The sequence below is a fragment of the Lepidochelys kempii genome, chromosome 1 (assembly GCF_965140285.1).
Source record: "Lepidochelys kempii isolate rLepKem1 chromosome 1, rLepKem1.hap1, whole genome shotgun sequence".
Classification (NCBI taxonomy): domain Eukaryota; kingdom Metazoa; phylum Chordata; order Testudines; family Cheloniidae; genus Lepidochelys; species Lepidochelys kempii.
The window spans coordinates 347,053,406-347,197,584 of record NC_136380.1 but is presented as its reverse complement, the minus strand read 5'-3'; the positions used below and the strand labels follow the sequence as shown (position 1 = coordinate 347,197,584).

The 144,179-nt window shown below is 46.3% G+C and overlaps 4 protein-coding genes across 5 annotated transcripts; 1 reads left to right on the top strand and 3 right to left on the bottom strand.

Moving 5' to 3' along the window:
• Window positions 1-14,815: 14,815 nt before the first annotated feature.
• LOC140907015 (neo-calmodulin-like) lies at window positions 14,816-15,265 on the bottom strand. Its single transcript, XM_078851747.1, has one exon. It carries the CDS (start codon window positions 15,263-15,265, stop codon window positions 14,816-14,818), a length of 450 nt encoding a protein of 149 aa, XP_078707873.1.
• A 4,998-nt stretch (window positions 15,266-20,263) lies between these two features.
• Window positions 20,264-22,921, bottom strand: LOC140907006 (calmodulin, striated muscle). Its single transcript, XM_078851745.1, has one exon. The coding sequence runs from the start codon at window positions 22,772-22,774 to the stop codon at window positions 22,325-22,327; it is 450 nt and encodes a 149-aa protein (XP_078707871.1). The 5' UTR covers window positions 22,775-22,921; the 3' UTR covers window positions 20,264-22,324.
• A 15,034-nt stretch (window positions 22,922-37,955) lies between these two features.
• Window positions 37,956-110,397, bottom strand: NET1 (neuroepithelial cell transforming 1). Of its 2 annotated transcripts, XM_073328877.2 has the most exons (12): window positions 110,152-110,397; window positions 67,750-67,816; window positions 63,730-63,789; window positions 44,020-44,127; window positions 42,992-43,159; window positions 42,077-42,139; window positions 41,464-41,560; window positions 41,255-41,331; window positions 40,392-40,649; window positions 39,929-40,099; window positions 38,943-39,129; window positions 37,956-38,585 (listed from the first exon to the last, which is right to left on the bottom strand). In XM_073328877.2, exons 1-12 carry the CDS (start codon window positions 110,313-110,315, stop codon window positions 38,185-38,187), a joined length of 1,821 nt encoding a protein of 606 aa, XP_073184978.1. In that variant the 5' UTR covers window positions 110,316-110,397; the 3' UTR covers window positions 37,956-38,184. The 2 variants fall into 2 exon arrangements, with proteins under 2 accessions (XP_073184978.1, XP_073184979.1); XM_073328878.1 differs by lacking the exons at window positions 63,730-63,789; window positions 67,750-67,816; window positions 110,152-110,397 and adding an exon at window positions 50,074-50,344.
• A 23,116-nt stretch (window positions 110,398-133,513) lies between these two features.
• Window positions 133,514-141,774, top strand: LOC140905465 (tubulin alpha-1C chain). The gene is made up of 4 exons (XM_073328875.2): window positions 133,514-133,585; window positions 136,910-137,153; window positions 138,926-139,074; window positions 140,383-141,774. The coding sequence occupies exons 1-4, from the start codon at window positions 133,583-133,585 to the stop codon at window positions 141,358-141,360; spliced, it is 1,374 nt and encodes a 457-aa protein (XP_073184976.1). The 5' UTR covers window positions 133,514-133,582; the 3' UTR covers window positions 141,361-141,774.
• The last annotated feature ends 2,405 nt before the right edge of the window (window positions 141,775-144,179 follow it).

Here is a 144,179-nt window from a genome sequence, read left to right as displayed (position 1 = left end):
GCGTAGCTGTTGACCACGGTCTTTGCACTGGAGCTTTAGATGATCTTTTGGAGCTCCTGGGCCCAGGCCATGAAGTGCTTTGATGATAGTAATGGAGTAATGGTCTCAAGTTGCAGTGGGGGAGGTTTAGGTTGGATATTAGGAAAAACGTTTTCACTAGGAGGGTGGTGAAACACTGGAATGCGTTACCTGGGGAGGTGGTGGAATCTCCAGTTTTAAGGTCAGGCTTGACAAAGCCCTGGCTGGGATGCTTTAGTTGGGAATTGGTCCTGCTTTGAGCAGGGGGTTGGACTAGGTGACCTCCTGAGGTCCCTTCCATCCCTGATATTCTATGATTCTATTATTCTATGATAAGGACGGAAGATAAGCCACACACCAGGGGTTTCAGAGTAACAGCCGTGTTAGTCTGTCTTCGCAAAAAGAAAAGGAGGACTTGTGGCACCTTAGAGACTAACCAATTTATTTGAGCATGAGCTTTCGTGAGCTACAGCTCACTTCATCGGATGCATAATGTGGAAACTGCAGAAGACATTATATACACACAGAGACCATGAAACAATACCTCCTCCCACCCCACTGTCCTGCTGGTAATAGCTTATCTAAAGTGATCATCAAGTTGGGCCATTTCCAGCACAAATCCAGGTTTTCTCACCCTCCGCCCCCCACCCCCCCACACAAACTCACTCTCCTGCTGGTAATAGCCCATCCAAAGTGACCACTCTCTTCACAATGTGCATGATAATCAAGGTGCGCCATTTCCAGCACAAATCCAGGTTCTCTCACTCCCTCACCCCCCTCCAAAAACCACACACACAAACTCACTCTCCTGCTGGTAATAGCTCATCCAAAGTGACCACTCTCCCTACAATGTGCATGGTAATCAAGGTGGACCATTTCCAGCACAAATCCAGGTTTTCTCACCCCCCCACCCCCATACACACACAAACTCACTCTCCTGCTGGTAATAGCTTATCTAAAGTGATCATCACCAGGGGTTTATTGATCAGGTCTTTCACACCCATTGCCTCTGCTGTGTGCGTAGTCCCCATGCTGTGTGCATGGCCGGATGTTACGGGGCTGGTGGAGGTAAGCCAATGGGGTTACTGGCATGACCTGCTTTGCTGGGCTGAAGCCGTTCAGCGCCTTGCAGGATCACCTCAGGGTTGCTGTCATGGACTGGGATGTGGGCAGTAAGACCTATTGGTCAGTGTGGGAGTCAGGAGCCAGGGACCTGAGCCTGGTGACAGAGCCAGAGTCAGGAGCCAAGTCAAGGGTTGGAGCCCAAGTCAGGAGCCAGGGGTGGGGTATAGAAACAGGGATCTGGAACAATGCTGCACTCAAGCATCACGCAAGAAGGCAGAGTCCAACGTAGCAGCCAGCCAGAGATCTACCTAGTTGCTTAGACAACATCCTGGGCCTCCTTCCGGCTTAAATAGTACATCTGAGCCAATCAGGAGCTTCATGGGTGGTGTCTGTGGTGAGGTAGGGTCCACCGGCCCATGCTTCCTGCTGGCTCCAGCAAGCTGCCGTGTTGCAGCTGCAGACTGCCTGGGGACCCTCACGGCTGTGGTACTGTTAACTGATTGAAATGCTAATAGGCCTGGTGAGAACGGAGAGTGTGGAATCTCACTCTGAATATTCTTCTTCATTCTGTCGTGGCCCAGGGCCCAGCAGTGCTAGGCGCTGCTCAAACACAGAACGAAAGGACGGTCCCTGCCCCGCAGAGCTTACAGTCTAAATATAAGATAAAAGACAGAGACAGGCAGACTGGGAAATCTAAGGAAATCTGGGGCTAGGTTGTGGATTCTGAAGGCAGGGATGTAGCATGGGGAGTGGCGACACTGAGGAGCACAACTTGGGGAACTGAATATCCAGGGCAGATAGAATCAGGGAGTGAGTCCCCTGGCAGGGCTGATCGCTCTAATACTGCTCTTTGAAAACACAAAGCGCTCCCCAGATCAAGCAAACAATCTGTTTCCCTTTTCAGCTCCTTACTAGATTAGTGTCTCCAGCGCCGAAAGCACAAGTAAACCTCCACGCCTGGGCTGGTGCCACCAAAAACAACCCTGAGAGCTCCTTGGACTTGCTCTGCCATTTCTCGACTTGGACCACTTTTGCTCGCAGTCAGCACGAGTTGCTGGGAACCATTAAAGGTTACCGAGAAGAAAAACAATTCGAAATAAGCCATGTCAGAAAGCTCTGGTAATTAAACATCCCAGGAATAGAAAGGGATAAAAGGTCAGGCCTAAAAAAAAGGGTGCAGTTTTGGAGCAAAAATGTCCCATTACATTTTTACATTTTACGTAATTACATTTATGGAAGGTCTAAATTTAGAGGCTTTTATGGCTCCTAAAGACAATAGTCATGCATGACCCTCTGGCTTAGTTCACACAGGCAAATCCTGTCTTTATTTTCTAGATGTAGGTGCATACAAATTCAGCCTTCTGCAGAGGGGCAGCACAAGTCCTCTACACCACTAAGTCCCCCTCAAACCCTACTCAGGGCTCAGTGGTGCTGGCTCTTTGCACAGGGGTGAATTTCAGCTCAAGAGCACAGCTAGGACAAGAGATACTGATGTGGCAACAGTATCTCGCCAGTTAGAAAATAACTTACATGCAATCAGAAATGAAAGGTGGAAAAGACCCATTAGATCACCTACTCTGTTCTCTCCTCCCCTGCTTTAAGCCGTCAGTAGATTGTTCCCTTAGTATATTCCCCAGCTCTCTGTACAATCTGGTTTTAAACGACTTAAGAGATGGGGCGTCTACCATTTTCCCTGGTCTAGTACTGCAGATCTCCCAGTCTAGTATGGTAGATCTTCCAGTCTAGTACGGTAGATCTCACTGTCATAAAATATTCCCTGATATTTTGCCTACAATTTCCCATGTTCAGTTTTGTCCCATTTACCTTGAGTTGCCCCGTCCTTGGGCCACACTAAATAATTCCTCTCCTGAAATACCTATGGATTGTTATCCTAGCTCTCCCTGATGATCAACATCCCCAAGTGATGTACATCAGCATCGCTCCACTGACTTCCAAGTCGCGGGCCCCGATGGGATCTTGCCAGAGCGGATGGAATGGTCCTTCAGTGGGTTCATTCCTAGCTCTCTGTCTAGGTTTGGGCAGCTGCTTTTCCTCCCTGGGGAATCCTGGGCATCTCGGGCTCCCATGAGCCACCCTCCTGCTCCAGGAGGATGTAAAGCCATGAGGGGAGACTATGAGCTGTTTGGGGCAGCAGTCTCACCCGCGTGCTGATGATACCTGTCTCTCTTTAAGAGGGCTTTTTCGCCTTCCTCCACAGTGTGCAGCCTGGGCCAGTTGCTGGTTTGAATGGGAGTAAATGGTGGATTCTCTCTAACTTGAAGCCTTTAACTCAAGATTTGAGGAGTTCGGGAACTCAGCTGGAGGTTAGGGATCTGTTACAGGAGTGGGTGGGCGAGGTTCTGTGGCCTGCAATGTGCAGGAGATCAGACTCGGTGATCGTGATGGTCCCTTCTGGCCTTCAGCTCTATGAGCCTTATCTGTCCCCCGAGCGAGCACCTCACAATCTTTCAGGTATTTAACTTACCCCTCCCCTTCCTCCTGAGAGGCAGGGCTGGGCTGTTATCCCCATGGCATGGATGGGGAACAGTGGCACAGAGAGCCTAGACCTGGATCCTCAAAGGTATTCAGGCTTCTAATGTCTATTGAAATCAACCTGGAAGAGAGGGGAGGGGATGCATTTTGGCAGAGGGGGAAGCACTGGTGAAATGGGCAGAGGTGCCCCGACCATGGCGAAAGGGGACCTTTCTCTCCCGGCCCCGTTGGATCCGTTGAGGTTCCTGGACTCTACGGAAGTACCTTAGTGCCACTCAGCATGTCTCCTTGCTAATCTATACCTGGCCATGGCCATCCACGCCTGCAGGCCGGAGAGCTGCTGGCACCCTGGCCGAGATAGCAGTCAGTGGGCGATAGATCAAGGGATCCTTGGGGGCTATCCAGGAAGCTGTGGCCAGTGCAGAATTCAGCTGGCCTTTAGCCGAAGGAAGCCGGAGATAAAAGGAAAAGCAGCGAGGTCTCTGCCTGCCCTGGGCGACTTCCCAGACTCCCACTGACATGCCGCTTGTTTTGCTTTCTTGCCCCAGCACGAAACGCTGGCGTGAGGAGACGCATGGGGCTGGCGCCCAGACAGAGATCAGGACGCCCCCGCCCTGCTGAACACCTTCAGGGCCTCGGCGCCGCACCCACCTGGTGCCAGCAGCCACAGCTGGTCCTGCAGCAGGCAGGAGAGGGGACGCCGGAGCCAGATGGGCCACAGTCATCCCTGGAGTAACTCCCTCCCCCCTAGGCTTTGTCACAGACCATAAATCAGAGGGGGTTTCGTCGGTGGGAGCCAGCAGTTTAAAACAAGGGGGCTCCTGCCGCGGCTTTCCCCGCGCCCCATTTCCTGCTGTCTCCCTGCCCCCCCCCCACAACTTGCCCACAGGCTCAGATTTCGAAGGATTTGCACGGCCGAGCACAGCCCTAATTCATGCCGCACACAGTAACATGAGCCGGCAACAGCCGCTCGCGTCGTTAATTCAAACCAGGGCTGGCTCCGAGCTGCGCAGCCAGCAGAGCCACCAGGTCCCGGGACGTCAGACGTGGAACGAGGAGACGAAGGCAGCCTGGCTGTCACCCTCAGGCCAGCGGGCCGGGGGGGGCGGGGGCAGGGTCCTGGGAACACTGTGGTGGTGGCATGCCTTGCTCCGGATCATGGGCAATTGCCACCCGCTGACCTGGGAGGGGCACTGACAGGCATAGGGAGGAGATGGGCCCGCCCAGTGATTTCCTGCTCAGCGGGCTTGCTACGGAAATGGCCTCCTTGTAGAGTTCGCATACACGCTGGGTCTGAGTCTCAGTTATGCTAAGCACAAAGGGGCCTTAAAATGAGCCGCCCTGGCTGGTAGAGCCAGCATAGGAGCTCTGCACTGACCCATCTCTCCAGCCCCTCGTGTAGGGGGCAGATCGGGGGTGCTTCAGGGAGGTGGCTGGAGTGCTCTGCACTGTGGCTACCCGCTGCTTCCCAGGGCCCATAGGGGGCCATATCGAGCACAACTCAGGGCAGCTCCAAGGCTGCTTTAACATAGGCCAAAGGCTGTACAGCCCCAGAATACGAGGAACACAGAGGTTTCTTCAATCCCCCCCGGGCCACAGTGTCCCTGTCCAGTAAACAATTTGTACAGGGGGGGTGCTGAGCGCTATTGAGCAAAACCCAAACCCTGCATCCGATGGAAATCACTTCAAGCCCCCCCAGCACCCCTAGCTGCAGCACCCCTGTTCCTGTCCCAGGCTAAGGGGCAGAGTGATGGAGGGTATGGCTACATCTGAGCTGGAAGGTGTGAGTCCCAGGTAGGTGCTAGGTCCACTTGAGCTGGCGGGCTAAAAAGAGCAGTGTAGCTGGGGTAGCATGGGCAGTAGATCGGGTTAGCCACCCGAGTGGACGGTTACCCTATTTCAGGTGCCAAGAAGTGGACACTGGGGGGTGGGGGAACAGCTGGAGGGGGTACAGTTGGGGGTGCTGGAATGGTTATTTGGGGGGTGCAGGAAGGGTGTGTGTGTACTGGGAGGTGTACCTGGGGTGTGTGGGAGGGGTGTGTGTACTGGGGGGGGTGCTGGAGCGGGTACATGGGGCTGCTGGAGGGGGTTGTGTGTGTACCGGGGGGGGTACCTGGGGGGACGCGGGAGGGGGGGTGCGCGTGAACCGGGAGGGGTGCCTGGGGGACGCGGGGGGGGTGCGCGTGTGTGTACCGGGAGGGGTACCTGGGGGACGCGGGAGGGGGGGTGCGTGTGTGTACCGGGGGGGGTATCTGGGGGGACGCGGGGGGGGTGCGCGTGTGTGTACCGGGGGGGGTACCTGGGGGACGCGGGAGGGGGGGTGCGTGTGTGTACCGGGGGGGGTATCTGGGGGGACGCGGGGGGGGGTGCGCGTGTGTGTACCGGGGGGGGTACCTGAGGGAGGCGGGAGGGGGTGCGCGTGTGTGTACCGGGGGGGGTACCTGAGGGACGCGGGAGGGGGTGCGCGTGTGTGTACTGGGGGTGGGTATCTGGGGGGACGCGGGAGGGGGGGCGCGTGTGTGTACCGGGGGTGGGTACCTGGGGGACGCGGGGGGGGCGCGTGTGTGTATCGGGGGGGGTACCTGGGGGACGCGGGAGGGGGGGCGCGTGTGTGTACCGGGGGGGGTACCTGGGGGACGCGGGAGGGGGGGCACGCGTGTGTGTACCGAGTGGGGGGTACCTGGGGGACGCGAGGGGGGGGGGTGCGTGTGTGTACCGGGAGGGGTACCTGGGGGACGCGGGAGGGGGGGTGCGTGTGTGTGTACCGAGGGGGGTGCCTGGGGGATGCGGGGGGGGGCGTGTGTGTACCGGGGGGGGGTGCCTGGGGGACGCGGGAGGGGGGCGCGCGTGTGTACCGGGGGGGGGTACCTGGGGGACGCGGGAGGGGGGGCGTGTGTGTACCAGGAGGGGTGCCTGGGGGACACGGGAGGGGGGGCGCGTGTGTGTACCGGGGGGGTACCTGGGGGACGCGGGGGGGGGTGCGTGTGTGTACCGGGGGGGTATTTGGGAGGTGCAGTAGGGGGCACTCACTGGAGGTGGGGGGGGGCAGTGTCACTCCCTGGCACAGTGGCAGGGCGGCTGACACAAGCCCAGGACCATGGGCGGTGGGTATCATAGGCAGGGGGAGGCTGTGCCTCCCCAAACAGCCGGGCATGGCCCCGCCCATGCTCCGCCTCCAGGCCCCCCCCCGCTTCCCGCTCTGGGGCTCCCCCTGTGCAGTAGCCATGCCACCTGCCCTCCCGGTGCTCCGGGGCTGTGGGGGCCGGGGACACTCTGCCCACCCTCCCAGCGCGCCGGGCCTGGGCACGCTAGCCTGGGGCAGGGGCCAGCGGCCGCAGTGGGGGGGCTCTGGGCTGTGTGGGGTGGAAGGGGCAGGGCCTCAGGTGGAAGGGGCGGGGCTGGGGGCTAGCCCGTGCCGCCCATGCCTAGGACCCAGCGCCAGCCATCATCAGCACCTCCCTGCGGGGCCCTCCCCTCCGGTGTGGGAGCTGGGGCTGCAGAGAAATGGACCAATCAGCTGCAGATGCAGGGCAGGGACCAGTCGGGGCTCTTTCTGAACTGCAACGTCTGCTCTGCAAAACCCCCCCAGACTTTGACTCATTTCAAAAATCCACCCGGACGGAGAGCAGACAGAATCATAGAAGATCAGGGTTGGACGGGACCAGAGGAGGTCATCTAGTCCAACCCCCTGCTCAAAGCAGGACCAATTCCCAACTAAATCATCCCAGCCAGGGCTTTGTCAAGCCTGACCTTAAAAATATCTAAGGCAGGAGATTCCATCACCTCCCTAGGTAACGCATTCCAGTGTTTCACCACCCTCTTAGTGAAAAAGTTTTTCCTAATATCCAACCTAAACCTCCCCCACTGCAACTTGAGACCATTACTCCTCGTTCTGTCATCTGCTACCACTGAGACCAGCCGAGCTCCATCCTGTTTGGAACCCCCTTTCAGGTAGTTGAAAGCAGCTATCAAATCCCCCCTCATTCTTCTCTTCCGCAGACTAAACAATCCCAGTTCCCTCAGCCTCTCCTCGTAAGGCATGTGTTCCAGTCCCCTAATCATTTTTGTTACCCTCCGCTGGACGTTTTCCAATTTTTCCACATCCTTCTTGTAGTGTGGGGCCCAAAACTGGACACAGTACTCCAGATGACAAAGCGGTCGCGTCTGGGAACCCCCGGCCATCTGGTAACCCTACCCGAGCACAAACCCGCCCCGATCCCCTGGGCACCTCGTCAAGCAGCCTGCCTGAGCTACCGCCCCTGCTACCCGGGCTGCGCGGCTATCTTGAGTCTGCTGGCTTGAGCAGAGCTAATGGCGATATGTCTGTGCGTGCTGGGAATCGCACCTTTCAATGCAAACATACCCTGAGACTCCAGCCTTCTGTTTCCTGGCCCGAACCTCCCAGCCCAGCTAGTGCATTCTGCCCTTCTCCAGCCAGAGACTTGTCTGCATGCTGCTTTAGCCAGGGGCCAAATTCACCCTTGGTGCAACTCCCCTGACGGCAGCAGTCACAGCTGGGCTGAGTTTGCCCCCTTGTCTATAGAGCTACATTAAGAGCTTTGCATGGCTTCCCCTTCCTCTGGGAAGTTCACCCCAGTCCCAGCACTGCTTGGGTAGGACTGGCTTGCTGACACAGGGCTTCCAATGGGGAAAATGGGGATCTCTCCCCCTTTAAAAATGGAACCTGCCACTTCCAACTCTCACTCCCGTCCCTTAGACACCAGGGTAAAACCAAGGAATGCAGCGGAGTTACTACTGATTTACACCGATGCTGCCAGCGAAATCAGAACCAGCCTGGTGTCTGTGAGTAGGCCATGGTTTCTCTTAGCCTCCACATTCCTTTCCAGTTTTGCTCAGGCCCGTTGTTTACCGGGTATAACATCACATGCCTCGCGGAGAAGAGACGGGGCTGGCAGCCTTGATGTATGGGCTTGACTCAGCCCCTGGGATCTGCTGCATGTCACAGGCCCTGGAGGTGCAAAGCACACCTGGAAGAAGATCACAGCTCTCCCCCCACCCCGGGAGGTATCCACTGCTGCCCCTACAACATAGAGCAGTGGTTCTCAAACTTTTGTACTGGTGACCCCTTTCAAATAGCAAGCCTCTGAGTGTGACCCCCCCTTTATAAATTAAAAACACTTTTTTATATATTTCACACCATTATAAATGCTGGATGTAAAGCGGGGTTTTGGGTGGAGGTTGATAGCTCGTGACCCGCCCATGTAATAACCTCATGAGCCCCTAAGGGGTCCCGACCCCTAGTTTGAGAACCCCTGGCATAGAGCATGCAGTGCCTGCATCAGGCCCAACGTTTGCAAAATGTTCAGCCATGCCAAGATGAAAGGAGCTGAATCAATGTAACTCCGAACTATTCTCTGTGCAGCAGGGCTGGACGCTCAGATATTTCAAGGGCTGTTTGGTTCACCTTAGGAGCTCTTCCAGATTTTCCTAGCGCTTCACTCACTCCCTGATGGTGTTTCCTTCCAGTCTGGGAGCCACAGGGCAGTTCCTAACTAGATGTTTTGGAGGCTCGTGCTCGGGCAGTGGACTGCTGGTGGGAAAACAGGCGCTGGCTGTGTGTGTTTTATGCTGAAAATAGATACTCAGGAGCCAGAAAATGCGAACTTCCTCCGTATAATCCTAGCAGATCCCAGAGGGGCTTGAAATCGGGGGGGGGGGGGGGGGGGGGAGTGTTTGTGAATGCGTGTGGGGGTGGGGGGAGATTTCATAACTCTCATCCCAATGAAGTTTATGGCTGAGGTTTTTTTCAGGGGGGGTGGGCGGGGATGGCCGATGAGTTTATTTGCGGAATAGCGACTCTTAAAGAAGAGAGACAAACCTGGGAGTGCTGGCAAATCCCGGAGCGCACACAGGCTATTGGGATTAAACCAACAACAGCCTCCCTGCATTTCCGCAATCCTCCCAAATTCCAGGAGAAGTCACTCCAGAGTGCCTAGGTGTGTCACCTACTTTCAGTGACAATCAATCAATTAACTCAGGTTGGTTTGAAAATGGGGCCAGGGTTATTGCAAAAGTGAACCTGGCTTGAGTTTCCAGTTTGTAACCAAAGCCCATACCAGGTGATTTGCATTGTTTTGGGTCTTGAAACAAAAATTGTACTATCTATCTATCTATCTGTAAGCGGGGGAATAGTCCCACTCTTGTGGGGAACTTTCCTGGCTTCTGCACTACCCCGGTGAAGTGGGCTAGCGAAAGGATCTGAGTCCTCGCTCCCACTTCCTTTACCCAGTGGTCTCCTTGCCCTTGAGGACTCCCCTTCCACTCTCCTGTCTGGCAGAGTCCTCGTAACCCCAACAAGCTGGGCCCAGGATTCCTGGGGGGCTCGACCCCCAACCCTGCTGTGGTCACCTAGGACAGGGGCTAGGGTGTCCCCACTCCGGGGTACTCTCTCTGCACTGGGCACTTCTCTGACCCACTGACCATTACATACAAGTTAAAGCAAATGCAAGTTATTTAATCAACAATTAATTTTAAAAAGAATAAGGAAAAATGGGAAAGGTTAAAGGAAACACATCACCACGCTCTGTGGCAGGGAACCTCACAAACAGGGTCTCTGGAACATCAGGGCAATTCACAGTCTGTTCCTTGTAAGTCCCAGGCCTCCTTCTCCGGCCCTGGCTGTGCTGCAGGGATGCTGTGGGTTGGACACTCGCTGTGGTGGTGGCCACACGCTCTCAGGCTCTAAGTGGTAGGACCCTTCTTCCCAGTGTCACCCCCGCCCCGTCGGGGTTACGATCCAAGCCTGGCCTGCAGAGCCCCTTGGCTGAGACGTCTCCCTGTGCTGGACCCGCTGCCCAGGGTCCCCCTTGCTCTCCCCAGCTGCTCACCGCGCCCAGCTCCAGACTGCTCCAGCCCCAGCCCCACCACTCGGTCTCTGCCGGGCTGCTGCTGCTGCTCTGCCTCCAGCTCCCTGGGCTGCTTCTCTGGCCCCTCTGGCTCTGGTTGCTGCAGCTCTGCTCCCAGGACAGGTCTGCTCTGCAGGCTGCTTCTGTGACTCTGCTCCCAGCACTGACCTGCTTCCTGGGCTGCTTTCTGGCCCCTCTGGCTCTGGTTGCTGCAGCTCTGCTCCCAGGGCCAGTCTGCTCTCTCTGGGCTGTGCCTCTGGCTTTGGGGGCTGCAGCTCTGCTCCCAGGACAGGGTCTGCTCTCTCTGGCCTGCTTTTCTGGTCCCTCTGGATCTGGCCCAGCTCTGCTCCCCAGCTTAGCTTGGGCCCCTGCTTTCTCCTTAGCTCGGCCCCGCTGTGTCTGACCCAGACAAATCCAGCTCACGCTGAAGACGGGACCTCCCTGGCCTCCTGACTCTAATTAGCCTGCCCACCCTGTCATTCGGGCTGACCTGGAGCATTGGCCTCTCCCCATTGTTCCTGGGGGCTGTCAGTCTCAGGGTCCTGATTCCCCATCGTCACTTCCCCTTTTAGTACTGGGAGCTAGCAACTAAAACACTCTCACTGAATGTTAGTAAGGGGGCAACAGTCCCCTTACATATCTATCTGTCTAAAGTGTTCAAAAATCATGAGTCATGCCCCCAAACTCAAGCAATTGGCTTAAAAATCAAGAGATTTGACAACAAATGTGGCATTCTTGTTATTTGCCTTCTGTTTCTGGAACCTTTGCGGGTCACTTGGGTCACATTTTCAAGATTTTCTCTGCAACCAAAAGGGCTAGAATATATATATATATATATATATATATATATACGGAATGCAGGGATTGTCATGTAGTCACATGACTCCAGGAGCTGGGGCTTTAAGAAACCCACCAAACAGGGTGAGACTTGTGATAACATTGTGAGAGTTGGCAATGTATCCATTTAAACATTTTTAGGCCTAAAATCAGCTCCTTCCCATTCCTCTGACAAACACTGGTGAAAGGCTGCTGCGTGATTCTCCCCAGGCCTGAGGACAACCCTTTGCTTCTTTTGTAGCTCCTGGCCCCCACACTTATTTCCTCTTGCTCAGACCATACTCTGCTTAGGCCGGTTTTGTTCAATATCTTCATAAATGATCTGGAGGATGGTGTGGATTGCACTCTCAGCAAATTTGCGGATGATACTAAACTGGGAGGAGTGGTAGATACGCTGGAGGGGAGGGATAGGATACAGAAGGACCTAGACAAATTGGAGGATTGGGCCAAAAGAAATCTGATGAGGTTCAATAAGGATAAGTGCAGAGTCCTGCACTTAGGATGGAAGAATCCCATGCACCGCTACAGACTAGGGACCGAATGGCTAGGCAGCAGTTCTGCGGAAAAGGACCTAGGGGTGACAGTGGACGAGAAGCTGGATATGAGTCAGCAGTGTGCCCTTGTTGCCAAGAAGGCCAATGGCATTTTGGGATGTATAAGTAGGGGCATAGCGAGCAGATCGAGGGACGTGATCGTTCCCCTCTATTCGACATTGGTGAGGCCTCATCTGGAGTGCTGTGTCCAGTTTTGGGCCCCACACTACAAGAAGGATGTGGATAAATTGGAGAGAGTCCAGCGAAGGGCAACAAAAATGATTAGGGGTCTAGAACACATGACTTATGAGGAGAGGCTGAGGGAGCTGGGATTGTTTAGCCTGCAGAAGAGAAGAATGAGGGGGGATTTGATAGCTGCTTTCAACTACCTGAAAGGGGGTTCCAAAGAGGATGGCTCTAGACTGTTCTCAATGGTAGCAGATGACAGAATGAGGAGTAATGGTCTCAAGTTGCAGTGGGGGCGGTTTAGATTGGATATTAGGAAAAACTTTTTCACTAGGAGGGTGGTGAAACACTGGAATGTGTTACCTAGGGAGGTGGTAGAATCTCCTTCCTTAGAGGTTTTTAAGGTCAGGCTTGACAAAGCCCTGGCTGGGATGATTTTTCTGGGAATTGGTCCTGCTTCGAGCAGGGGGTTGGACTAGATGACCTTCTGGGGTCCCTTCCAACCCTGATATTCTATGATTCTATGAGGTAAATTCTCCTATGCTGTCAAACCCCCATCTATTGTAATGGAACCAGCATGCAGGCCTGTGGCCAAGATGTTCCAAAATGGCTGCCTAAAGTTAGGCTCCAAGACCCGGATCCTCAAAGATATTTAGGCACCTAACTCCCATTTACTTTCACATCTAGGCGACTAAATAAGTGGCCTGGTTTTCAAAAATGCTGAGCATCCAGCACCTTCTACTGACTTCAATGTCCAAACCACAGAAAACCAGGCTACTTATTTAGACACCTAAATGAGAATTTAAGCAGTTAACTTTACCCGGTTTTGGACATCTTCACCCGTATCTTTGCTCTCAAACCCTAGTTTCCAGCTAGACCTAGCTTTCAGCCTTTCCCTTTATGTCATTGTCTGATTGCAAGCAGGTGGGGAATAAAACAGAAGATGAAAAGAGGGCTGCAGGAGAGAAGGGAAAAGAATTATTGATTGAAATGAGGCTATAATTTGGAATGGATTTGAGGCCAACTGTGCCCTAAGCAGATTCCTTTGAAGCTAAACATCTCAGCTGATTTGTCAGCGGCTCAGGAACAACAGAAGGAAACGTTTTCTGGTAGGAGATTTAAAAATTGTACCGAGGTCTGGGGGGATTACACCTGTTTGGCAAATGTCTGACTTTAACGTTTGTATTGTTATACAATATTTATGGGAACACGGCCCGCCGAGTCAACAGCATGGAGCCAGTTGCAAAGGGCCTAAAGTAAAGGACTATCTTGTACCCATATGTACCAGGCATTGATTTATCTGCATGTTTTGCCCATGCTGTGTTTAAAAAACTTTCCATGCCCCATAAAAGGCCCAGTTCCGCTCTCAGCTACACCAGTGTAAATCTATTTCCGTCAGTGGAATTTGTCTCGTTTTTTATTGGTGTAACTAAGAGCAGAATTTGGCCCAAAGTAATCAAACAAAACAAGAGGGAAAAAAGGGGGTGGAGGAGTTGTTCTGTGAGCTTTCTTCTACTGGCATCCGGAGTGAGTTTAGGGGAGCAACTCTGGATTTAAAGTAGTGTACATGAGAACAGAAGCCTGAACCTTTGCATATTTCTCCTCCATTCCCACTCCCTAGAGATCCACGCACAATCAGGAATCAGAGGAAGGGCTCGCAGTCACTTCATAGATTTCTTTAGGGGATGTATCTGACCCCAGAAAGAGTTCCCATGAAAGCTCAAACCCTCGTTGAGCCTTTCGGTCAGGAAATATTCTCAGGAGGGATCTCTAGCTATTACAAAAGCCAACATTTGAACTCTATCTGCCTTCCAAGTTACAAGCAATAGCTTTGCTCCAGCCAGCCAGAATGCAGAGACAGGACACGCACCACCCGGCATTCATGCACCTGCTAATCTGACTCCTATTCTAAGCGATGCCGTTCGGATTACTCTGCTGCACTCGTCGCCATGGTATCTGGGTGCCTGTTGAGTCCCCTCAGACAACTGCCTTTGATGGAGTAGAAATCCACCGTTGAGTTAGTTATACGTATGGCTGGGCCTGAACCAGACCCCAGCTATTGCCCTGGGTGACCCCCCAAGTGAACTTTAGAGACAGTAGCCCATGTAAAACACAAGCAATGTTTGCAAACAAGGGCAGGGATAGTGAAACAAAGGGAGAATCATAGACTATCAGGGTTGGAAGGAACCTCAGGAGGTCGAGTCCAACCCCCTGCTCAAAGCAGGACCAATCCCCAACTAAATCATCCCAGCAAGGGCTTTGTCAAGCCTGACCTTAAAAACCTCTAAGGAAGGAGATTCCACCACCTCCCTAGGGAACCCATTCCAGTGCTTCACCACCCTCCTAGTGAAAAAGATTTTCCTAATATCTAGCCTAGATCTCCTCCACTGCAACTTGAGACCACTGCTCCTTGGCCTATAAAGCCTGTAATAATGGCTCCTATAGGGCTTCTTCCGTTTCAGGTTCTCACAGCCACCTCACAGAGGTAGGTACATGGTATTCTCCTCTTCGTACAAGCGGTGAAAACAAAACCCCATGGAGAGGTTAAGAAACTCCAAGGCTGCACAGTAAACTAATGGCAGAGCTAGGACTAGAATCCAGGGCTCCTGATGCCAGCCCCCACCTTGAACTTCCATGTGACCATGCCTCCCTCAGTGTTAGACTGCCTCCCACACACAGAGGAAATATATATGCTGGAGTTCAAATGTCTGGGTATCCATGGTCCTTTGGCAGTGGGACAGACGCTTCTGCGGATGAGCTAGAAGCCAAGCTATGTTTCCTGCACCAGAAATTGAACAAGTTCAATAGGAGACATCTTCACTTTGAGACCATCATCCTCACAAACTCCTCGTAGTTGACTTGCCCGTTGCCATCTGCATCGGCCTCCTTGATCATCTCGTCCACCTCCTCATCCGTCAGCTTCTCACCAAGGTTGGTCATGACGTGCCGGAGCTCCGCCGCGCTGATGTATCCAATCCCATCCTCGTCAAAGACCCAGAAGGCTTCCCGGATCTCCTCCTCGCTGTCCATGTCCCTCATCTTCCTCGCCATCAAGGACAGGAATTCGGGGAAGTCCACCGTGCCGCTGCCGTCGGTGTCCAACTCGCCGACCATGTCTTGCAGCTCGGCCTCGGTGGGGTTCTGCCCCAGCGACCACATGACGGTCCCCAGTTCACCGGTGGTGATGGACCCATCCCCATCTTTGTCAAAGAGCGAGAAGGCTTCTTTGAACTCTGCGATCTGCTCCTCCGCCAGCTGGCCGGCCATGCCGGTGCCTTTTCAGCGTCCGTGCCTCCCTGCTTGCTGAAACAGCTTGCACTCGGTTCTCCTTGTGCTTTGCAGATAGCCGAGCCCTGGGAAAGTCTCCTGTGACTCCTTGCCCAGGGATGAAACAATGGCTTGGAGACAGACAGCAATACACGGTTCACACTTTTCATTGGTGCAAATTGAGTCATGGAGAGAAATGAGACCATCCACACCCTCTTCATTATCTAAGTGCCAGTTCCTGTCCAGGCAGGAGCTGAGAAAGCTGGAACAGGATGTGTGCGCGCAGGAGAGAAAGGCAAACACGAGTGCCCACAACGCCGACGGTCGAAAATGGCACCGGCCTTTGTCCTTAGCTATCGCTTCTGTTGCAAACAGTAAAGCTCTGACTCCTGCATGCCTCGAGCACTCTGTGGCTGTTGGAAGGCAGGACGGGGCCTGAACGGGCTCCAGACCACGTCTGCGGAAAATTGTTGTTGGCTGCAGAAAAGGAAAAGCCACCGGCCTTGTTTAAACGCTCCAGCTGAACTCCAGCCCTTTGCCACGGGCCAGCCCAAGGGCTGCGTGCCACTGGAGTGTGCCTTTAGCCCCCGTAAGTGATGCACGGGCCCTGCATGCATCCCCAGCACAGGGGTGAATTTCCCCCCGTCTGTATTCTAGCCTGGTCAGCTCAGCTTTCATTGACACGGCACCCCCCCTTGCAAGTGTAACCCCGACAGACCCCGGTTGTCGGCGGGCAGGATTGAACCTGGGACCTCTGAAGCTAAATGCATGAGCCTTTACTGCATGAGTCAAAAGCCACCTGGCCGCTAGCTAAGGCTGTAGCAGACTCATTAATCTTGAAGTGGTCTCGGTACCACTAGAGGGGACAGAGCACCACATCCAGGAGGTGTGTGGGTTACACAAGCTCTTTGCTTTGAGAGGGAGTGGAAGGTTATTCCCACTGGGGCTGGAGCACTCAGAGCACCGTGGGACATGTCACTGCAAGGCCGATTGCCTTGTGCAGGCAGTCAGGCACCACTGTCTGCTCCACCAAGCAGCTGGTGGGCGAGGGGGCAGTCAGGCCAGGGAGCGGGCAGATGTGCCATGAAGGCAGTTCCCTGTGAGGGAACAGAGCTGTGCTAAGAGAGGCCTGTGTGTTATTATTGGCCAAGCTTGTGAGGCCTAGGAGCTTGTCTATAGGAGTTATTCCAGAATAAGGCAAGGTGTGAATGTAACTCGACAGAGCTATTTCCAGATAGCTCCCAGGGTGGACGCTCTTGTTCTGGAATAGTTTGGCTACTCAGATCAGTTCCCCTGACTCTCAACCCCATGGCATTTCGCTCTCTGTCGGGACCGTGGAACACGATACTGCTTGAACACCACCTCCAATCAATTGCAAAATTTCAGGGAGTGTCCTAGCCATCGGTGGGAGGAACCTTTTGGATTTGGGTGAACGTCGGGGGGGAAAAAGGAAGGGAGAAATGGAGGACATACAGAGCCCTCGGTATCTGGTTAGCAGAGCCAGCAGCTTCAGTCACCTCTAGATCAAAGAACTAGTTAATGGCCTCCATTAACACCTTCCAACACAGCAACACCCCATCTCAGCTCTGCCCGTATGCCCCCCAGAGATTAAAATGTCGGCATCCTGAAAGAAAAGCCAGGAGAAAGAAAGAAAATAAAAGCGGTGAACACAGAACCCCTGGCATGGGAAAAGGGCAGAGTAAGGGACCCTGGCATGAAGAGTCGAAATATCCGGGGCATGTCTGCTATAATTAGCCTTCTCTTTCTGAAGGGGAAACCGAGGCACAGAGCGAGTGAGGGCCAGGTTTTCAAAAGTGTTCAGCCAGCATGCTGGGAGCTGAGTTCTTTGGAAAAAAGGGAGGCAAGCGGAATCGTGAGAATTTGAGAAGCTGCCCCTCAATAGCCGGTGCAAGGTCTCCCAGGAAGTGTGTTGGATGTGGAGCACTGGAACGAGGGGTACTCTGGGTGCAGCAGGACCCCTCCAGCTTGTACAGCGAGAAAGTAGCTTGTTTGGTCTAGGGCCATGATTCTCACTTGGGTGGTGAGAGATCCCGGACAAGCCCTGGAAAGGCTGTGTTTGGTGCGGTGCCCCCTGGCTTGATGTACTAATGAACATACATTTATGTTCAATGACTTTCAGTCCCTGCACTATAAAAATTGCTCCAGAGCCCCTATGTACAGCAGCCAGCACTTGAATTTGCATCTTCCCCCAGTGTCCTAATCACAAAACAAGATTAGCTGCAATCTGCCCTCTTCCTCCTAACCAGTGCTCATGGTATCCATCAGTGAAATGACACGAATGGGTCTTCACCAGAATGGCATCTCCATCAGGCTGTTCCCTCACCTCTGCCTGCTCCCTCCATGGGATTGTTTCAGCTTTCAGGCCTCGTGGATGGGGGGAAGCAGTAGACAGGATGTCTGCTCTGTCAACCTGTGGAACTCCTTGCCAGAGGATGTTGCGAAGGCCAAGACTTGAACAGGCTATTCAAAAAAGAGCTAGATAAATTCATGGAGGATAGGTCCATCAATGGCTATTAGCTAGGATGGATGGGGATGGTGTCCCTAGCCTCTGTTTGCCAGGAGCTGGGAATGGGCGACAGGGGATGGATCACTTGATGATTACCAGTTCTGTTCATTCTCTCTGGGGCACCTGGCATTGGCCACTGATACTGGGCTAACTGGACCTTTGGTCTGACCCAGTATGGCTGTTCTTATGTTCTTATCTTGATTTTAGTCAGGCTTTTGACCCAGTCCCACATGAATTCGCATAAGCAAACAAGGGAAATGTGGTCTAGATGAAATCTCTATAAGGTGGGTGCATAACCAGTTGAAAGACCATACGCAATGAATAATTATAAATGGTTCGCTGTCACACTGGGAGGACATACCTGCAAGGATCTCTCTTGGGTCTGATGATTTTCATTGATGACTTGGTTAATAGAGAGGAGAGGATGCTTCTAAAGTTTGTGGCTAACACCGAGCTGGGAGGGGTTGCAAGCCCTTTGGAGGACAGGATTAGAATTCAAAACGACTGTGACAAATTGCAGAACTGGTCCGACAAGTGCAAAGTACCACAATTAGGAAGGAAAACATATGCACGAACATAACACGGCGAATCACTGACAAGACAGTATTACTGCTGAAAAGGATCTGGAGGTTATAGTGGCTCGCTAACTGAATATGAGTCAACGGTGTGACACAGTTTGGATAAAGGCTCATATCATTCTGGGGTGTATAAACAGGAGTATCGTGTGTAAGACACAGAAGGTAATTGTCACACTTTACTCAGCAGTAGTGAGGCCTTAGCTGCAATGACGCCCGAACAGAGTGGCCAGGGAGCCACGGCTCTCCCATTTTTTGAAAGTGGACGGGCCTGGCCCATCCACTTTTCACCACGGACCCTGGCTTCTGCCCCTCCTCTTCCCCCTGAGGCCCTGCCCCCCAGCCAGGTCAGCAGCTGGAGCCCATAGCCCGGCTGCGGTTCCAAGGCCCTGTGCCCCGGCTGGAGCCGGGTCAGGGTAAGAGCTGCATGAGCAGCTGTGCGAAGTCCGCAGACCCTCCACCTGTCCTGGGCCGGGGGCCTGGAGGGGGGGGGGGATACGGGCCAGGGGCTGCTCTTGGGCCCCCCACCTCGGGCAGGTGGAAGGGTCCAGGCTCCCCAGCCCCGCTCTGGCTTCTGGCTTGGCCGGGGGGCTGGGGCCTTGGGGGAAAGGATGGTCAGGGGTGGAGCCATGGAGGGGGCAGGGCCTCTGGCCCGCCCACTTTCGGGAAGGCTCTGTTGCCCCTGGTTCTGGGTGTGACACTTTAGGAAAGATGTGGACAAACTGGAGAGAGTCCAGAGGACAGTGACAAAAATGATAAACAGTTTAGCAAACCTGACCTATGAGGAAAGGCTAAAAAACGGAGCATGTTTAGTCCTGAGAAAAGAAGACCGAGGTGAGGACTTGATAACAAATATGTGAAGGGCTATTGTAATGAGGACTGTGATCAACTGTTCTCCGTGTCCACTCAAGGTAGGCCAAGATGAGATGGACTTAATCTGCAGCAAGGAAGAATTAGGTTAGATAGTAGGAAAAACATTCTAACTACAGGGTAGTTAAGTTCTGGAACAGGTGTCCAAAGGAGGTTGTGGAATCCCCATCACTGGAGGTGTTGAAGGACAGCCTGGTTGGGCAAACACCTGTCAGGGTTAGTCTAGGTTTACTTGGTCCTGCCTCAGCGCAGGGGTCTGGACTAGATGACCTCTCAAGATCCCTCCCAACCTCACATTTCTATGATTCTGCACCCTGAACTCCACCCTGGTCATTGGAACTGTGCAGCAGCCTATTTGGAAGAACTCATCAAGCCTTCCATCCCTACCCTTCAGTGTTATATCGGGCTGCCCCCAACCCAAACCCCTGGTTCTAAGGTGGGGATGGAACCTGGATGCCAACTCCAGAGCTGCATCTGCATTTCAAACGCCCTGAAGTTAGCGGACCTTTGGCTTTTGGGCGTTTGGTTTGGATCATTATGAAGAGCGGAGCCATTTCCCAAACACAGATACGGGTTTTGAACACCCTCAGTGTTTAGGGTGGGGGGAAATCAGACCATGGGGTATTGTTCAGTAGATGCATTGCTGTCTAGCTAGAAAGTGTGGAGAAGGTGAGCGCAAGAACGCCTGGGATCTGAATCACTGCTGCCTTGCCCCATGTGTACTCATTTGCATCAGCAAATCCTGCTTTGGTAGCATTTTACACCCACACTGAACTGGTAGAAATAAACAAGGCTCAGGCAAATCTGGGCTCCTGGCTTCCAGCCCTATGCACATTCCCTCAGGCCAAAGGGCCTACCCCAAGCAGCCTGGAACCTTGGGCTGTTGGTAACCAAGCTCGAGCCTTGACGTTTGCAGCTTGAGCCCATCCTTAGTGCCACGCGATCGACGCTTTTTCTGGGTTCTAGCTGGGCGTGGAGAAAAGGAAGCACTGAAAGTTCTCTGGAAGCAAATAATCATTCCTTTATTTGAAAACAAAGCTACCACTTGGACTAGCGGAGGGGGAGCTTGCATGAGAAGCTGATCCTTTTGAAAACGATTGGCTACAGAAAATGGACGCAGAGGCACAACAGAAGGAAACATTTTTCTGGGGCAAGCCCGGCGGTATACAGAAAAAAGGTGAACACAGTGGATTCTAACAGCACGTCTATGATGCTTGGCAGGTAATTAGGATTCCAGCAGCATTCCTGGTGTTCCCAGGGGGTGAAATTCCTGCACGGAGACCAATGTGCCACTTAAATCCCATTTTGCCTTATAGACCCCGCTCTGCAAACATTTACACCCTGGCTTAACTTTAACCACACGACTAGTCCCATTGACTTGCAAAGTCCTATTGTGAGTAAAGCCCATGCATAATTGTTTGCAGGATCAGGGCCTGTGAGTTTAAGTGGGACCTGATTTATAAGCCTTGTTTTGGTGTCCTGCACATGGAATGTCACCCTATATCATGAGATCCAAAGCCCAGGGAGTCCCACTGTGACTTTCTCTCCTTGGAAAAGCAAAGGGGCCCCAGTTTGAATGGCCAGCCTTGCACCTGAATAAGACACCTGCTTTGCAGTATTACAGCTTTACGCTTCCCAGTGTTCTGATAACCATTTGAATGGACAACGTCTGAAGGGAACCCCAATGTCGCCCAAATGGTAGTCACAGTGCAGATGTAGCTATCTACTGTGTGCATCCTTAACAGCCAGATTTCCTGTTTCTTAAAAGGCAAATAACCCCGGAGAGAAAATGAGCATCTAACTTATTCGCCTATCCTCTCCCCTTCCCTTAAGGTTTGTACCATCAGGAATAAGACAGAGGCAGTGCAAGCAGCACAAAGATTTCTTTAGGATGTGTTCCCAGGCTGGCCACAAATTCCTTGGAGAAAATTTCTACAGAAGCTCATGCAGTCAGTCCTCATTTTGCAAGTCAGGCCGCTGGCAAATCTTAGGGGAGGCCAAACGCTCGTCTTTGTTCATGTTCGCTGGTGTCTAGCGTTCAAATTCGAATGGAATCTGGCCTCTGCATTGTGACTCTTCTACCCAGCCCAGCAGAATCCACTTCTGTGCTGCACAAAGACAAACTCAGACAGACAGACACCAGCTAAGATCACAGTGAAACTCCCCTTAGGCAAGTGCCTGTGGGTGTGAACCCAACCCTCCCAACAGGTGTCCCAGAATTCCGGGGAGGTTGGGGGGTGGGAGGGCAGTGGGAAGAATTTCCAGATCAAGAACAAGATTTATAGAATCATAGAATATCAGGGTTGGAAGGGACCTCAGGAGGTCATCTAGTCCAACCTCCTGCTCAAAGCAGGACCAATCCCCAATTTTTGCCCCCGATCCCTAAATGGCCCCCTCAAGGATTGAACTCACAACCCTGGGTTTAGCAGACCAATGCTCAAACCACTGAGCTATCCCTCCCCCCATTTGTGGCTTGGTCCTTTTTTTTTTTTTTAAACTAATAATGAGCATACAGCCCCAGTCTCGCATCCATATCCATGCAAGTGAACCCTTGTGCCCTTATGGAACCCCAGTGACTTCAGCAGGGCCCTGCTTCAGAGTGAGGGTCTGCTTGCATGGACCCAATGGCAGAGGCAGGGTCTGGATCTGGCTTGAAAGTCTGTGCAAATTGCCAAGGACGTGATCTTGCAAAACCCCAGCCCTGTTGAGGAATCCCTACTCTTAGGGATAGTCACTGATGTCAACAGGAGTAAGGGCTGGAAGGATCAGGCCCCATTTGTTGACTGTCCTTGGGACACGTTGGCTCCAACGCCACATGCTGCCTAGTCTAAAGGAAACCTAATTATTGCAAGAGGCATAAACCAGGTGTGTAATCAGAGACACTAAATTTCAGATGAGCCACAGGGCTTAGCTAACAAACAGGGTAAGTCACAGCCAGAATAAAATAATAGAATACAGGGGAAGAAACCAACAGAACAGCAGAGACACGCACAGGCCTTGGGCAAGAGGGGACGGACCATTGACCGGTAGGTTACAGTGAAAGGAAGCAAATGAATGAGTGAATGCGGTACCAGGAAAGTCAGTTCTTCACTTCTCCGTCATCATCCGTACAAACTCCTCGTAGTTGACTTGCCCATCGCTGTTGCTGTCGGCCTCCTTGATCATCTCGTCCACCTCCTCGTCCGTCAGCTTCTCGCCCAGGTTGGTCATGACATGCCGGAGCTCCGCCGCACTGATGTAGCCGTTCTTGTCCCTGTCGAACACCCGGAAGGCTTCCCGGATCTCCTCCTCGCTGTCCGTGTCCCTTATCTTCCTCGCCATCATGGACAGGAATTCGGGGAAGTCCACCGTGCCGCTGCCGTCGGCATCCAACTCACCAATCATGTCTTGCAGCTCGGCTTCGGTGGGGTTCTGCCCCAGCGACCGCATGACGGTCCCCAGCTCGCTGGTGGTGATGGACCCATCCCCGTCCTTGTCAAAGAGGGAGAAGGCTTCTTTGAACTCTGCGATCTGCCCCTCCGTCAGCTGGTCGGCCATGCCGGTGCCTTCAAAGCGTCCGTGTCACACAGCCTTCCTGCTCACTGGAGCAATGCACACTCAGTTCGCCTTGCCTCAGCATGTACAGCCAGTGCGTGGGCACAGGCAGGGAATGGCCTCCTGACATGCGTTGTTCACGGTAAATCAGAACATCCACACCCTCTGCATCACCGGAGAGCCTGGAGCAGGCTTCCACGCCTGGGTGAAGTCAGGGGGAGGATCAAGCCCCGTATCCTCTTCGCAAACAATGCTGTAAGCAGGAGCCATGGCAGCCAGGTCAGCAGGGGACAAGGGGTTAATAGGAGGGGCGGAGGTATCTGCAGAAGGGGCGTATTGATATTAGCATGGAGACTATCAGAGAGGGACTAAATATCTTCAGTGATCTGTCTCTCTGTCTGGCCATCTGTCTCTCTAGCTGCAGAGTGCCCGAGGACTCTGCCTCATCGCAGGAAAAGAGAATTTAGAGATGTTTGGCCAGGTGCCATCGGAAGATTCATAGCCGAGATACCATGATCTAGACAGAAGAGCCACAACTGCTGAAGTCAAGGAGGGTACAGTAGCTCCCTCCCCCCTCCCCTGTTGATTTTCCTCCTCTTCCTTCAGGCTTAGGGCTCAGATTTCTGTTGGTCCGCACTAGCCTCTGGCTTGCTCTGTAATGTGACGCCAGCCAGTAATTCATGCTGTTAATTAAAACCGGGGATACACGCAAGTTGTCTACCCAGAGCACAGTTGTGGTCTCAGAGCCTGATTGCTCCCAGCTGCAGCTGCTGTGGTAGGACTGGGAGTTAAGAGACCAGGGTTATTTTCCCAGCTCTGCTGTGGACTGACTCAGAGAGCTGGGGCAAGTCACGTTGCTGCTCTGTGACTCAGTTTCCCTGCCTCTAAAAGGGGATAATGATGCTCTATGGAGGTGAAGTGTTATCCACGTAATATTATTAGTATGCTACATAGCTCTTGCAGCTCTCCATGCCAACCTGTGCGTCCCTCAAGGTGCAGACCCTCAAAGGTATTTAGACACTTCAGTCCCATTGAAATCAGTGGTGCCTAAATCCCTTTGAAGATCTAAGCACAGAGGGGCCATAGCTGAACCAACGGAAGGATCAATTTCTCTCCTCCTCTGCCACAGACACTGGGCACTGCAGGTTGGGAGAGGGCAAGCGGAGGGAATCATGGGACATCAGCTGGTGGAGGGGACTGTCTTCCATGGGTGGCAAATGCAAGGAGGAAAGTTCACGTGACTTGAGCCCTGGAGCAGGCCAGGCTTTACAGTGTCTCTTTCCCGCCTCAGCCCCGTGATCACGGCTCTTGCTCTTTGGACTGTAGGCAGCCAGATTCTGATCACGTGCCATCTGCCAATGGCGTGGTGCCAATCTAAGAGCTCCAAGCACGAGGGGGCCCTGGTCAGCGCCTGTGGCTCCAAGGTGCTACCACAATGCAAATCAATAATAATAATAAGGGAAAGTCCTGGATGCTAGAGCTGGTAGATTTCAGAGCTCCCAGGCAATAACCCCACAGTAATTTCCCCATGCCAGCATGTAGCTGATGAATAGGAGCTGGCTGGAAGGGATATCTTCTTGGGGCCTTTATGACATAAGTTTTAAAATGTTTAAAAAGGATCCCGGCCCTTCACTGGCGTGACGGAGCTTGTTTCACTGAAATCCAGTTTGCAGGAGAGAAGCTGTTAGCCCTTTAGAGCTCAGGTGCAAACCCTGGACTGCTGCCAAGAGGGATTCACACATGGGGCTGGCATTTGACAATCCTGGCTCCCCGGGCTTGGTTTCAAACATTCACACAGTGTGATGATGGCCAGCTGTGAAATCTCTGCCCTGGTTTCTCTTCTGCCAAAGGATCAGCTTTTTGTTTGGCCGAGGGCCCCCTTCCCCTGCCAGAGCTGCAAAGGGGTGTGAAGGTGAATGAGAATTAGGCCCTCTGATTTCAGACAAATACAACCGAACCGAGTGGAGACTTGTTGGAAGGGAAATAAACTCCAGGGGTGTAATACTAATGATCTCACAACCATTCAGTTACAGTTCCTGCTAATAAATAATAATCATTATAATAATAATAATGGACAGCCTAATCTAAAGTCCAATAGAGGAAGGGAAACTGAGGCACAGAGCGGCGACTTGAGTTGAGTTGAGTTGAGTCTGGTCTAAAGGCCCCGTACGAGTCTTTTCACTGCTTCTCTAGTCCTCACTGCATCCTTGCAGGGATCGCCTAATGGCGATTCATGGCTCAGCAAATCCAGGCCACAGGCATGCACCTGGAATTGTCTTGCCTTGGCCAAGTTTGACTTCAACGGGGCTCTGGGCCAGCACAGAACTCCTTGCAGCACTGAGCCCACCGGGCTCAGATTCTGTGGTAATCGGTGTGGTTAAAAATACCTGAACAGCTACATCGTTGTACCCTGCTCCAAGGAGCTTACACATGCCAGTCCCCAGTGCGAGCTGTCTGGCATTGTTCAGCGGTAATACATTTACAGAAAAGTGCCCAGGACTGCAAGCCATTTTCCAAATCATGGGCCTGCTGTGGCTCTTGGCTCTTACTGGTTCCAAACCCAGTGTAATGCCATCGAGTTCAGCGGTGTCACGCCAGATTCACTCCAGGGCAAATGAGATCAGAGTCTCATGCCAAGCCTCTGTGCCACAAGGGAACTGCTGAATCCAGCATGAAATGAAACAAAAAGTTGGTCTTGTGCGCTGAAAGAGACAGATGAGAGGAGCTGATTCCAGTGATATTCTGTTTGTAACTGACTCACCATTTCAAAAAACAGGGGGACGCCAAGAAATGAAACCACTGCATTTGGGAGCTGCCTGGAAGAGATCTTTCCCAACGGGGTTCAGTGTTAATAACAATTTTGAATCTTTGTTTCTTCTTACTGATACATTTTTGTGGACGGTGGTGTTATGTAAGAGAAATGGGAGCTGCCCCTTTAAGAATAAGGTGGATGATCTGCTGCCAGAGGTGACTCTGACAGTGAGTGATCTGCTGCCAGAGGTGACTGGCCTACACCTGGGCACCTAGACAGTCTCTGGCTGCAAAAGCCGCCTAATGAAAGTGTTAGGGTTAGGGATGCTGGAGACGGAGGTTCAATTTCCTGCTCTGTCGCAGCTCTTCTATATGCCCTTGGTCAAGTCACTTAGCCTCTCCGTGCCTCAGTTTCCAATCTGTAAAATGGGGGTAATAGGACCTCCCTGCCTCACAGGAGGGTTGTGAGGTTAAATGCATTCCAGAATATGCAGTGTTCAGATACTGCAGTAATGGGGGACAGGTATGTACCTGCTCTAGGCTTTGGTTATGTGCTTCAATCCCTTTTTGTTCCGGCGGCACCAGGGTAGCAGAGAAGCTTGCTTAGCTCAATCTTTTCCCCCTGGAACAAGCCCAGCCCCATCATTTCCAGCTATCGCAAATGGCTGCTGAGCTTGAAAACAACCCCACGATCCAGTCAAAGGAGCTGCAACCCCCAAGGCTTTTACGGGTGCTCACAGCATCTTACTATTTTCAGTGCTTGCACCCTGGGTTCCCTTCAGCAGCTAGCTTGCTGCTGTGCAGGGCCCCGAACAGAGATCATTGTTCCACCCATTGTGGTGCGCAAGGCTATAGCTGCTAAATGCGGGCTCTGGCGTCCCAGCCTTGTTTCCGAGATCACGCTTTATTTGACAGCTGTAGGTGGAGGCTGCAAGGATAGAGCAGACTCATAAAAAAAAATCCCCAAACAAAACGCCCTGTGATTTTCCAGGCAGATTGAAAGGATTTCCTGAGCTGGGCTAGACAGTTTCCCTTGCTTTGTGTAGGGAAACAGATAGTTTGTTTCCCCCTGGATTTTCCTAGATCTCTTTTAAAGCACAACTCTTTTGATCTTTGAAAACAGCTCCGTGTTTATGCCACAAAGGCCAGCACACAAGCAATTCGGGTGCCCGAGTTGCGTGTGGAATTGCACATGCAGTCAGAGCAACTGCACGTGCAAATCAGGCAGGCAAACCTGGGGGAAATTCACCCTTTTTGCAGAAGGCTTGCAGAAGACAAGGACCCAGGAAGACTGAGTCTCTTCAGGTCCCCTACGGGCCACAGGCCAGTTGAGAATTGCAGAGCTCAAGCACACTCTGCCCAGATCCTGACACGCCCTTTCTGCTGTGGGGAGCAGTTGGTGTAGGAACCGGTGACACCAGCTTTACACCCTTGCCTAGACAATCCTCTTTGTGCACCTTGAGCCAGAAGGAACAGGGAGGAATGACTCTGACTTGTGACGTCTAAGCCAATGTCGCATAGACATTCCAGCACATCTGTGCTCTTTTCTACAGTTGTTTTCGTTTGTTAAATGCAAGCCTGAATAATGCATCTTCCCTGCCCTTTTCTGCCTTCTGGGTGCTTGATTTCCCAGCTGTCACGCTGCACGTACTATACTGTATAACAGTTTGCAGCGTGCTGCATGCTATTCAACTTCACAGCGGGACAGCGAGAGAGAGAGCTCACTTTCATAATTCAGTCTGACCTTGTCTACCCCAGGCTATGATAAATCAGCTCATGACAACCCGCTGGGCCTGGCCAATTCAACAACACCAAAGCCCGGCACAGAGCCGATGTTCTGAAGGCAAGTTCTCTTCATTTTACACTTCTCCAGCAGGCAGGACCACCCACCGAAGCACAGCAACGTTTACCTTACTCCTGGAAGGCCGCCAAGGTATACAATTTCAAACAAAGCTGCAGAGAACTGGGACTAGGAACAGCTCCGGGCCCTATCAGAACCCGGTGTTCTTTCCACGCTCTCAGCCAGCGCTGGATGCCGCTCTCTTTATATGGGTGCAGCTCCCACGGACTTGCTCCGATGTAACTGAGAACTGAATCTGGATTCGCAAAAAGAAAAGGAGGACTTGTGGCACCTTAGAGACTAACCAATTTATTAGAGCATAAGCTTTCGTGAGCTACAGCTCACTTCATCGGATGCATACTGTGGAAAGTGTAGAAGATCTTTTTACACACACAAAGCATGAAAAAAATACCTCCCCCCACCCCACTCTCCTGCTGGTAATAGCTTATCTGGATTGTCGTCTCTAATGTACCATACAGCTCCCACCTAGAACGGCAGGAAGAACTCAACGGCAGCCTGACCTATCTGCATGGGGATTTATCACAAAGGCATCATGGTCATTTTTTTGGTCCAGTGAGGATTACCCATGTTTTTAATGACAGGTTTCAGAGGAACAGCCGTGTTAGTCTGTATTCGCAAAAAGAAAAGGAGTACTTGTGGCACCTTAGAGACTAACCAATTTATTTGAGCATGAGCTTTCGTGAGCTACAGCTCACTTCATTCCACGGTAAACATCTGATGAAGTGAGCTGTAGCTCACGAAAGCTCATGCTCAAATAAATTGGTTAGTCTCTAAGGTGCCACAAGTACTCCTTTTCTTTTTGCATGTTTTTAATGTTATGCTTTAATATTTGTCTGTGTTTGTCAGAAAACTGGGTATAAAATCAAAGAACGGTGAGGCCACCCGCTCAGTGATCCATCCATCCATCCACCCGCCTGTCTGTCTGTCTATTTTCTGTAAAGCCCTTCACTGTAGTACCTGAAGTATCTCCCAGATAAATTAGATCTACGTAGCCAGGAAACTAGTAGAACAAGGGGACAAATTCTCTGTCAGTTTACACTGGCAGAGACTTTGACCCAAGGGATTTTTGGGGAACCCTGCAATAACGTATGCAGGCATTCCGTGGGACGCCCCCTTTCCCCCATATCCATGCGGAAGGCATGAGAAGGCAGAGGGTGCCCTCCGATGGGAAAGGGGATGACCCTGCCAGGAGATTTCACTGATTTGCCCAAGTGAGGGCTGAAAGAGCAAAGGGGAGTGAGCAAGTCAAACACTGTGGAGGGGCCTCATGTCCGGGGCATGTCCTGTCCCTCCACCCCTCCGTGGGCAGGGAAGGCCATGGACGCAGTGGATCTGGTGCTGGCTTTCTGCAAAGGTAGATGGGAGATCCTACCCAGGATATTCACACACACAATACAGCTCCACAGGACCGGTGCAGAAGGGGAGTTTGAGATGGGGCAGCCCAGGGCCAGCGGACCCACCAAGAAATCTCTTGTAAAAAGGATGCCATGTGTCCCCACAACACCACTGCTTCTCTTTCCCTCAGGGCCCCCAGGACTAGTTCGCCCTCTCCCATATCTCTATCCTCGCCTTCAAACCCTTTCATCTTCACCCAGTCTACACCCATAGCTCTCTGCCTAACTGCGAGGCCCCCATAAGTCTCTCAACAAGAGCGCCTCTCCACCATCTTGTTTCCTTCCTCTCCACCATCCTCTCCACCATCTTGTTTCCTTCCTCTCCACCATCCTCTCCACCATCTTGTTTCTTTCCTCTCCACCATCTTGTCTCTTCAGCATCCGGCTGCCCGCCAAAAACGGGCCATTGGGGGTTACCTGAGGAGCGTTTCTGAGCTTGTGCGACTGCCCCTGCCTCCCCCAGCTCCCGCCCTTTGCGCGTGCGCCAGACGCCCCAGAAGCCGGGGAGAGGCTCAGCAGACAGGAAGCTGGGAGTCGCGGGCAGGAAAGGAGCAAAGTGCTCAGCACACGGGGCATTGTGTGGTGGCTCGAGCCGTGCCTCAGAAGGCACCGGACAGCGCCCCATGCGCCATCTCCTCACGGGACAGTGAGCAGCATCCGGCAATGGGGGCGGGGAGATAGTGACTAGAGGGGAAGCAGGACAAAGCTAATTCCTCCTCCCTGAGGACACCTAATGCTGGGTGCAGAAGAGCTAGGCCTCATTGTCCTTTTCATCGGGAGGAGCCCCTGAGCCCGACTAGCCCCTCCACCCTCCGTTGGCAGCACCGCGTTCCTCAGGTCTGGAGTGTGGAAAGGGTCCCAGGGGCAAAACCCCAGGGGGAAGCCCAACGTTCTCCAGAGCATCCAGCCAGGAGCCCTGGGACCCTGTGGTAGTGAATGGCCGCCATGTTAAACCCCACTTCTACTGCCAGCTCCCTGGGAACTGGGGGAAGATGGGGTCTGTGGGCATGGGACTTACAGGTGCCCCAGCTTCCACAATGGAGTCACAGCCCTGCAGTGAGGGCAGCATGTGACTGGAAGCCGGTGTCTCCGGGCTGGGGAGGGCAATAGGGAAGCTGGGAAACTCTGGGCAAATCAGGCAGCAACCAAATCCAACCACCCAAGAAAGTGATTTCCGATCCCAGCTCTGCCTCTTACAGCCCATCTGCACGGGCTAAACGGCCATGCCCGGGGGTCAGACTGGAACACAGTGGAGCCCCGAGGGTGTTTTAACGCACTTCAGTCTTTCCTGTGCAGAGGGGCCAAACCATGGGAGACATAGGCACCGACTCCGTGGGTGGTCCAGGATTCCAGCATCCATGGGAAAAAAATAGCCAGCCACAGTGGTTCTGTGGCCCGAGGGCTGGCTGACGATCAGCTGTTTGGGTGGCCCCGGGGTTGGCCGCCAATCAGCTGTTCATTGACCCCGGGCCTGGCCGCGGATCAGTGAGTGGCTGGCTGGAGGCACTCGGGGGAAGATGGACAAAGAAGAGCAAGCAGCAGAAGGGCGAGGGAGCCTTGGGGAGGGGCGAAGGTGGGGGTAGGAGGAGGTGGGGTGAAGGCAGGGCTTTGGCAGAAGGGGCGGAGTGGGGGTAGGCCTCAGGGCGGAATGGGGGTGGAGCACCCACCAGGAAAACCAAAAGTCAGCACCTGTGATGGGGGAACCATGTTACTAAATCATGGTGTAGTCTTGTAGGGAGAAGAATGGGCTTGTGCATAAAGCAAGAGGCAGGACTCCTGGGTTCTATTCCTGAGCCTGTTTCAGGCTTTCTGTGTGAACTCTGGCAAATCACTAAGGCCCAATGGGCCTTAGGTGCCTAAATCCCTTTGAGGATTCGGACCTCACTGTCCTCTAAGTTTTTGGGTGTCCACCTTGAGTCAATGAAAGGGGCCTGATTTCCAGAGTAGCCACAACTCCAGTTGAAATCCATGGGAAATGGGGGTAGGCAGCACCTGTATCGGCATCTCCGGTTAAGCACCCTAAAACCAATGTACCCCAAACGCATGGACACTTGAACATCTGGGCCTTTGACCCTCCCCGTGTTTCATTTTCACTGGGGATAATGAATGATACTGCCCCTCACAGAGTGCTGTTTGCAAAGCACGCTGAGAACTCATCTGGAAAGAATGACAAGCGTGCAAAGTACTATTATTGTTATCAATTGGACAGGCCATTTTTCTGGATTTATTGCCAGCCTGGTGGAACCTGTTTGCCAAGAAACAAAGCAACATTCACTCCTGGAGATAATATTTAGGTAGGGGCCAGCTTTGACAGCTGCTGGATGCTTATATCTGATCTTATGCAATGACTTGCCGTATAATTGCGAGTGGAATGACTTGATTTTCTTTCCTGCTCCGTATTAACTGAGATTTAACCAATGTTATTACGAAAGAGCACCTGGCAGTCGGCCAGGATCGCAGGGAGGGCTGGATTGAAGTAGCCTGAAACAGGCAACTGCCATCAGATAACAATGGGTTCTCTAAAGCCAGAAGGATTAAACAGAATGGGATGATGATGCCAGCTTCTTGGGCATGCGATGGACATTGGAACTTGAAAAACAAAGGCAGGGTTGGGGTGGTGTTGCCTGAAACCCCAATCTGTAGAGTTACCTGCTAAATGAAGATGTGGACATTGAGTTCTTGGGGAGTTTGGACATGCAGAGCCTGATCCAAAGCCCAGGAGAGTCAAGGGAGGTGTTTCCATTGACTTCCATGGACTCCGGCTCAGCTCTAAAGACATTTACTTTTCTCCATGCCCCATGAGCTGTAATGCTCTTCTAGTTTCCATTACCCTAAATCATTCCAACTGTACAGTGTGATCTCAGCACTGACTGATATAACTTGAAGGGAGAACATCCATGTAAACTAATCTGATAGCTACACCTATCTGCAAACGAATACATGGTGCCTTACTGTGAAAGACACCTTTAACTTGGGTGTGCCGTTTTGTGCCCAGAATTAATTGCACCCATATTTATATGCTGGTAATTAGTGATGTCATCTGATTGCCTGCACATATCAGGTGGCTGGGTGGCAGCATCCTATCATTTGTGTCTGCAATTAATCGTGAGCACAAGAATGCAGTAATATGGGGATAGATAGATGTGGAGGAGGATCGCGAGGTAGATGTACCCAGTCACAAGAATTAAAATGCCAGATGATGACCTGTAATACAACTGTAATACAAATAATCGTAGTAGCAGAGACTGGCTGCGCAGTTGTAGAGGCTTTATATGCACTTCAAGGGAGAATGGAGTGTCCTGGTTTCATGTCTTTCCCACTGCAAGCTCTGCTGTTTCACTTCCCCTGTCCCATAGCACAGGACGGGGAGCCAGGACACTGGGGTTCTAAAGGGCTTGGAGATCCGTGGATGAAAAGCTCTAAGTGTTAATATTAATCTTCTCATCAAGGGGTGAATATTACAGGGATTAAAAATACAGGGAGAGCACAGGTTAAAATGAGACAGCTTCTGGCACACTGCATTCTCTTCCCTCAATGGCCTGGTTTCTTATCTGAATCAGTTACTTTGCTGAAGAACTGGTGCCGGTGGAAGCAGCAGCCATCAGCAACGGCTGTTGCAAGGAATCTAATTAATGACCAACACAACTTTCTGTGGGTTTTACCAACAGAAACAACTCATCAGCCGGCTTCACTGGCTCATTGTCCACTTCCTCATTCAATCCATTAATACAGCTATTAAATAGCAACCTGCTCGCAGCCTGCCTTTGCTTGGCGTAGCAGCTAGGCGCGAGGGCCCCCCGATTATTACTCTACTCCACGGCAGAACCTTGCTCAGGCATATTGATTTTCCTTGGTTGTTTGCAGTGGTGGTGTTGCCGTGTCGGACCCAGGATGTTAGAGCCTCAATGTGGGTGACGTAATGGCTTTTATTGGGAAAGACGTAATGGCTTTTATTGTCTGTTGGGAAAGAAACACACAGGCGAATTCCAGAGCTCTTCTTCAGGACCTGTGTGGAGTTTGAAAGCTTGTCTCTCTGGTCCACTAAAAGCTATTACCTCACTCACCTTCCCTTTCAGAAGCTCAGCTGGCTTGACCCGATCACGTCCTACTTACCCCAGGTTATGGTGGTGGCCGCAGCTACACGTGATCCTATATCCTTTATTCCCACCAGCAGAGAGGAAGGGTGGCTCTGTGGTTAAAGCACATGAATGGAAGTCAGGAGCCCAGCACTTCATTCCCACGTCTACCACAGATGTCCCATGTGACCCAAATCACACAGGGCCTGGTTTTCAGACGCACGGAGCGTTCGGAACCCCAAATGAAGTCAACAGCAGCTGCGGGGCGGGAGAGGTCATGGGAGACGAGATCATGAACTTGCAGCAGCAGGCTCAGTAGAAAGCAAGGTTAGTGCTTGCCCAGGGAAACACCTGCCAGCACCAGTCTCACCTCAGGGTAAGGAGGAGGCCTAACCCCAGCTAGGCCAGAGCAATCCCATTTCACTGATGTAGACAGGACAGCGAGAGTAGCTCCAGCAGACCCGGTTGGATGATGCCCCACGACGCTGCTAAGTCCTTTCTGGTCTCCTGGACAAGGAGCTGGGGCAGCTCATCTAGTCACCAGCTGTGTGGCTAGTTCATCTTCCTCATGCATGGCCAGAAACTTCCAGCCTTAATTACTGACTGAGAAGCAACAACTAAGAACAAAAGTAAAGTTCCCACCCTGGGAGCACAATGTGTGTGTACGTCTCTCTCCTTTAACATGTCAGAGCAGCCCCAAGAAGAAAAGGGCTGTCACACCTGCAAGAGCGGCCGAGTTTTTAAAATATTGTAAAGAGGAGACACACACATTGTAATTTCGAGCTATACACACAGTGATGGTGCTCGGTGCTTCTCTAGCTTCTTCACCCCCCAAGTCTCTGAGTATTATTGGTAAATTCACTTTAAAGGCAAATTATATTCGCTCTTCCCAACTAATTTGCTGTGTGTGACTAACTCAAGACAGCAGACATCTCTTACTTGTTCTGACAGTCACTATCCAGGATTTTCCTGCTCTTCGGAGAGTAGCTGCATGCCATGCCAGCTGAGCTCTTTATGCTCAGCGATTTAAAATGTTCACTTTTCCACAGTGTGGGTTTTTTTGGTTTGCTAACAAGTTGATCTTTCTTCCAGGACATGAACTGCCTGAAGAACAAGATCATCCATTCAAAACCCCACTGGGAAAGACTCCCACATTAGTCACCACCAGTTGTTACTTACACTTGCTTCCAGGAGTTTGCATTTTGCACCCCTACACCAAGTAAAGTGTCTCACTCCTCACATCTCCTCTAACAGCTGGGTAGCTCAGAGGTCAGGTCGCTGCTAGGGCATCACTTTGCAGAAATATTACTGGACTGTCTGATAAAGCTCTTTGCCGAATGTCCTGACACTGTTCTGGGGAAAGAGGCACTGGGCCCTAAGTCCCTCTCCCAACCATGCATATATGTATCCCATTCTTACCCTTCCTTAGAGACTTGCAGATAGTTATCGTTTGTGTCTAACAAAGTATTGAAAAATAAAAGAGATTCCTTTCTAGGTGGTTGCTTTTCAAAATGGGACAGTGAGTTCTTCAGACTGTAAGACAGCAAAATGAGCATCTCTCTTAGTAGTAGTGCTTATGGACCCAAACCGTTGTTTTTGAGTAGACCCATCCGGTTCATAAGACCCTCTCTCCTGTTTATGAGAACTCACACCCTGGCTGGCTCTACACTAAACTTTTTTCCCCAACATGTCTGACAGTTGCTACCTCCCAGGCAGCATGGTCTGGGACAGTAGATGGTTTGCCCATGTCCTCCAACATCTACTCCAACGCTGCTCAGAGCAGATCTAGGTAACACAAGAGCTGAAATACAAACAGCCGAGCTGGAGTAGAACTTCCCCTGTTGATAGCACCAGTAGATCTGCAGCAGTGATCGCAACGATGGGAAATTTTAAGAAAAAAAAAAAATCGAATGTGGCTAGGCCTCTGTGTTTAAAAGCCTGGAGTGAACTTTATAGGAAGTGAAGGTAATTCTGTAACCAGGTAAAGGCAGGGACTATGTTTGTGTTCGCTACAGGGTCCAGGACAATGTCAGTACTCAAATATTAACCCAATCCTAACTACCCAATGCAATATCTGTTGAACGGGTTATATAGAGCCAGTTGTCTTATTCATTGGATGGTCACTGACTTTTCTGAATGGATTGACTATGCCCTGCTCCGTCTGAATTTCATTTTCCAGAGACCACATCGATAGAGCAACTCAATAGATGCTTTTAGATAATCAGTCCCAAAGCTCTGAGAGATTCAGGAATGCCACACCACCTCTCCCTTTGGCTTTCATTAGAAGATTGTGTCTATTTCTTGGTTGGTTGTTTCAATGAGTTATTTATAAATCTTTACCAAGGAAGGATTCTCCCCCCCGGCCCCTCCTCCGAATTTTTACTGAGTGAGTTTGAAAGCAGTATCGGGATCGTTTTTACACCTCAGTGGAATGTCTGTAGAGTTCTCTCTGATATGTCTGGGTCCAATCTGGTTTCAGGGGGATAACTGGAAGCTACCTCCTCTCTCTGATTTCTGGGGGATAACTGGAAGCTACCCTCTCTCTCTGATACTTGGAGAATGCAGAGAAGGGAACTTAAGTGAACTTGGTCCATGATCACACAGTATTGTTTGTTCTCTTTGTTGGTCCCATTAACAAAAAGTATGTCAGTAGAGATGGTTTGCAAATGCTCCCATGTCTGATTGGCAAAGCAAGTACAGTATATCTTTACAGACTGTTCTAAACAAGGCATTCACCTGGTCTAAACAGAGCCAAGTTTAAAAATGACTATGCCGGGTCCACCCCATCCAGGCAAAACATAATTATATCCGTTAGATTAAAATATTTTGTAACCGTCTAGGCTATCCGTTCAACCCCAGAATGCACAGAGCCTTTCGATCTCAGGGAAAAGCCAGGGTGAAAAGAGAATAGAGGGTCTATTGGGGGGCACTGACACCATCATCACTGGTTTAAATAGATACTTTTGCATCTGTACTTCCAGGAGTTGAGAAAATTAAAAACACACTGCTTGAACGGGAGCAATTTGGGTTGTATACCCCTTTATAGAATGAGTTCCGCAAGTGTCATGCATGGAAGCTTGCTGCTGTCAGAGTTCCATTTTGGAACCTCAAACGTAAAGCAGTAAAAACTAGGCTCGTGTCTAGCCAAGTGTTAGGGTTATTGGTGCAAAGCTACTGGGCAATTCGTAGCCTTCCCAGCATTAGACTTCATGAAGTCCTTCGCAAGCTGGAGAGAGGACTTCGATCACAACCAGCAATGGCTCCCAGGAACTGCAGAGCCCACTTCTCAGGTGAGGTGTATTTGACAATGACATTGGTGTTTGCCGATTTACAGCAATGTGCCCTGTCCCTTCTTCTGGGATTGTCAGGCTTGACAAAGCCCTGGCTGGGATGATTTAACTGGGAATTGGTCCTGCTTCGAGCAGGGGGTTGGACTAGATGACCCTCTGGGGTCCCTTCCAACCCTGATATTCTATGATTCTGGCTCCTCATTCTGTAAAACCCCTTGTCATGTGACTAGCTCTTCAGTACACAAGTAGTCCCATTGCTTTGGGTGGGTCCACTTTGAGAGAGGGTTTGTTGAATCAGTAACATATCCTGAAACAAAGAATACTGCTTCCTGAGAGGCATGATATTTGTGATGAGGCGGATTTACTCAGGGATATTTCTACTTCCCCCCTTGCATCAACATACACAATACAAGTGAGATGCTGTCAGGAATTTAATTGTACTTGGCACTTTAAACTGTACAGTACATTTACAGAGAACCACTCATTTTGTTGTGTCTATTTACATTCTTTTCCAATTTTTATCACTGCCGGCCCAACAGCTTGCACATAATAACTCTTTACATCCGAGTTACAGACTCTTGAAGGCTGATTTATGTAATGCTTTAGGAGCCTTATTATCGGCTTTCATTACTGTCTCAATGAAAGGAAAAAACCTTATCGTTTGAATTGCAGCAGTTACCACTTCGTATAATTGTTCCTATGCCATTTTGCAGCATAAGGCTTACTGAATTACTTTCATTCATCCCTATGATTATTAAGGCCACCAAAAATGTGTCAACTTTGTTATCATTACAAGTATAAATACTTGATCACTTTCCATTTCTTCTCTTCATAACATCACATCCTTTCTCTTCTCCATTCTTCTATGACATACAATATACCCTCATGTTTGCCTCCAGAACTGTCTTTCATATTCCGATGAACTTCAGATGTTTCATTTTGCCACATAAAGCAAACAACTTTCTCCTCTGCGCAATTTGCCACTGTCAATGCTTCTCTCCACACAAACCTTCTGCGACACTCTTAAAGCCTTCAGCTCTTATTAACACAGTTGTCTTTCAGTAGTCTAGAGCACACACAAGCCATTTAACTTGCTTATCATAACCAACTCAAAATGCTACACTGAGTGAGTTGTTTTCCCTTATTCCTAGCCGCTCAAAACAGTATGGCTTGGTTTCATTTTGCTAAGTTTTGAATTGACTTTAAAAAACAGAAAGAAAAAAAAAATATATATATATATACACACACACACACACAGAGACATTTTTGAACAAGAAAGATCAAGTACTTAAAGAAAATGCCAAGTTCAAAGTCTCAAAATACAATACATTGAAATAATTAAAAATACAAAACAAAAAGTTCTAAAAAACCCTATTTTAAAATATAAAAAATTAAATACCCGGCAGGTTATGTAAATGAAAATGAGGAATGTACAGTGAGCAAACAAAGATGAAGAGTTCCAGTAGGTAAAATGGAAAACTCATTGAACCTGGGGTCTGTTTTTTAAAACACCGTATTGCATGAAATAAAATAATCCAACACTGCAAAACATGCATCTCATAAGGGCAAGAATACAAAATTGCTCAGCTTTAGTTCTAATTTTAAAGTTCTTTTGCAACATTGATCCAAAAGTTGTGAATGGTGCATAGCCTGAAACTTGCTGGATTTCCCTCAAGGGAGCACATTGACATTATCGCCAATACAGATTACTTGATGTTTTCCCGTTTCAAATACGGTACCATAACACTGCTTTGGAAAACTGAAGTCTACTCTTCAAGTCTGCCATTAAATAACAGTCAAAAGCACGAGAACTTTTGAATCATTGTTTATTTCACACTAAAAATCTCAATCAAGGTTGCCATATCTTCTTCAAAAAACAGACTCCAGCTCAACAGTGTTAACTGCATACCAGTAGCTGCCATTAAAGAAAATACATTTATGTTCAGCAGAGTAATCCCATCATGCTCAGGTTACAAGAAGAAAAATGTACACATTATTTATAAATAAACAGTCCTTCCACTAGGAATTCCCTGGGCTCCTTTTACACTAATGTTTCTTTCCGTTTGCTGCTTAATGGCTTTTCTCTTGTTCTTTTGTGCCCAGATTGTGTTCTGTGTGTTTTCACGCTCTTGGCTTCCTCCGTGTCCATAATGGATCCACACTCGGATGTGTTTTCGTCTAGCTCCATCTGAACTATGCCAGACATAGTGGACTGCCTCCTCTGGACTTTGACGTTGGAGGCAGATGGGTTGTTCTCTTCAGACTCTTCACTGAGCTCGGGCAATTCTTTCAGGTCTGTTGGAGCAGCAGCCCGCTGGAAAGGTGCGATGGCCGTTCTAATACAATTAAACCATTGCTGCTTGTGGAAGATATCATTGGCCTGCAGTGTGTGGGATTGGCCGGAGGAGGGGTCTTGGAACCGAACTCTGAAGATATTTTTAGCTGAAGATAATCATCAGAAAAGGAAAATCAGTTCTGCAAATTAGTACTTAAGGATTCTATTGAGACTACTGTCCTAAACATCTGAACAGCTGTGATTATGGAGGAATTTCTCAAAACATGTGCATTGAACAGAGAATGCAAAGCATCTAGTCTGCACATTTGATTTCCACCATTTCAGACACAATTCACTTATGACGGTGCAAAGGCAGGTCACACACATTTCCTGCCCGCGCTCTGAGCAGGACTTAAAGTGCACACAACAATTCCTAGACCTCCCCGCATGTTAACTAATTCCTTTACACCGAGTGGCTTGACAAGTGTGCATTACTAATGAGGACTAATTGGCTTGTTTTGTACCTTTATCTGAATTGCCAAAAGCCCCTCTGAAGGACCCTCCCATTTTCACATCGCCATCCTGCAGGTCCTCCAGCACCAGCTCCTGAACTGGGATCGGTTGTCTGTACACCTGGTAAGAGTGACGCTCATTACGAGTGACTGGCCGAGTTAAAACCAGGATGTCTTGGAAGAGGAAAACATACAGCTTCTAAAAAAGGAAAAAAACCCAGAGTAGCCTGGTGGAAATGTTTGCATTTATAGTCAGATTAAAACACACTGTTCTCAAAATAGTCACATCACTCTGGGTTGATGCTACACTATCATCAATCCTACCTACATGAACCTCGTTAAATGTCCTGTTATAGTACCTCTGTAGTAATATATGACCCCTGACAATGATGATGTTTTCATAAGACTGTGGGTCTGAATCTGCTCTCTGCGTATGTCCGCTGTTCTTTGTAAAGCTCTATAGGGTGTTCTTGTAAAGCTAGTGCGGTGCTATCAAATGCTGCTGTAATTAAGATGACTTGGAGAGAAGATAAACTGTTGTCACTTCATTTCCACTCAAGTAGCTCTGTGCAGACAGCATTTGTTTGGAAGAGCTAAAGGCCAGATTACATTATTGGGAATGTTATGACACCTTCACAGTAGATGTTAAGACAGGGAAAACTTTTTGATTGAGTGCTAAATGCATAGCATGCTTCCTTTGGTAGTTTTATGCGAATGATTTTGCAATATCTGAAGGCCCTTAGAAACACTGGCAGCAGTCAGCTTTCCTGTAAAATTAAAATAAAGCAAGACATCACATGAATTCTCTTTTTAGGTATTTTTGGATTCGTTAGCATCCTCTAAAATTAGGGCTGAGGGCTTAAAGGATCCCTGCTCTGCTCTGGCTAACAAACAGCTTCAGTCTATCCTTCTCCAGAGGTGGGGATGGAGCAGGAGGAAAGCTCCCAATTTCAAGCTTTCAAATTAACATAAAATACCAATAATCAGACAAAACTTACATGTCCATTCTTATTCTTCAGCTCCCCATGGCACAGTAACACTTTGCTGGCTTCGATTCTAGGGTCCTTCTGCTTCTCGTACAGATATTCCAGCTTGTCAATGTAATACTGACATTCTGATTCTCCCTTCTTCAAGTTGATGTCAGAGAGGACTCCTTGGATTATAGAGATCTATAAAACAAAATGTTTTAAAAGTTTGATTGCATGGGGATTTATGCTTTAGTTTACATTCTTTACATTCATACATTTATGCTTTAGTTTACATTCTTTACATACACTCTGCTATAATAACTAGCTTTGATCCTGTAAGAGCTCAGGACAAATCACCCACTGAATTTCACTGAAGTTCCATTTGCAGGATTGGGCCTGTTTTAAAAAACATACCCCTCCATGATTGAGGATTTAAGAGCTTTCTTATAACCCCAGAGTTATATGGTTACGTAATATCTTCATTATTACTTACTGCTTCTTCCAAAATCTGGACATCAGCATGATCTTTAGGAGTATGTTTAAGAATTTCTTTTAAGAGCAGTGGATATTTCACCAGCCGACTTCGAGGAATATCTAGGAAGCTCCAGAGGTCTAGCTTGCGACTGAAAGGGGATTCAAGACAGCGCTGAAGGAAGTCCTGGACTCTACGGTCTTGCTTCTTCTGATCCAGAAGAGCTTTGGCTGCCAATTGGTTACTGCAGTAACCTTTGTAGGCATTGAGTCCTGGTAACTAAAAGGACAACAGAGCAACATTTATTAGCTCACGAAAGCTCATGCTCAAATAAATTTGTTAGTCTCTAAGGTGCCACAAGTCCTCCTTTTCTTTTCGTGGATACGGACTAACACGGCTGCTACTCTGAAACCATTTATTAGTTAGATTCTCTTGAGGGAAGTATTGACCCATAGAAACATGTCATACTTATGCAGTTGGATTATCTCTTAACAGACTATTTGGTTTGACCTTAAAACGAATTGAAGATTTAAAATTGCATATGTGCAGTTAATTTGTGGGGGGAATGGCTCTGCATCTAGTCCTTTGACGTTTAAGGTTAAACGGTGATAAGAGTCCTGCGATCACCTCACTTATAAAGGGGCCAGAAAAAAAAGACATTGCAAATTTAAGTCATCGCAGGGGTGAAATTCTCGCCCCACTGGTGTCAAAGGACTCCCATTGATTTCAGTGCAGCCAGGGATTTCACTCGAGATCTTTAACATAAGGCAACAAGAGCTTGTTGCTTTGTAGCTACTAACTTCAAACCTCATTTAAACTCATCACAGTTCTAGGTCTTGTTTCCCTGTCAGCTAGTTAGAGTAAATGACCAAAGTGATACTCACCCATTTCACAAGTATGGGCCCAATCTGCTCCACTGTTCCATCAGGTCTTGTTGCTTCTCTGAGCCTTGCCAAGAAGTCTGAAATTTACAAGCAAAAATGGGAAATGTCACAAGCATCTCAGTATGGGTCAGGAAGTCTTTAGGATTTGAATTAGAAAATGCAGATTTTTAACTATTGTCCAAGACTGAAAATTAGGTAGCTGCTCTTACCTTCATGCAGAGGGATATAAGAATCCAAGTCCCCAAATATGTGTGTGAGTTCCTCCTCTGCCATGATAGACAGTTTCAACATGGGGTCATGATAAGCCTGTCAAGGAATAGTGCAAAATTACATCAAGATCCCCCCCAAAAAGGTATTAAATGCAGTGTACAGTTGGGAAAATATTTGTGGATCTACAGTTATTAAGAGCGGGAAGGTCTCATGTGCAGCCTAGGTCTGACCCCGCACTCATGGACGTTAACAGCAACAGTCCCATTGACTTTGAATGCAGAATTGAGCCTTATATACAGGTACCAGGACCACAAAAGTGAAGAAAAGATTCTAGTACCGAAACTGCTCCCAAGATAACTTTTATATGGGGAAAGAGTACCCACAAATATTTGCTGTGGAACTAGATTATTGCAGAGTATACTTTTTCACCCGATTTATTATGAAACAATCCAGTACAATGACTGTAGGACTGTTCACTTCACCATTTTTAATGCAATACACAGTGGGTTCAAAGCATAGTGCTAATCCACACTCTGTTTGCACACATGAAGATGACCTCATTAAGTTTTTATATGTGATCACTGACCATAAGGAAAGAAGAAAAATACTAGCCTTTCTGGCAAGTTTCAGATCCTCAATTAAATCCTGTTCTCCTCTGGACAGTTCATATATTGCCTGAGAGAGAGAGAGAGAGGGCAAGACATTGAGTTATTGCCTCATTTGAGAGAGCAAAGCGGACAATTAAGTCTAGCTGCTCTTTGAACGTGAACACACTGCTATGTTATATACTTTGTACCCCATTTCTGTTCAGTTTTTGATAAAAACCCTAAGTGTGAGTAACAAATCAAAGTCTCTGCATAGTCTGAAACAAGCAAGGTTCTGCTGGCTGAACTCCAGTGTGCCACCTCGGTGTTACAATCCAAAGTAATTCCTCCCTCTTCCTTTGTGCTGAGAAAGGTACACTACTTTTAACTGTGTGAAAACTTTGAAACTAAACGGCCAAACTAAATACTAGCACCTGCCTACTCACGACTTTTGCATATGAAGTGCAGAGATTTACCTGAAAAGAACACGAAGGTCAAAATCCCAGAATTCATTACTCAGTTTCTACTTAGTCAATAGAAGTGCTGCCTAAAAACTAAATATACAAAGGCCTCACCATTTGGCCCTTAACCCACTGTCAAGAGCTTTTAGAGGAAATAATCTGGCCTTAAAAAAAGAACTCTCTAGTCTAAAATTTCAAAAATGGCTAATGATTTTGGATGTGCTGAGCACCACCTTCTGAAAAACGAGGCTCCCTTGAGGCATCTGAAGTTGGGCACTCAACATAACTAATCAATTTAGCAATAGAGTCCTTAATTTTCAGAAAGTTAATACAAGTGGATCATTTCCTCTAAGTCAGGGCATACCACAGAATACAATCACTTTAATAAATAACAATTTCTCCCTCCCCCTTCATCTGCTTCCTCTTCCTCCGAACAGGATAACTAAAGGCACCAAATGCCTAATAGTTGATTGACAGCCTACCTCCTGGCGTTTAATTTCTTTGGTGCTCAGAGTCTCTTTCATGTTGACATCTAACATCTCTGACCAAAGGACACTGTTTCTTCTTTTAGGAGGTGTTGGGGCGGCAGATCTGCTACATGACTTCTGGGAACAGCCGGGGGATTTGCTGTCACCACGGAGGGAAAATGACTATTGGAGGGGGAAAAAAAATATATGAAAAGTTTATTTCTTGCAGATGTACGTAAGTGTCATCCATACACCACTCCCAACCCCCCTTTGCCCTTCCTCTACCGCCAAGAACAGGAAGACACACTCAGAAGACGCTTTTCCTCAAGTAAAAGGAGTATTTCATAACTGATGATAAAGCCCTATGATCTGCAACTGCCAGACTCTTTCCTCACATCCCTCTCATCACACTGTGAACCAGAATTGCTTCTGGAGGAGGAAAAAAATGGAGACTGAAATCTATTTACAAGGCACAATGAAGCGCATAAATTAAGACTAATTCCACCTCTGGGTTCTGGTGACGCTAACAATCTCTAGTGTTTTGCAATGTCTCTACATCTGGGTTATAGATCTAGGTCTAATGTAACTCTGTGTTTAAGCACACACTATAATGCATACCATGTACATTACTAGAATATACACTGATTTGTGTATCAGTTGACTCCCTCCTTTTAAGCTGGTTTATTCCTTCCCCCTTCCTAAACTGCAAGCAACATGGATATTTTATACTACTTAAATAAAACCAACAGAAGCAGCAAACTCTTCACCCCTCTCAATGTGCTTGCATTGCTCAGGAGCATAGAAGAGGTCATTCCTGGAGCACATCAGATTTGATCTGCATTTAGGGACCTCGTAGCACTTAAGAGTTACTTATCAGGTGTGCATTCAAGGGAGCTTTTTTCACCATGAGCTAGGGGTGGTTTAGGAACCAGCAGCTCCTTTCTGCGCACTGATTTGGTATGGGTCAGTTTCCCAAGAGATGCCTTGAAATTATGGCATCAATTCCACAGGGCATATTGCTTCCATATTCACATATTCTTTACCTGTATTGTCTGACCAAAACGCCGGACTGCACCATTTCTTACAGGGGAGATCAAGTTCGCCAAGGATGTGACCCGAGCTAGAGGTCGAATCCGCTTATTACTTGGCTCCTGTAAGTTATAAACAAAAAAAGAACACATTGTACTGACTGTGGTTTACTTAGCCTTGATGTATCAATGCTGCCCAGGCTTGTTTAAGGCATAAGCAGATTTATAGTTTCAAAATAGAGAAAAGCACAATGCTTTGAAGCAGTCATCCCCCTTAAAGTCGAACCTGACACTGTCAATATTTAAACATGAAGGTCACACTCAAGTTGCAAACAAGTTCTTCAGTGTTGCAAGAGACAAGGATTATTATAATCCATTATAATCAGGATGTTCAAAATTAGCTTTGAACAGTAAATAGACAAGACTCAGAATGGCTTCACTTTTTTTGTGAACAGTTGGAGATACACTAGCTGAGTCGCAGCCGAAATGTAACTTGTCACCACCCCATTGATTGAGCTATGGCAAATTTACACCAGATGAGGATCTGCCCTTTTAGTGTTAGAACTGAGTGTTTTCTCCCAAGGAGAACATGGATTCCATTGTTTTATTTTGTTTTGGAGGCAGGAGGCATAAAGAACAACCAGAGCGCAAGACAGTTTTATGTAGTGAGTATAACAAATGGCAGATGTATTACATGCTGGACATCCCAGTGAAGCACAGGTAAATATGGAGGGAGAAGTCAGCTGATTAAATTTAAAGCCCTCAGCCTAGGATCTATTTTTCTAAAATGAGAACAGATTCTCTTTCGTATCATTTAACTCCGAAAAACAAAGTTGTTGATTTTGCAGAACACTGATTTGTACAACGAGTCTCATCAATAAATATTAAAAAATTCTGTTCCAGTGGAAGCACCTCCATAGATAGAAAGTCATCATCTCATTGCAGCCTGTAGGCTCTTAACATCAGATATGATTTTAATAAAATAATCAAGCTAGGGTAATTACAAAATACGGTTCCTGATACAGAGAAACTGTCCGAAAGGAAAGATATGCACAATGGGAGGTAAGGCAAAGATGGAATGAAAGTTTGATGCTAGAAGAAAAACTGCAAGACAGGCAAAGTATTCTGTTATACATAAAAATAATTGCAAGTTACATATCTATAGTGAATGACACTCTGAAATTGACTGCCGGATCACAGTGATACTTCAGTTAAGGTTTACTATTGTTATGTTTACTTTAAAAGAAGGTTTAGACAACCAATGTAATGAGTTAACCTAATTAGCTATTTTATCAAGGTCTTATCAGCCACTTTTGGTTAATTATGGTGGATTCATCCCTAGTAAGCAGAAAGAGAATAAGGTGGAGAATGAAAAGATTACATAAGTGATTGAGATAGGGGCCCCTATGGTCTCCATTTCCTGTCTCAGATTGCGAAGAAAGTACCTAAAGCCATAGACATTCTTTGCTTCTGTGTAGTAAGGGTAGGGACAAAAACCAAAGAAGGAGAAAAGGAACATATGGCACTGGATTTGGATCACATTTGCCATGGTGGGAATCAGGAAGAGTGCCACTCAAGGCAGAGGAGTTACACTGGGGTAAAACCTGTGTAAAGGAGATCAGACTGAGGCCACACTATGAATAGCAATCAGATCTTCCCATATACAATATTAAGCAAGAGATGACTGAGGGGAAGATATAAATGAAGTCTTTAGAGCTGTAGGGGAAAAAAGCACCACTTAATTTCAGTAGGAACAGGGGCATCAACTATAGCATGAAAATAATTTCAGCACAGTATAAGATAGCTGAGGCCACATTCACACGTGCCACATTCTAACAATCTTAAAACAACTAAGATATTACAAAAAGAAAAGGAGTACTTGTGGCACCTTAGAGACTAACCAATTTATTTGGGCATGAGCTTTCGTGAGCTACAGCTCACTTCATCGGATGCATGCCGTGGAAACTGCAGCAGACTTTATTTATACACAGAGAATATGAAAAAATACAGTATCAGAAAAGAGCTGCAAACAAAATGACATTAAGACTAGGAAGTTGGTTATCCATTTCATTTATGCTGAACATACTGGTTATGTCCCAGTGACCATTATTTGCAACGGAAGACCCATTTAACAGTACTAAATACACAGAGTCCATCAGCAAAGAGATCATTCAAACGTTTAGAAAGCTCTGGCCCATATTCTTTGGAAGAGACGGCACCTTAATGAATTATAAAAGTTTCTGAAGGGAGCATTGGGATGGATTCTACAGTTCTATTTAACTTTATATCAAAGTACCAGAATGAAGCTAAGAAAGGCTTGAGAGTTAGTGAGGAACATAAGCAGAATTTATACAGACATTAACCAAATATGCAGATCTACCAAGAACAGAAATACAAATGAGATGAGAAGGAAGAATATGGCAGTGAAAATGAATAGTGTAAGAAATCTCAGTGTTTCAGATGAGATGTTTGTATAATATTTCTCAACTCACTCTGATAAAGGGTCAAAGGAGCAGCCTTTCTAGATCTGAGATACAATGACACAGTATATGCACTAATGCACACATGTGAATGCCTTTGCAGCACATCTGTGCGAGACTGAAGTGACACATGCATATGCACAAGGCCTGGCAGAAGGCATTCCTTTCCATTTGCTAAGACGGTACAAAGGAGCTCCCTGTTTGAATGGATTTATAAATTACCACTCTTTAGAACAGATAAATTGATACAAACTGAGACATGCCAACACTAGTGTGAAGTGAAAACAGCAAAAGTACTTCTCTTTCTTAAACAAAGAATAAAGCCATACACCCCAAAGTACTCCTGTGCATTAAGGAAGAATGAATTTTGCACAAACCATCACCAGTAACAAATTAGCACAATCAGAAAGCTTTCTAGATAAACTTGCCCTCCACCAAGGAATTCAAAGCCAGAGAGCCTTGGCTACATGAAGAAGGAAAGATTGCCCAAAACAGAAACCACCATAACACCACAAACTTAGTTTAGCAAAAACCTGTTTTCCTTCTTCAAAGGATAAATACTGCATTTTGCCATGCTCTCTGTATGTCAGCTTTGGGTTTAACTCCACATTGGGCCAAGTTCATACCTGGGGTAAACTCCATTAGTTTCAATTTAGTTTATATTAGGGATGATATTAGCTCAGTATTTAAAAGTACTGCATTTGGAAACAGTATAGCTCATTGTTGGGTAGCTCTACTTACGGAAATCTACAGTTTCAAGAAAAAACTAACATTTATTAAACTTTCTTGGGTTTTAGTTCAGCATCAGTGCTGCAATAGTTAACAGCATGTCTCTTTCCATTTGAAAAACCAGTTTTTCCAGGCCTTTTTGTTTGTTTGTTTGTTTTAAACAAAGTATCTGGGCTAGACATTGCAGGCAAAGATTTCAGGTTGAAAGCAATGTTTCCACTTTCCATTCAGAAGGTAGAAGAAGCAGAGAACAATTAGGAGTTTCCAAGACCTTTTCCTTCACAGGTACAAATGTGTCACATTTTAAAAAGCCACATTTTGTAGCTGATTCAGTCCAAAGTGGTTTCTGTTTTCTTTAAGTGCAAAAGGAATTAAAATGTTAAGAGCCTGCACTGTGTACAATATTTCCTCCACAGCAATTATTACTATTTTTACAAGGATCATGTACTACATCATCAGGTGTAGTTATACATTCCACATACAAGGGCATACAAACATGGGAAAAGCTGGTGAGAAATTGAAAAAATATTCACAGCCCAAATTACTGCCAAATGTTACCAGCAAGATTCAAAAGGGACTGAACTCACTAGTTTAAATATGGTCTCTGTCAGAAGTGTAGAGATGTAATTGCTATCTGAGAATTATTTAAAGATTTATGTGCAACGAGTCTGCTTGAGCTCAGTCCAGTTCTTAGCAGATAGTTGTCCACATCTCAAACTGAGTTTCAGCAGAGGCCAAGTATTGAATAAATTAAACCACCTTCTCACTTCCTTGTAGTGAAAAAGGTGATCACGGTGGAGGGGGAAGCATTGTGCTGTACCTCTTTGGTGGATGAAGGACTTCCCCTGGCTGGCGACAGCAACTGAGTACCTGGCCCAAACACTAAAATTCACTTAAAGTAATTACTGACAGCCCAAACCAGAAATAATAATTACATGTCCAATATGCAGCCTAACATATAAATACATACAAGGATACAGATTTATTCCTTACACTGTTTTTAACCTTGTTTATTTCACAACTCTCTCAGCATCTAGTTTTTCTTATATATTATGAAATGACAGTAGTGACTCCTTAGCTGAGGTTGCATTTAAGTTTCTCTACTTAAAGCAGGATTATAAATGTTTTAGAAACTGACACTAAAAGAACTTTAATAGTTTAACTTTAAACTTGTGTCAAATAGATTTTTACTACAGAATTGACATTTTTGTAATGTACATCTCTTAACAAGATGATACCGTAGGCAGTACATTTCTACTGGATTGCTGGACTTGTGCCTTGCGTCAACACACGAGGTATGCAATAATCCTCCAGGAATGCAATAGGGCTGACTTACACAACATTAAAGTTTTGTTTTTTTTTTTAAAATAACCTTACTTGTTTACACACATAGTAAACACCTTAATAGAAAAAACATCTGCAAAGCAGCCAATAAGAAATAATGCGTGAGTCATTAAATAGCACGGTTTTAGAAAAAGTCTTATGGAGGAAACAAACCCAGTTTAGGGCCTGATCCTGCGAGCATGCCCTTAACTTTACTCATACAAGTAGTCCCAGTGACTCCAAGGGGACTACTCACATGAGCAACATTACTCAGAGGCATACATTGTTGTAGGATCAGGCCTTTACACATTTAGGATAAAATATTCAAAAAATGTCTAAGTGACTTAGATGCCTAAGTCCCATTTTTAAAAGTGACTTAGGTGCTTCTAAATCACTTAAGTTCATAGTGCTTTTGAAAGTTTTACCCATCAGATTTAAGTTTATGGGATTCTATAAGATTGTCCTAAATCTTTCTTAAGTTTTTTTTATTTTCATACTACACTAAAAACAAACACTTAATGAAAGACAAAATAAAACTAATTCTCAAGGTATGGAAGAGAAACAGTATAACCAATCATCGGCAGAAAAACAAAACCATGAAACACCACTGATCATAAATTCTTAATTTTATGCTCTCATGTTAGCATTAAACAACGCTTCAAAAATACTTAAACTTACTATAAAGATCTGGAAGAAGTACCACAAGATGCCAGCTTTTAGCTAAAACAGAATTATTAGAATTTTTTTAAAAGAATGCTTTAATCTTTCTAATCTCTAACAAAAATAAAAATACATAAAAACTCTGAATCCTGTGTCCTTAAAGTCCTATTCCAGCAAAAAAGAAAAAGATATTTAAAATTTCCACAAAGTAATTCTATCCATATAATTCCTTGAGGTCAAAATTAAAATAAAGTCCAGACTAAGCAGTGTCCAAGACAGATAAGCCACAGGTTTAAACTGTTTCCTGTTAGAGGAAGGGTACAAAATACAAACTTGGCAGAATATAAAAAGGCAGACCTCTCCGCTGCAATTTTCTGTTTTCTCGATCTACCTCAGCTACTAAGGAAGTTTTTCTGAACATAGTCCTGTGAAAACTGTCATTAAAGCAGAAGTCTAATACAAATTAAAAATTAATCCACATACAGCAGAAAATAAACAGGTGTTCTATCTGTATCAGATATGGCAAGTTCCAAAGTCTGCTGTGCTAACCGACTTCGGTTTGGAAGTCAGAGTCTAACCAGCCAGAGTACACGTACAGAACTACTAGATTCAGTACTCATTACTACTTCCTAGCTTGTAAAGTCTTTAAGGCTACGTTGGTACAGTGCCTAGCACAATGGAGTCCTGTTCCCAATTGCCCCCTCGGCGTTAGCATAATAAGCAGGATAAGTGCTGGAGCAGTTTTGCCATAAGAAGGATTAATCTTCTAACACACAACAGTTGACAAGAGACAAAAAAGTCAAAGGAAAGCTGGTAGAATTTGGACCGGTTCACCATAAATCACACCAGGCAGCAGTGCCAGAAAGGGTCGCCTTACCTCTTGTTCTCTGAAAGATTGATTCTGAGCATCTAGGACTCGAATGGTCCTTTTAATCGGAAGGAGACCTCCAACTTCATCATGAGCCACCATGCTGTCTCCTGCCTTCAGAAGCTTTACTTTTAATCCACGTCCGCAGCGTTTCCACTGCTACTTCACTATAAACTCCGCTCCGGAGCTCTCAGAAACCTGCGGGAGGGTCCCGCTCATGTTTCCATGGGATAGCACAGCCCGCCTTGTGAGCTGGGAGTTCAAAGCACGCAGACCTCAAGGCAGCGGGAGGGGCAGGAACATATGTTTCATGGGCGTGCTCCCGCGGAGTCGTGTATCATTCGTGAACTGACCGTTAATGACACACCTACGCCTCTCCGTTTACACGCTGGGGGGGACATCTTTTGTACCCGGAGTTGAAAAGCTGGTTTCTTCCCCCTCCGACATGAAGGAGTGTAACAAGTTTTACTAAAGAGGAATGCTTTGCTTCAGAGGCAGATTCTCAGCTGGAGTAGTGTAATTCCTAGATCCAAGCTAAGAGAGAGCTAAGCCAGCTGGAGCAGCATTTCAATACTTTTCTAAACTTAAAGATAGGCATTGCTATGCCAAGTCAATCTAATCTGAGATCCTGCCTCTGATACCAGCCAGTACATAACACTTCAGAGGTTAGTAGAAAATTAAAATAAATAGGGATGCATGCTAAATGCCTCCATTTGGAGGGACTCTGCTTGCTACTTTGTCCCTTCCAACCAAAAAGCCCTGAGTCCTAATCCAATGCATTTCAATGGAGTTGAAAGGTGTGGCCCTATTTAAATGTGAGCAGGTATTAGAAAAGCCTTCCAACAGAGCTAATTATTCTTGCACTAAATAAAGGAGAAGAGGCAGGGGTAAATCCGCCACAGGCAAACAGACTGCATCCCAAAAGGGAAGGTTGGATTATCCACCCATCTAACATTGCAGCTGTGCCAGTTAAAATGAATGCAAGTCTAAATGATTTTATCATCACTTTCTTAAAAGCCTGCTTACACTGTCACCCTGATATCAAGTAGCAGTGAATTCCACAAGTTGAATATATGGCACATAAAGCAATAATTTCCTTTTCTCTCGGGTAAGAGTTGCCTTAGTGTCACAAAAAGAAAAAGGAGGACTTGTGGCACCTTAGAGACTAACCAATTTATTTGAGCATGAGCTTTCGTGAGCTACAGCTCACTTCATCGGATGCAGAATACAGACTAACACGGCTGCTACTTTGAAACCTGTCTTAGTGTCACAGTCGCTCCCCACACTAGAATTCTTTTTTCTAAAACTGCAGTAGGGGAAGTTTAGGGGTGATTATTACTGGCTGTTTTCAACTACCAATCCAGTTAACAATTGGATTGCAACCAAACAAATTCACCCTCCCCAGAGATTGTTGCGAATTCCTCTTCTGCCAAACCCCCATTATTTGTCACACTCTCTCCTTCCACTTCTTTTTGTCCAGGTCTCTCTCAGGATTTATCCCCTTGCACCTCCAACCCTGACACCATACATCAGGAATCTCTCTCCCTCCGGCTGAGATAAACCAGGTTTCTTTCCATAGTGGCAGGCTGTGTGGAAAGTTCTGTGGAGCTATGGAAGAGGGGTTGCATTTTTTATATTTATAATGAATGCTGGGAAGATTTTTTTCCCTTCAAACCCGGCCTTCTTTTCTGCCTTCATAGTCTGTTTTTTTTTTTACAAAAATAGTTGAAAAATGCAGATCTGATACTGATGTTCACAGCAGATTCTATGGACAACTGGAGAACCACTGGGATTCTGACATCACAGAACTAAGTGGAACCTGAGCAACTGAGAGCAGGGATTTTTACTAAGACTGTTCAAAACTTCTATTTTCCATTTGGTTTTTCATAACAGCTATTGAACCTGCCTGCCTAACGATCAGTTGGAATAAGAACACTGAAAAATTTCACACTGCTTGGAAGGCTCCCAGTCCACTTGGCTACTCCAAGGCAAGTGTCAAATGAGAACAAGGAAGATTTAATATTTCTAAAGTAGGGGGGGGAGGGGGAAACTTTAAAAGGTCAGAACTTCTATATACAACAAAAGGAAGCAAAGAAAGATCAGATGCTTTTTTTCTCCCCTTTGAAGTCACCTCGAACTCTTCCACACCCTCATAGGCCAAGTCTGCACTAGAAGCTTTTGCTGGTATAGTAATGTCAGTTAGGGGTGTTTTTTGGCAACATTTCTATACCGGTAAAAGCCCTAGTGTGTTATACCCACAGGAAAATGCTTTTTTGCCAGCACAGCTTATTTCACTTAGAGAAATGGTATAAATTATACCAGCAAAATCACCCTTTTGCCAGTATATCCTGCATCTACACTAGGAGGGTTTGCCAGCATTAGCTATACCAGCAAACTGTTCCCAGCACAACCCTGGTCATTATCATTTGGATTTTTCAGTCAGATTAGATAGTGGTTGCTATATGGTAGAGCTTTCTGCCAGCCCATGCTGGCCTAGGAAACAATGCTTCAACCTTGGTTCCCAACTTGGAAGCACAACCAATAGACCCCTTGGAAGCAAACCCCTTCCATGTTCGACTCCCTCCATCACTCTCCACTTTGGTACTCCCCTACAGAGATCTCCCCTCAACAGAGGATCCTTGTCTATTTCACTCTGCTTCATTTTTATGCAGGAGCAGAATAGATGATATTCTCCACTGAAGGATTCTTGTGCTCACTAAAGAGTCATAGATTACAGATTCTAAAGCCAGAAAGGACCAAGATGTGATCATCTAGTCTTATCTATATGGCACAGGCCACAGAACTTCCCCCAAATAATTCCTAGAGCAGATCTTTTAGAGATGCAGTGAGTAGGTCTGGCGGATCCACAGGATTTTTACAATCCCAGATGCAATCTAAATCTTTTATATGGGAATGTCATTTTTCAGTAGTTTATTTCCATTTAGTGCATACAGACACTTTGCCATTTTTAGAAAACCAAATGCCCAATGAAGCAGACTGCTGGGTAGCAAGTAGACATCTTTGTTCAGTTATCCAGTTAGACTTGCTCTTTTGAAGCTTCTCATAATCCCCAATTTCTCCTTTATCCAAGTAGTTTTGTGTAGCCAGAAAGTTTTACTGATGAAGTATAATCAGGAATTGGATGTGGTGGGCATTGAACACTATTGGTCCTGATACCACTTCCTGAGGAATTCCAATGGTAGCTTCTCCCCACTGGAAGGAACAGTCATTAATAGATTTAAATGTTTAAGAACTGCACAGAATTAACAAAGAAAAGGTTCTGATATGGACAGTCAAACAAGAGGACGCATTATGTGGAATCTGGTATTTAAATTATTAATTAGTAGCTTAGAACAATATTCTGCATCTTGAAAGCACTTTAGAAAGTCTTGCATACATTGTTATTCAAGTGCTAAATAGCATTTCTTATTACAGAGCCTCAGGGAAAGGACCTGGTGCCATATATTACTGAAGCATATGACTCATCTGCAGGAAGATCCCTGTTCAGTTGCATGCCTTTCTACATGACACCTTGTGTCTAGGTCTGATTTGAGGTGATGCAACTCAAGGCTGATGTATTATGTGTAAGTTACATTATGGAAATGTCAGGATCTTCCTATGACACATATGGAAAATCTATCATGGCACATTGTGCGCCGCCTTATATGACGCACATTAATGGGAAACATTCTCGGCATATATGGTTCATTTATAACAATGCATTGTTAAGGATCTTCTGTGGGGAATGCTGATATTTTAATACCACAACATAAACCACATGCAGCATCTGATGAAGTGAGCTGTAGCTCACGAAAGCTTATGCTCAAATAAGTTTGTTAGTCTCTAAGATGCCACAAGTACTCCTTTTCTTTTTGCGAATACAGACTAACACGGCTGCTACTCTGAAACATGCAGCTCTCAGTTGCCATTCTAATGGATGAGCTGATTTCTGAATTCCTCCTATATACAAAAACCTATTTCGATATTTCTCATCACCGGCAACACTTGGGCAAACTCCAAGCACTCATCATTTGAGCAGTACAAACACACATACAGTAACATGGCAAAAACAGCATTACCATGGGCCTATGTTCTTACATGAACTTGGTGAATGTTGGGTAAGTAAATTTAAGATTGACAAATGATCATCTAGACACACCATTGAGAAGAGAAAATATGCTGTATAATTCCAGTTTATGTTGCTAATCGATTGATTTCATTTTTTATAGTTTAAGTGTTCAAATGCCCCAAAGAACATTTTAAGTAGTTTATATGATTAAAATAAATCCTAGTGGGCTTGATTATCAGTTCCAGCCAAGCTACTCTAAGTGTATGAAGAGGAGGAAGGATAGTACAATTGCTAAGACACTGGCCTAGGACCTGAGAGATATGGGTTCAAGTCCCTACTCTGCCACAAATTTCCTGAGTGACCTTGGACAAGTCAGTGAGCAGCCCTGTAGAAGGGGGATAACAGCACTGTCTTGCCTCATAGGGGTGCTGTGAGGCTAAATACATTAAAATGGTTGTGAGTACTTTGAGAACTACAGATTAAAAGCTAGGCATTATTATTATTAATGTCACCTTTACACATCCCTGTGTTCTGGGTCTGGTCAGAGGACTGTGTAGCATAAATCAGGGCTGTTTTAACTTACATTCAGCAACTCCAAAAGGCCTTTCTAGCAGTTGAGAAGAGTCAAAGAGCATAAGTCTCAGTTCCAGTGGCTGTGAGAGGAGGTGGGAAGAGCTGGTGCAATAAAGGGATGCCCTAAGACTGGGGATTCACTGGCCAGATTTTTCAGCTTTTATGGGTTCCTCTGTGCTGTTGGAGCAGTGAAACGGTCTGTTATTTAACTGACAACTGGATCCAACTTCTTCAAAGAAGGAACCTGTGGCATTTCATTATGTTTGGCTTAAAAGTCTCCTGGAAAACTGAAGTATCGATAACCTTTTGCAGAACAAACATTTTATTCATTTTCAAAATGTAAAGTCCACAATAATGAAAATAACTTTCAGCTTAATTTCAGTTTCTTAGATGCTGAAACCCAACTAAAAAGACAGTGACCTTTTCCGTAACTAGTGTTCTTAGAGATGTGTTGCTCATGTCCATTCAACTTAGGTGTGTGTGGTGCCAGAAGTTTTTCCCCCAGCTGTATCCGTAGGGGACCGGCTCTGGCGCCCCCTGGAGTGGCGCACACATGCTGTGGTATATAGGGTGCCACTGGTTCCCCCCACCCGCAGTTCCTTCTTGCCGGAAACTCCAACAGTGGGGAAGGAGGGTGGGTTGTGGAATGGACATGAGCAACACATCTCGAAGAACACCAGTTACGGAAAAGGTAACTGTCTTTTCTTCCATGAGTGCTTGCTCATGTCCATTCAACTTAGGTGACTCCCAAGCAGTACCCCTCGGAGGTGGGTAGGAGTCCATGGACGTGTAAATTGCAACACAGCTCTGCCCAGCGTCGTCCCTGGCCTGCTGCGTGATGGCATAGTGGGTCATGAATGTGTGCACTGAGAACCACGTTGCAGCTCGACAGATGTCCTGGATTGGGAAGTGTTCCAGGAAGGCTGCCGAAGATGCCTGCGTTCTAGTTGAGTGGGCTCTGACAATCGGCAGTGGAGGGACTCCTGCCAACTTGTAGGAAGTCCGAATGCAAGGGGTGATTCAGTTAGAAATCCTCTGCATGGACACTAGGAGGCCCTTCATCCTATCTGATGTAGAGGTCCGATGTTATAGATGCCGACGCAGGTAGGAAAGGAGAAAGGCGGTTGGCAAAAATGGGGGAGGGAGGATCCTGGGAACAGGTTGAGCTTGACTGAGAGGCCTGTGAAGGCTGTTGGCTAGGACGCCTCTTGTAGCTTCTGGATTTCTTATGGGGAGGCTCCTGGTGTGGGTGGCTCCCCTGGCCCTGAGGCTGCTGCAGTTTAAACCACTTGCAGGCAGGGCCGGGAACATACAGGCCCAGAATTTTAAGGGTCGTGCAGGAGTCCTTTAGGCCATGGAGCTTATTGTCCATCTGTTCAGCAAACAGGGCTTGCCCATCAAAGGGAAGGTCTTGCATCGACTCCTGAGCCGCCGTGGACAAGCCAGAGAGGAGCAAGCCAGGATGCCTGGCGCCTGGTGATGGCTGAGGCCATGGTTTGGGTGGCAGTGTCCACAGCATCTGACGCCACTTGGAGCGTCACCCTGGCTGCAGGCGTGCCCTCCTCCATAATAGCCTGGAACTCCTTCCTAGAAGCCTCAGGAAGAGAGCCCTCGAACTTGGCCATGGCTTGGCACATGTTAAAATCATAGTGTCCTAGGAGGGCTTGATGGTTGGCCACCCTCAACTGGAGACTAGAGAACAAATAAACCTTATGCCTAAACAAGTCTAGTCTCTTGGAGTCTTTGTTCGTAGGGGCAGCCCTGGGTTGACCTTGTCGCTCCCTGTGTTTAACCACTTCTACCACTAAGGAGTTGGGAGCAGGGTGGGTGTACAGGTACTCGGGTACCTTTGGATGGCACAAAGTACTTGCGCTCAGCCATCTTGGAGATGGGTGGCAGGGAGGAGGGAGTTGCCACAGGGCATTAGTGATCTTAGATACCCCATCATGAAGGGACAGAGCCACCCTGGCCAGTGCTGTGGAGCAGAAGACATTGAAGAGAGTGTCTGACAGCTCCTCTAGCTCCTCCGCCTGAAGACCCAGGTTGGTAGAGACCCTCTTCAGTAGTTCCTGGTGCGCTTTAGCGTCATCCAGAAGAACGTGGGGAGGGGACCCCGTTATAGCCTCGTCTGAGGAGGATGCCGGTGCTATAGGGTCCTCCACAACCATTGGTGGCCCAGTGGCTTGTTCCCCTGCTCCTTCTTGGACCTGTGGGGTCCTCATACCAAGGGCTTCGTGCACCGGAGGAGGGCAGGGGAGAGAGGCAGCTGCTCTCTCCGAGGCTCCGGATAAGCAGCAGGCGGCCTGGGAGGGCTGGGTGAACCCCCACGGGTTCCACAGATACCACGGCGCTGGCCACTGTGCTGGTTTCGGTGCCGACAATGTAGCTGGTACCGCAGCTTGTCCCGCTGTCAGGAACCTCGCTCCGAACCAGGGTTGGATCCTGAGCAGTCGCTCCCAGGTGACTAGGACAGAGCGTAACGGTGGCTCTGACCCAACTGGAGCCGGTCACTCCGCCCGGAGTCCGATCTGAGGTGGGGTCTTAGGGACCGGTAGCACTCGACAGATCCACAACTGCTTGGAGCCGGCTATCTACGTCTCACACTTGACGAGTGGGACTGGGATGAGGAGCAGGACCGGGAGTTGGAATGGGCCCGGTGCCGGGAAGAACCCACACATGGCGATGCCCTCCTTGGGGATCGGCGACAGTCCAAGGAATGGTAACGTCAATCCCTCGACGGGTCCCTGGAGCAGTACCATGGTCTTGGAGATTCTGGGTGCCGGGACCGGTACTCCTGCTGGGGGGGCTGGCGCATGCCTCTAAAGGTCTGTGCCCGGTGGCCAGCGAGCTGCGCCTCGAGCCTCTCTGTCAGTGCCCAAGGTCCTGGGACCGAATGGGGCTGCACTGCGTCTGCCTTTCACGGTCAGATGCGTGGTGGCTATGTGAGAGCGAGCGCTGCTGGGATGTTCCCCATGATGGGGAACAGTGCCGCTGAGGTGGGGACCGAAGCATGACTGGGGAACTGCAGGAGCCAGTGTGGGTGGCACTGGGAGGGACACGATCTCCTGTGCCGCCTGAAGGACCTGTGGCGTGGATGGCACCTGGAGCTGACAGAGGCCTCTGCCGCTATCCGAGGTGGCCAGCAGAGAGCAAGCTGGGCTACACCGCTCCACCAGAGCTTGGGCCCGAGATCCCAACGTGAGTGAAGAGTTGCCTGGCCTGGGAACTTTCTCACACCCAGTCTTATCCTTTCCCTTGTGGGAGGCTGGAGACTGGCCTCGCCCCACCTTCTTGGGCTTCTTGGTCAGAGCCACGGATAGTGACTGGTGCTGGCCAGTGGATCATCTCGGTGGGGTGCTGCGGGTCATGGTACTCAGTGCCGGGTTGGAGTGTTGTTCTGGCGCTGGGGTGAGGGCCGACTCCAAAAGGAGCACTCTTAAATGAATACCGCACTCCTTCTTAGTCCTTGGCTTGAAGGACTTGCAAATTTTGCACTTCTCACTAACGTGTACTTCGCCCAAGCAACGCAGACAACTTCTGTGTGGATCACTAACGAGTATGGGCCTCTTGCAGCGATCACAAGGCTTAAAGCCTGGGGACCAGAGCATGCCCCATCCCAAGGCAAAGTCCCGTTTGGGACCTCAGAAGTCTCTAACTATAGCTAAGGGATTTATAAACACTAACAGAAACCATATACTGTACACTATAATACAAGAGATAACTAGTTCGTACGAATGAGCAGCAACAGCACTAGCTGAAGCAGCCACAGTTCCAGCACCATCACTGGCGGCAAGAAGGAACCAAGGGTGAGGGGAACGGGTGGCACCCTATATACTGCGGCATATGCGCTCCACACCAGGGGGCACCGGAGCTGCTCCCGTACGGATGCTGCTGAGGGAAAAACTTGCAGCACTGGTGCATATGGTAAACACACACACTTAAGCTGAATGGACATGAGCAAGCACTCGAAGAAGAAATACTGGTTTTAATTAGCTATTTTTAACATCTCATATATACTGTCATGCGTAACATGTAGGTACTTGAATAAATATGAACTCATGTTAACATTTCAGGCAATCTCATCCTTCTTTGTATTTTTGTAACTTGAACAAAGTCAGCCACCATCATCTGTATAGCTGAATTGTTTACTGGTCATGATCTGTGTTTAACATTCCATTGCAGATATTTATATTCTATGTCAAAAACTCAGAGCAGTATACTTGAACACAGACAAAAGTAAGACATGACACATCAGTCGATTACAGGGTCACATGAAGTGTTTGCATGCAGTCTGAAATACTGAATTTTATTGGTAAGATGAGAAGGCTTTATAATTATAATGGAATTTAATAAAAATAAACAGTTACAAATATTCCACACAACAGAAGTGAACTAGCACAGATGGACTTTTTTTGTCCTTCAATTTTTAATTAGAATTAGCATTTGAGACCTCTGTGGGAAGACAGTTACTACAATATTTACATTTGTGACTCTAGATGTATGTTATCCCAGGATATGAAGTCATAAATCAATTTCCATCTTGCTAATATGGATGCAACATTAGAAGAACTTTACTGTAGAAGCCTGTGACATTTATGAAATATAAAATTTGTCTCAACAGCAAAGTGTTACCATAAGTGAGAAATTTGTTTACACAATTGCGTTAAGCTCCTGTACTGCTCATGTCTCAAATGTTATAGGGAGGTGTGGTACAGACTATCTTAGCCAATCTCAGAAATGCTAGTTTTAACGTTTATTTCCAAATACATTTTTTCAACTCATGAATGGGCAAGTTGTTGCATGAATTTACATTACCACACCTGACAAAAAAGTTGATATGGTTCTCTTTTAAAACACATCAGCAGTTGGCGGGGGTGGAGAGTCAGAGGGAGGGGTAAAGAATCAGATTTATGCTCCTTTTGTGCATCATTATGACACGTGGATTTGCAAATTTTAAGGCCAGAAGGGATTACTGTGATCATTTAGTCTGATCTGTTACATAATATAGGCCACAGAATTTCACCCAGTAATTCCTGCATTAAGCCCAATAATTAATTTATGGTTGAACTACAGCATATCTTTTACAAAAACATCCACTAATGACTTAAAGAATCCAAGTGCTGGAGAAGAAGAAGAATGTGGCCTGAGAAGGGATTTTGTTTTTCAGCTTGTTTTCTACATTCGAAATTCAGGTCTTGTCCACTGTGTTTTCCTCAAAGACCATGACTGTCTACACTAGAGTTTCTTGGCAATAATTTCCCTCTGTTGACAATACTGATGTGGCTCTAGAGCTAGTGTGGTCAAAACTCTGCCCTTATTCATATTGAGTAACACTTACTCACATGAGATGGTCCCATAAAGGTAAGGGTTGTATCTCCTTTGCACAATTCCCTTTTCCAAAGCTGTACCTTCACATACTTAAGGAGAACACTATTTTCCCAAACATTAGCAACCCATGTTCACTAAAGAACTGTAGGCCCGGCAAGAGTTGATTCATGAATGTTACTCAGCATGGCTTCATGTTGCTTCGGGCAAGATATACCGTCAATCTTGGTCTACTCCCTATCAGATAAAAGAAAGGTCATAATCTGGTTGCTAATAAACATCAGAATACATGCTTTCAGAACCCACAGCCTGTGTGCACTCTCAATGAATCATTCCACCCTTTACAGAACAGTACAGAGACAATGCAGTGTGCTGTACAAACTGAGGTTTTACTTCAGAAAAAGTAATGGGAACAGTTAAAAGGAACGACAAAACACAGTATCTATGGTGGCTACGCTCACTAAAGAGTCTAGGGAAGTCTAGGGTCACCAAAAGGTTTCTGGTGTGCCCCAAAAGTGGGAGAAGTATAACATTTGTAAACAGCTTGAACTTGGCCTATTTTCAGTTTATCTTAAAATCTGAGGGAAAACTTCAGGGGAGTGGAAAAAAACCCAAAATCAAACCAAAAAAATGTGGGTCTGTCACCATTTTGGGCTTTGAATGCTCCTCCATTTAATTTAAAATACTGGATATTTACTGGCACATAGAACACTGAAGGAGAAAATTTTAGTGTTTAATAACATGAAGGGACATACCTAAATCCTTAAATTCAGGCTAAATATTCCTTGCCTGTACAAGATATGGTCATTACTCCTCCACATTAAAAGTTATATACACTTTATATGAATTAATTTAAGGGAGGACGATCCGGTGGTTAGGATGCTAGCCTGGGACTTGGGAAACCTGGTTCAATTCTCTGCTCCACTACAGACTTTCTGTGTGACTTTGGGCAAGTCTCTCTGTGCCTCAGAGCCCCATCTGTAAAATGGGGATAGGAGTATACTGCTTGTGTTATGCAGAAGGTCAGAATAGATGATCCTAATAGTCCCATTTGGCCTTACAATTTACTCACTGGATACAGACAAACCTTGATTCTATGGGGCCAGGGTTTTTGTGCTGTTTTTTTTTTTTTAACCTACTCACTGTAATAGATACAAAATCTAGATAAAACAGCTCACGAATTTGGTGAGAATAAAGATAAAATTTTCAGAAGCACTTCAGTGACTTAGGAGTCTCAGGCTATGTCTACACTGGCCTGTTGTGGTGTGGTTTGGTTTATGGGGGTACAAATAGCAATGTGCACCAAAGTGCTGCACTATAACTCCTCCATATGGATGCTGCGGGAGCAAACGAGAAGGTTCCTAGCTCGCATTAATGTAATGCTCTTCAAACAGGACTACATTAATGCGAACTAGGTCCCTTTTAGTTTGCTCCCACAGCACCCACCCAGGGGAGTTACAGTGCAGTACTTTGGTGCGCACTGCTATTCAGACGCCTCTACTCTAAACTGCAGGGCATGTAGACAAACCCTAAGTCCCATTTTCAAAAATTGCTTAGGCACTTAGGAACCTAAGTTGCTTAAGTGTCTCTGGAAATTTTACCCTAAGGCCGGGGTGGCCAACCTGTGGCTCCGGAGCCACATGCGGCTCTTCAGAGGTTAACATGTGGCTCCTTGCGTAGGCGCCAACTCCGGAGCTGGAGCTACAGGCTGCTCACTGCTCAACCCCCGGCTCTGCCCCAGGCCCCGGCCCCATTCCACTCCTTCCTCCAAGGCTCCCGCCCCTTCCCCTGAGTCTGCCATGCCCTTGCCCCTCCCTCCCCCGCCCCGAGCCTCCTGCACACCACAAAACAGCTGATCGCGGCGGGCGGGAGCCGCAGGGATGGAGGGTTAGGTGCTGATCAGCGGTGCTGCTGGTGGGTGGGAGACACCGGGGATGTGGGGGGAGCTGACGGGGGGCTGCTGACTTGTTACTGTGGCTCTTTGGCAATGCACATCGGTAAATTCTGGCTCCTTCTCAGGCTCAGGGTCACTCCTGCCCTAAAGCTTTGACTTTGATGGCTTTAAGGATTTTCTAACCCTTGCCAATTGTGTTAAAAGGCATGTACATACATTAAATACACACAACTTATGGACAGGCTGTACGGTAACTAGTATCAGAGCTATAAATAAAGTTTGAAAAGGTGTTTGAGTGTATTTTGTAGGTGTGACTCCAGAACTATCAAATTAGAGTGTCACAGACAGCCTAACCATTTAAAAATAACAAGGCAAAAGGTCAAGTTAAACAAAAGACACACTATGAGCTTTTAACTCTTTGTGCTTTGGGACTTTCCCCTTCCTGCAGAAGTCTCTGTTAAAACTATTAAAAGCCAATCCCCTCCCCCCGTGATCTACCACTGTGGACGTGAGTCATAATTCGTGGGTATTTCTGTCCAATCCAGCAGAATGAAGGGCTTTTTTTGAAAAGTTCCTTCTGCTGGCACGTTTATTGAACATACCACTCCTAGGAAAGCTGAGGAGTCACAGGCCTGGCTTATACTTAAAACATAGGTTGATATAGTTTTGTTGCTCAGGAGTGTGAAAAACACCCCGGAAGGATGTAGCTATGCCGACTTAATGCCTGGTGTAGACATGGCTAGGTTGATGGAAGAATGTGCATTTTGACCTAACTACCAATGCTTGGAGAGGTGGATTACCTACAGTGACAGAAAAGACCCTTCCAGCACTGTAGGCTGCATATACTTTATGGGGTTAGTGCAGCATAACTATGGCACTGTAGTCCCCATAGCATAGACAAGCCCACAAAATGACATCAATTTGGTACTGAACCCCCCCAACCTACCCAATGTGTAGATATCGTTATTGTGACACAGTAGCCCTATCTGATATTCTTTTTTGCCCTGACTTGAAGGAACATGTACTGAAATACCAGGAAAATATAGGGAGAGGCTTGTCCAGAGCAGTGGATCCACTGCCTTTTTCTGCATGGAAGTAATCATTCATGGAAAGCAGCAAGCTGTGACTGACACCCAACCACAGTGTAAGGAAGTTAATAAAATAGTGCACAATCACAAAAATAATCATGGCAACAAAGGCTGTAGAGAAGTTAGTGTAGGTCAGACAAACAACCCCCCACCAAAAAATTAGAAATCAAGATTAAAAAACCATAAAGACTAATTAGCTATGAACTCAAAAATTACTACTTCCCAGAAGGAATATTTCATCCCTCTTTCTCCCCCTACTCTGAGAATTTGCTTTAAGTCAGATTGTCAGAACAGCTAAACTACAAGTAATCTTCCCTTTCCAAAGAATTGGCTTGGATTGTTTCCCTGGAAGCAGATTTCTGACTCTAAACACCCAGAACATTCACTGGAGTCACATTTTAACCTTAAACACATTGTTATAAAATATTAAGTTTTCCATATGAAAGAGTTACACACACCATAAAGTCCAGTTTGCCTGAAGTGCAATACTGTGTGCCTAAGTGAAATATGAATTAAAGCAGAATTTGAAGTGCCATCTTTACCACTGTTATTTTACATCTCGAGTGCCCATCACTTGAATGTGTTCATACGCTTCCTTGGGTTTCTTTCACAAGACATTAAACATTGGGGAATTTCTGGGGGCTATATAAAACTACAATAGTAGGACAATTGAACCTGATAGAACAATACGGTGAACAACACAATGCTTGACTTACCTTAAAATCAAGGCTGTAGAGACTGACAACATCATCATCTTTCTCTCTCCGCTTCCTTTTCTGTAATAAAAGAAACCAATCATATCTAACCATTTGATTATACTGTAGAAAGCATGCCTCCCCATATATATATGCTAATACACAAGGCCTGATTTCGAAACCAACCGAAAGATGCCCTCCTTACTGCACCTGCAGAACTGTGGGTGAAAATAATTTCACGAGTAATTTTGCAATGGGAAAAAGCATTTCGACTTGTCACTTCACTGCATCCACAAATCATACACCTATAAGTTTACTTGTTCCTTTATGCTCCCCATAATTATAAGTGTGAAGACAGAACCAAAGACAGCAAGGAAAAACTAAAGCAATGGAGACTGAAGTGCATTCATGTGGCAGTTAGCACTTTGAATGGATTCAGGCATTCAGTTAATAAAATCAGATACTTTTTATGGTTTCCAAGCTCAGCAGTTAATAACAAAGCTGGGATTTTCAAAGGAGTCTAAGGGAGTTAGGTGCCAGGTCCCACTGAAAGTCAATAGGAGTTGGGGTTCTAGAACCCTGAAGGGGACTTAGATGATACCATTATTCCCAAGATGTACCCCAACCTGCATGGATGGGCTCCTCAGAGGAGCCTAAGGAGGCCTTGAAAATCCCAGCAATGTTGGTGAGAGTAGAACTTGGGGTATAAGGGTAGCTTCTAGTTCCCCTTCTGGATTTCAAGAACCCCACATTTTATTTTACAATGTTTTCATTACCACTGGGCAACTCTTTCCCACCCCAATAGGTCTTCTTACCAGTCCATATTAGTCAGACAAATTTATATTTAAATATTACTTACAAAAGCACAGAAATACATTTGCTCACATTAGTATTTTCCTTCCTCAGCAGTTTAATCTAACCAGAGTACCAAACAGAAGTTAGAATTTCCATGGTTTTCAGTCATTTTATTCTGTCTGAATATTTTAGTTCTAAAAGACAATACACAAACTCTCCAGTAGGGTGACTGAGGTCCACTTGCTGATTGAGGAAAAGCTTCTTATAAAATATACGTATGGGTATTTCATTTGTGAGGCTTATACGGAACTCAATGTCATTATTTCAGAAGAGATTTTTGGCCGGGTTGATAACGTGTGCAGGTACATACTTGTTTTTTAGGTTAAGTTCAATAAAAAGTTCAAAATAGATTTTTGACTAGAACTTGCAACAATACAAGACTTTAAGACACCACATCTTTTTGGTTTGAAGATTCCCCCCTCCCTTTATGCAAGTCAAGTATATTAATGTCTTCAACACACAGCTCTGGACCCAAACCCGGGCTCTGAAGCAAAGCCAAAGTTTTGTTTTTAAACTGGCTAGACTTCGGTAATAAGTACTGCATTGCCCAGTTCCCCTGCCCAACATAGTTTCATTCAAAACTCAGACATTTGACTACAGAGCCAGCTGTATCATTCTTACATGGCACCAGGACAGAAACAGATTCCAAAAAGCCCACCTGTTCAAACTGCTCAAACCAGAAGGCTTAACCAGCATAGCAGAAGGAAAACCATGATAAATACTGTTCTATGACATTATGTGTCTGGCTAGCAATAGTCACAATCAAAGACATGATATGTAAACCCTTTTGAAAAAAGGTCATGTGGAAAATATATTCCTATGAAAAGTATTAGACTGTAAAAAATTCAGGAAGTATTATTCAGGCTACCACAGAGGTATTGAAAAAAGCATGAGCATTTTTTAAATGAAACTCTTTGAGGGAAAAGTCTTTCCAAAACAAGTAAGCAAAACAGCATAAACAGACACAGAAGAATGCCGTTAATATTTGAATTAAATAACCCTCAAGGATGGAATGTAAAGATCCAGTAATACATCATAGAAAAGCAGCATTTTTCAGTCTGCAAACAATTCTAGTCATCCTATTTCCCCCCACTCATTCTGTATTACTAGGAACATTTGCATGAAAATACCTGGCAAATACCTAAAGAACAAAGATCCTTTCTGCTGCTTTTTGTCAACCTGGAAGTCCTAGAATAAGAATAGAACTTCAGGTGAGGAATGTGCGTCAGGACTGAAACTCCCCAAAGATCAAAAACCCTGTTTTCAGACAAATGTCTCTTGTATCAAAAACAGTATGTTGTTAGCAGTGTTGTTGTAGCCCTGTTGGTCCCAGGATATGACAGAGACAAGGTGGGTGAGGTAACATTTTTTATCATTTACCTCACCCATCTTGCCTCTCTAAAAACAATATGGTCAGTATTGGTTCCAAACACGAGAACATGTGAAGGTTTCCAATGAGCAGGTCTCACATCAATGCCAAGGTTCAACCCAACTTTCAATGGGATTTACTCACAGACCCCTGGGCCCTTACTGTGTACAGACATTGGAAAGTTAGAAAGAGGAGGAATGCAGGCATGGAAGTAGGGGAAGAGTTTGGGTTAGGAGGCTCTGTTGCCCATTTGAACCAGAGAACTAGGCCAGGTCTACACTATAAACTTCATCGGCATAACTATGTCACTCAGGGGTGAGATGAGGTGTCATGTGGTGACCAATATATAGGTATGCCAGTAAAATACCCTTGTGTAGATGCAATTACCCCAGGATAGCTTATTTCACTTGGGGAAGGAGGGGCCTTGGCTGGAATAAGCTCTAGTGACAAAATCAGTTTTGCTGGTATAGCTGCATCCACATTAGATGTACTTTGCTGATAAAGTATGCTGGCATAACTATACTGGCAAAGCCTTCCAACTGTAGATGTGACCCTAGACTCTGCAGCAAGGGTGGGGATTCGTGGGCAACACGACCCAGGCATTCATCCTCCATTATCCATGCCCTCTTTTAGCTGTTTTTGTCACATATCCAAGCTCATTTAAATAAAATTGGGCCATCCTCTATACATGTGAGCCCTCCTTACAGTTGATAATTCTGTGGAGGAAAGTCCCAGTCTGAAGTATTTCCTCAGGTCCATCCAGAACTTGTCCCTAGCAAGTCACAAGCAGCTTGCCAGAAAGAGAAGCTGCCTCTAGAGCAGAGCTGAAGTTCTAGGGTGCCCACTGGCTCTTCAGGATGAAGGAGAAGCTATGTGCACTGAGATTAAGAGCAGGTAATTGAGATTGATAGTGGGAACTGATGACAGAGTTTAGATAAACAGTTAACTCATTCAACACCAGTCTCCTTGCTTTTTGCAGTTTACATTGGTGGGGTATGAAATCTAGCAACACTTACTCTAATTTAGAGTTAGAGAATAAAACATGAGTATACAAACAGCCAAAATGAAAAGCAGAGAAAAACATACATAGAAAATAGAGATAAATAAGTTCATTGCTTTCAATTTGTGATGCTGGAGCAGGATCATTTGAGAGGATATAATTTGTAGGGCTAACCACTGTGATTCAAAAATGAATATTAAGTTAATCTGTAACCATCAGATAAAACCTTAAAGTTTTTTTTTTAAAGTCAGCTTTTTATTTCCCCTACTTCACTGCATTATTATTCACACAACCTTATAAACATAGATGACACTTTAATGTCCATGCCCTGAAGAGTGACCAATGTAAGGCAAGCCAAAGATGGCAGTAGGGAGAATATAGGACAAGGGTTACCACAGTAAGGCTTTTGGGTGCTTCAGTTATTATACCCATAAATAAGCTACAGCTTTTCAGTATTACAAAATATTACTTCTGCAGTCCTATTTTAAATCCTGTTTCAAGTACCAGCTCAGTCACATTTACCCTGCTAAGTGATCAAAAGCTGTAGCCTAAATAAAAACGGCAGGTACCATCTTGATACTCAGAGAACGACAAGCATACAGTCAAGATAAGGCCAACAAAGCAGATCAGCTCTATTATGTATGAGTCACTAGCGACTCAAGAGTCTCAGAATGGCTCAGTGAGGAAGTCTTCATATTTGCCTAACCAGAAAGAGAACAATATGTTTCTTTCTTCCTTATCCAGGAAGAAGGAACCTGATTTATTTAGATTATTTCTGATTGTTTTGCCATACAAATATAGTGCATGCTTTACTCACCAGAGTGAAGTCCCACTGCGGTCCAGGAGTTAGAAATGTGAAAGAGCTGCCTCGTCGCAGAGGATATCTGTGTATTGAGAATGTATAAAGGTAAATAAAATATGGGTTGTTTCAGCAATTGAGAAAATAGCTACAATTCACTCCCCCTTTCCCTGTTAGTTGTTTTAAAATTCTGTGGTGTAAAAACATCCCATGCTAACACTGTCAAATCTGAGCAAGTGTCCCAAATCAGCTCTAAATACTTGTAACCTCTGTGACAAATCACATTTCCTGTGGATTTTTTCAACTCAAGGTAATCAGCTCACAATAGCCAAAGTCCAACATGAAGTACCTCATTCCAAATGGATGGAACCTGACCTGGAACGGAACCACCCCAAGGGGGTAGACCATGCTAAAAAAAAAACCCCAATATCAGGAGGATACCACCTGAGATTCAGTCTTTTGTTTCTGAATTCTCCCTCACAGGCACAACTCTGTAACCTGAAGAGAGGCTAAGATTTGAGAGGATGCCTGAACAACCTTGACTGTTTTCTGACAGATCAGAACGCTGCTACTTGTTAACTTAATCATAGAAGACCCTGCCAGGACTTTGAGAATCCGACTCAGGTACCAAATCCCCTAAAACCTCCCGTATGAAGAAAACCATGAGCCTCAGGCTACACCTACACTACAGCACTTACTGCGGCTCAGCTGCACTGATACAGGTGCACGTGGTAGCGATTGTGATGGAGACAATCGAAGAGAAGCTGTAACTATGTCTCTCCTGCCGACATAGCTCTGTCTACAACGGTGCTTCGGATGGTATAGTTTACATCGCTCAGGAGTGTGGATTATTCACACCCCTGAGCGACATAAATTATACTGAAGTAACCTGTAGTGTATACAAGGTCTCAGACTTCTCTTCTGATGGGTTTCTGGGTTGAAGGATTACAGGCCACAGAGACAGTGGGTGAATACTCCACTCCTTATGAACAATTTTGTCTGGCGCAAGAGGAGCACCTCTTGAATCTCAACCTCACCCCCATTTGCCATCTATTTATTATTAATTACATTATCATAGTGACCATGAACCCTTCTCTAGGACCAGGTCCCCATTGTGATAGGTGATGTATAAAAACAGAACAAAGACAGTTCCTGCCCCAAATAGGTTACTCTCAAAGTAAAAGATGAGAAACAACAGATGGCTATAGACAGGGGAGCACAATGAAACTGTATGAGTCACCATGACTAAACAGGTCAAAATCTGAACCAATCAGCTATACTAAATTATAACTTTCCTAACTATACAAGTTTAGGAAACTAAACATCCCACACCAATCCTGACAGAGAGAAGTAAAAACATCTGGCCTCATTTTCCATTGTCAATGGAGTTGAAATCAATGAAAGCTGCAGGTCCGCTGCATCTTGAAAATGAGGCTATCAGCTTTTGCATAAACTTGCAACTGAGAATTGAGGCTTGCTCTTTCAATAAGTCATCCTCACCAACAAAGCAAAACTGTCGAAAAGCAATATATTCAGAACAAGGTTAAATAAAAATATCCTGGGACCGACAGAGCCACACCACCACTGTATCCATCTAAGTCATTCTACAGTACTACAGCTGACCCAACAAGTTGGGTTCCAAGTTTCACTGCCCAGTGGATTTAACGTACATTTCCAGCAACATTTAGTTTATTCTGAACATCATATTAAGAGACGCTTTTGCCCAAAGTTTAGTTTCTGCATCTCAAACTACTAGTCCTAAACAATGGGTTGTTCCCTCTTTCTGACAGCCAGTTGAATCAGCTAATAGGGCAGATTTTACTGTGCTGCGTTTTCTTTGTGAGCTTGTGACTAGCGCTGGTTTGAAAATGTTGGACAAAATATAGTTTCATCAGAAAATTCCAATTCACTGGACTGAAATGTTTAACCGAATCTATTACAGATTCCGATTTCCCTTAGCACCTACATGTGGTGTTTAGTTGCTGCTTGTAATTATCAGAACTGGGAGCATTAGCTGTTGGAAGTCTGAAAGGACAGGAAACAGGAAGGAAGGAGGGGAAATTGAGGAGGCGGCGTTAGAGCTACCGAGGGTGCAGCAGCAGCTTGGTAAAGAGGTTTCCACTTTAAAAATAAAGTCCTGTTGAAGTGTGTTAGTACCTTGCCTGGTTGCTACAACATTCTGGAGACGAGGATGGATCTTCTGCCTCTGAACCCACCTGCACCCTTTCTGCAAAGCCCAGGTGAGCCTCCAATTGCTTCTACTGCCTAGATCCATATGTCTGAGACTTATCTGCTTACAATCACTGCTACAGAGATTTCTGAAGTAAGAAAGCATGCTCTGCTAATCCACTGCCTTGGAGCAGAAGGGCAGCATATATTTTACACTTTTCCCCTTGCAGATGATAAATAGGAGACTGCACTCACTGCATTAAAGAACTTTTTGTGCCAAAAGTGAACGTAGTAGCTAATTGCTACAGATTTCGCCAGCATGAGCAGAAAACAGGGGAGACTATAATGCAGTATATTGCTTCCCTGAGGAGTCTGACTGTAACTTGTGACTTTGGGAATATGGCAGATGAGATGATTAGAGACCAGCTCATTGAGAAAATGACCATGCTTCGTGTAAGAGAACACTTACTTCTAGAACCACAACTTACACTAGAAAAAGCAATAACCATTGCTACTCAGATTGAGTCAGCTACAGCTGAAGCCAAAATAATGAGTATGGATACAGGAGGCACAGTCCAGGCTGTGACTCCTTTGCAGAAAAGTTCACTATCGCTGCAGACAAATGATTACAAGAGGAAAACTAATGGAAAACCACCGAATCAGCAAATTCAAAATACAGTAAAAGCATGCATTTGCTGTGGATCCCCACAACACCTTGCAAGCTACACAGGATGTCCGGCAAAAGTAGCTCAGTGCAATCATTGCAAAAAGATTGGGCATTTTGCTAAAGTATGTCACAGCAGCCAGTTCAGTCAACAGGTACATGCAGTTACAATACCAGATGTTACTGTGCTGAGCGTGGACAAAATAACTACTGCACATATTCCAGAACAAAGTGCACTGTAAACGTTTCCGCCATACCCTTAGGCACATCACACTCTAATCAGCTAATGTTGGACACTGGCTCATCAGTATCTATACTACCTGATTCCATCTATTTGCATTATTTTAAAGATGTGCCTCTTACTGAACCCAAACTTAACTTGGTGTGCTATTTGAAAAACCATATTCCAGTACATGGCTGCCTGTCAGTAATAGTTACTTTTGGGGATTGCTGTGTAACTGCAGAGTTCTACATTGTCCACAAAGGCATTCCTATCCTTGGCAGAGATTTATTGGCTGTCTTAAATCTCAGAGTAGTTAATGGACGAATTGATCTTCCTCAGCAAAGCACTCTTGCGGTACACACACCAGTTTCAGCTGGGACCCAACACCAGGTTGAGGAGAAAGTCGGCTGTGCTTATGGGTTTCTGCATAAAGTTAAAATGCAGAATAATGTGATGCCTGTACGACAGAAGTTACGGTGCTTAGCATTTTCAGTCAGGGAAGCTGTTTCAGAGGAAATTAGAAAAATTGTTCAAAAGGACATTATTGAAGAGATTGACTCCTCGGAATGGGTTTCACCTATAGTAGTGACACAGAAGAAGGGTGGAGGCATTCACCTTTGTGTGGACTTAAGGGAGCCAAACAAAGCTATTGTGATTGACAGCCATCCTCTTCCTCACATAGAAGTAGTATTTGCAGAACTCCATGGTGCAAAGATGTTTTCTACTCTTGATTTGCAGATTCACATACTACCAGGTTATGTTGCATGAAGACAGCAGAGACCTCACAGCATTTATTACACATGAGGGACTATTTCTTTTTAAACGTGTTCCATACGGTCTCGCATCTGCCCCAAGTGCCTTCCAAAAATGATGTCATTGATTCTGAAGAATCAACATGGAGTTCAGTGCTATCTGGATGATATTATCGTGTTTGGAAATACTTCTGAGGAGCATGACAATAACTTGCAGTCTGTACTAAACTGCATCAACAAAGCAGGCCTCAAGCTCAATAGGTCCAAATGCAAATTTAGACAAACTGAATTCTCCTTTCTGGGGCATATAATTTCACAGGCTGGACTAAAACCTGGTCCAGATCATATCCTGGCAATTTCAAATGCTCCTCCTCCAACAGATTTGACAACCTTACGTTCCTTCTTGGGTCTTACCTCCTGGTATTCAAAATTCATTCCCAATTATGCTTCTGTCATTGAACCATTATGAGAATTACTACGGAAAAGTTCAACCTTAGTGTGGACAATGGATGCACAAGCTAGGTGAAAGACTTGATTGTACATAGTCCAGTACTTGCACTATTCACTCCTGCATTGCCCACAATTGTAACTACTGATGCTTCTGATTATGGACTTGGGGCTGTCCTCATGCAACTTCATAAGGACAACACAGAGAGGATTGTTGCATTTGCTTCAAGGACATTAAGTAATTCTGAGAGGAAATATTCTACAGTCAAAAAAGATGCACTTGCTTGTGTCTGGTCTACTGAAAAATGGAGAACTTACACACAGACCACAGCCCTTTGACGACGTTGCTCACCATGAAAGGGCTGGGAAGAGCAGGATATCATATTGCTAGATGGTCTGCAAGACTACTCTCTTTCAATTATGAACTGGAATATAAGCTTGGAAACCAAAAAGTGGTAGCTGATTGCCACCAGATGGTCCACCGGAGGATGAGGATGTAGTAGTTGCACTTATTACAAGCACTCTTACTGCAGTTACAAGAGAACAATTTCAAGCTGCTTGTTCAGTGTGTCCAATTCAACAAAAACTATGGGAATTTCTGACAAAGAGATGGCCCAGTAACCCTAAAAACCTTGACCCAGTTTTGCTGCCTTATTTTAGAGTTTGGGATGAACTTTCTTTGCTTGATGGTTGTGTGCTACGAGGTACACACCAGCTACTTGTGCCAGAAGAATTACAGTCAAAACTCATACAGCTGGCACACGATATTCATCAAGGAATTGTCAGAACCAACAACGACTACGGGATTTGTATTGGTAGCCAGGGATGGACTCTCAAACTGAAGCACTCATAAAATCCCGTGTCACTTGCCAAATGCATGATAAGACAGCAGTGACATGTACCCCTCCATTACAGCCTGTTCCTCTTCCTGAATCTGCATGGGAAAAAGTGGTGATTGACATTGTAGGACCCTTTGATACTGCTCCAAGTGACCTCCGTTATGCCATCACTTTAATAGACTATTTCAGTAAATGGCCTGAGGTAGCGTTTACATCGCAAATCTCTTCTGCTACAGTAATTAAGGTCCTCTCTTCAGTTTTTAGCAGGGAAGGTAATCCCAAAGAACTGGTTTCAGATAATGGTAGTCAATTTACTTCCCTGGAGTTTGAAACTTTTCTAGCAGAGAGGAACATTTTACACAGAAGGTCATCCCTGTACTACCCTCAAGCCAATGGGGAAACCGAATGGTTTAACAGAAGTTTGAAATAGAGTTTTCAAACGGCTAAACTGGAAGGGCAATTGTGGATAACCTTCACTACTGATTTCTTGCAAGCATACCGGGCTCCACGACATGCCACAACGCAAAGATCACCCGCATGGGAAACAGATGAATACTAAACTGAACATTGCTGGATTGTTGGGGAAGACAACAGAGGCTATTTTAGAGGAACTAGTGACAGCATCCCAACAGAGGGCCACAAAGACAGACATGTGGAGTGATGGTTTCCAACAGCATTCACAAAGGACTGAAATGGAGCACATGGCCCTGGAAAGAGACATGATGCAGAGGTAACCAGCTCTGATGGAGCATCTTTGTTACAAAGCTCAAGCATTGCACCCCAGCCTTGTGTTGTCCTGCAAATTATGGAAAACACATATTGGGACCACCATTTCACCCACTCATTACTGGTCTTTCCCACAACAATCAACCACTCTGGAGATGAAGAACTCATTGAAGCGCACCACCTACAGAATTTGAGAGCACTCCGTCACTTGGCCATGTCATAGTTCTATTGTTCTTGAATTTAAAAAATACAACAAAAAAACAAAAACAAACAAAAATCTTAAAGTAGTGTAATTTGTTCCCTATGTTATTTGTTAACACTATATATTTTGGTACAACGCTGCTGAAGAGTTTCACGGAGGTACAGCTTAACCCTACCCCCACAGCATCAACTCCCAGTAAAATCAATGCACAACATTTCAGTCATTGCCTTGATTATACCACCTTCATTACCCACAACTGCACCCTGGCCTCTAAGTAGGATTAAAAATGCATCACTGACGCTGTTTCCCTGACCCCTTGGGGAATTTCTCAGCGGCACCCTCTCTGGCTGTCAGAGTTTACGGCCAGAAGGAACTGACCTCCTATATATGTCTCTCTCTGGATGGAGGTAACCTGTGATGTGTATCTATATATCTATATCACAGGCCACCTCCATCTAGCACCCATCCATAATGGTCAGAAAGCCTCTCCACCCCCTGCTCCCACTGATCCATTAATGTCCACAGGGTCTGCAGGGGGAGGGGTGTGCAAAAATTCCCTTGGTCATTCCAGAAAACAGGCCTGAGTTATTAAAGACCCTAGCACCCTGGACCTTTCCAGACCACCCCATGAACAGTGAACTTTCTGTGGTGATCAACCGGGCCTTGCAGTACCTGGGAGAAATACCCCTCCCTGTTGATGAAGTCTTTGGGTTGATGTAGGGGGCAAAGAATAGGTATGTGTCCAATCAATAGCTCCATACAGTGTGGGAAGCGCATCTGTGCAAAACCATCAATAACCTCCTGTGCACTGTTAAGCTTTATGACATGGCACAGCACCACCCTTCTCATAGCCTTACAAACATCCATGACAACAGCCCCAGTGGTTGATCTACCAACACGCAACTGGTTAGCTACAGACTGGTAGCAACGGGGTGTGGCAAGCTTCCAGACAGGGATAGCTACAAGCTTCTCCATGCTGAGGAGAATTCTCATGTGTCTGATTGCTGCAGCTCAAAGGTGAACTCTGCAGATTTCTAGGAAAGTGGCTTTTGACTGTCATTCTGTAGCTCTGCCATCTCTGCTGGTCATCCCAGTTCTGCATCACTATCCTGTCCCACCTGCCAGCGCTAGTCAACTGAGCCCAAAGGGCAATCCACTGAGTAAAGCTGCTCCAGATAAACGCCCAGCAGAAGTAACTGCTTGATTTTATCAATCTGCTTTTCCTCCTCCTGCAGCTGTATTGCTGCGGCATAAGACATCCAAAGACTAAGCCCTGGCTGGGATGATTTAGTTGGGGGTTGGTCCTGCTTTGAGCAGGGGGTTGGACTAGATGACCTCCTGAGGTCCCTTCCAACCCTGATATTCTGTGATTCTATGATTCAAAGCCCTATGGAACCACATAGCCAAATCCATCCGCCTACGCGACTGTCAATACAGATGTGTCAACCTGTTCATGATCATGGTGCTTAGCAATGCATTTTCTGTGTTGCCAGACAGCTGTTCAAAAATGGCACTGAGGCAAAATATAGCTGAATTATGGGATGCCACGAGAGGAATCATGGGAGTTTGTTAGTTTGACCCCAAGCCCCAGATTTCCTGTAGCTTTTGACAGGCACCCTGCAATGCCTGACAGAAAAATCAGAGCACAGAGTTGTACATAGCACATTGCACCATAGGATATCTGTCCAGAATGCTGCACGGTTAATTTGAACAAGCGCAGAGGTGCATGGATGCAAGGCTTAACACGGAAAATACCATAAACAAAGCAGGGTGGAAGCACTTCAGTTTGATATAGTTAAATTGCTGCACTTGGAGTGAACAAACTAATCCGACAGAACATCCCCAAACAGAAAAGCTTCTGAGGTACGTCTATACCCCAGCCGGGGTCGACAGACACGGACTAGCTCAGCTTGGCTAGCACACTAAAAATAGCAGTGCGTATGTCGTGGTTTGGGTGGCAGCTCAGGCTCTCGAGCCCACATGACCCCCCCCGCATCTGAGCTTGGGTGGCTGGCCCAAGTCTCCCCCAGAACTGCAACATCCACACTGCTGTTTTTAGCACACTAGCTGAAGCCAAGCTAGCGTGGGAGTCTGTCTACCCAGGCTGGGAGGCTCGCTTCCAGTGGCAGTGAGGACAGACCCTTAGAGACCAATTTTCCTGGACAACTTGGTGTTGCAGAAAAGTAACCCTTCCCCCTAAGAAACCCAGAAGTGAATGACTAGTACCTGTGGCTAGAGTTATTCATTCTGATTCCTGAAAGGAGACTCCTCTTAATAGATAATTATCTTGTATCGTTCTTCCCAGTATCCCTCCCTTCATGATAGACTGAGCAGATACAGCTGGAGGAAAGGCAGGCACACAAGTAACATGCACCAAGCATTTTCTGCAAGTTAATGAGGGGCTTGAAGGGGCTTGTAGAACAATGGAAAGAGACCACTAGTAGGCTGAAGCAGGGAGCATTTTGTTTTAAAAGAACATTTTTTCCCTTGGCTCAGATTAACTCTGGAGGGAGAACAGGGGGAGTTAGGTGAACAAGTTAAACATTTTCCAGATGTAAGAACTGCAACTATACTCTGCAGAGGCAAAGCTCTCCAAACTAGAGAAAGGATATTGAGACTGCCCGAAAGTATAGAGAAATCTGCTTTGGTGTGCTCTCTCGGCTTAAGGAAATGAGGTGCTTACCAAAACCAGACAAAAATAATTCCATCCGTCTTGTCATGCCTACCTTTTCAACAGTGCTTAAGAACATATGATTCTGTATTAAAAAGTGTGTTGCCGACTACAGTCCTGATTTCCACGCTGAAGGTACATGAAGCTTAATGGCCAAAATGCAACCCAAAAAGGAAAAATGGGGCTTTAGCATTGTATCTGAAAGGTAATCTGCAAAGGATGCACAAAATCAGACACCCATATTTATGCAGGCAAAAGGGACCAAACCAGGTTTGGCAACATAGCAGGGAGGAGACAAGTGGCCCCAATAACCCTCCTGCTGGAAGTTTGGGCAATTTACTATATAACATATCCTAAAGATAAAAAAGCCTAGTAGATTGGTTCTAATGTGAAACAATCAAGAGTGACAGATTACATGTCTAAGGAAGTATTGTCATTGTTCAGTGTCTTCCTGGACTAACCAGTAGGACCTTCTGATATACCCAAGTGGCTTCTACTGAAGATAACAGGAGCTATGAGCCCATAGAATTGCCCTCAGAATTCGATCCCGGACCACAGCAGGAACTATCTAGGCCAATGATCTCATCTCAAAACTAACTGAGGTGATGTCCTTCAAAATTGCAGTTCAAAAGGGGTAAAGAGTAGTGCTCAGCAACATGTAGCCATTTCTGTAACCCTGCCAGCTACACGGACATTGCAGATGGGCACATCTGCAGTATATTTTCTGTGATCATTTAGGAGGATCTTAGAAACACAAATGTTTCGGTCAAATTATTTTCATAATGGTTACCTAGCATGTTTATACTGATTTTTTGACTGTCTGAAAAGAAAGTCTTCTTTGTTTCAAGTCTTGTTGGCAGGGGGTGGGAGAAGGACTGTGTACAGAATGTTGAGAGTATCAGGTGTCTGTGCCTTTAATCCTGTGTAACCAGAATAGCACATGTAAAATTCTAAAAGGTGTACAAAATGGGCATCCCAGGTTGGATTTGGATTTGTTGGATTAGAGTATATATAGGCTTGGCAGAATTCAACTTTTTTAAAAAACAAACAAACAGTTTTGACAGATAATATTGATGTATTTTTTCTGATTATCAATTTAAATTTTCACAGTTGCAGGAAATTATGGGCGTGTTAGACAATAATTATTTAATGACAATATCTAATAAGCTGTCAAGCAGCATTTTTCTTACTTTGTCAATCTGTACATTTCTATTATTATTGCTGGAAATATTTTTGTTTGTTTGGATGTGTGTGGTTATATCCTTTACTGATAACAATCAAATCCTTCCAACCTTAAGTATATAGCACAGGGGAGCCTGTACCTATCCTGGCTAATGCAACTTCTTTCCCACTCGTATTTAATGTAGCTTTCTTCCTCCATGTTGTTTTTTTTTACTTTAAGTCTGTACCATTTGGTCAGCATCATTGAGTCAGTCTGCATCCATTCTTTGTACTTATATTTCATGGCTTATCCAGGAAACAGCAGAAACACTTTGATCTGGCAGTTCCCTTAACCTTAAGTCCAACTAAAGATCCAAAATAAATTCTTTAAACTGGGCAGCGATTCTTTATTTCCTTCCCCTCTCCCAAACTTTTTTTGTTTTCACCGCAGCTTGCTTGTAGTTTTAAATACAAACCATTCACATCAGTTAAATGCTATTTGATTATGTATATTACAGGAATACAAGCATTTTGAAACTGGTAGATTACCCTAGTGAATGACATTTCATTTGAGATCTCAAAAAGCACAAGAAAAGACTTCATACTTATGCCTTTGAATCTTAATTTAAAATCTAACAAAAAGAGCCTCTTTTGATTTCCCACCATTTAAAAAATGTCTATTTCAGCAGTAACCAGTGGCCCCAATCAGGAACCCCCATGTGCTAAGCAGTGTAAAAATGGAGACTAAGGTTCTTGGGGCAGCACTTGCCCCTGCTTCCCATATCTAAGACGACACCTAGAAAAAGAAAACCACCTTCGGAGAAACTAGTTGACAGAAGCACTTGAAATCCTGGAGAGAAAAAAATGAAGTGGAAGATCATCGTACGATCACTGATCATAGGGAAATTGCACTGGTAAATTCTACATTGAGTCTAATTCATTCACTGCCATCAATAATACCATTTATAGTAGCACAAAGAAGTACTAAGGACACTTTGCCTTGATTATACAGAAAGCCCAAAATGATGCTCTACTTTCTGGCAATTTGTTTTGGTAGAGCTACTCCCCAACTTTCTGGTAGTATCAGCAAGGGCATCACCCTTTGCAACTCTGGTGCAATTAGTAATCTAGTAGTAGCCTGAGCTTTCAAATAGCAAAGCCATGAAAAAAAGGTATGCTGGGTGATGTAGTTAAACAGTGAACATAAGAAAACCTACATCCAACTACTACTTGGATAGGACCCTGTGCTGCTGCTACTACTGATCTCAGAACTTCTTGTACTTTTCAGACACCCTGGAATAGCCATTAAATCAGGGGTGGGCAAAGTACAGCCTGGGGGCCACATCCGGCCTTTCAGATGTTTTAATCCGGCCCTCAAGCTCCAGCTGGGGAGTGGGGTCGGGGGCTTGCCCCGCTCCGTGTGTGCTGTGACTCTGCGCAGCTCCTGGAAGCAAAAGCATGTCCCCCCTTCGCTCCTACATGTAGGGGCAGCCAGGGGGTTCTGCACGCTGCCCCTGCCCCAAGCACTTCCTCCACAGCTCCCATTGGCCTGGAACCATGGCCAATGGGAGCTGCGGGGCGGTGCCTACAGATGGGGCTGCGCATGGAACCATATGGCCGTGCCTCTGCGTAGGAGCTAAAGGGGGGACATGTCACTGCTTCTGGGAGCGCCATCCAGAGCCTGCACCCCTGACCCCCTCCCACACCCCAGCCCCATGACCCAGCCCTGACCCGCGTCCCGCCCTCCAAACCCCTCGGTCCCAGCCTGGAGCCCCCTCCTGCTCCCCAAACCCCTCATCCCCAGCCCCATCCTGGAGCCCACACCACCCCCACACCTCTCCCAACGCCCTGCCCCAGCCCAGAGCCCCCTCCCGCACCCTTAACTCCTCATTTCTGGCCCCAACCCAGAGCCTGCACATCCAGCTGGAGCCCTCATGCCCTCCCACACCCCAACCCCCAATTTCGTGAGCATTCACGGCCCGCCATACAATTTCAATACCTAGATCTGGCCCTCGGGCCAAAAATTTTGCCCACCTCTGCATTACATTGTTCTTCTATATTGGAACAAATTCTGTTTCCTAAGGAAGCTTCTTTAACCACCTTGAGCATGTCTAACCCACAAAGAGGGTACAGGCTGAGAGTGAACTGCGATTTTCTCTTTTCAGATTTGCTTTTGTGTTTTGATGGAACGTTATGGCCACTTGTCTTAAGAGGTTAGCTATCATTGTTGACCACATCAGCAGATAAGGCCAGAGTAGATTAACCAGACACTGCTATCCTTGGATAATTGCAAAATTGACCTCCACATAGCTGTGACTTGGCCATCTTTCCCCAATAAATATGGCAATCCCCATACACTGACCACAATTTCATCACTAAGGTCTTATCTACACTAATGAGGTAAGTCGATTTCAGTTACGCTAGTTAAATTATGTAATTGAAGTCGATATAGCTTAGATCAATTTACAGTGGTGTCTACACCTTGCTATGTCGGCAGGAGACTGTCTTCCATTGACTTATCACATCTTCACCAGACCCGCCAGATCGATGCCACTGCATTGATCGCAGCGGCACCGACTTAGCACATAATGAAGACAAGCCCTTAGAGTCTCATATCTTTTCATTGCAGACTTCCGCTATGGTCCAAGGATCTTCCTTCCAGTTTCCCTTCAGGCTTCCCTCCCCAATGGGATATCTATTCCAAGCCAAGATTTAGTAAACGCGATACTCCCTAACAATTGTTGCTAGGATGTGGCTTCTAACCTCTCTACAAAGGAAAAAGATGATAATGAATTTCCAGTAGTACTTTCAGCAGTCCACTCCTCCCCCCCAAAAATCCCTTAAACTATTCTGGTTGCTCCAAAGTTGTGAGTGAACTACTGTGTTTGGTGCACAAAGGCAGTTTTTTTGGCTTACAGTTGTTGCAGCACCTCATCTGGCATGTTTTGTAGCACACTCTGCTCTTGGAAAAATATATTTGATGAGTGAATAGGTTGTAAGGATACTGTTCTGGAGCTCCTTCAAAACCAAAGGAACACATCTCCGACTTCTTCTCTGGCAGGAGAGCTCAGATTTCCTTCTTCGTTTTCTAAGACAAACATTCTAGAGAGTCTATGGTTGTACGGAAACAGTGGATGCATAGATGTCATGGGTAACCTGAAAAGAAAAGGAGTACTTGTGGCACCTTAGAGACTAACCAATTTATTTGAGCATGAGCTTTCGTGAGCTACAGCTCACTTCATCAGATACATACCGTGGAAACTGCAGCAGACTTTATATACACACAGAGAATATGAAACAATACCTCCTCCCATCCCACTGTCCTGCTGGTAATAGCTTATCTAAAGCGATCATCAACTTGGGCCATTTCCAGCACAAATCCAGGTTTTCTCACCCTCCACCCCCGCACACAAATTCACTCTCCTGCTGGTGATAGCCCATCCAAAGTGACAACTCTCTACACAATGTGCATGATAATCAAGTTGGGCCATTTCCTGCACAAATCCAGGTTCTCTCACCCCCTCTCCCCCTCCCAAAAACCACACACACAAACTCACTATCCTGCTGGTAAGAGCTCATCCAAAGTGACCACTCTCCCTACAATGTGCATGATAATCAAGGTAGGCCATTTCCAGCACAAATCCAGGTTTTCTCACCCCCCCCCCCACCCCCATACACACACAAACTCACTCTCCTGCTGGTAATAGCTCATCCAAACTGACCACTCTCAAAGTTTAAATCCAAGTTAAACCAGAACATCTGGGGGGGGGAGGGTAGGAAAAAACAAGGGGAAATAGGCTACCTTGCATAATGACTTAGCCACTCCCAGTCTCTATTTAAGCCTAAATTAATAGTATCCAATTTGCAAATGAATTCCAATTCAGCAGTTTCTCGCTGGAGTCTGGATTTGAAGTTTTTTTGTTTTAAGATAGCGACCTTCATGTCTGTGATTGCGTGACCAGAGAGATTGAAGTGTTCTCCGACTGGCTTATGAATGTTATAATTCTTGACATCTGATTTGTGTCCATTTATTCTTTTACGTAGAGACTGTCCAGTTTGACCAATGTAAATGGCAGAGGGGCATTGCTGGCACATGATGGCATAGATCACATTGGTGGATGTGCAGGTGAACGAGCCTCTGATAGTGTGGCTGATGTTATTAGGCCCTGTGATGGTGTCCCCTGAATAGATATGTGGGCACAATTGGCAACGGGCTTTGTTGCAAGGATAAGTTCCTGGGTTAGTGGTTCTGTTGTGTGGTATGTAGTTGTTGGTGAGTATTTGCTTCAGGTTGCGGGGCTGTCTGTAGGCAAGGACTGGCCTGTCTCCCAAGATTTGTGAGAGTGTTGGGTCATCCTTTAGGATAGGTTGTAGATCCTTAATAATGCGTTGGAGGGGTTTTAGTTGGGGGCTGAAGGTAACGGCTAGTGGCGTTCTGTTATTTTCTTTGTTAGGCCTGTCCTGTAGTAGGTAACTTCTGGGAACTCTTCTGGCTCTATCAATCTGTTTCTTTACTTCTGCAGGTGGGTATTGTAGTTGTAAGAAAGCTTGACAGAGATCTTGTAGGTGTTTGTCTCTGTCTGAGGGGTTGGAGCAAATGCGGTTGTATCGCAGAGCTTGGCTGTAGACGATGGATCGTGTGGTGTGGTCAGGGTGAAAGCTGGAGGCATGTGGGTAGGAACAGCGGTCAGTAGGTTTCCGGTATAGGGTGGTGTTTATGTGACCATTGTTTATTAGCACTGTAGTGTCCAGGAAGTGGATCTCTTGTGTGGACTGGACCAGGCTGAGGTTGATGGTGGGATGGAAATTGTTGAAATCATGGTGGAATTCCTCAAGGGCTTCTTTTCCATAGGTCCAGATGATGAAGATGTCATCAATATAGCGCAAGTAGAGTAGGGGCTTTAGGGGACGAGAGCTGAGGAAGCGTTGTTCTAAATCAGCCATAAAAATGTTGGCATACTGTGGGGCCATGCAGGTACCCATAGCAGTGCCGCTGATCTGAAGGTATACATTGTCCCCAAATGTAAAATAGTTATGGGTAAGGACAAAGTCACAAAGTTCAGCCACCAGGTTAGCCGTGACATTATCGGGGATAGTGTTCTTAACGGCTTGTAGTCCATCTTTGTGTGGAATGTTGGTGTAGAGGGCTTCTACATCCATAGTGGCCAGGATGGTGTTATCAGGAAGATCACCGATGGATTGAAGTTTCCTCAGGAAGTCAGTGGTGTCTCGAAGGTAGCTGGGAGTGCTGGTAGCGTAGGGCCTGAGGAGGGAGTCTACATAGCCAGACAATCCTGCTGTCAGGGTGCCAATGCCTGAGATGATGGGGCGCCCAGGATGTCCAGGTTTATGGATCTTGGGTAGTAGATAGAATATCCCAGGTCGGGGTTCCAGGGGTGTGTCTGTGCGGATTTGATCTTGTGCTTTTTCAGGAAGTTTCTTGAGCAAATGCTGTAGTTGCTTTTGGTAACTCTCAGTGGGATCATAGGGTAATGGCTTGTAGAAACTTGTGTTGGAGAGCTGCCGAGCAGCCTCTTGTTCATATTCCGACCTATTCATGATGACAACAGCACCTCCTTTGTCAGCCTTTTTGATTATGATGTCAGAGTTGTTTCTGAGGCTGTGGATGGGATTGCGTTCCGCATGGCTGAGGTTATGGGGCAAGTGATGCTGCTTTTCCACAAATTTTCCTACCTGCATGCCTCCAGCTTTCACCCTGACCACACCACACAATCCATTGTCTACAGCCAAGCTCTGCGATACAACCGCATTTGCTCCAACCCCTCAGACAGAGACAAACACCTACAAGATCTCTGTCAAGCTTTCTTACAACTACAATACCCACCTGCAGAAGTAAAGAAACAGATTGATAGAGCCAGAAGAGTTCCCAGAAGTTACCTACTACAGGACAGGCCTAACAAAGAAAATAACAGAACGCCACTAGCCGTCACCTTCAGCCCCCAACTAAAACCCCTCCAACGCATTATTAAGGATCTACAACCTATCCTAAAGGATGACCCAACACTCTCACAAATCTTGGGAGACAGGCCAGTCCTTGCCTACAGACAGCCCTGCAACCTGAAGCAAATACTCACCAACAACCACATACCACACAACAGAACCACTAACCCAGGAACTTATTCTTGCAACAAAGCCCGTTGCCAATTGTGCCCACATATCTATTCAGGGGACACCATCACAGGGCCTAATAACATCAGCCACACTATCAGAGGCTCGTTCACCTGCACATCCACCAATGTGATCTATGCCATCATGTGCCAGCAATGCCCCTCTGCCATTTACATTGGTCAAACTGGACAGTCTCTACGTAAAAGAATAAATGGACACAAATCAGATGTCAAGAATTATAACATTCATAAGCCAGTCGGAGAACACTTCAATCTCTCTGGTCACGCAATCACAGACATGAAGGTCGCTATCTTAAAACAAAAAAACTTCAAATCCAGACTCCAGCGAGAAACTGCTGAATTGGAATTCATTTGCAAATTGGATACTATTAATTTAGGCTTAAATAGAGACTGGGAGTGGCTAAGTCATTATGCAAGGTAGCCTATTTCCCCTTGTTTTTTCCTACCCCCCCCCCCCCAGATGTTCTGGTTTAACTTGGATTTAAACTTTGAGAGTGGTCAGTTTGGATGAGCTATTACCAGCAGGAGAGTGAGTTTGTGTGTGTATGGGGGTGGGGGTGGGGGGTGAGAAAACCTGGATTTGTGCTGGAAATGGCCCACCTTGATTATTATGCACATTGTAGGGAGAGTGGTCACTTTGGATGAGCTCTTACCAGCAGGATAGTGAGTTTGTGTGTGTGGTTTTTGGGAGGGGGAGAGGGGGTGAGAGAACCTGGATTTGTGCAGGAAATGGCTCAACTTGATTATCATGCACATTGTGTAGAGAGTTGTCACTTTGGATGGGCTATCACCAGCAGGAGAGTGAATTTGTGTGCGGGGGTGGAGGGTGAGAAAACCTGGATTTGTGCTGGAAATGGCCCAAGTTGATGATCGCTTTAGATAAGCTATTACCAGCAGGACAGTGGGGTGGGAGGAGGTATTGTTTCATATTCTCTGTGTGTATATAAAGTCTGCTGCAGTTTCCACGGTATGCATCCGATGAAGTGAGCAGTAGCTCACAAAAGCTCATGCTCAAATAAATTGGTTAGTCTCTAAGGTGCCACAAGTACTCCTTTTCTTTTTGCGAATACAGAGTAACACGGCTGTTACTCTGAAACATGGGTAACCTGTGAATTCCAGAGAGACACCACTAAAACCCATCTGGAGCTTCAAAGGATGAGGTATAAATTAGCTGTTACCACTCAAGAAAGAGTTCTTGGAGTCATGGATAGTTCTCTGAAAACATCCACTCAATGTGCAGCGGCAGTCAAAAAAGTGAACAGAATGCTGGGAATAATTAAGAAGAGGATAGAAAATAGGACAGAAAATATAATGTTGCCTCTATATAAATGCATGGTGCACCCACATCTTGAATATTGTGTGCAGATGTGGCTGCCCCATCTCAAAAAAGATATATTGGAATTGGAAAAGGTTCAGAAAAAGGCAACAAAAATTATTAGGGGTATGGAACGGCTTCCGTATGAGGAGAGATTAATAAGACTGTCTTTTCATCTTAGAAAAGAGACAGCTAAGGGGAGATATGATTTATGTCTATAAAATCATGACTGGTGTAGAGAAAGTAGATAAGGAAGTGTTGTTTAGTACTTCTCATAACACAAGAACTAGGGGTCACCAAATGAAATTAATAGCAGGTTTAAAACAAATTAAAGGAAGTATTTCCTCACACAACACACAGTCAGCCTGTGGAAATCCTTGCCAGAGGATGTTGTGAAGGCCAAGACCATAACAGGGTTCAAAAAAGAACTAGATGAATTAATGGAGGATAGGTCCATCAATGGCTATTAGCCAGGATGAGCAGGAATGGTGTCCCTAGCTTGTTTGGCAACTTGTTTGGCATAGTGCCTCCTCAGGTCTGGCATCCCATGCCAGTGCCCAGTCATTTCCTAGGCTGTGCATTAGGCCTTGTCTCAGTCCATGCATATCTTGGAAGATGAGCAATAGCAGATCTTTGCTCCTGGATATCCTCTTTAGGTCTTCAAGGAGAGAGGTGAGAAAAGATCCATAGGAGGAGCGCTCCAGTTCTCAGGCTGTAGATATTGTTTTGTAATTGAGAAATAGTATGCAAATATAAAAGTGTATGATGCATATGGGAGAAGAATTAAAATTGCAACTATACCTGGCATTACTAGACTTGAGTGTTTAACCATGTGCCAGGTATGTTGGATGTGTAACAAACGAAATTATTTGTGCAGTAGTTTCCTCTTGTTTTTTTAATGCTTAATTGGTGGTGGGGATTAGTCAGCAGGGGGTGGACCTGTGGGGAGTAGACAGCTGCTGACAGAGAATATTTCATTTGTTAGCAGCCACATACGCACTCTTCTCTGTTGCAGGATAATTTCTGACAAGTGTAGCTCCTGAAGAAGGAGGTTTTATGTGTGCTCAGCCCCTAAATCAAGCAGGCTTTTGTGCACCAGACAAGACTGTCAATCAGGTTTGCATGCAGTGCATAAACATTCAGTTATAACATGGGATAATGGCTAAAAATGACCCTGACTCCCAACATTAAATCCTCCCCCCCGCCCTTACCCATTAAATCAGATCTACTCTGGATCCACTTTTCTGCCATTTGTGTAGACAAAGAATGCTTTAGAGATATCTGTCAACAATGCAGGACTCCAAGGAAAAGTTCCAGCCACATCCCAGATGCAAAGACTTTCCTATTAAAAGTTTATGAAGAGATTTTTTTAGAGAAAAAATGGCATTTATGCCATTGAGGCCTGGGTCTACACTACAAAGTTAGGTTGCCGTACGTCATCTGGCATAGACCTATTTGTACATGTCTACATGCTCCAATTGGTCTCCAACCGATGTAAGTGCTCCATTACGTGACTCAGTAAAACCACCTCTCCGAAGAGAGTGGAGCCATGGTCGCCCTGCTGAGGTTGATACAGCGCAATTGTAGACACTGTGTGATCTGTGTCAACCCTAACAGTCCTCCAGCAGCTGCCCCACACATGCTCCATTCCCTGCAACAGAGACCGTTCTGGTCACAACTGTAAACTCCATTGCCCAGTGGTCATGGAGACCAGAAGCCTCCTCCCCCTTTCTTTAAACCTGCCAGATATTTTTGAAATGCCTTTTCCTGACTGCCCACCCTGGCGATCACATATACGAGCTCTCTCTTGCTGTGTGCAATGGACCATCTGACCATGCTGTCTTCATGCACTAGATACACTCCTGCCTGAAGTAGACTGGAGCTTTTGGATCTTCTGGGCCTGTGGGGAGAAGAGGCTGTGTAAGCACAGCTATGGACCAGCTGTAGAAAAGTGGACATCTGCAAAAAGACTGCACGTGGGATGCAGGCAAAGAGGTACAACAGTGATCAGCAGCCTTGCCACATGTGAGTGAAGTGGCTGCATCAGGCATACTTGGCCAGGGAGGCCAACAATTGTTCTGGTGCTTTTACAGTGAACTGCATGCCATACTTGGTGCATATCCCACTGGCACCCCACAAACCATTGTGGATACCAGAGGAGCTGGAGACAGGGACCCCTGCTGTGAAGGAGGAGGAGGAAGAGGAGTAGGTAGGGGGGTCCAGCCATGCCACAAGTCAGGACACATCTGAGGCAGCATTCCCTCTAATTTTCCCCACCCATGTGCGGAATGAATTTTGTTATGTGCACCAATATGGAGGTTGTGTGTGACACATGACCTTCATATTGGTGCACATAACAAAATTCATGTAGTGGGGATGGGGCCGAGGGGTTTGGCGTGTGGGAGGGGCTGAGGGCTGGGGCAGAGCGTTGGGGTGCAGGGGTGTGAGGGCTCTGGCTGGGGGGGTTGTGGGCTCTGGGGTGGGGCCAGGGATGCGGGATTTGGGGTGCAGGAGGGTGCTCCAACGGGGAGAGAGGACTCCACCCATCAGCACCTGGGCTGTGGGGGAGAGGTGCCTCTCCCGGCTCCGGCACCTCCAGGGCTAGGGCCGCAGGATACGCACCCCTCCCCCAGCCCTGGCATGTCCGGACCTAGCTGCCCAGGTTCAGGTCGGGCTGGGCCACCCAGATTTGGGCTGGGCCGCACCGGTCGGGTGTGTGTCGAGCCGGGCTGCCCAGGTTTGAGCCAGGCCACGACTGGATCCGGGCCAGGCTGGCCTTGGCTGCTTGGGTTCGGGTCGGGCCGCCCCGGCTGTGGCTGGGTCTGGGCCACACCACTCCAGCCGTGGCTGAGTTCTGGTCGGGCCACCTGGGTTCGGGCTGCGCCACTTCACTTGCGGCTGAGTTCAGGCCGGGGTAGGGGCGCCTTGGCCGTGGCAGGTTGGGGGCCGGGCTAGGTTGCAGCCGGGAGAAGGCTGCGCCTTGCCCGGCTGGGTTCTCTAAGCTCCTGCGTGGCGCTAAATAGGCTGCTGCATGGCCACGCAGCTTACAAGAAACTTGGGTTTGAGACTCCACCACAGTCTAGCCCGTCCTGCCAGCCAAGCATGGATGAGTACGATGAAGGAGGAGGAATCTTGGGTAAGTGTGTGCATGCATTTTTCCTTACAACGTTTGCATTTAATGATGACACCCAGCCCACCCGCAAGTTAATAAAGGGGGAAAAGCTGCTGCCAGGGTGGAGGTGGAGCAGTTGTTTGCTGCCTTTGAAAAGTCCACCCTGGCAGCAGCTTTTCCCCCTTTGCCTCACAGATATTATGCAGAACTCAACATGCAGCTATAACTACTGGGATATATTTCTCACTGAAATCCAATGTAGTGAGTAATCAATACCAGCATCCCTTCAATCTACCAAAAGCACTTTCAACAGTCATTCTGCACCTGCTGAGCCAAGAGTTGTATCCTTCCTTGGTGCTGCCGAGGTGGCGAATGTATGCTTTCCTGAGCCAGAGGAGCAAGGAGTAGGCTAGGTCTCCTAAAATGACTATTGGCGTTTCAATATTGGCAATGATTATCCGCCGGTCAGGAAAGAATGTCCCTGCTTACAACTCTCAGAACAGTCCTGTGTTCTTAAAGATGCGAGCGTCACACACCTTCTCTGAGCAGCCCACACTGATATCAGCGAAGCATCCCCTGTGATCCACCAACGCTTGCATAATCAGAGATATGTAGCCCTTTCTGTTGATGTACTCTGTGGCAAGGTGCGCTGGTGCCAAAATAAGGACGTCCGTGCCATCTGCAGCTGCACTGGAACCCCACTGCTGAAAATCCATCCATGACATTCTGGGAACTTAACCCCAGCTCCCAGAGTTCCCTGGACAACTCATTTCTACCCCCAAGAATTGCAAAAAGTTTCGAAAAGGCATCGCACCAGACAGCAGAGTATGGCACACTGGAATACCAACCGGTGATGCACCGCACTTTGTATTGACACAAGCATTCCTGGCGAGTATACACAGCACCAATGCAGACAGCAAAGTGTGCACGCACACAAGCAACACACAGACTTTGACGGCTGGGCGCCAACATAATTTGCATCGACAAAAGTTTGTAGCATAGACATAGCCTTATAACTCATTCAGTGTTTCAAATAAATTTCAAACTAGGAGAAAGTTTCCAGTCAGAGGGCAAAAAGCATATTCCAGAACTAGCTGACATTAGTTGTACTTTAATGTCACTTTCTCCACTTAAGCCTCAAATACCTATATTGAATGCTCTCATGGGAGAGTAACAAGGACCAAATAATTCAATGTGCTCCGAATGCATGAGATCAAGATTTCCACTCTAAGTGCTATCCCACTGAGAATGTTTAGATTCAAAGCTAGATAGCTATTTTGAGTTCTTGTGGGAACAAATTTTGATCCAAAAAAACATTAGAGGCCATCACAAGAGACCAGTTGACAAAAGATACGCTTTTAAAGTTGGTTGGTGCAGAATCTCTCTTATAGAAGGCCTGGCCAACACAGATTTTGCACTGGCAGAACTATTTCTGGGAGTGGTACGAGTATAAAGAAAGAGCTTCTAGTACAACCCCAGTGTGGCTGCAGCTAAATGGATGTAAGGGATCCGACACAGTATAGCTTGTTCCCTTTGTTGTACAGGAATAAACTATACCAGTATAACTGCATCCACGCTAGGGAGGTCGTGCAGCTTTAACAGTACTGGTAATAGTTAAAACGGAATAACTTTTGTATTTCGACAACCCTCATTGCCCTTTGCTGCAAAACGATAGCAAGAACACAGTATAAAAACAAACACAGAATTGCTTGGATCTAAAGCAATCAAACAGTATTTATTTGCACTGAGTGGTCATTGATTCTGTGTACACAGTGGCATTCAGCTGGAAGGGGAGAGGAAGGGTCATGTCACCATCCTTTCCTAATTAGGAGGCACACAGGTTGCTGCTGTGCAGCGCCATCCCTCTTCCTCATCCTGCTGGGAAAGCAAATTTCACCTTCTGATCCTGTGAGAGGCTGGAAAAAGAACATCCAGATTGCTTTGGAGGCTAGAGAGAACGGGACTTGTGCGCAGAACTGGGATTTTATTTGGGCAGGTGGATTAAGGAAAGCATAGTAGAAAAATATTAGGGGCTCATAAACTAAACCGGGCAGGGGGACCGAAAATCAGAAGATACTATGGAAGGCCAAGGAGAATACATGCCTGAGGATTGGAGGTTAGGCAGAAAACTATTGCTGGGTGGGGCTGTTAAGCGCAATGTCTATACAATGCAAGAAAAAGATATTATGATAAACACAGACTTTAGAGCGTGGGTGGCATGGCGGCACTCAGTGACCTCATATTTTAAAAATCTGATGAATTAAAGATGTACCTTGGCCTTACAAAAAAGTATTCCTATTGTATTATGTTTCCTTTCTATTAGGGCAGCCCCTTTTAAGTTATTTTCTTACCAAACACAAGGTAAGCAAGCACCCTCCTCATACTGCTGGGTTTCTAAGCAGTTCTGCATATCAACAATTAAACAACTGATGATGTCAGATAGTCACTGTTGAAAGATATGCCAGATCAGGGGTGGGCAAACTTTTTGGCCCAAGTACCACATCTAGGTGGGGAAATTGCTTGCAAGGCCGGGGCAGGAGGTTGGGGTGCAGGGGCGGAGTGCAGGGTATGGGAGGGGATGCGGTGTGCATGAAGGGGCTCAGGCCAAGGGTTTGGGGCAGAGGAGGGGTATGAGGTGTATGAGGGGGCTCACGGAAGGGGGTTAGGGTGCAGGAGGGGTGTGGAGTGCAGAAGGGGGCTCAAGTCAAGGGGTAGAGGTGTAGGAGGAGTGTGGGATGAGGCAGGGGGCTCATGGCAGGGAGTTGGGGTGCACAGGGGTGCAGGGTGCTGCAGGGGGCTCAGGGCAGGGAGGCGGGGGGAAGGTGTTCAGGCTCTGGCCCAGCGCCGCTTACCTAGAGTGGCTCTGGGGTGGCAGCTGTATGCACTGGGGCGAGGGCAGGCTCCCTCCCTGCCTGCCTGCCCCAGCCCCGCACTGCTCCAGGAAGCGGCCAGTACCACGTCCCTGCGTAGCCCCTGGGGGTGGGGGTGCAGAGGGCTCCACGTGTTTCCCTCTCCTGTGGGTACCTCCCACAAAAGCTCCCATTGGCCGCGGTAACCCATTCCTTGCCGATGGAAGTTTTGGGGGAGGTACCCACAGGCAAGAGCAGCGTGCGGAGCTCTCTGCTGCCCCACCCCCACCCCCAGGGGCTGCAGGGACGTGGTGTGGCTGCTTCCCGGAGCGGCACTGCGCCACAGGGGTGGCAATCCCGCGGGCCAGATCCAAAGCCCCGAGGGGCCGGATCCAGCCCGCGGGCCATAGTTTGCCCACCCCTGTGCTAGATCATTAAGCCAGTAGCAATCCTGTGTGTCTCCACACACAGGGTTTGCACTGTTTTTATTCAACTGGTTTACGACAGATTTTTGTGCAACTGATGCAATTTTTGTGCTTAGACAAGATTGGAGTCTCCTCATTTCACTTGTGACTGTGTCTTCAAGCTGCCCTTTGCTCCCAAAATAGCCTTCCTCTTTATACATGCCTAGAAGTTTCATTCTCCTCAACACTCACTTCATTCATCTACTATTCCTGTCCTGAACTTGGCGTGGGCGCAGTTAGTTGTCATTGCTACACCTGACCATAACGAAGATTTTGCAAACAACAAAAATATGAAGAAGCAGAGTAGTGAAGGGTCTGAAAGTTTAGGACAAGAATCTTGAACTATTTAAGATAAAGTGGGGAGTCAGTGGAAGCATTCAGAGACTGGGGTGATGAGCAAGTAAGACACAGCTGCCAAGATCATTTTGTATAAACAGAAAGCAACATGGCTGTTTGGGAGGCTAGAGACGAGGTGGCTGCAGTAATCATGATGGGAAATGAGAAGGGATTGGACAAGAGTTTTAGCTGTCTGGAGAGATTATAAGAATTGCCTTACTAAGTCAGACCAATGGTCCATCTAGCCCAGTCTCCTGTCTTCTCTGACAGTGGCCACCAAGTGCTTCAGAGGGACGGAACAGAAGAGGGCAATTTATGTAGTGATCCATCCCATTGTCAAGTCCCAGCTTCTAGCAGTCGGAGGTTTAGAGACACCCAGAGCATGGGGTTGTTGTCCCCGACTATCTTGGCTAATAGCCATTAATGGATCTATATTTCAAGAACTAATCTAATTCTTTTTTGAACCCAGTTATACTTTTGGCCTTCACAATGTCTCCTGGCAACAAGTTCTACAGGCTGTCTGTTCATTGTGTGAAGAAGTGCCTTTTCATGTTTGTTCTGAATCTGCTACCTATTAATTTCATTGGTGACGCCAGGTTGTTGAGTTATGTGAAGGGGTAAATAACACTTCCTCATTCACTTTCTCCACAACGTGACAGACACTTCTATCATCTCACCTCTCAGTCGTCTCTTTTCCAAGTGGAACAGTCCCAGTCTTTTTAATCTCTCCTCATATAGAAGCTGTTCCAGATCCTTAATCATTTTTGTCGCCCTTCTCTGTTCTTTATACAATTCTAATATATCTTTTTTGAGATGGGGCAACCAGAACTGCACACAGTATTCAAGGTGTGGGAGTACCACGGATTTATATAGTGGCATTGTCGTATTAAGTATCCCTTTCTTAATGGTTCCTATGTTAGCTTTTTTGTTCGCTTTTTTGACTGCCACTGCACACTGAGCAGATGTTTTCAGAGAACTATCCACAGTGACTCCAAGACCTCTTTCTTGAGTGGTAACAGTTAATTTAGACCCCATCGTTTTGTATGTATAGTGGGGATTATGTTTTCCAACATGCATAAGTTTGCATTTATCAACACTGAATTTCATCTGCCATTTTCTTGCCCAGAATTAGATAATTGAAGTTAGCTTAAGTTTGGTTAAAGAAATATGTGTTGTTAAGAAAGGTCCTAACTAGCAAGTAAAAGAAAGGCCTTGAAAATAAAGAGTTATAAGGCCAGAAGGAATGAAGTAGGAAGGATGTCTGGTTCAAAGAATGACTAATGAAATAAGGGGCATTTCTAAAAAGAAGGCCTCTGTCTGATAGGGGTGACTGCAGATGTTTTTAAATAAGACAGAGAATCTGCCTTAAAAAGAGCCAACATGGATCGTCCCACCCCCACAGGGTTATTTCAAAGATTAGGGGCTATGTGAAGCCAGGTGCAGAGGAAAAACAGTTGGTCAGCAAGGAGGGGAAGAGATAGGGAAGAAAGGCCTGGGGAGAAAGGAGGTTATAAATCTTATCTGGATTAAGACTGGAAATAAGGGTGAATGGTCTCAAATTGGTTTTTAGCTGAAGATAGTAACTGGGAATGACATCACTTGTTTGTTAAAGGATATAAAGAAGTAAATGCTTAAAGGGTTCATTGCTAATACCTTCCTGACCACAGTGGAGCTGACTAATATGGGTCTAAGCACCCCTGGTGGGTTTAGCCTGTTTGCAAGTATCTTGATCAAATGCTAATAAATGTTTTGTTATAGTTTGGATGTAGTAAATTGCTTATTATTTAGGCTTTTTAGGCATGTTTAGAGCAATTGTATAAATACAGTTTGGCCTTTGGATTTAATAAAGGAATTTACGGTTAAATTAATGTCATGATAATATCCTGCATAAATAATAATTCCAACACCTTGGCAAAGGCTTTCTCAAAGTCCAAGTACAGTATATCCACTGGGATCAGCCTTGTCCAGATGTTTGTTGACCCCCTCAGATAATTCTAATAGATTGGTGAGGCATGATTTCCCTTTATAAAAGCCACGTTGCCTCTTCTGAACATATTGTGTTCATCTATGTATCTGATAATTCTGTTCCGTACTATAATTTCAACCACCTTGCCTGATACTGAAGTTAAGCTTACCGGCCTGTAATGAACAGGATTGCCTCTGGAGCCTCTTTTAAAAATCAGAGTTACATTAGCTACCCTCCAGTCATCTGGTATAGAGCCTGATTTAAGAGATAAGGTACATTTCCACAGTTAGTAGTTCTGCAATTTCACATTTGAGTTCCTTCAGAATTCTTGGGTGAATACTTATAACTGTTTACTTTATCCATTTGTTCCAAAACGCCCTCTGACATCTTGATCTGGAACAGTTCCCCACTTGTCACCTGAAAAGAAAAGCACAAGTGTGGGAACCTCTCTCACAGCCTCTGCAGTGAACACCCTGCAAAGAATTCATTTATCTTCTATGCAATGGCGTAGTCCGGCCTAGTCTTCCTTGATACTCCTTTAGCACTTTAATCATCCAGTGGCACCACTGATTGTTTGGCAGGCTTCCTGCTCTGATGTATTTATTTATTTTATTTTGCTGTTAGTTTGTGTCTTTTGCCAGTTGCTCTTCACATTGTTTTTTTGCCTGCCTAATTATACTTTTGCACTTAACTTGCCAACGTTATGTTCCTTTCTATTTTCCTCAGTAGGATTTGACTTCCAATTTTTAAAGGATAGATAGGTAAGAGTTTTATAAGTGTTACAGAAGTAATAGTGAGATTTGGAAACTGACATTCCAGTAGAATCACAGAGCAGATATTTCATGTAATAAAAGCTTCACAGGTATTTTCAGTTATTTTGAATAAAAAGGGTCGAGTTGTTTTTGGGGTGTTTTTAGGGTTGGAGGAAGCTCCACCACCCCATTAATAAAATAACCTGGCTTACAGAAACAAGAAGAGAGATTCCACTAGTTGTGAGCACAGAAAGTCCTTTTGAAAAATTCACCTTGCTTTGTTCTACTAGAGGTTATTCAAGATTGAGAGAATATTTCTGGTGCGTTAGTACAAAAGGATTTCACTTTGTCTTCTAATCTAAACATCACAAACAATTATCTCCAGGGATGAAAATGCACTTAGGGCCCAGAGCAACCTCAACTCCGCCCCCTGGTGCATATGTACTAATACTGCAATAGAGTCTTATGATGATCATATAAAATGCAATATACAGTATGCTGTACACACATTCATATGCCGTAATCAAGTTAAAGACAAAATCTGAATAGACCGAGGGAAGAGCACTGCACTGAGGTTCTTTTACAAATTGTACTGGAAATGCACTACAAATTAGGTCAAAGCTTAAATAATAATACAAAATGCCATATACCTAAAGCTCTGTGCAGCTCAAAAGCTGGTCTTTCACCCACACACGTTGAACCAATAAAAGATATTACTTCACCCAGCGTGGCTCTCTAATATACATAAAGCTACAGTTTTAGAAAAATACAGGTTTTAATATAGTACCGGAAGAGAACACATTTTGCAGTATTGTGTGGTCATAAAATACATATCTACTACACACAGCAACTTTTTTCCTCAAAGGTTTACAAAGTACATTCTTTGCGTGTGACTTGTAATCACTTTATTTAATATAAAAACACAGTCATATCTAGGGTGGAGTGTGGCAGCTGCTTAACTGCAAACAGTAATAAATTCAACCACTTAGGTGAGGAAGTAAAGGCCATGTTGAATAGCCATTAGCGCAATATACCGACAGTCAGACTGCATTATCCCCAGTTCAGTCACTAATCTCTCGGGATCTGTTTCCCCATCTGTAAAATGAGTATAATAATATTACCTGTCTCACAAGGGTGTTTGTAGGCTTTGGGCCCCATCCTGTACACACAGAGCATGCAAAGCTCCTAATGCAGAGGAAATGCCATACACACAGGGCTCACAGGATGGACCCTTAGTTAATGCTTTAAAGAAATTTGGATTGAATCATCTGAAGAGCTCAAGTGACTCAGGAACACAATACCCACTGAAAGTCACTTAGGCTCTTGTGAAAATCTCACATTTTGGGACCCTCAGATGTAAACTGAGCAAACACAGTAACATGCACCGAGTGCCCTAACTGACCAAAAAGTGGCTATAATTACAAACAAAACAAAACAAAACCACCATGAAGACTATCATGTTTGCAAAACCAATTCAACTCGATTGTAACCTTATGTGCCGGATTATGCAATAGAAGAGTTTTGTACTCTCTTCAATGCCACAACCAGAACGATGCATTCTGGAGTATCTGCAGTGAATCTGGAACCACCCAGCAGAATGTACAGATTTTCTTTGTATGTTAAAGTTTAGACTTATGTGATGATTACCACCCCATGCCTGGCTACATTCCTCCCCCAGCCCACACACACAAAAGTGCGTAGGGTGATTAGCATGTATTTCTATGCTTGGCTCAATTTTCAGGCTTCCTTTGCAAATCACCTTTAACCGGATTTAGCGTGTGTGGGTTAGAAGGACACTGATCAGAAGAGAGGACTCTCATGAAAGGAATAATCATACAACGGGGGGAGGGAAATATCACCCTACTATGTTCAAGAAGCTATTTTTGTTTTTACACTGGGAAAAATGAGTTACACACCACCCCTTATTAGTAAAATAAAATGAAATCTACATGTAGTCCAACTGCTGGATTTTTAATATAAATACTGGGCTCAAAGTACAAGCAAACATGAGAAACAAAACACTTAAGTTTCTACTTTTTAACTCTACCCTGAAATATCAAAATTGCTATCTTATACTGACACCCAGAGGAATAAAATTTAACTGCATTCCCTCCCTTATACAGTGGCTAAAAATTCTGTAGCTCACGAAAGCTTATGCTCAAATAAATTGGTTAGTCTCTAAGGTGCCACAAGTATTCCTTTTCTTTTTGCGAATACAGACTAACACGGCTGTTACTCTGAAACCTTTCCTAAAGTAACTTTAAAAATGTGAGTCTTAACAAAAAGACCCAAATTGCATATTCTGAGATTCCCTATATTCTAGTCACACCATAGTGTCCCCTCCCGTTTTAGTTATATTGTTTTTTATTTATGAATATAATCAGAGTGATGTAGCATGACAGAATACAGTGTACTTTTTCAAACATGTCTTTTCAGTAGGGTTGGTTTTTTGAATGTTTAACTTCCAAATCAGATATTTTGGCATTTCAGCCCCACAACATTCATGGTTGAGACAGGGACTGACAGGTGCTCCTCTAATGCAGGAGGTGTAGTACTAAGAGCAGTAATAAGCTGGCATTCTCTGAGGTTCCAGCAAGGGGTGCAAAAATGATGGGGGAGGAAAGAGAGAAACGCAAATCCATTGTGAACAGATTATGTATGTGGTAGAGACAGCCGCGCTGCTACCCCAAGAGTCCTCATATTTGTGATCCCACCCTTCCCTCTCAATGTGCACCTCAAACCGTTAGGAAAGGTTGAGATATATTGCATGGCAATATCTGAATACAGGTGATATTCAGTTGTATGTCCACTTAGATTCTAAAATCTCTGTACTCTCCCACATGATAAAGGGTCTGGGAGAAAGGTGAACTGTTTGTGACTCAATCCAGATAAAATGGAGATTATGCTTGTTCGTGGTGGGAAGTGTTCAAGTGATAGCAGACACTGCCTCTGTACATTTAAGGGTGTATGTCTTCTGTTTACCAGACTGGGGACTACTGGATTCTCAAGTAGTAGCACTCGCCCACAGTGCACATCCATGACTAAATTAGAAGACTGCATCCACTCCGGCCGCTGAATTGATCATCTCTGCCTGTTACCTCTTGGCTAGACTACTGCAATGTGCTCCATTTAGGGTTGCTGTTGAAGTCGACCAGAAAGTTACAACTGGTACAAAATACTACTGCCCACTTCCTGAGCAAGGGCAAGTGGCTGGGAGTTCAGGAAATCATATTTGATCCCAAGTGTTGTTCATTTTCAGGTACAATTCAATCTGTTTATGTCAATCTTTAAAGCCCTAAATGGTTTAAAACTCCACTACCTGAGAACTCAGCCTCTCATCCTACACTCCACTACAACAGTTAAGAGCAACTGAAGGCTTTTGGATAACAGTTCTTGAGGTTAAAATATTACAGACTCAGCAACCCGGCTCTCAGAGGTGGGCTGCTGTGTCCATAATTTGCTCCATTAGATGTTCCACCAGTGCCAGAGTGCAAGAAGCTTTTGTCTGATGTTCTAATGCACTGAGAATAAGTTTGGATACTTTATTTGCTTTTTTAAAAGTTTCTGAATAACTGTTTATAGCTATTACAGAAAAACAATGCTTTTCAAAAGAAAAACAAGAACTGCAAACTGAAGGGAGTTGGAGGGAGATGAGATTTCCGATGTTTATACCTTTGCCATCTTTTGGTTCATCAAAGATAATTAACTGGCATTTCCAACTTTTCAATGACATTTTCTGACTAACGCCAAGGGAAACTATTTTCCATACTGCACGGGTACTTGTTGAAAAGGGAAAAGGCAACATCTCTACAAGCTGTCTCTTCTACCTCTAAGGGGGAAAGGAGAGATCAGTCCCCATGCCCACTCAAGATTTGTCCTCTTTATTGAGGCTGTCACCACCACCTAGGGTGACTAGATAGCAAGTGTAAAAAATCGGGATGGGGGGGTAATAGGTGCCTATATAAGAAAAAGCCCCCCACCCTCCGTCCCTATAAAATCAGGACGTCTGGTCACCCTTCCACCACCAACAGGCAGTGACAACTGCAATGGTGATTTTTATTCTGTGGATGTTTTCCCACTGAACAGAGATGAAACCATTTCATTTCATGTAAGGATTGGTGTGTACAGCCCTGCAAATCTGAGGATATCTGCATCTGCGAATGTGGATATCCACAGACCATTTTTGCAGATCAGATGCGGATACAAATTTTGTATCTGCTCAGGGCCCTACTGATGTGACCTATGAATAAATTTAATTTAGTTTCCATGGGACATTCTTCCCTGATGCATAGTTTTAACTCTAGTTCCATTCAGTTTTTAGGGACATCACACTTTTCACTTTCTGAAATGCCTTATACTGTACTCTAACGGCACATGTTCTCTTTATACACACATTTTTAGTGTGCATGTGGGGGAGGGGGTTATGTGTAGATCATTTTCTGAAATCCTAAAACTACCTCAGTTTCCCCAGTGAGTCAGGGATTGGGAAACTGCTGCTCTAATAAACAAGGCAGCCCTCTCAGCAGCATACTTTGAGGTGACAAGCTGCCCATGTTAAAGATGGCTTGCTAAGAGAAAATTTAAATTAATGCCCTTTTTGCTTTTGATGTGTAAAGGCCTAAAAGGGGTGGGGGGGTTGGGCTTTTTTTTTTTTTTTTAAATCTTAGAAATATCAGTAGTGTCAAGTCAACTTTTTTTCTGGTGGGCTCAGCTGTTTATTGTGAACTTTCTTAGCCTTCAGTTGAAGGTTCATATGTTTGTCAGCTACCGGAATACAATGTCAAAATTAGAAGTGGGGTTATAGAGTTGTGTGGATGCTTCTGTGAAGGGGTGGGAATTTTCTGCAATATTTTGTATGAATACTGTACTGCATGGTTAACTAGATGGTGGGAAAAAAGGTTGTTTACTCTTTACAGAGACCCAGAGATAGAGGTGTAGCTGATGCCTAGCTTCTCTGGGGCCTGAGGCCCCTTGCCCACAGAGAGTCTGAGAAGACAATGGCCACTCCAGGTGCCTGGACATTTGGTACTTAGCAACTGATGACCATGGATGGCCCACCCCTCCACAGGAAGCCAGCTGTGTTTGACCAGCCAGAGAACAAAGGGCTGAGAAGGAGGGACAGGTGACAATGGTTTCCCAGGGACAAGAACAAAGGACTGAGAAAGGGGCTAGGTAGGGTTGTTACGTGTGGCCTGCTGGAAGCGGAAGTCTCTCCTCAACTGGGAGAGAGGCAGGGTCAGAGGGCTCTGTGCTGTAGACTGACCAAGATGGACTATGCTGTAGCTTGCTGTTCTCTATGTTAACCAAGGACTTTCGAATGTTCCAGACTTCTAATTAACCCTACTGTTTTTACAACATTAAGTGGCACTCTAGTTTAAGGGGCGGGGGTGTACATTTCTCCCTTTGAATGTACAAGTTTTCCAGGTGTCCAACTCAGGTGGACTTGCTGAACGGAGCTCACACTGAAGTAGGTCTGCTGAAGGCTCCAGGGTTCAGTCCCAGGAGGTGGTGAAACACCAGTGAAAGAGTGTAACCCTAAGGGGCTCTGGCACACTGAGGGGGTCCTCCCAGGAACTGTTCAAGAGCATGGGACCTGTGGATGCAGGACAGCTTCTCATTGCAGTTTTTGCAAGATGTAGTTTGTAGTGCATGCAGATTGAAACATCCTACTCTCATATGTCAACCATGGACACAATTCCCATAATAGTCCAAATAGTAATTGAAACTGAAGGCACATTTGGGAAATCTAGATAAACATGTAGTTTGTCCTATATTAAGCTATCTGTGAATTTTAACTGCTTTTTGGGAGGTCAAGAATGTGAAGAGACAAAGCAACTGAGTCAACATACAAAGGATTTAGGTACTTAATTTCCATTAGTCTTCACAAGAAGAAAACTTCCATCAATGTGTATTTATATTGTGGGTGTTTCCTTCCTAAATTCCCGCCCCCCTCGCTGTTTTAAACTTATCTTCAGTTGCTTTGTCATTGTGCCTTTATCTGTACCACTCTGTCAAGTTTCAAATTTTATTCCTCCACCCCCTTTGCTTCATAATGTTAGTTCATCTCTATCATGTTCCTTTCTAGAACGTCTTTCCTTCCACATATTAATCTCATTGCTATCTTGTCACTACTTTCCATTTCCGTGCAGATCCTACGCTTTCCTCCAAACTTTCCACGATGCAGTGGCTTGACACTTACCACAATCTGCATATTCACTACCTCTCACACAGAGCAAGGAAGCAGATTAGTGTAGGGTTCAAGCTGATGCAAGTCTGGAAGCATAGAATACAGTGGAGGATCCATTAGGAAAGGGAATAAGGGGAAAAAGAGGCAATAAGTAACATTAGCCAACTGGTAACTGAGGTCCGAGAACAGAACTGCCTTCACCTCAAGCAATAAAATTCAAATGCTGCCTTCATAATTCAGGAATTCATAATGGGGACTAAACTCTTGACACTTTTAAGGATAACTTTCTCAAGTCAGTCAGTTTCCAGGGTTATCAGATAGACTGGTACTTTTAATTAGTATTACATTCACTTCAACATGTAGTAACATTTTGATTTCATTGAAAGCATTGACAAATTTTGCCACTGACTGCACTGAGGGTCAGGATTCCACCCCTGGATTTTTTATTTTACTTTTAAAAATCTTAGTAATGACTTGATTTAAAGCAAGTCACTGCTGTTTGCAGGTCAAAACAAGGAACTTATATTTACAACCCTATCAAATGATCATGATAATGGCTGTTGTACTTAAAATTGACAATTGTTATATTTGTAATGGTAAAAGTTAGAATGGTTCTATGTCCATCCAAAGTTTATAGTTTCAAGGCCCAAGTTCTATCCTCAGTCAGCAAGCATAATTCCCATCAACTTTAGTGGGAGTTACAGCAGAGTGCAGTGAATTAAATCAAAGTAATTTAAATAAGATGTTCATTTAAAATCATGCCTACAAACAGGAAACCTTGATTTAAATCACTGATTTGAATCTTATTTTGCATTTAAACTTTTTTTGGAAAATAACAAAAGTACATCAAATATAGCCTTTACACTAAATACTTTTTTCCAACTAGGTGGCTACAGTATATGTATGTATTTAAACAATTATATAGCTTAACATACATTTGTTCAGTCTTAAGTTTTACATTTACTACATTAGAAAATAGTGAATTTTTTTTTTTTTTTTTTACTACAAGATAATGGTTGTCTTTTTTACTCAGGATTTGTTTCAGGATGTATCTAGATGGAAACTTGAATTCAATTAAATATGTACAAAACCACATTTAAAATGTTTATTAAAATGAAACTATCTTAATATGTTCCGTTTATCAAGGCAAGTTTTGCATTTAAAACGGATCAAACAAAGAAAAGTATTAACTCACTTACTACAGGTGACAGATTGTTTCTGATTGCCATGGAACAGACTTTCAGATAGTCAGATGCCTAAAGATGCAGATAGGTACCTAAGAAGGTTAGGTGCCTTGAAAATCCCACTAAGCATTTATCTGCATTTTTAAGTATGTAATATCTTTGAAAATCTGGCTCAATGTCCAAGTTTTTAGAATTAGTAGATCTCATCCTCTCCTTACTTATTCATTTATTCTTAGATTGGAAGAGGAAAGAATGCAGGAAGGCTTGTTTAACTCTCAGTTTCTCGCCTATGAATAAACTCATCCAAATGAAGAAACTCTCTCTGCACCTGCTTGACAAACTGAAACCAAAAGTAATCAAGGCAAAAGCTTTTCTGCACAACAGAAACAGAGGAAATATATAAATACCAGTATCCATTGTAAAGAAAAAAAATAACACAGCAGAACCCCTATTTTACACCAACTAATTTCATAGATTTTCATAGAATACCAGGGTTGGAAGGGACCTCAGGAAGTCATCTAGTCCAACCCCCTGCTCAAAGCAGGACCAATCCCCAATTTTTGCCCAAGATCCCAAATGGCCCCCTCAAGGATTGAACTCACAACCCTGGGTTTAGCAGGCCAATGCTCAAACCACTGAGCTATCCCCAATGGGTGACTGAGTTCATCAACGTAAGAGAGTGAATAAAACTGTACATCGCTAAAGTACAGTAGGTATGGTGCATGAAACTGTAGTATGGTGCACTGCATTGATTTCTTCTTGTCCTTCAAACCATTCCAAAGTGATTTCCAAAGCGCTGAAGGCATGGGAATATGAAGGGATGTCAACATGTTTTCATTGATGTCAATTTCATTGTGTGAGTCCTCCCCCTTGCTGACGAAAAATATTCCACATAACTCATCATTTGTAAGATTAGAGTTTAAAACTGAGGTTTTACTATAGATACTTAATGCAGTACATGACACTGCAACATTTATAGAACTTGAGTTAACCTCAAAAGTTAAATATTTTTGTCTTTCCCGTTCTGTATATAATTAGAAAAGCAGCATCCTTTAACATTACAATTTGAGGAGGGCTCATTGAGCCAGCACATTTTTTACATAAATGATTTTAATAGATTATAGTACAGTTAGGGCTGACCACAAGTTGTTAACCTCAAAATTAATTTTAAACAGATTTTGAAAATAAAAATTCTGATGTATTTTTTAAATGAAGGGGGCCAGGGAGAGGGTGACACTCAGATACAATTGGGGGGTTGAAGTAGTGATTTTTAAATAATAGTTGTAACACTTATATAAAGTGGAAAGCAGGAGGAAGAGGGAGGCCTTCTCAGTATTAGCGCATGACCCCATGACCCACTGGAAGTCTCAGGACCGATTGAGCCCAAAGCAAATATAAAGATTAGGAGCGATGGGTATAACCAGTCCTGTCTCAGCATCTGGGGTTTAACTCAGCAGCAAAACTCTGCAAGAGACATCTAGGACTGGAAAGTCCTTTCCTTTGGGAATTGCCTGTGAACGTATTAAGGGTCCTCTGAGGTAAGTGAAAGGGGTGCCTGGATATCTAGTCTTTTACAGGAGGAACTCTGGGTTTAACTGTGTAGACTGGCACTTGGGAAAGATCCTATGTTTATCATTTAATTCATAGGACTAAGATTATCTAGCTTCAGCAGTGATAACTCGTTATCCACCCTGAGTTTCACACAATTATAAAATGGTAATACTGTATTTTGCAAGCTATCAGTAAAATGCTTGCCCTGAGATTACTATTAACTGTAGCATGAACAACAGATTACGCAACTGTATGTGGACAACAGAATGTAAGAACAGGCATTCTTGGTCTGACCAATGGTCCATCTAGCCTGGTATCCTGTCTTCTGACAGAGTGCCAGATGCTTCAGAGGAAATGAACAGAACAGGGCAATTTTGAGTGATCCATCTCTTGTTGCCCAGTCCCAAAGTCTGGCAGTTGAAGGTTTAGGGACACCCCAATCATAGGGTTGTGTCCTTAACCATGTTGGCTAATAGCCATTGATGGACCTATTCATCAAACTCATTAATTATTTTTGAGCCCAGTTGTAAGTTTGGCCTTCACAACTGCCCCAGCAACAAGTTGTGTAAATTACTTTTGTTGTTGTTTATAAACCTACTGCCTATTAATTTCATCAGGTGAGCCCTAGTTCTTTACCCCTTCACATAACACTTCCATATTCACTTTCTCCATAGCATACATGCTTTTACAGACCTGTCATATCTTCCCCCTTCCCAGTAATCTTCTAAACTGAAGAGTCCAGTCTTTTTAATCTCTCCTCTTAGGGAAGCTTTTCTATACCCCATATCATTTGTTGCCCTTCTTTGTACTTTTGCCCATTCTAATATCTTCTTTGAGATATGTAGTGTTCAAGGTGTGGGTGTACCAAGGATTAATATAGTGGCATCAGGATATTTGCTTTCTTATCTATCCCTTTCCTAATATTGTTAGCTTTTTTGACTGCCACTGCACGTTAACAGGGAACTAGCCACTATGACTCCAAGATCTCTTTCTGGAGTGGTAACAGCTAATCAAGACAGGTTTCAGAGTAACAGCTGTGTTAGTCTGTATTCGCAAAAAGAAAAGGAGTACTTGTGGCACCTTAGAGACTAACCAATTTATTTGAGCATGAGCTTTCGTGAGCTACAGCTCACTTCATCGGATGCATGCACATGCATGCATCCGATGAAGTGAGCTGTAGCTCACGAAAGCTCATGCTCAAATAAATTGGTTAGTCTCTAAGGTGCCACAAGTACTCCTTTTCTTTTAGCGAATACAGACCGCATCATTTTGTATGTATAGTTGGGATTGTGTTTTCCAGTGTGCATGAGAAGCAGGGGGAAAACAAAAATGGAAGAGGGAACCAAGGGAGAAAATGGAAGGAGGCCAAAAAGGGTGGGTCTTACAGTAACAGGGAAACAAAAAGACTGTAAAAATCACAAAACTACTCAGGTGCAGTAACAGACTCTGAAATAATTAAAAACCAATTAGGATTTCACATTTACTCTTCTTGTTAAGTGTTCTCTTAAAAATAATACAGTAAGGTGTCTCTGTAACAGAAGATTTTAAAATGTGTCTAAATTTTTGCAAAGCTGCACTTAAAATACTGATTATGTTAATACAGTACACTTGCATAACTACTTTCTCCAAAGTTGCAGCAAGGTGGAAAGTTCCATTTATTTGTTAATGTTACAACCAAGCTTGTTTTTCCTTTTATCTAAGTCAGTAAAACCATGTACTGTTCATTATTTTACCAACCACCAAATGGCTGGTAGCAGCTCCCAATATATATAAAAGGAAAGATCTATCCCAAGGAGCTTAAACACTCACTTCAGACAAGCCACAACAAGAGGGTATAAAGAGAAAGGAAAAGAAGAGGAGAAAAAAGACAATGGCATCACCACCATTATTACTTGGCTGCTAAGCTAATGATGAATCACAGTCCAACATAACAGATTTTTTTAAGCATGAGATAAATGGGAAGAATGAATAAATATAAGAGTTAAATGGAGAGTTTCTTGCAGAAGGTGGTGTTTGGGAGGGATTTAAAAGAGAAAAAAATACAGTGACTTCACATACTAGTTCAGGAAGGACATTCTTCATTCACATCTCTCCTGAAAATTCATCCTTTTCTTTCTGTGCAGACAGCCAGGCCCTTATCTTCCATCATGATTACAGTAACTTCTTCATCTCTGGCCTTCCTAGCAGCCACATCATCCTTCCCCAGTCCATGCAGAATGCAGCCGCTAAGAGCTTTTTTTTTTTGGTCTGCTGCTCTGACCACATCTAACACACATGCTACTTTGAATCATTCTTGTTACTCCTCCTGTTTTACCACATCAAAATGAAGGTGAGGACATGAAGCTTAAAGTTCCCTCATAGCTCCACATCACCTTACTTGAGCACTTGCCTCGTATCACGTCCCACTCACATCAGTGATGCCAGCCTTAAGACGCTGACAAACAACTGTTTCTTCTCCACACTGTTCTGTCTTCATGGATCAGTTCAGGGAGGGCACTCCATGTGTCACTACAGTTTTCTTTCTAATCCTCCTCAAGGCTGACCTCTTAACAGTGATGCCTATAAGAACCCATCCAGTTAATGATGATCAGTCAGGTAACAACTGAGGACAATTTGCTCTTTATTTATAATATATCTATATATAAAATTGCATATATTTGACTATTTTTTCTCTTCCCTGCCCATTGCATGTGTCTTGTCATCTTACATAACAAATCCCTCTGTATTTGTACAGCACACAGCACAATGGTGGCCTGATTCTGACTGGGACCTCTGGGCATTGCTACAATACAAGTGCTATGTAATTTAGGTCTCAGCACGACAGGGAATGACTGACCATGAATAAGAGGACATTTGAAATGTTAACTGATACTTTTTTCAGGTTTCTTAATGATTCATTTATCTTTCACCAAAAAGCATCAAGTGTGAGTTTACTTAGCACATGATCATGCCAAATGCAGGTGCAAGGTTGCAGCTGGAACTCTGTCCCCACATGGAACTTCCTTTGATTCTGATTGGGGTCTGCATGGGCACAGGACTGCACCTGCATGGATCAAACTGCAGGATTGGAGCCTAATACAAGATGACACAGTCCGTCCACAAAATAGTCACGTTATTTCCTTGTACTCCCTTATCGGTCTGCCTGTATCCATCTATTGTCTCTGGTCTTCGATTGTAAGCGGTTTGGGGCTGAGACTTTTCGTTCTGTTTGTACAGTAACTAGCACAATGGGGTCCTGGTCCATGAAAAGGGCTGCTCGGCATTATGATAATACAAATAGTAAGTAGGTGTTCCATCAGCTTATACAGCAACCTAAAGCTTTCAGCATTGTTATCCCCCATCTATGCTACAATTTGACCCATCCCAGCTTATTGTAGATAAGGTTTTTTACATTAACTTAAAAATGCATGCATAAGCAGTTGTGCCATCCAGAGTGGAAGGTGTCTTACTAAAGCCGGTCATTTTCAAATAACTCTCTAAACAATATTTTATTTATTTAGATTTAGGCTGGCCAATTAAAAAAACACCTCATGCTCTGTGGGCCTTTGACACTGTTCAGCAACTTAGTGTACACATTAAACAAACATACTGCCATAATTGCCCCCAGTACACAATACTAGAATTATGCACATTCCACATCAGCTAGTACATTTGTAGAAATCATTTTCTAACTCTACAGGTAGTAAGAAGAGAAAGCTAGATTGAATATTTTTGCCTTGACTTTTCATAGCTTTGAGTTAGTAGCTATAATACTCAGAATGCCTTTCCCAGACCTGAGGAAGAGAGCTGTGTAGCTCAAAAGCTTGGCTCTCTCACCAGCAGAAGTTGGTCCAGTAAAAGATATTGCCTCACCCACCTGGTCTCTAATATTAGTTTTATATCATTCTAATTTTTTAATCAAAATGTGATGCAGTACCAAGTCAAATGCCTTCCAGAAGTTCAAGTATGACATCAACACTATTACCTTTATTAACCAAACTTGTAATCTCATAAAAAGATATCAAGTGGGTTTGACAGAATCGGTTTGACAGAATCGATTTTCCATAACCCCATGTTGATTTGCATGAATTACATTACCCTCCTTTAATTCTTTATTAATCAGATCCCATATCAGCTGCTCCATTTATCTTGCCCATGATCAGTGTCAGGCTGACAGGTCTATTAGCCAGGTAAACCTGCCCTGCCTTTTTAAAAACTAGCACATTAGCTTTCTTGTATCTTCTTGAACTTCCCCAGTGCTCGAATGCTTATTGAAAACCAGTATGATCTTCCTGCAAGTTCCTCAACCATCTCTTTTAAAACTCTGGGATACAAGTTAGCTGGACCTGCTGATTTAAAAAGTCAAAGGTCACTTCCCTCTCACCCCCCAAAGGAAAGAAGACTTTCAGAGTCCTTTTTCAGAGTAACAGCCGTGTTAGTCTGTATTCGCAAAAAGAAAAGGAGGACTTGTGGCACCTTAGAGACTAACCAATTTATTAGAGCATAAGCTTTCGTGAGCTACAGCTCACTTCTTCAGATGCATATCGTGGAAACTGCAGCAGGCTTTATATATACACAGAGAATATGAAACAATACCTATTCCCACCCCACTGTCCTGCTGGTAATAGCTTATCTAAAGTGATTTCCAGCACAAATCCACCAATGTGATATATGCCATCATGTGCCAGCAATGCCCCTCTGCCATGTACATTGGTCAAACTGGACAGTCTCTACGTAAAAGAATAAATGGACACAAATCAGATGTCAAGAATTATAACATTCATAAACCAGTCGGAGAACACTTCAATCTCTCTGGTCACGCGATCACAGACATGAAGGTCGCTATCTTAAAACAAAAAAACTTCAAATCCAGACTCCAGCGAGAAACTGCTGAATTGGAATTCATTTGCAAATTGGATACTATTAATTTAGGCTTAAATAGAGACTTGGAGTGGCTAAGTCATTATGCAAGGTAGCCTGTTTCCTCTTGTTTTTTCCTACCCCCCCCCCCAGATGTTCTGGTTTAACTTGGATTTTAACTTGAAGAGTGGTCAGTTTGGATGAGCTATTACCAGCAGGAGAGTGAGTTTGTGTGTGTATGGGGGTGGGGGGGATGTGAGAACCTGGATTTATGCAGGAAATAGCCCAGCTTAATTGTCATGCACATTGTGTAAAGAGTTATCACTTTGGATGGGCTATCACCAGCAGGAGAGTGAATTTGTGTGGGGGGGTGGAGGGTGAGAAAACCTGGATTTGTGCTGGAAATCACTTTAGATAAGCTATTACCAGCAGGACAGTGGGGTGGGAATAGGTATTGTTTCATATTCTCTGTGTATATATAAAGCCTGCTGCAGTTTCCACGATATGCATCTGAAGAAGTGAGCTGTAGCTCACAAAAGCTTATGCTCTAATAAATTGGTTAGTCTCTAAGGTGCCACAAGTCCTCCTTTTCTTTTTTCAGAGTCCTGACTTCACTGGCAGACTCAGATTTCAAGTGTTAATGGTGAGATTTCTCAGCTCATAAGTGGAAGGATGGAGACACTGAATCCTTATCAAAGGAGTTATTTGACTGAGACACTAGGTGTTAGAAGTCCAGATAAAACCACTTCCTATCCAGATTTCACTTTCTTTCTGTTTGAGATGGCATAATCCTTCTAGTTCTCCAACCAACTATGGTGTCATCCAGGCAGTGTAGTAAACACCTCACAGTGTAGTGTTATTTTTCAATAGCAGAGGCAGGGGGGAAACGCCTTTAAAGTATTTTTATGCCTTTTTTTTTTTTTTTTTAAAAGGAAGAGGCAAAAAGTTTCTTTTCCCTTGCTGGCCACCTTTCCAGCAGCCTCCGTCTTTTTGTTCAATTTGTACAGCACCGAGCACAATGGGGGGGAGGGTCCAAGTCCATAGCTGGGATTTCTCGCCGCATTGCAAAACAAGCAATGCCTAAGAGCAACAAACAGAAACCCAGCCTGGGTCAGGACCCAGCTGCAAAGGCTAGACCTGCGTTTAAAGCCTCTGCCCGCCTACACCTCTTTGAATTTATCCTTAGATGGCGGGGGCCACGGGAAACGATTCATCCCTGCACAGAAACAATCTCCGGCCTTTCTCTTTTTCAATCCGCTTCCAAAGCGGCCAGCGGCTGTTCATCGGGCAAGAGAAAGGCCCGGCGCGCCCGGGCAGCAGGGACAGCAGCCGAGGAGCGCGGGGAGGGCCGGTGCCAAAACCCCGGTTCCAGCCTCACGGGGTGTTTAAACGGCGGCGGGGGGGAGTTAATCCGGGGCGCCCCTGCAGCAGCCTCACGGGGTGTTTAAACGGCGGCGGGGGGGGGGGGGTTAATCCGGCGCGCCCCTGCAGCAGCCTCACGGGGTGTTTAAACGGCGGCGGGGGGGGGGTTAATCCGGCGCGCCCCTGCAGCAGCCTCACGGGGTGTTTAAACGGCGGCGGCGGGGGGGGGGGTTAATCCGGCGCGCCCCTGCAGCAGCCTCACGGGGTGTTTAAACGGCGGCGGCGGGGGGGGGGTTAATCCGGCGCGCCCCTGCAGCAGCCTCACGGGGTGTTTAAACGGCGGCGGCGTGGGGGGGTTAATCCGGGGCGCCCCTGCAGCCAGGGGGCTCGTGCCCGGCGGTGACCGGGAAATGGGGGGGCGCCCTCGCTGGGCCGGGGACTGACGGGGGGGGTTGGGGGTCCCGGGCCCCAGGGAGGCCGCTGGGGTCGGCTGCACCTACCGGCTGCAGGAGGAGGCCGAGGCCGCCCCGATCCCGTCCGGGGTGGTCTCTGTCTCCGCCGCGGGGGAGCGGCTGGGCCGGGCGCTCGTGCTGGCCCTGCTCCGTCTCCTCCTGGGGGGCTTGTCCCCGCACGGGCCGCAGGCGGGGCCGGGCCCGCTCGCCATGCCCAGCCGCTTGGCTCCGGGCAGCCCCGGGGGAGGTAGAGGAGGGGCGAGCGGGCGTGGGGGGAGGGGACCAGGCCGGGCCGCTCCAGCGCACTGGTTAATGGCGGCGGCGGGACCGCAGAGGTTTGAAAATGGCGGCGGGCACCCCCCGGGCCAATCAGCGCTGGCGCTGGTTGCTAGGAGACGGCAGGGCGGGCCAGAGGCCGGGCGGCGATCGCCGCGGCGGGGAGGGGGCGGGGCCAGGCGGGGAGCCCTCAGCTACGGGGCGGGGCTGTTCGTGCCGAAAGCCGGGGGCGGGGCAGCTCCGTGCTGCACATGCGCCGTGCGCCCCTGTAGGCCCGGGTGGGGAAGCAGAGGCAGAGAGAGGCAGCTCTGGTCTCCTTGCCCCCTGCCCTTCCCCCACCCCGCCCACATTGCCTCAGCTGGCTGGTACCCATGGTCCTGCTGCCCCACCAGCCCCACAACCAGGGCCCCAAGGGCTTGATAATAGCCCCCGTGCTTTGGAGCCCACGAGAATTGGGGGCCGGGGTGGGGAATCAGGGGCATGTAATGTGCGGCTGGGAGCCAGCCTGGGTCGGCAGACGGGCCCTAGCCGGCGCTCAAGCTCAGGCACTAAAAACAAGCGAGAACGGTGTAGCTTCCGCCTCCTGCCCCCCAAAGAGAGCACCCGTCCCCGCTGCTACTTTGAGCACCGCCGCTCCAGCCCAGCTAGCCTGTGTCTGTCCCTGGGGACTAGGAGGCTTGCCCCTAGCTGCAGTGTAGGCACACCGAAAGCTCTCATTTGTTTGCCCCCTGCTGCCTTCAGGAAATTAGGCTCTAGCCCCGGCATGTATGATTTTGGAGGGCCAAGCTCACATAAGGGCAAATCTACTGAGCTGCTTGTAATTGCAGGATAAGGGCTGTTCCAGATTTTGATGTGGTGAAACTAGTTGTTAGCGGAGGAAATTAAAACAGGAGGGGGGAAGTAGTCGTAGAGGAGAGGAGGCTGCACAAAAGCAAGCCGTGATATTATCTAATGCATGGGGACTTGAGCTAGTATTTCATACAGTGCTAGAACGTACAGGATAATAAATACTATGTTTAATGCCATTTCTGATTTTGTCTTTACAGATTTTTTGCCCAACTAAGCCTGCTCCCTCCCTCAGGGAAGAGAATTTTGGTTTTAGCATAGACCCTGTCACCTAAGAATTTTTTTTGCAGATTTATCAGTGTTGCCAGCTGTGACGTGGTTCGGTCACAGAGATCCCCTTGGGACTGTCACCTGATGTGCTGAATTTACCTCTGAGCCTGTTTTCCCTTCCAGCTTGGGACTCCAGAACCCTGCCTTGTTGAGCCAAACATGCTAGCCTGCTGCAACACAGACCCAGGGTCTGAACCACGCCCCCAAAGCTGCAGATTTTAACCAAAAACTGCTCAGCAGGTCACCTATCTCCAGCACCCAGACACCCAGTTCCCAATGGGATCCAAACCCCAAATAAATCTATTTTACTCTGTATAAAGCTTATACAGGGTAAACTCATAAATTGTCCACCCTCTAGAACAATGATAGAGAGATATGCACAGCTGTTTACTCCCCCAGGTATTAATCACTTACTCTGGGTTTATCAATAAACAAAAGTCATTTTATTAAGTATAAAAAGTAGGATTTAAGTGGTTTCAAGTAATAACAGACAGAACAAAGTACGTTACCAAGCAAAATAAAACAAAACACGCAAATCTAAGCCTAATACAGTTAAGAAACTGAATGCAGGTAAATCTCACCCTCAGAGATGTTCCAATAAGCTTCTTTCACAGACTAGACTCTTTCCTAGTCTGGGCCCAATCCTTTCCCCTGGTACAGACCTTGTTAGTTCCAGGAGGCATCTTAGGTGAAAAGCCAGGGCTTTCTCATGACTGGGACCTCTCTTTGTCCTGCTCCACCCCCTTTTATAGCTTTGGCCCAAGGCAGGAATCCTTTGTCTCGCTGGGTCTCCATGCCTCCTTCTAATGGGAAAGTTTAAGATGGATTCCAGTTCAGGTGACCTGATCACATGTCACTGTAAGACCTCATTCTTCAGACATGTACACAGGAAGGCTTGCAGGGAAATAAACCATTTACAACCAATTGTCCTAGTCAATGGGAGCCATCAAGATTCCAAACCACCATTAATGGCCCACACTTTGCATAATTACAATAGGATCTCAGAGTTATACTTCATATTCCTAGTTTCAGATACAAGAATGATACATTCATACAAATAGGATGAACACACTCAGTAGATTATAAGCTTTGTAATGATACCTTACAAGAGAGCTTTTGCATAAAGCATATTCCAGTTGCATCATATTCAAACTTATAAACATATTTTTATAAAGCATATGGAGTGCAACGTCACACCAACTTCTACCACTTTAATCAGAAGTTTTGCCCTCTAGCACTGAAAACTTTTAGCATGGAATTAAAAAACTGTAAACAGGAAGAAAACGGAAAAACAACAACAACAACAACAACAAAAACAACCATGAGGCATATGAAAGAGTGTTTTGCAATGATATTATGGGGTCTGATGGTTATCTATACCATTTCATGGACTTCTAGCATAATGTAAAGGATCGTGGTGCAATTCAATCCACTAAGGCCTGGTCAACACTACAGAGTTAGGTCGACGTAAGCCTCCTTTGTCAACCTAACTATGGAAAAAGAAAAGGAGGACTTGTGGCACCTTAGAGACTAACCAATTTATTTGAGCATGAGCTTTCGTGAGCTACAGCTCACTTCATCGGATGCATGCTGTGGAAACTGCAGAAGACATTATATACACAGAGACCATGAAACAAAACCTCCTCCCACCCCACTGTCCTGCTGGTAATAGCTTATCTAAAGTGATCATCAAGTTGGGCCATTTCCAGCACAAATCCAGGTTCTCTCACCCTCCGCCCCACCCCCCCACACAAACTCACTCTCCTGCTGGTAATAGCCCATCCAAAGTGATCACTCTCTTCACAATGTGTATGATAATCAAGGTGGGCCATTTCCTGCACAAATCCAGGTTCTCTCACTCCCTCACCCCCCTCCAAAAACCACACACACAAACTCACTCTCCTGCTGGTAATAGCTTATCCAAAGTGACCACTCTCCCTACAATGTGCATGATAATCAAGGTGGGCCATTTCCTGCACAAATCCAGGTTTTCTCACTCCCCCCACTCCCATACACACACAAACTCACTCTCCTGCTGGTAATAGCTCATCCGAAGTGACCACTCTTCCTACAATGTGCATGGTAATCAAGGTGGGCCATTTCCAGCACAAATCCAGGCTTTCTCACCCCCCCGCCCCCCGGAAACACACACACACACACAAACTCACTCTCCAGCAGGCATCCCACAATGCCCCACGCTGAGAGTACAATCATACAAGCATTCCTAGTGAGGATGCACACTGCCAACAAAGAGCAAACTGTAGACATGCACAAGCGATGTAATTACTGTGGTGGCTGTATACCGACATAAGGTAGGTTTACTTAATTTTGTAGTCGAAACATGCTCAAAGTCATTAAAATAAACTACATTCGTTGACACCCAGTTTTACAGGATACTGAAGCCCGGTCTAAAGTACAAACTTACATCGATATAACTACATTACTCAACAGTGTGAAAAATCCATACCTCTGAGCAACTTAGTTATACCAGCCTAACTCCTGGTGTGGACAATGCTATGCTGATGGGAGAGCGACGATGGATTAACTACTACGCTGATGGGAGAAGCTCTCCTGTCGGCGTAGTAGCATCTTCACTAAAGTGCTAGAGCGGAACAGCTGCACTGCTGCAGCTTTTTAAGTGTAGACCTGCCCCAAGCTTCCCCAGATAGGGCAGGAGGACAATGGATGTTTATTCTGTGTTAGCGGTGAAGAGTTGTTGTTAGCCAGTTCTTACAACTGAAGTCAAGTTTGGCCATCTGTGCAGGTCTGCCATGGTTTTCTCTCACGCTTCTAGTACTAGCAAGTGCTTTATGTGATCTATGTAGAAGAGTTTAATATGTTTCTTCATAGAATCGTAGAATATCAGGGTTGGAAGGGACCTCAGGAGGTCATCTGGTCCAACCTCCCGCTCAAAGCAGGACCAAGCCCCAACTAAATCACCCCAGCCAGGACTTTGTCAAGCTTGACCTTAAAAACTTCAAAGGAAGGAGATTCCACCACCTCCCTAGGTAACCCATTCCAGCACTTCACCACCCTCCTAGTGAAAAAGTTTTTCCTAATATCCAACCTAAACCTCCCTGACTGCAACTTGAGACCATTACTCCTCGTTCTGTCATCTGCTACCACTGAGAACAGTCTAGATCCATCCTCTTTGGAACCCGCTTTCAGGTAGTTGAAAGCAGCGATCAAACCCCCCTCATTCTTGTCTTCCGCAGACTAAACAATCCCAGTTCCCTCAGCCTCTCCTCATAAGTCATGTGTTCCAGTCCCCTAATCATTTTTGTTGTCCTCCGCTGGACTCTTTCCAATTTTTCCACATCCTTCTTGTAGTGTGGGGCCCAAAACTGGACACAGTACTCCAGATGAGGCCTCACCAATGTCAAATAGAGGGGAACAATCACGTCCCTCGATCTGCTGGCAATGCCCCTACTTATACATCGCAAAATGCCATTGGCCTTCTTGGCAACAAGGGCACACTGTAGACTCGTATCCCGCTTCTTGTCCACTGTAACCCCTAGGTCCTTTTCTGCAGAACTGCTGCCTAGCCATTCGGTCCCTAGTCTGTAGCGGTGCATTGGAGTCTTCCGTCCTAAGTGCAGGACTCTGCACTTGTCCTTGTTGAACCTCATCAGATTTCTTTTGGCCCAATCCTCTAATTTGTCTAGGTCACTCTGTATCCTATCCCTACCCTCCAGCGTATCTACCTCTCCTCCCAGTTTAGTGTCATCTGCAAACTTGCTGAGGGTGCAATCCACACCATCCTCCAGATCATTTATGAAGATATTGAACAAAACTGGCTCCAGGACCGACTCTTGGGGCACTCCACTTGATATTGGCTGTCAACTAGACATGGAGCCATTGATCACTACCCGTTGAGCCTGACAATCTAGCCAGCTTTCTATCCACCTTATAGTCCATTCATCCAGCCCATACTTCTTTAACTTGCTGGCAAGAATACTGTGAGAGACTGTCAAAAGCTTTGCTAAAGTCAAGGAATAACACGTCCACTACTTTCCCCTCATCCACAGAGCCAGTTATCTCGTCATAGAAGGCAATTAGATTAGTCAGGCATGACTTGCCCTTGGTGAATCCATGCTGACTGTTCCTGATTACTTTCCTCTCCTCAAAGTGCTTCAGAATTGATTCCTTGAGAACCTGCTCCATGATTTTTCCACGGACTGAGGTGAGGCTGACCGGCCTGTAGTTCCCCGGAGCATCCTCCTTCCCTTTTTTTAAAGATGGGCACTACATTAGCCTTTTTCCAGTCATCCAGGACCTCCCCCGATCACCATGACTTTTCAAAGATAATGGCCAGTGGCTCTGCAATCACATCCACCAACTCCTTTAGCACTGTCGGATGCAGCGCATCTGGCCCCACAGTCTTGTGCTCGTCCAGCTTTTCTAAAGAGTCCCGAACCACTTCTTTCTCCACAGAGGGCTGGTCACCTCCTCCCCATGCTGTGCTGCCCAGTGCAGCAGTCTGGGAGCTGACCTTGTTCGTGAAGACAGAGGCAAAAAAGCATTGAGTACATTAGCTTTTTCCACATCCTCTGTCACTAGGTTGCCTCCCCCATTCAGTAAGGGGCCCACACTTTCTTTGACTTTCTTCTTGTTGCTAACATACCTGAAGAAACCCTTCTTGTTACTCTTAACATCTCTTGCTAGCTGCAACTCCTTGTTTGGCCGTGTGATTTGGCCTTCCTGATTTCACTCCTGCATGCCTGAGCAGTATTTTTATACTCATCCCTGGTCATTTGTCCAATCTTCCAGGTCTTGTAAGCTTCTTTTTTGTGTTTAAGATCAGCAAGGATTTCACTGTTAAGCCAAGCTGGTCACCTGTTACTATTCTTTCTACACATCGGGATGGTTTGTCCCTGTAACCTCAATAGGGATTCTTTAAAATACAGCCATCTCTCCTGGACTCCTTTCCCCCTCATGTTGTTCTCCCAGGGGATCCTGCCCATCAGTTCCCTGAGGGAGTCAAAGCCTGCTTTTCTGAAGTCCAGGGTCCGTATTCTGTCTTCCTTGCACTGTCACCTCTTATTCCAAACACCTGCTATTTTGGTTGAAAGAAGCAATTTACTTTTTCAGTTTGTGCATAAGAACATAACATAAGAACCTAAGAATGGCCCTACTGGGTCAGACCAAGGTCCATCTAGCCCAGTATCCTGTCTTCCGACAGTGGCCAGTGCCAGGTGCCCCAGAAGGAATTAACAGAACAGGTAATCATCAAGTGATCCATCCCCTTTCGCTCATTCTCAGCTTCTGGCAAACAGAGGCTAGGGATGCCATTCCTGCCCATCCTGGCTAATAGCCATTGATGGACCTAGCCTCCATGAACATATCTAGTTCTTTTTTGAACCCTGTTACGATCTTGGCTTGGCAGCCCTTAGTCTGTCACTTTCACCATTTCTCCTGCAGGGACAGTTGTCCCTATTTGGGCTGGTCTTCACCCCAGCAAAAAACCCAGATGATAAGAGACAGTCACTACCTTCTTCTGAGGGACAGCTGAGGACAGGGGCACTGTGGGGCTAGTAAAGAAAAGTTTTTAAAAAATTATTAAGATTGGATTGCAAGTTGATTCCATCTAAGATTGGACAGCCTTAACACTAGCTTTCTGGCTCCCACCAGTGCTAAGATGGAAGAGTCTTTTAGAAGATCTAGATTAACGTGGTCTGCTGTAAGACAGTCTCCACTTCCATTTGGCAATTGTTCAACAATACTTTGATACCCAGGAAAGGTACATGTACAGTATGCATCTCAGTGCTATAAGTTACTGCATAGGGTCTTTTGCTAAGTGACAAGGCTATTCAGAGGCTGCTAGAGAGCACACCACAGAGGTGCAGCTGTTTTCAGAATGAAGTTAAATGTTATGTTGCAAAAGATTGGGGTATGAGGATTTATTTGTTAGAGTTCACCGTAGGGCTAAGCAAACATAACTTTGAGTATCTAGGCAAAAGTTTGAGGGGTACAGAAAGGCCAGATGGTACTTCATTCGGACATCTGCTACCGCAAGAGGTGAAATGAAGGGTAGGCAGGAAGAACGTATTAGATAGATCAGATTTATTGTCAGCAGGAAAGTCTCCTGCAAAGCCCGAGTAGTCAGATTTCAAGTCTTGATGTGGTTTGAGAAGATCAGACAGTCTCAGAAGAGAATCAGCTTTGCTTATTTTATTGAGTTGCTGGCTTGTAGCATGACAAGGTGCCGGGTTGTGAGTATCTAGCCTTTTGTTCCCACTTTAATTGTTGGTCAGTAGATTGGACTCATCCAGCCAAGGTTTGGTATTCTCCTTTTTCTTTACTTTATAGTTAAGGATTAACATTCATCATCACCTTCTTCCTCCCCATCTGCAGAATCCCACCCTCATAATCCTTCTCGAGAGCAGCCATGTCCTCCCTGCTTCGGAGAACTCCCCCTCCTCCATCTCCTCTCCCACATACCAATGCACACAGGCCCATTTCACATACATCAGCTCAAACCTGTGATCCAGCTGGACCAGGCTTCTGCAGTAGCCATGGCTGCATGGTTAAGGCACTCCATCTCACTCTGACGGACCACCTCCAGTTCATCCAGCTGCAAAATGGGTACCTGATCCATCAGGTTAGGGCAGTCAAATGCAGTTGGACGTGACGCTGGCCACACCACTCCCTTGTGTACAGTTGGCTATGAAACGGACGTGCCTACACTGTCAGCCCAATGAGCCATTGGCTGAGGGGAACTGTGATTATGGTAAAAGAACAAACATTTTATGTCTTCTTTAATTGTTGGTGAGTAGGTTGGACTCATCCAGCCAAGGTTTGGTATTCTCCTTTTTCTTTAGTTGGTGTTGGTCCTGCTTTGAGCAGGGGGTTGGACTAGATGACCTCCTGAGGTCCCTTCCAACCCTGATATTCTATGATTCTTCTGCCATGCTGAGCTCTGAGCTTTTGCCTTTGACAAGCCTCTTCCTGCCCTGAAGGTGTTTCAAAGGGATCCACAAATCCCTTTTGTTTCCTCTTTGCAATCAGATCCTAGGGGCTCTCACCTACTCCGATGAATTATGTACTGAAGTTTACAGCTCCACCTCTCCCCGCTCAGACCAACATATCTGTATGGATGTCTCAGACCTTGTTTGTAACCCATTCCCTTTTGCACCCTATGCCTTATTTCTCCACCTGGCTCCCTTCTCCCATTACTGAGAAGTTTTGAGCAGCTGTTGTCTTTCAGTGTGGGAAGCACCCTCGGTCTGTCACTATCCTTGGCAACTCCATTCTGTTTGCTTTCCCTCACGGCAGCTCCAGTGCCACATATTTTCTGTTCTGCTGCCTGATTCAGTCTAGTCAAGTTGGACTGCGGAACATCAAGATGCAGTGATTTGGTGCCCGGCTCTCCCTGCACCTTTGTCACTGACGTGGTTGTCTGGCCTATTGAATCAAGGGCAGCTACACGGTAGCTATGCCACTGACCATCTAAAATGAGGTTCAGCCATTTACATACTAGCTAATGTTTGTGTAAAACGTCTGAGAGTCTGGAGTGCTTTAGGGCATTGCAATAGTCCACTCTAGTCACCACATCAAAATCCAGTTAAAACTAACAATGCTCCGAGGACAAACTAAGGCCCTGTAACCAAACGCAAATTGAATTGTAAGCCCACAAGGTGCAGTGGCCCCTCCCAAAGTTGTTGGCAGCATCCTCCTTGTCACTGATGAACTGCTCAGGGTGGAGCAGCAAGCAATGGGTCCCGGTTCAAATCCCATCTGCAAAGTTGTAAATGCAATTTAATTATTCTAACCCAGAGATCCCGAACTGTGGCCCATGGACACAGTGCAGGGCTCTCCTTACTGTCAGCCATTACCTGGAGGTATTTGCAGCAGTGAAAAACTTGGATAAGAGCTTGGAGGCCTGTATAAGTATTTACAATGCTAACAGGTTTCAGAGTAACAGCTGTGTTAGTCTGTATTCGCAAAAAGAAAAGGAGGACTTGTGGCACCTTAGAGACTAACAAATTTATTTGAGCATAAGCTTTCGAGAGCTACAGCTCACTTCATCGGATGCATTCAGTGGAAAATACAGTGGGGAGATTTATATACATGGAGAACAATGGGTGTTACCATACACACTGTAACGAGAGTGATCAGGTAAGATGAGTTATTACCAGCAGGAGAGCAGGGCTGGGGGGGGGGGGGAGGGAAAGAAACTTTTTGTGGTGATAATCAAGGTGGGCCATTTCCAGCAGTTGACAAGAACGTCTGAGGAACAGTGGTGGGTGGAGGGGGGGAATAAACATGGGGAACTAGTTTTACTTTGTGTAATGACCCATCCACTCCCAGTCTCTATTCAAGCCTAAGTTAATTGTATCCAGTTTGCAAATTAATTCCAATTCAGCAGTTTCTTCTTGGAGTCTGTTTTTGAACTTTTTTTGTTAAAGAATTGCCACTTTTAGGTCTGTGATTGAGTGACCAGAGAGACTGAAGTGTTCTCCAACTGGTTTTTTAATGTTATAATTCTTGACGACTGATTTGTGTCCATTTATTATTTTATGTAGAGACTGTCTAGTTTGTTTGACCAATGTACATGGCAGAGGGGCATTTCTGTCACATGATGGCATATATCACATTGGTAGATGCACAGGTGAATGAGCCTCTGATAGTGTGGCTGATGTGATTAGGCCCTATGATGATGTTCCCTGAATAGATATGTGGGCACAGCTGGCAACGGGCTTTGTTGCAAGGATAGGTTCCTGGGTTAGTGGTTCTGTTGTGTGGTGTGTGGTTGCTGGTGAGTATTTGCTTCAGGTTGGGGGGCTGTCTGTAAGTAAGGACTGGCCTGTCTCCCAAGATCTGTGAGAGTGAAGGGTCATCCTTCAGGATAGGTTGTAGATCCTTGATGATGCGTTGGAGAGGTTTTAGTTGGGGGCTGAAGGTGATGGCTAGTGGCGTTCTGTTATTTTCTTTGTTGGGCCTGTCCTGTAGTAGGTGACATCACCTTCAGCCTCCTTGTGGTTACATAAGCAGCTGATCTTTAGCTTTAGGACTGTACAAACAAAAAGTAAAACTGCATTGGGTATATTATGTAGTTATAATATCGAACATCAGAATGACTACACATTTTGGTTAGGTATTTTGTAGAGGAAGTTATGCATGGCATGATGACTCATTTCAGTTTTCAATGTTACATAAACAAAAGTCAAAAGCATTTGATATATGAAAGCATAGGTGCCGACTTCCTCTGTTCCCGGAGGGTGCTCAAGCCCCCACTCCACCCCAGGCCCTGCCCCCGCTCCACCCCTTCATCCAAGCCCCCTTCCCACCTTCTCCTTACCCCTCCCCGCCCCCACTCTGCCCCCACCCCACCCCGCCCCTTCCCACCTCCACTCCTCTCCCTCCCCACCAGTGCCTCCTGCATGCTGCTGAACAGCTGATTGCGGCGGGCGGGAGAGGCTGGGAGGGAGGGGGAGGAACTGATCGGCGGGGCCCACTGGTGGGCTGTGGGAGGAGGGGAAGGAGCTGATCGCGGGGGGCTGCCGGCGGGTGTTGAGCACCCGCTATTTTTTTTCTGTGGGTGCTCCAGCCCTGCAGCACCCACAAAGTTGGTGACTATGTATGAAAGTGACAATACTGCAGAGCTGTAGGCTTGAATCATTAAGCAAACCAGAAGTAATCCGAGTTGCAGACTTACCTGTCCAGGTCCACTTGGTCGTGTAGCATTCTGTAGCAGAAGACCAGCTGTGATGGAGTGGATAGACTGAGCCCTGTTCCTCAGTTTTGAATGGAGGTATCCAAGTTTAAAGAGATTTGTTCTATGCTTGTTGGATACGGATGCAGTTATTTTCCCCAGTTCCCTGGCTTATGCCAGTATTTGCCAGCACCATGTCCTAAACTGTTTTTTTCTTGGGAAACTGCCAACCCTCACAGCGGAAGGAAATTGCTACCCAGGTCAGGGTGGGGGAAACATATTAGGACCATGTAGCACATCTTGGGGAGAAGAAAACCAAACACAGCAGAGAAGCTTGTTCAGTGGAAGAAGACAACGAGAAAAAAGTGGGATGGGACCAGCTGGCAGTGGGAAGGAGGATTAAACGGACTGCTCTTAACTCCATTTCTCCCCACATACTTGGTGTAGTTTTTTTAAATGGACCATTGTTATGACATTAGATACTGTAGTTTAAGATACTGTCCTATGAGTTTTCCATGTAACTAGTTGCTGTAGCGGTCACGAAGAACCTGCCTGACACTTAAGTGGGAGAGGAAGTGGTCCACCCAGTTGCAGTAGGGAAGGGAGCCATCAGAACCTCGGTCAACACGTGGACCACACTTCGGAAGAGGTTGAGTACCCCTGTTTTGAGCCATGTGACGAGTCTAAAAAGCTTGTTTTGTGCCTGGAGAAGGGTCTCCAACTGATGAATGACCCTGTTTACATGTGGCAGAACTGAGAGGGCAATTCTGCCCTGCCCCCCAGCCTGTCAGAAAGAGGATCAAACTATCCTGGCAGAGTTTCTGTAGAGACAGTTTTCTTACCAATGCCTGGTGGTCCCAGGTCTATGAACTGCGCTCTGGGCACGTGCTTTCCTGATCTGGTCTCACTGAAGAAGGTCCCAAAGGAAGAGTCACGTTGTTCAGTTGCTTTATTACTAGGAATGCTGCCATCTGGCTGGATCCCATGCTCTAGACAGTACTGTTCCCAACAAGCATTGCCCATCGGGACTCCAGCCTGGCCAATATGGACAGAAATACACTCCTTCTGGATAGGAGAAGGAAAGAGTGAGACATCCTCCACAATCTTGTCATTGTTTTAGTTTCCTGTATTTATCTCCTGGCACCCTTTCAACGGTGCCACAGTTTGTGGTTCACTTTTGGAGTAAGCAAGCCACCCTTCCTTGTGAAGATCTGCAGCACTGGCTGGAGTCAGATGTACCTTAGGGTTGATGTTATGCCAGTTTCCCCTATCCCATCCATACTCGCAGCTATGCCGTTGCAGGTCAGGCTTGAGGTATCACACCCAAGCAATTCTAGTCCTCATCCTTTTAAACCTAGGCTAAAACCAAGCAATCATGCAGTGCAATTATGTGGACCAGTGTTGAACCGGAAAGACACCACTTCTCATTTAACTGAGTATTTGAGCAAGAGCCTTGTCAATAATGCATGAAGAGCTCCTGACAAGGAAGCAAAGTCCATTTCTCCCACTTGGGCTCGTGTATATACTGTGAAGACATGCGCTCTCCAGCACCAACAACCGTTACTTGTGCAAACTTATTTTCCCCTGCTATCCTGGCTTTACTAGATCATGGAATTTTAATAAGCTTTTGGTATATCAGACCTTTAATCCAAGGCTCATAGACATTAAACTCATAACATGTATAAAGGTAGGTACAGCTATCCCTTTATAAGGGTCAGGAAGCAGGAACTAAAGAAGTTGTGACTTGCCCAAAGCCATCTATCAAGTCAGGGGTATAGTTACAAGTAGTACCTAGGATCCTTTATGCTGTGTGCCATTCTTCAGCCACTAGATCACTCTACCAGTCAGACAAGTGATGGAGTTACAGCTCTGAAGTGTTAGTAATTGTGTTAAGAGTATTATGCATATAACTTCAGACTTTGAGGTCTTAAAAGTGTCATTAATTACAGGCTTACAGTCACAGCATGCAGCCACTGCAGAGGTGTGTAAAAGAGGAAGGGTTTGACAGGGCTATGAAAGTTCCAAGTGGCATTATAAGGGGTCACCTAGTACAATTCCATAGGAAGGTTGCCAAAAAAGACAGTTTCACCCCATTTTCATATGCTTATAGCTTTCTTTAAAAAGAAAACTATTGTAGGTTGAGGTTTCCCCAAGGCTTGGTCTCTGTGCAAAGAGAAAGGATTTTGCTCAAAGGAGAACTTTCAGCCACTTGACTTCCTCAACTCAAAAGAAAAGTATTAAGAACCAAGCTGGCATGTAGAAGGACACGCTGCTCAATGAGGACTAGGTCCCTGGTCATTTATTAGAGGTTGGCTGGATTATACAGTTGACACGTGCATTCAAAATCAGCTTGTTTGAGCTTCAAGATCATATGCATTGTTAAGCACACAGTTTAAAACACTTGTCAGTAGGCACCTGTTGGCCTTCAGGATTCAAAGTGACCAATTCTGTAGAATTTATACACTTGGCAATGTTAGTAGTTTAAGAACTTACACTGCCTTCAAAGATTGCTATCTAGAGGATTCAAGACATCTTAGACCTTTATATTGTCATAAATTACATTAAAAAGAAAAGGAGTACTTCTGGCACCTTAGAGACTAACCAATTTATTTGAGTGTAAGCTTTCGTGAGCTACAGCTCACTTCATCGGATGCATCCGATGAAGTGAGCTGTAGCTCACAAAAGCTTATGCTCAAATAAATTGGTTGGTCTCTAAGGTGCCACAAGTACTCCTTTTCTTTTTGCGAATACAGACTAACACGGCTGCTACTCTGAAACCCATACATTACATTGACCAGGTTACCAAAGGTTGTGGTGGATTCTCCATCTCTGACAATTTTCTCAGAGATCTGCTCTAGGAATTATTTTGGGGACATTCTAGGGCCTGTGTTATACAGGAGGTCAGACTAGATGGTCCCATGGTCTCTTCTGGCTTTGGAATCTATGAATAAAGCTTTAAGCCATAAAGGCTCAGGTGATTGGAGTTCTTTTGTGACTAAGTATTTGAGGCCATTTAAAAAGCCCTCTTGTATTTTCATCTTTAAAAAAATACTTGCACTTATTTCTTAAGTATCTTTTCGAGATGAAAACTAGAATTGCACTAAAGCACCACTGTTAGTCATCAAGCTTTCGGCGATGGAAGAGTTAGGATTTAAAAGCCACAGTGGTAACTGCAACCTTTGTATCCAGCAGGGGGGTTCTCCCAGTCATCACAACCCCAATACTATCACCTGTCCTATCCCAATTACAGGGGTCCCCTCCCCTCGAGGGGTACCCTCAGTGTGAGGATATCAAGACATCATCTGGAAAGAGGGTCCCAACTAGGGAATCATTTCCCTCTGCTCCAGCTTGATGTTCTTCCCAGACTTTCATCCTCTCAACAGCACAGAGACTGCCAGAGTGGGTGTGGGACTTTACTGTGTACTGGAAAGTCTCTTCTATGTAACTCTGTCTCCCTTAGCTCCTCCAGTTCAGCCACTCTGGTCTCAAGAGCCCGTCCTTGGTCTCTGAGGGCCATGAACTGCTTGCACACACATGCCACCTGCCCACAAGGCAGGTAATCATACTCTGCAGTCAGTGCAATAAACTGGATAGCCCCCACTCTGCTGCTGGGCTTCTGCCTGCATTCTCTTTACTCTTGGTGCATGCATATGTGTGAGTGTACTTCTTGTAGGGGGGACATGGGGGGAGGGAAGATTGGCTACTGGCCTAAGTTTAAAGAATATTTGGTGTAGTGAGTGTATCTGGCCCTCTCAGCTTCCTCACAAAACTCACCTGTTTGCTGCTCCTGGTTGCTGGCTTCACAGGTTGCAGACCTCTCAGGACATCTGTAAAGAGGGTATGTGCAGCGCTGGGTGGGAGCTAGTGGTTGTCGTACATTTTAGCTACCATTGGCGTAGGGAAAGGTAGGAGACAGGTCCTAGTCCAAATTTAGACGGTTAGGAAAGATTAAAGCCCAGGACCTCCATGGTGGCACTCTCTGAAGGGCTTCCAGTTCCATGTGCAGGGCGAGTTAGACAGGCAGAACGGCAGGAGGATGCAAGTCTCAATGTGTGGATGAGAGAATTTAAGATTATTACAAACAAGGGAACCTTTGGGGGAAAAGAGGAGCCTCTACAGGAAGGATGGGCTCTGCCGAAACCAAAACGGAACCAAATTGCTAGCATGCAAAATGAAGGTCAGTGGAGTTTTTAAACCAAGAGCTGGGGAAACTGAGCAGCACACGTTTCAGACAGACGTAGCCCTTAGAGGACGATGTATTAAAAGGGGACGCTCTATATCTAGTAAACAACAGAGGATAGAAGTTGTTAAAGTACATGCAGGAACTGAAGAGAAACAGTCAAATGAAAAGAGTCCCACTCAGTTAGGGACATGAAGTTATGCCCGTCACATGAAGGCAGACAACCAAATATTGACAAGTTTTATAAGTGCTTGTATACAAATGCAAGAAGTCTAAATACCAAGATGGGTTAACTTGAGTGCCTGGTATTAAGTGAGGATACTGATATAACAGGCATCACAAAAACCTGGTGGAATGAGGATAATCAATGGGTCACAGTTGTGACATTACTGACATAACCTGTGACCATATAGATCATTGTTGCAACCACTGTTATATATTTGCAGCAAATATTGTACAAAGGTTGTCGTGTAAGGTGTCTATGGAAAGGTTATGATTTGCTGATTATGATTATGCCATCTGTATGGGTGTATCATTTTTGTAGTTGAAGTTATGAATATTGGCTATGTACTTGTATATCAGTGTGTTTTGATTCTAAGTAACCTCAGTGAAACATTTGGTCAGCTTCTTGAGAAGGGACTATTCTCAGTAAGTGCCCAATCAAGAAACACTTAGCTGACAGTGAACTTTGGGAGACGCCAATCCACATCTGAGTTTTCCTGGGAACTTTCAAACTAACATGCAAACAATGGCATCAGCCTTTAAAGAACTGAGTCATGTATGGACATGTGGCTTGCCCATGTGACTCCAGGCTCCATCTTGTTGCTGTGATCATCCACAGGGCAGAGGATATAAAAGGCTGCTGCATCTCCTCCATTTTGTCTTCAATCCTGCTTCTTACTTCTGGAGGAACATTGCGGCAAACTGAAGCTGTAAACAAACGACTGAATGACCGTCCCGGCTGGGGATGTACTCCAGAGACTTGATTTGAATCTGCAGTTTATTCAATCACTGCTATAAACCTGAACCAAGAACTTTGCCATTACTGTATGTCATTGATTCCATTTAACCAGTTCTAGCTCTCATCTATATTTCTTTCTTTTTATGAATAAACCTTTAGATTTTTAGATTCTAAAGGATTGGCAACAGTGTGATTTGTGGGTAAGATCTGACTTGTATATTGATCCAGTTCTGGGGCTTGGTCCTTTGGGATTGAGAGAACATTTTTTCTTTTACTGGGATCTTGGTTTTCATAACCATTTGGCCCCATAATGAGTGGTCCTGGTGGTGATACTGGGAAACTGGAGTGTCTAAGGGAATTGCTTGTATGACTTTTGATTAGCCAGTGGGGTAAAACCGAAGTCTTCTCTGTTTGGCTGGTTTGGTTTGCCTTGGTGTGCATAGAAACTCCAGCCTTGGGCTGTAACTGCCCTGCTTTAAGCAATTTGTCCTGAACTGGTACTCTCAGCTGGGTCCCACCAAAGGCAACATCGTTACAATAGTAATACCAGGGTACAAAATATGTAGCCATGATAGAGTAGGCTGTGCTGGTGGGGGAGTGGCACGGTGTGTGAAAGAAAGCATAAAGTCAAATATAGTAAAAATCTTAAGTGAATCAAACTGTGTCATAGAATCTCTATGGACAGAAATTCCATGCTTGAAGAGTATAGCAGTAGAAATATACTACTGAGTATCTGATCAGGATGGTGACTGTGAAATGCTCAAAAGAACATAAGAACGGCCATACTGCGTCAGACCAGTGGTCCATCTAGCCCAGTATCCTGTCTTCCGACAGTGGCCAGTTCCAGGTGCCCCAGAGGAAATGAACAGAACAGGTAATCATCAAGTGATTCATCTCCTGTTGTCCACTCCCAGCTTCTGGCAATCAGAGCCAGGCACATCCAGAGCATGGGGTTGCAGCCCTGACCATTTTGGCTAATAGCTGTTGATGGACCTATCCTCCATGAACTTACATAATTCTTTTTTGAACCCTGTTATACTTTTGGCCTTCACAACATCCCCTGGCAATGAGTTCCACAGGTTGACTGTGCATTGTGTGAAGTACTTCCTTATGTATGTTTTTAATTTCATTGGGTGACCCTTGGTTCTTGTGTTAGGTGAAGGAGTAACTAACACTTCCCTCTTCACTTTCTCCACCCCAGTCATGATTTTATAGACCTCTATCACATCACCTCTTAGTAATCTCCTTTTCAAGCTGAAGAGCCCCAGTCTTATTAATCTCTCCTCGTATGGAAGCTGTTCCATTTCCTTGATCATTTTGTTGCCCTTCTCTGGACCTTTCCCAATTCTAATCTATCTTTTTTGAGATGGGTGATTAGAGAGGCTACAAAGTCAGAAACCCAATAATAATGGGGGATTTCACCTATCCCCCTATTGACTGGGTACATGTCACCTCAGGAAGGGATGCAGAGATAAAATTTCTAGACTCCATTAATGACTACCTCTTGGAGCAGCTTGTCCTGGAATCCACAAGGGGAGAGACAATTCTTCATTTAATCTTAAATGGAGCACATGATCAGCTATAGTCACCTCATGGATAAGAACCACTGAGTAATAGTGACCACAGTATAATTAAATTTAACATTCTTGGGGGAGGGCGGGGAGGGAATACCAAAGAAGCCCCTACTGTAGCATTTATCTTCAAAGAGGGGAACTGGGGAGGGGGGGAAAGGCGGAAGCAAATTAAATAGAACAGTCACAACAATGAAATGCCTGAAAATTTCATGGAAACTTTACAAAAAAAAACCCCAACAAAAAATGCACCATAGAGGCTCAAACTATACAGATCCTTTTGTATTATTTGGGGTAAGAGAACCAAAAGAAATCCACTGTAAGAGGTGGTTAGAGATGAAAAGTCAAATCCTACTGAAGAAAACAGAAAGGAACAAACTCTGGCAAGTCAAGTATAGGAGTATAAGGCAGGCCAAGAAAGATTGAAGAGCAACTAGGAAAAGACATAAACAGCAAAAAGTGTTTAAAGTATGTCAGAAGCAGTAAGCCTGCCAATCAGTCAGGGGGACCCCTAGACGATAAAGGAGCACTCGGGGAAGACAAGGCAATTGCCGAGAAGCTAAAGGAATTCTTTTCCTTGGTCATCACTACAGAGGATGTGAAGGAGGTTCCCCATCCCCTCCTGAGCCATTCTTTTTAGGTGACAAATCTGAGGAAGTGTCCCAGACTGAGGTGTCGGTAGAGGAGGTTTGGAACAAATTGGTAAGTTAAACAGTAATATGTCACCAGGGCCAGATGGTATTCACCCACAAGTTCTGATGGAATTAAAATACACTTAGGCGGTACGTAGGGGGGCATGGAGGGTCAAGTGCCTCCCTAGATTTCTGCGTGGCCTGCTGGGGGCTCTGTCCTTCTCCTGCTGTGCCTGCCCCTGGCACGCCTCCTGCCTCCCGCTGTGCCTACCCCCCCGCCCAGCACGTGTGGCCACGGTCCCTGGCAGCCGAGCCCGGGCAGGGAGAAGAGGGGGCGGGACCAGCCCCTTCTGATGCCCGCTGCTCTGAGTCACTGCTCTGTGAGCTTGGCCACTGCCTGTGAGAGCCTGGCTGGGAAGGTGGCATCAGGCCGCCCCCGCCCAGGCCCAACTGCCGGGAACAGGAGCTGAGCAAGCCGAAGCCTCCTCCCTCCCCCCTTCACTCCCGGCACATTTCCAGCTCTCTCGACCTCTGTCCCTGGCAATTAAATAAGGAAAAAATGGGAAAGGTTAAAAGAAAACCCGTCACCCCGCTCTGTGGCATGGGGACGTCACAACCAGCGTCTCTGGAACGTCAGGGCAGTTCAGTCTGTTCCTCATACGGCCCAGGCCTCCTGCCCGGCCCTGGCTGTGCTGCAGGGATGCTGCGGGTCGGACACTTGCTCTGGCCGTGGCCACACGCCCTCAGGCTCTGGGCGGCAGGTCCCTTCTTCCCAGCATCAGCCTCCCCATCGGGCTTACGATTTCCCCCCCTGCCCTCCCAAGTCTGGCCTGCCAGGCCTCTTAGCTGGGGGCATGTCTCTGCGCTGCGCCCACTACCCAGGGTCCGCTTCGCTCTCCCCAGCTGCACCCGGCTCCGGACGGCTTCCCCCTTCACTCTGCCTCAGCACGGCTGCTCTGCCTCCAGCTCCCTGGGCTGCTTCTCTGGCCCCTCCGGCTCTGGTTGCTGCAGCTCTGCTCCCAGGACAGGTCTGCTCTGTGGGCTGCTTCTGCGGCTCTGCTCCCAGCACCGCCCTGCTCCCCGGGCTGCTTCTCTGGTTCTCTCTGGCCAGCCCAGCTCTGCTCCCCAGCTCAGCTTGGGCCCCTGCTTTCTCCTTAGCTCAGCCCCACTCTGTCTGACCCAGGCAAATCCAGCTCCCATGGGGGATGGGACCACCCCCCTGGCCTCCTGACTCCCTCATCAGCCTGCCCGCCCTGTCAATCAAGCTGACCTGGAGCATCTCCCCACTGTTCCTGGGGACTGTCAGTCTCAGGGTCCTCCTGATCTCCCATAGACCCTTCCCCTTTCTTTTGGTACTGGGAGCTGGCCAACCAAAAAAACCCCACTGAGTTTTAGTAAGGGGCCAACACTCCCCATACAGACGCATAGGTAGAGACAGCCCCTGCCTAGAAACTGGGATCAGGAGGAGTCACGCTAGCCTGGAGAGGTGATGGTGTTGAGGGTGCAAAGCCAGTGAGTGGCCAGGAAGGTCCCAGAGTGATGGGTGAGGGGCTGGGGTGAGTGGGGAGTGTTGGAGGGCTGTAGGGAGAGGGGGTGTTGGTGGGCTGTGAGGCTGGGATTTGGGGGGCGAGTGGAGGATGTTGGGGACTGGGGCCAGTGGGGCTGAGGTGCCCAGGGACTGCAGCGAGCAGGATGTATGTCAGGGCTGTCAGGATAAGTGGGGGCTGGCGGAGGGTTGTGGGGTACATGTGGGGTGGGAGGGGCATTTGGGGATCTGTGTTGGGGATCAACAGTTTGGGTTGAAAAATTTTGCCCAGCTCAACATGTGATGCAAGAAAGTTCTATAGGTCCACCTCTTCCAGGGAGGATTCCAGGTCTGGGAGCCACCATCCCACTTCATGTATGTTCTGCCATATCCGTTCTTCTGGCCTTAGTCTGCCCCTCAAGAGCCGTTCCTGGGCAGAGCCCTGTTACCAGGCTGACATTGACCTACCACGGCACAGCACATTTAAGGTAGGATAGGAAAGATCATTCTTTTGAGAACACCTAGGGAGGTGGTAGAATCTCCTTCCTTAGAAGTTTTTAAGGTCAGGCTTGACAAAGCCCTGGCTGGGATGATTTAATTGGGGATTGGTCCTGCTTTGAGCAGGGGGTTGGACTAGATGACCTCCTGAGGTCCCTTCCAACCCTGATATTCTATGATTCTATTCTATGATTGGAGAAAAATGGAGGTGAAGTCAAGATTGGCAGGGCATAGTGGCACCTTTCCTTTGGGAAGGCGGGTTGCTGAAGTTACAGCATAACTGGGAGGTAACAGACACACCCTGCTGGCAGGCATGGGCGGCGTGGCCCCACCCACACTCTGCCCCCAGGACCCTGCGTCAGCAGTGCCGCTGGGCTCCAGGAGCTGGGGCCGAACTGCCTGCCTTCCCGGAGTTGGGGAGGCCACAGCAGGGCTGCTGCGCGCTCTCCCTCCCGGTGCTCCGGGGCTGGGGGCGTGCTGCTGGCTCTAGCCTGCCTGGGGCGGGGGCCGGCGGCTGGGGAGGGAATGCTCTGGGTTCCGGGGTACGCGGAAGGGGCGAGGCCTCGGGTGGAAGGGACGGGGCTGGGGGCTAGCTTCCCCCAGCCAGCGGTTCACACGCCGCCCATGCTGGCAAAGCAGTGCAGATATGTGCAGTTCTGTACCGCCCAGGGGTCTCAGGCCATGGTGTAGGTGATGCAGCGGGAGCCGGTCCTCTGGAGGCTATTAGCGAGATCAGCTGTTCAAACAGCTCTTTCTGCTGAGCTCTCTCCTCCTGCTGAGATCTGTTCCAGGAACTGCGCTGAAACCCTTTCCTCAAGCTGTGCAGCCAGCCTGAGCCTTCCCTCTTGCCTCGCTCCAGGCCTTTCCTCTAGCCATCAGTCCTCTCTCTTTGGCACTGGACCGACTTGATGGCCCTGTCCAGAACTTCAACCCATAAGCTTATCACAGAAATGCTTCCTCTTGGAATGGTCCAGGTGGGGACATTGGCCCAGGCTTCTGCTGCAGCAGAAGGTACCGAAGCCAGTAGAGGTCAAGGGGCTGGAACAGGACAATGCACGGAGGGTTATTGTCTCAAATAGCTCCATGCAGGAGTGGCAGAAGCTCCCTAAAAGTGTGTGTGTGGGGGCACTGGTGCCCAAACTGTGGCCCTGCCCCTGCGCCGCCCCTTCCCTGAGGCCTGCCCCCATGCGGCCCCTACCCCGAGGTCCTGCCCCCAAAGGGAGATGTTATTCCACGCTGTTGGTGGGGAACCTGCAGCGTATGCAACCGATGTATTCAAATAGATAGTGACTGAACTGCACATCTGGGAGTGGAGTGGGCTTGTCAGCTAGCGAGGTGGCCCTGGAAAATACACCACTCTCCGAAATGTGGTTACCTGTCTGGAATTCCTGCTGCGAGAAAAGTTTGCAGCTATCCGCACCCGTGATTGGGTCAGAATTCATGAGGGAATCGACAGGCTGCTGTGTTAGCTTCCACATGGCTGCATGAAAATACACAGAACTCCCCCGCCATCCTCCTCCTTCCCCCACTCTGCACTCCGCCCCTGCCACATTTCTAGGCAAAACTTCAAACCCCAGTCGAATTTGGGACAAATGATTTTGTCAGCTATGGACCGCATGGGATTATGGGATACATTTGGTGGACTTTTGGGGCTAGAGTCGAGGGAGGTCTGCGTGTACATTGCAAAGCAATAGGACTTGAACCCTGGATCTTGGCTTGATTCATGCTCAGACTCTCCACCCCTGCAGTGTCCTAAGACCCATAGGTCTGAGCCCAAGTCTGAGAGATTTGTGTGTAGACGGAGGGGGGGTAAGGTTCAAGCCTGAGTCTGAGCCCGGGACCAGACCTAGACGGCCTGAACTGCTTATACTAAACTGGTTACAAGGGGGATGACACATGAGGGGCCCTCTAGTATTACTAACTGATCTCTCTACTGGTTCATTAAAAACACTTCAGGCTGTTTACACCTGTTTTATGCCACCAGTTTTAAAACTGGTTTGAATGTTTGAGGCTAGTTCTAATGGGACAGTCCAGTGGTTAAGCTACTAGTCTAGGATGTAGAATACTTAGGTTCAATTCCCTCCTCTGCTACAGGCTTCCTGTGTGACCTCTGGCAAGTCACTTGGTCTTTGTGTGCCTCAGTTTCCCCATCTTTAAAATGGGGGTAATAGACCCATCCTACCTCACAGGGTGTTAGCAGGATAAACACATGAAAGCCTGTCAGCTGCTCAGACACCATGGTAATGGGGACCAGATCGGTGCCTTAGCTAGACAGACAGTGTAAACAAGCCCATTGAAATCAATGAGACTGTTCACAGAGTGAGGTGTTACTGACTGATGAAATTTACCCCTGGGCCAAGGGGTGCCTAAGCTTTAGGCACCACTTTAGATCCATGGAAGTCAGAGTTCAATGTTTGCAGGATTGGGGCTGCTGGTGATGCACAGGACTGGTGCGAACTCTCTGTGCAGGGCTGGATTTCGCCAGCTGTCACAACGGGGAGCAGAATAAGACAGACATAGGCCTGACCTTGTAAGTCACTCTTCACGGGCAGACTCCTATGCCCAGGGGGAATCCCACGGATGGCAGTGGGGTCCTTGGCACAGATTGACTTGCAGGATTGTGTCCATAGAGTAGTCAGGACACAAGATAGCATTGGCAGCGTTGTTACTAATTAGGATGTGGATAACTGCGGCTTGGGAGTGGTTAGTTCATCCTTATGACACAGCGCAAGCTTCCCTTCAGCTCGACTAAAACCCCTGTGGTTTATTTGTTTATTGACTTACTTTTCAATCAAATCCCCCTTTGAAACACACTTGGGGCCAAACTACCTCCCACCCAACCCTATTCAAATCAATGGGATTGCGCCAAGCTCAAGTCAGCACAGAATCCGGCCCCTAAGGGATTGTGTTTCAGGCAAGCCCAAAAAAGGGGTCTCTGCCCCTTTAAATGAGAAGAGTGCCTCTTTACATTCAGGTGGAGTCAGTTCTTACTGGGATATAAAGTTCCAGGAAGAGAGGCAGAGGCAGCTGGTTTGCTTAAATCTTAGGAAGCTTACAAAGCCATCATGGTAAGGCATGCATTATTATTTGTATTTGTGCTAATGTACAGGGGTCTTAAAAGCTGGTGATCTATACACCTAGTCCTTCCTCTCTGGATGTTAATTCAAAGCAGCTTTCTCATTTAATTGTTGCTTGCTTTATAGTTTATTGAACCACCAGTTTGCTCCTTATAAGGTAAAAGCTAGTACTTGGATTACTCTAAGTGGCCCCCCTCACTCTGGTTTTTCTCTCTAAGATTTCAGCTCATGAGCAGCTGGTGCCTGTAGAGTTGTTAAGTGCTTAACTTTTAATAGGAGTTGAGGGGCTTTTTGTTTTATCTGCAACTGGTCTATATAGATGCATGAATGATTTTGGCAGGCTAAAGTACAGTGTATATTTGTGGTCTTTCCCCTTGAAATTAACACTTCAGCAACTGTAACAATGTATGAAACTAATGCATTTTGCAGAGGGTAATTTTTTCCTTATGAGCTGCCATGTTGCCTTTGTCTACTGTAATCCCAAGGGTTTGTCTATGTTAAATGAGTAAAATTACAACTGTCCTTAACATTTCTAATTTAATCTTGACTCTAAAGAGCCTACAGCTTTGAAACTCAAATGCTTTTAATATACAAGGTTTTAAAATACATGCAATCTGCAAACTACCCAGAAAGTTTACAATAAGGTGACTTAGAATAATAAAAGTATATTCTAAAAAATGTTTGTGGAATGCTGACTGTTGAATGTGACTTTATAATATTGTAAAAAATGAAAAGGCATTTTCAAAACTTTTTTTGCAGACAGTAAAGTCAGACTTCAAAGTGCTGTCCTAGGGACTCTCCTGTTATAAAAATTTAACATTTTCATGGCAATTTAAATGCAAAAATCATCCAGACAACAATGTTTCCTCTGTTTGTAGCCTGATGCTGTAAAATACAGCTTATCTTGGTGCAGAATGCAAATACTGTTGATCTGGTACCTCTTAACTGCATCCCCAAGCAAACTGTTCTTTCAACTTGCATTTCCTGCTGTTCCACTAGGGTTTTTCCATTTGCCACGCACTCATTTTAAAAATCCCAAGAACCATGCTATGCTGGGAGCAGGTGCTGTCTCTTGTGGACTAGAATAGGTCTGTGATCCAAACAGCTGTCTTTGCTAAAGCTGGAAAAAATGGCCACAGTGGTGACCTTAGCCACATCTTGCTAAAAACTATTGCAACTATCTAAATGGTGGGGATGGGCGAGCTGAGTAACACGCTTCCCAAATAGTACAAATACCAGCCCTGTGAGATGGATAACTTCGAAATATCAGCCAGATTGAATCAGGAGTGGCCATGCCCACTAGGGATGGGCTCGCCATAAGGCCTTGGGTCTGAGCTCTCACCACAGCTTGGGGGTGGTGAGAAATCAGGCCTGGACTAAAATTCTGTCTATCAAATATATGATGAGACGCTAGTGGGAGATCTTCCAATTCCCTGAGAGCAATCCCGCCAGTTGGCATCTGGATTTCATGTCATGTGACTTGGCAAATTTGTAGTCCTTAGGTGCTGAGTAGGAGTTCACTCCAGAGATCTCAACGCTATGGATCCTCATAGCATCTTGCAAACTAGAATTGCTCGAGTACTTAACATGTGTCTAAAGAAGTACCTTTAATTATAGGTTATTGCTATAGCTATTCTAGTTGCTGGAGCTCTGTTAATTTATATTAAATAGTCCCTGCCCCTCTGTTGCATCTGGCTTTAGAGCTATGGAAACTGAAGGAATGCTTAGAGAGAAATGTGTATAACAATAGTCTCTTCAGGAAGACACTAACCAAACACTAAATAAGAACAATCTTATTGGCTGCTCATACCCTACGGCCATGACACTGCTAGAAGCTAAGTATATTTCAGATTAATGCTTTAAAGCCAGGGCTGCCAAAATCTTCCTAGTGCAGATGTCCTTGTGGAGGACCAGTAGATGGACAGCCACTATGTTCCCTTGCATTGTGCTAGGTTACTAGGATTGCCAACTTTCTACTCACACAAAACCAAACACCCGACGCCCCTTCTCCAAAGCCCCACCCCCACTCACTCCATCCCTCTGTCATTTGCTCATTTTCTCCAGGCTGGCTCGGGGGTTGGTGTGGGAGGGGGTATGGGTTCTGGGGTGGGCCCAGAAATGAGGGGTTTGGTGCACAGGAGGGGAATCGGGGCTGGGGCTCTGGGGTGGGGCTGGGGTGCAGGAGGGTGCTCTGAGGGGTTTGGAGAGTAGGAGGGGGGATCAGGGTTGGGGCACAGGAGGGGGTCAGGTGCAGGCTTCAAGTAGCACTTACCTCAAGCAGCTCCGAGAAGCAGCGGTATGTCCTCCCTCCGGCTCCTACACGTAGGTGCGACCAGGCAGCTCTGTGTACTGCCCCATCTGCAGGCACTGGCTGCAGTTCCCAGCCAATGGGAGCTGGAGCTTGGGGTGGGAGCAGCATGCAGAGCTCTGGGGCTACCCCTGCGTCTAGAAGCCGGAGGAGGGTCATGCCGCTGCTTCTGGGAGCCACGGCAGGCAAGGAGCCTGCCTTAGCCCCACTGCACTGCCGACCAGACTTCTAACGGCCCAGTCAGGAGTGCTGATCTGAGCCCCCAGGGTCTCTTTTTTGACTGGGTGTTCCAGTTGAAAATTGGCCACTTGGCAACCCTATAGGTGACAGTTGTTGTGTTTTTGGTCCATAGTCTGGCTGGTTCTTTCAGCCTGTCTTATCTCTTGCTTTCTACATTTTTATACTCCCATGTGGCTTCTTTATTTCTTATCAGCTATATGCTGCTTGTAGCTCGGGAGGGTGAATTATTTAGTCTGAGTGGCTCCTGGATGCAGAGCCTTATGTGAGGAGTTGAGAACCTGCTGGAGCTGAGAAGAGATGCGTGGGCCAGAAAGTGGAGCTTGCAGCCTTGGGCAGTACACGTACACTCCCGTGGAGGCTGTGCAAGAGCAGGGATAGAAGGCCAGGGGCATGCAAGGAGACACCTGCTGCATAAATCCAAACTGCAGGTGCCCATTTGCAGTGCTGGTTTGGATAGGTCCACAGCTTATTCTTTGCTCCCTGTGTCTCCCCACCTGCCCCCAGGCTGCATCAAGGGTACTGTCACATACACAAAGTTTAGACCAGTTATAAGAGTCCTGTATTACCTGAAAACTAGAAATTCTCTCCCAGAAATCAAGGTGTATACCAAGACCACCTGTTGCACTAACAGATTAGTTGGGCAAATGTCTGCATGTAGAAAACTGCTTGAAAGAGCGAAATACAACTGCCCAGGCTAACACCTAGTACACATTGTGGCTACTATCTTCTTAACCTGAAGCAGTAATGAGACTTGTCCCTAATTCCAGAGGGAGTGTCTTTCTATCCATATTGGCCAGGCTGGGGTCCAGATGGGCAATGCCTGTTGGGAGCTGTATTGTCTAGAACACGGAATCCAGCCGGATGGGACCATTCCCAGCAGCAAGGCCGCTAAACCAATAGAGCCAGACACTGAACAAGTGGATTCTTCTTTTGAGACCTTCTTCTGTGAGACTGCATCAGGAAAGCACGTGCCCAGAGCAGTGTTCATAGACCTGGAACCCACGGTCATTGGTAAGATAAGGGGACAGACTGCTAAATATGCAGCAGAACATTGTTTAGCTTCCTTTTGGTGGGAGGGCCTCATGGCTAATGTCACTGATTGCATCCTCTGACTTGCCACCCCCATCAGTGTAACCCTGGTGACACTGTCCAATCATGAAACATTGTATTTCAGGTGTCATTAATTCCAAACAGGACTCTACATGGCAAACAGGTTACTCCTCCTATGCTAGTATGAGCGTAGCATTTCACTTGGGACTTCGCTTTCTTACGTGGGATTTCCCTCTTGTGGATAGAGGGCTAGATGCTTGGCTGGTGAAACTGGCCTAGCTCCATCAACATCAGTAGCACTAAGCTCACTTACGCCCGCTGAGGATCTGACCCAGCAAGCCTGTTTGCTGGCAGCTACTAAACCAGGGGTGACCAACCTTTGCCTGAGAAGGAGCCAGAATTTACCAATGTACATGGCCAAAGAGCCACAGTAATATGTCAACAGCCCCCCGCATCAGCTCCACCCCACCCTCCCCATGCCTCTTGCCCACCGGCAGCCCTGCCAATCAGCGCCTCCCCAACCCTCCCAGCACCTCCCAATTAGCTGTTTCATGGCATGCAGGAGGCTCTGGGGGGGAGGAGCCAGGGCATGGCAGGCTTGAGGGAGGGGGGCAGGAAGGAGTGGAGTGGGGGCAGGGCCTGTGGCAGAGCCAGGGGTTGAGCAGTGAGCACCCCCCAGCACATTGGAAAGCTGGCAGCCCCAGAGTCAGTGTCTAGACAAAGAGCCACATATTAACTTCTGAAGAGCTGCATTTGGCTCCAGGGCCACAGGTTGGCCACCCCTGGACTAAAGCATCCCCATGAAGTGTCTGTAAACCAGTTTACCTGGTTCCTGTGGAAAAACAAGCATCACACTTTTCAATGATCTGAAGTAGTGAAGAGTATTTCTGAATAGATCACCACAGTCTCTCTTATTGAGAGGTTTCCAACATAATAAAAGTGTCCACTGTAAATTTTTTTTTTAACCCAGGAGACCTCTTTGCTGCTGCCTTTGATTCCTGAGGATTTCAGAGATTTGTTGCCAGAAATCTTGTCTTTCCAAACAGAGTAACCCTATCACTAGGGTCGGGGTAACTCCCTGTAGATTAAGGGGGAAAATAACTAAATAACGAACAAATCTTCCCGGGTGGGGAGAAGCAGAGTAGTCTGTGTAACATGCTGAATTTTTAAGTCAGGGAACCAGATCTTTCTCTAGAAGATCTGCTTGAGGAATTATTTTGGAAGTGCTATGGTTTGTCTTATCGAGTAGGTAAGACTCGATGATCACAAGGGTTCCTTCTAGCCTTACTCTATGAATCTACAGCATGTAATGCTGCCCCTGGAGAAAATGCTACCAGAAATTCAGAGGTGCAAGTAAACAAGACAAATACACAAGCTTCCTATAGTAGCTATAATCCCACAGACAGAAAACTGAAAGCCCAGCCAGCATCCTAAAATGTACTGTAACCCTAATCAGAACGTGACTTCAAGGTGGAAATTGAAGTCCTATGTGCATTATCTGGGCAAACTTGTAGGTATAGCTCTCTTCTTCAGTCCTAGCTCACCAATCCCAGACCCCTCTCAAAATTCCTACAGTATCTTGAATATACTGTTTCTGCTTCATGATGGACCTTTTTTGAAGCTTGTCTCTCTCAGAAGCTTGACGGCTTTGCTAGCAATGGTATTCACGCATGCTCTAACATCCCCAATCTGTTAGGCGTCTTCTGTTTAACCAATAATCCAACTTCCTGCAGATGAGATCCGAATTGGGAACTACCGTGCACTCTTCCATCCTGAGCAGCTCATTAGCGGCAAAGAAGATGCCGCCAACAACTATGCCCGGGGCCACTACACCATTGGGAAGGAAATCATTGATACTGTATTGGGTAGAGTCCGTAAAATGGCAAGTAGACAAATATGTTTAAAAGTCTCTTAAAGCACCTTCTTAACTAATCGTTCAAAATGGGGCAATATGACACTTTGGGGTTGGGAGAAGGACAGTATCCACTTAAAAAGGGGATTGTAACAGCAGGCTAACAAGGCATTCCGGTGTATTAACCCAATGTTTGATGGGCACTACAAGCCAAGTATAAAGTTCATTGCTTCAAAAGAACCCTTAAAGTTTTAGCTCAGGAGCTGTTGCGTCTCTTGGAAATGGCTGCATAATGAGATTTTTTGGGGGGGGGGGGGCTTTGTACTTCGTGACTATCATGTGGGACCTAAACAGTTCAGGGCCTTGCAGTCCATTATCAATGTGTCAAATCCCAGCCTTGGTGAATACATTACAAAAGTACAAAGGAATGGCCATATTGGGTCAGGCCAATGGTCCATCTAGCCCAGTATCCTGTCTTCCACCAGTGGCCAATGCCAGGTGCTTCAGAGAGTATAAACAGAACAGGCAATCAAGGGATCCATCCCCTGTCCCCCATACCTAGGTTCTGGCAAACAGGCAGGGGACACTTCAGAGCATAGTTTTGCATTCCTGCCCATCTTGACTAATAGCCATTGATGGACCTATCCTCCATGAACTTATCTAGGTCCTTTTTGAACCCTTTTATAGTCTTGTAACCCTTGAATAGCTGGGGTGGCCTATATAAAATTAGCTAGTGGGTCTCAATCCAGTTCCAAGTAGACAAGTGTCCATATACTAAATGACTCCAGGCTGTCAATAAGCAACTTGCATTTCAGTGATCATGAAACACTGAGTGCATGTTAGTTCTCTGTCTAGTAGTTGTCCTAGAACCAGCCAATAACTTCCACTTGGCACAAGCGCTCTGTGGATGTTGGAGTGTGATAATTACCTGAAGGGTTGACAAATGTCCATGCAACAGTACCTCTAACAGCAACAAGTATTCTGTCAGTGTGCCACCACTTAACACTGAACTAATTAATGATCTCCTATGGAAACATCCAAGGGGGTAACTTAAAATCCCAAATTAAGGCTGAATAACATTCCCCTTAGACTGTCAATTACTATTACTAGTCCTGCCTTGCAGGCAGGGGACTGGACGAGGTGACCTATTAAGGTCCTGTCCAGTCCTGCACTTTTATGATTCTATGAAGAGGAGAATTGTTGGAACTTTATTCTTACACAGAAGTTCACTATCAGAACTTCTGACCAATCCTGCTGTCAGCTGTTAATCAGCAATGAGATTAAATAGTATAAAATCCTTGAGTTGAGGAAATGAACAAATATTGTATTCTCTTGCAGGCTGACCAGTGCAGTGGCCTTCAAGGGTTCCTGGTCTTCCACAGCTTCGGAGGAGGCACAGGCTCTGGATTCACATCCCTCTTGATGGAGCGCCTGTCAGTAGAGTACAGCAAGAAGTCCAAGCTGGAGTTCTCGGTGTACCCTGCCCCACAGGTCTCCACTGCGGTGGTGGAACCCTACAATTCCATCCTGACCACCCACACCACACTGGAGCACTCGGACTGTTCTTTCATGGTGGACAACGAGGCCATTTATGACATCTGCAACCGGAACCTTGATATTGAGCGTCCCACTTACACCAATTTGAACAGGCTGATAGGACAGATAGTGTCATCTGTCACTGCTTCCCTGAGATTTAATGGTGCATTAAATGTTGATCTGATAGAATTCCAAACTAATTTGGTGCCTTATCCCCGCATACACTTTCCCCTCACTACCTATGCACCCATAATTTCGGCAGAGAAAGCCTACCATGAGCAGCTCTCGGTGCCTGAAATCACCAATGCTTGCTTTGAGTTCTCCAACCAGATGGTGAAATGTGACCCTCGCCGAGGCAAATACATGGCTTGCTGCCTGCTGTACCGGGGGGATGTGGTGCCCAAGGATGTGAATGCAGCTATAGCAGCCATCAAAACCAGGAGGTCCATCCAGTTTGTGGACTGGTGTCCAACTGGGTTTAAGGTGGGCATCAATTACCAGCCCCCCACGGTGGTGCCAGGGGGAGACCTGGCTAAAGTGCAGCGGGCCGTCTGCATGCTGAGCAACACCACGGCTATTGCAGAAGCCTGGGCCCGGCTGGATCACAAGTTTGACCTGATGTATGCGAAACGGGCCTTTGTGCATTGGTATGTGGGGGAGGGGATGGAGGAGGGGGAGTTCTCCGAAGCCAGGGAGGACATGGCCGCTCTCGAGAAGGACTATGAGGAAGTTGGCAGGGACTCTGCAGATGGGGATGAGGCAGATGAAGATGAGTATTAACTCAAATCAAGTACAAACTCCAGTTAATCAGGCTACAGCTGTGATGGTGCTCAGGCAGCATCTCTCATGGGATTCTCCCTTAATATAAAGGTTACCAGTTGAGATATTCTGTGCCCTCTTATGCTTGCATAATCGAACGTGGCCAACTCTGTCGCATGAGCGCATACTTGCTGAAACTATCAAGCTTCATTGCTAGGTCTCTGAAATGAAATCTGATAAGGCACCAGCTTAATGCTTGGGGCAGATTTTTTAGGTGCAAAGGATACTAATGTATGAACCAAAGGACCTAAAGCTTGCAACACTCTCCTGCCCGAAACGTGAAGATTCCTCTGCCTCTTTTACTGCTAACGCACCTTTTATTAGAAACCATGTGACATTAAACTATGTATTTCAATAAAAATTATTTGGCTTTAACTTCTCTGTGAAGGGCTGCTATATTGACTCCCTAAGGTGGTTTTTAACGTGTCTTTCCGTTAATCCAGGAGTAAATCCCCAAATCCATGTTTCAGGAGCAGCTTTGTAATTGAGGCTTAGCTACCTCGATGCCCCACTCCTACATCTACAATGTGCTCACCCCTCACTCACTACGTGCTGCAGAAAGTATTCCTGCTGAAACCTGTCCCCAGCAGGAAGCTGCCCTCTTCTCTGAAAGCTGCTCAGGCCCTGAAATTTCCAGTCTGCAATTTACTGGATAGAAGAGTGAACTTAACAAGAGTTGAGGCCATAGGTGCCAACTTCCTCTCTACCAAGGGTGTACTTGACCCCGCCACCTCCCTCAAGCACAGCTCCTCCCTATCTTCTCCCTCTCTTCCCACCCCCCCCCCCGTACCTCCTGAACACTGTGGTGAGTTGCTTAGGTGGCCACCAGTGTGTGGCAGGCACTGGGGGGGGGGGGCAGGGGAAGGGAGCTTGCCTGCTGGTGCATGCTAAGCATCTGTTAATTTTTTTTTTTTTTCCTGTGGGTGCTCCAGCCCTGGAGCATCCACAGAGTTGTCTCCTACGGTTGAGGCCATTTACTACAGAAAATTCTTTCCCAGATGTCTGGTGGGTGAGCCTCACCCACATGCTCAGGTTCTAACTGATCGCCCTATTTTGGGTGGGGAAGGAATTTCCCCCAGGTCAGATTGGCAGAGATCCTGGTGTGAGAGGTTTGCCTACCTTTGCCGTTTGGGGCCCTTGCTAGTTTGAACTAGAGGAAATAGTGGAGTCTCTGCAACTTGACCTCCTTTAAATCATGATTCAAGGACTTCAGTAACCTCAGCCAGATGTTACAGGATGGGTGGATGAGGTTCTGTAGCTCAGCCTGACCTCTTACATGTGGCAGATGATAATCATGATCCCTCATAGACTTTAAGGCCAGCAGGTAGCCAAATTACTGTACTGAACCGTTGGGTGCCAGATCAATACACTGGCCTCTGATCTACTAGGCCTCAAAAGGCTGCCTGCAATGGTTCCATTGCTCCTTGTTCTCCACAGCCACATGAAACGCTCTGCAATATTCTCTCTAGAAAGGCAAATTGGCATCATCTTTGATGGAAGAGCACAGGACTTCAAATGTCTCAAAACTGGGGTTTTTTTTTGTTGTTAAATGCTTGTGGTGAATACAGTAGATAAACATAGATCAGCAAACGGGGTAATAGAACCAGCTTGCAACAGGCTAGGACTTCTAGGGGCAGCTGTTGCTCATTTCTGAGCAGTCGTATTGCCTCTCTAGCTGCATAGCCGAAAGAGGCTTAAGTTGGGACTGTGGCATTACATATATTTAGCTTGAGAAAGGACCATACCAGCCCTTTAGGGCATGTGTGGTGAAAAGAACATGGTGAAAGCAGCGAGGACAGCTGGCAGGGTTGCTAAATCAGGATCTTGATGTTTCAGTTCTGTCCACTAGCCGGTCTCATGACTCTGCTAATAGCACCTGTCCATGTAAGAGGTGGAGGGGGGCTGGGGGTTGAGCACTTACAATGTCACTGAGCTGCAATCCTTTCCATTATGAAAAAGGATGGTAATGAAACCCCTTGATGGATGGGAGAAATAGCATCTGCTACGGACTAGACCAGGGGAGGCCAATCTGAGCCTGAGAAGGAGCCAAAATTTACCACAATAATATGTCCGCAGCCTCTGATCAGCTGCCCCACCCCACCCCCAGCACCTCCCACCCACTAGCAGCCACGCTGATCAGCACCACCTCCTCCCTCCCTGCACCTCCCAATCAGCTGTTTTGTGGCATGCAGGAGGCTCTGGGGGGTGTGAGAAGGGGGAGGAGCAAGGGCATGGCAGGCTCAGAGGAGAGGGTGGACTGGGGGCAGGGCCTGCGGCCGAGCCAGGGCTTGAGCAGTGAGCACCCCCCAGCCCATTGGAAAGTTGACGCCTATAGCTGCAGCCCCGGAGTTGGTGCCTAGACAAGGAGCCGCATGTGGCTCCGGAGCCCCAGGTTAGCCACCCCTGATCTGGAGGATGGCATGGACTGCACCCTTGGCAAATTTGCAGATGACGCTAAACTAGGGGGAGAGGTAGATATGCTGGAAGGTAGGGATAGGATCCAGAGTTGTTATACTAATAAAATAAAAACCAGCAGGATCTTATTAAAAGGGAAAAAGCAAAATGCCACATTTATTGTGAATACAGAAAGAATCCTAGTAAGCAGTGAGTTATAGCTATAACATTCCATTCAATTTCATATATATTCACACATTCATTCACACACACACACACACAGGTTATACAAGGTTGTTATAATAGTTACCAGCTTTAGAGTTGCTCATGCCAAGCCACTGGCCAGGTGGCCTGGACACGAGGAGGGAGCAGGGCTTTGTCAGATG

What these genes read in the sequence shown, in the direction of transcription:
- LOC140907015 (XM_078851747.1), bottom strand. Translation starts at nt 15,265, where the DNA reads ATGGCCGGCCAGCTGGCGGAGGAGCAGATCGCAGAGTTCAAAGAAGCC.
- LOC140905465 (XM_073328875.2), top strand. An exon ending in CCTGGAACCCACGGTCATTG is followed by an intron (nt 137,154 to 138,925) that starts GTAAGATAAGGG and finishes AACTTCCTGCAG; the next exon opens with ATGAGATCCGAATTGGGAAC. An exon ending in TGGGTAGAGTCCGTAAAATG is followed by an intron (nt 139,075 to 140,382) that starts GCAAGTAGACAA and finishes ATTCTCTTGCAG; the next exon opens with GCTGACCAGTGCAGTGGCCT.
- NET1 (XM_073328877.2), bottom strand. Translation starts at nt 110,315, where the DNA reads ATGGCGAGCGGGCCCGGCCCCGCCTGCGGCCCGTGCGGGGACAAGCCC. An exon ending in TTATATCCCTCTGCATGAAG is followed by an intron (nt 41,332 to 41,463) that starts GTAAGAGCAGCT and finishes TGTAAATTTCAG; the next exon opens with ACTTCTTGGCAAGGCTCAGA. An exon ending in GGCCCATACTTGTGAAATGG is followed by an intron (nt 40,650 to 41,254) that starts GTGAGTATCACT and finishes TTGTCCTTTTAG; the next exon opens with TTACCAGGACTCAATGCCTA.
- LOC140907006 (XM_078851745.1), bottom strand. Translation starts at nt 22,774, where the DNA reads ATGGCCGACCAGCTGACGGAGGGGCAGATCGCAGAGTTCAAAGAAGCC.